At 44.5% G+C, this 143,346-nt stretch overlaps 8 protein-coding genes across 9 annotated transcripts in view; 1 reads left to right on the forward strand and 7 right to left on the reverse strand.

Moving 5' to 3' along the window:
- Positions 1-17,883: 17,883 nt before the first annotated feature.
- Positions 17,884-27,270, reverse strand: LOC126523087 (uncharacterized). The gene is made up of 3 exons (XM_050171947.3): positions 27,075-27,270; positions 24,071-24,268; positions 17,884-18,221 (listed from the first exon to the last, which is right to left on the reverse strand). Exons 1-3 carry the CDS (start codon positions 27,109-27,111, stop codon positions 17,956-17,958), a joined length of 501 nt encoding a protein of 166 aa, XP_050027904.1. The 5' UTR covers positions 27,112-27,270; the 3' UTR covers positions 17,884-17,955.
- A 5,717-nt stretch (positions 27,271-32,987) lies between these two features.
- LOC126523086 (uncharacterized) lies at positions 32,988-46,780 on the reverse strand. Its single transcript, XM_050171946.3, has 5 exons — positions 46,702-46,780; positions 41,869-42,066; positions 37,938-38,295; positions 33,673-33,743; positions 32,988-33,367 (listed from the first exon to the last, which is right to left on the reverse strand). The coding sequence occupies exons 1-4, from the start codon at positions 46,736-46,738 to the stop codon at positions 33,719-33,721; spliced, it is 618 nt and encodes a 205-aa protein (XP_050027903.2). The 5' UTR covers positions 46,739-46,780; the 3' UTR covers positions 32,988-33,367; positions 33,673-33,718.
- Positions 46,781-67,312: 20,532 nt separating this feature from the next.
- LOC126523066 (uncharacterized) lies at positions 67,313-89,639 on the reverse strand. 2 transcript variants are annotated; one of them, XM_055066498.1, is made up of 5 exons: positions 89,386-89,639; positions 74,921-80,515; positions 74,755-74,830; positions 69,069-69,138; positions 67,313-67,573 (listed from the first exon to the last, which is right to left on the reverse strand). In XM_055066498.1, the coding sequence occupies exons 1-4, from the start codon at positions 89,450-89,452 to the stop codon at positions 69,108-69,110; spliced, it is 5,769 nt and encodes a 1,922-aa protein (XP_054922473.1). In that variant the 5' UTR covers positions 89,453-89,639; the 3' UTR covers positions 67,313-67,573; positions 69,069-69,107. The 2 variants fall into 2 exon arrangements, with proteins under 2 accessions (XP_054922473.1, XP_050027851.1); XM_050171894.3 differs by having other exon boundaries at positions 74,755-80,515; positions 89,386-89,638.
- An 8,889-nt stretch (positions 89,640-98,528) lies between these two features.
- LOC126523083 (putative nuclease HARBI1) lies at positions 98,529-100,133 on the forward strand. Its single transcript, XM_050171944.3, has 2 exons — positions 98,529-99,124; positions 99,766-100,133. The coding sequence occupies exons 1-2, from the start codon at positions 98,531-98,533 to the stop codon at positions 99,835-99,837; spliced, it is 666 nt and encodes a 221-aa protein (XP_050027901.2). The 5' UTR covers positions 98,529-98,530; the 3' UTR covers positions 99,838-100,133.
- Positions 100,134-100,289: 156 nt separating this feature from the next.
- On the reverse strand, positions 100,290-103,140 carry LOC126523080 (uncharacterized). Its single transcript, XM_050171938.3, has 3 exons — positions 102,839-103,140; positions 102,597-102,782; positions 100,290-101,523 (listed from the first exon to the last, which is right to left on the reverse strand). Exons 1-3 carry the CDS (start codon positions 103,104-103,106, stop codon positions 101,057-101,059), a joined length of 921 nt encoding a protein of 306 aa, XP_050027895.1. The 5' UTR covers positions 103,107-103,140; the 3' UTR covers positions 100,290-101,056.
- Positions 103,141-115,896: 12,756 nt separating this feature from the next.
- Positions 115,897-121,527, reverse strand: LOC129382479 (uncharacterized). The gene is made up of 4 exons (XM_055066500.2): positions 121,418-121,527; positions 118,054-118,945; positions 116,324-116,388; positions 115,897-116,025 (listed from the first exon to the last, which is right to left on the reverse strand). Exons 1-3 carry the CDS (start codon positions 121,452-121,454, stop codon positions 116,367-116,369), a joined length of 951 nt encoding a protein of 316 aa, XP_054922475.1. The 5' UTR covers positions 121,455-121,527; the 3' UTR covers positions 115,897-116,025; positions 116,324-116,366.
- Positions 121,528-128,007: 6,480 nt separating this feature from the next.
- LOC129382478 (uncharacterized) lies at positions 128,008-134,520 on the reverse strand. Its single transcript, XM_055066499.2, has 4 exons — positions 134,415-134,520; positions 130,137-131,064; positions 128,434-128,498; positions 128,008-128,134 (listed from the first exon to the last, which is right to left on the reverse strand). The coding sequence occupies exons 1-3, from the start codon at positions 134,449-134,451 to the stop codon at positions 128,477-128,479; spliced, it is 987 nt and encodes a 328-aa protein (XP_054922474.1). The 5' UTR covers positions 134,452-134,520; the 3' UTR covers positions 128,008-128,134; positions 128,434-128,476.
- Positions 134,521-141,872: 7,352 nt separating this feature from the next.
- LOC126523082 (uncharacterized) overlaps positions 141,873-143,346 on the reverse strand; it is a 5,519-nt gene continuing 4,045 nt past the window's right edge. Inside the window, exons 3-4 of the mRNA XM_050171941.2 lie at positions 142,300-142,364; positions 141,873-141,999 (exon numbers count right to left, since the gene is read on the reverse strand). Coding sequence (XP_050027898.1) covers positions 142,343-142,364 — 22 coding nt within the window. The 3' untranslated portion in view covers positions 141,873-141,999; positions 142,300-142,342. The remainder of the gene's footprint in view (positions 142,000-142,299; positions 142,365-143,346) is intronic.

Consider the following 143,346-nt stretch of genomic DNA (forward strand, 5'->3'; position numbering starts at 1 on the left):
TTTGCAGATAATTACCTTGTACTTATCTTCTTCAAATTTCTGGGTGTTGTAAAAATTTTTTGTAAGGCCTCTCTGATGTTGTCAGCGAACTAACTGTGGCACTGTGCTCACATTTTGCACGTTTAAGGGCAATGTGTAAGCATAGTTCTAGGTTTGGGGAATGATTACGGGCTTTACAGATAATTACACAACACTCGCTGAATCTCTATTTTCTGGAAGTGTACAAAACGCGCATAAGATTTCCTGTGCGCCCTCTGAAAACGTCAGGTGGCACCTAGCTTATATTTGGTGAACATATTGGTTGTGAGGGATCTGCAGGCCAGGTTCAACACGTGTGGGTTCATAACAGGTCTTGTAGTAATTTTTTTTTGTGCGAGAGTTCCAGAGCATTTGGAATGTACCTTACCAACTGGGGACCTAGTGCTCTGGGTGAACTATAACAGAAACCGAATTCAAATTTGGTGAAAATGTGGAGAACATTATGAAAATAGGGGCATAAGAAGGTCGAAGTGTGTGGGCTTGCTGGTACCCTTGACTGCTGGTATGTCCACTGGATGAAATGTGTTTTTTTTTTCACCGCTTTTGCCTGAACCACTTTTTTCAGCGATGGTTCTATCTGCTGTCTGTTGTCATCGAGCTTTGTGTATTCTGGTTGTATTCGCTATGCGAATTGTGTGTCACTTTTCGGACGACACGCGGGCACTAGTGATTACTCTGGAACCGTTGTCGAGTCATGTATAAAAGCCGACGCGCTTGAGCCGCTGATCAGTTTTTTGACGATTGCCGAATGTGCTCGCCGCTGTCATTGTACTTTGAGTGTAATCTGTTTTCTGGCCACGTGTGCGCCTAATAAGAGTTAATTTCGTGGTTCACAGTTTTTATACTGTTTGTTTTACGGTCACTACAACTTGACAATATCTGGCCAAGTGTCGGTGGCGCTGCTTCTAGAAGAACCAAGGCTACGTATCTACTTAAACACTGGTTTCAAGCCTTGTGAAGTAGAAGTTCATGTTTTCGGGACGAATTGAATTCTGTGGTCTTATGTGCCAAAAACACGATTTGATTATGAGGCGCAGCGTAATAAGGGACTTCCGATTAATTTTGAACACCAGAGTATCTTAACGTGCCCTTTGTGCTCGTGACACGGGCGTTTTTGCATTTCGCTCCCATCGAGATGCTATCGCCTTGGGGGGATTTGATTCCGCAACTTCGTCCTTATCGCCGCAACACCATAGCCGCTAAGCCTTCGCTGCGGGCGATGTTTTCGGGACCGTCAGTGTTTCAAGTGAACTTCAGAAGCCCGGTGTCCTTTGGACGAGGCTTGCACTTCGACTCAGAAGTTTGGACACGGTGGGGGACTCCTCTTGCATGATAAATGAAATGTGGTGTCAGGTAGTCTAACAGGTCCGACCTGTGTTCCTCTACGCCATCCCTCTAACAATACAAGTGTTCCTCAGGTATGAACTGCACACGTGTGCTGATACGACTCCTGAAACCAGCTTGCAGTAGGCCGTTTAGATTATTTTTATCCTGAGCATCCGAATAGAACGCCTCCTCAGCTATAAACAGCCTAATACGGGCGATGCACCAAACTTAAATTTCAGATGTCTGAGTATGGAAAAGCTCAATTAAGCTTCTGATTTCTGCATACACTAAGCTGCCGACGGCTCCCTCTTCGCTATGGCGCAGAAGCCTGAAGCCTTTATCGTCGAGATCTGCGATGTCACTTACATTACCGTCGCCAACAAGCATATGGACTCGTTTTATATTTTCCGAGTACCATGACGCTCCTGAGCTCTAAATCATTAGTGAATATCCTTATGTCTCAGAAAGATTTTTTTTTAAAGTTTGCTTAAGTGGAACTAACCACCTTCTTCACGCGAGGCAATGCCAACGACATTAGCTTTAGAGTCTGAGATCACCAACAGGTGTGGGCAGCGTGGTCTTAATTTCGAATATTGATGTCATTCTCGTCAAATAAGGCTGATGTACGTAGGATATTTATAAATGTTGAGCGGTGTTATCATATACCAATAAATGCTTGCTGTAATGGTCTTCTTTTCAGTTTTATTACAATCTTGACACTTGAATGCTCTTTTAATTCGGTGGTTAATTCTTGGTAACCCTTCTATTTTCGTTAAGATAATATATCTTGTATATAAAATAGCTTCTTAATACCCTGTAGTTGTGATAAAAGATACAAAATTTAATAGACGGAACAATAGGATATCACGTACTGTTACTGCAAACAAATTTAATGATGTTACACTTCACTGACAAAGTTCGTATTTCACATTACGGTATATGAGATTTTTCAGTACTTGCTGAATGCTAAGAGAGAGAGAATAAAGAGAGAGAGAACTTTCAGTGACTATAGCCGGGCCCTGGCCGAGACTTCCGGAAAAAGTAAACATTTCTTACATTCGTTCCGTCCATTTGTGTGCTTTTGAAAGGACTGGATCATTCAGAGAAACTTTCATCCGGTGTGTGTGTGTGTACATATATATATATATATATATATATATATATATATATATATATATATATATATATATATATATATATATATATATATATATATATATATATAGAGAGAGAGAGAGAGAGAGAGAGAGAGAGAGGCAACGTGGAAAGTGGTTTTTGCAGTACGTGCCAACTGGGATTGCTCTGCTGCCCCTACCCTATCGGCACCCTGCTCGCAACCCGCTGCCCCTGTCCCTGACTCATGCTCAGAGCCAGTTCAAGTGGCACGTACTTTAAGCCGCTTCGCTTGCAGTTTACCCGATTGCCATTGGAATAAAAAAGGGCTGAAAATGTGTGAGAGAAAGCTATCCTTGTCGTCGACAGATCTGATTTTCATTCGCACATTATGAACCATTACAGTATATCATGATGCGTAGCTGCTATTCGTGTACTTCTTTTCATGACGGTTGCAGTGACATTGTGTTCAAAATGACCCTAATTATCCATGATAGTTGACTGTCTATTTATTATAAGCGGGCTCCTAATTATACCGAAACAAATATTCCTGCTGAAAATATGCACGTCTTCTGTTGTCTATCTGATATTTAATACTTACCATTCGTGTTCGATTCGTGTTCGAAAAAGTCGATATTCAATCGCCTACCTCTAAATTTTACATAACGGATTATGACAGCTTAAAATTTTCTTTACCGTCGCACTGGAAGGTTACAAATACAGCACTATTCAAAGGAACACAAGCAACGTAGTTTTTATACCATGAAAATGCACTTATTCTACATATCATCTCAAAATTTCTCGCGATTCTCAACGCTCCTGTTAGCAGAACTAGATTCTGTGGAACGCGCTTTGCCTCATGTTGCTTACACGGCGATGCCAATTAGCCGAACTTCGTACAGTTCAAATATCACATTTTCGTCTTTGATCCACCTAAAAGCCACCGCGAAGTGCTGGCTGGTAGAAATGCCCTGACAAACGGAAGCGATTTGTTAAAGGGGCCCTGAACCACATTTGTCGAAGTGAAGAAAGCCATTTGAAGTGAAAATAGCGTATTTTAGAAACACTTTGTTGCAAAAAGTACTCTAATGCCTTCAGCAAAAGCGGAGTTTTTGGCAATCAAACACGGCCTCCGTTGTGATCCCGTTCTTTCTTGAATGCATTGCACTGCGAAGGCTCCGGCGCAGTGGGGCGTGCCCACAACGCTCCGTCTTCTCCGCCGACGTGGTACGCAGTTCAAAATTTCATTTTGGATGTTAACGTAGACGCCACGACTTCCGCCTTTGGTGCCTACGACGGGCTAAACAAAAGCCAAACGCGGTTGTCCTCAGTGACCCACAGGGCGCTTAGCCAGTGCACTTGTGGCGGCACCCCGCGGCAGCTGTGGTATCTACGCCATGTAGCCGACCGCAGCTTGATGTCGGCCATCAGCCAATAGCAGTCGTCTAGGAGAATGACGAAATAGTGCGTCCGATGACGAAATAGTGCGTCTAGAAGAGAGTGAGGACGGGGCATTCTGTTGAGAAGAGAGCGTTTGAGAGAAAGGTGACTTCGCGATCCGCTTAAGAGCTACACGCATCGCGTACGGCAGCAGAACTTGGCTGAGATGTCCGCAGCAGCGTATGCTACCCCTATGTCATATCACCAAGCCCGAGGAGTGATTCATGGCCTCTTTAAGACGCGCGTGAACAAGCTAGCTGTTCCGAGACTTACGCCTTTTTACGCAGTCGATATGTCTTATTCACCTGGTATGTTCTAAATCTGAACACAAAGTTATTCCATTTCGTTTCGCTAAGCTAGCGATCTGGCACGCTTGCGCTCCTCTACCAATCGAATGGATTTAGTGACGCCACCGAAACCGCAGCGTTTAAACGCATTCAAATTGGTTTTGTAAATAATAAAGAAGCTTCAGTTTTGTGAGCACTGTGATGGCTGTGATAACCACTGTGCTGTGCAGCTCAGTGTTCACGGAGACTATACGTCGTACAGCGAGTTTCGGTCACTCACATGTAGCTTTTGAATATTAAACGGCCTTCTAGAAAGGTCATTTCTCAAGCAACCTTTGTAACTTGGAAGTCAATAAAATATCGCCGTTTGTTCATTCAAGTCACTAAAACAAGTCGCTCATTGCTAAATAGAAAAGCTTGCCGTAAACAGAAAAAAAAAATTCACTAACGCTATCCACAATATCACTAAAATCGCAACACTGATTAAATACTGTTAAATTATGAAAAAAAAAGCAAATCTGATTTAGTGTTTTCAAAGATGGTTATGTTAGGCAGCCCCAATAAACACGGGGTGATGCAAGGAATGGTGGATTAAACTTGTTTTTGACTGCCTAGTGACAGGCTTACAAGGCTCGCCCCACAGGCGTCTCACACCGCCAAGTACGGTAACCTTTGACTGTTTATTGCTTACTGCCGAGCGTCATCTCCTACAGCACGTGGCGTTGGCGTCAATCCTAGAAAGATAATCCTAGCTGCCCAAGCAGGGGATGTGTAATAAAGAAATCTTACCTAATAATAAATTAATAAAGAAATCGTACCTATGCGGGCGCAATGTTGAGCAAGAAACTGCCATCAACGAGGGCTGGGCAAATATATTTTGCAATTGTATCATTATACGATACAAGATCATCAGGGAGGAAGTATTTGAGATACAAATAGAAGATATTACCGCAATTATTGTATCCGATACCATACTTTCGATTTGTACCTTAAGATACTTCGATACAATCGCAAATGTCTTATTGTAGATCTATATAATCATATAGCAGATTGGGTGATCTATATAGCAAATTGGGTGAGTGAACAAACGCGAGTAAATGACATCTTAGTTGAAATAAAGATAAAGAAATGGGCATGGGCAGGGCATGTAACGAGGAGGGAAGATAACTGATGGTCATTAAGGGTTACGGACTGGATTCCAAGGGAAGGGAAGCGTAGTAGGGGACGGCAGAAAGTTAGGTGGGCGGATGAGATTAAGAAGTTTGCAGGGACAACATGGCCACAATTAGTACATGGCCGGGGTAGTTGGAGAAGTATGGGAGAGGCCTTTTCCCTGCAGTGGGCGTAACCAGGCTGATGATGATGATGATGATGATGATGATGATGATATAATGTAGCAGCAAACGCGTATGCAAAAAAAGTTTGCGTAGAAATATCGTAACTCCGAGCAACCTTGTTCGGTTTGAATGAAATGACTGTTAGTATTTCCAAATTTTTGTCTTTCTTGCTCATAGTATAATATTTTCATTCCGAAAGAATTGATTGGCGTTGCTTTAGCTGCTTAACATGACAGCTATTTGTACGCTACGCTGTCAGCGATTGTCAGCCGTCGCTTGTATAATTGATGGGAGTCGCTGCTCTGCTTGTCGACCAGCTAGCTGGTCGCCATTCAATTACAAGAGCGTCAATAAGAAACCTCTGAACGATGGCACAAATACCGCTGTAGAGTTTTACTTTGTCCGTAAGCGTGTTACCGTTTACGCAATACTGGATCATCGGACAGGTGGAGCAGCCACAACGATGGTAACAACATTTTTTGTAACGCATCGTGTGCACAGAGAGCACATAAACCTTCAGCGACCTTTCTTATTCTACTAATCTGTTGGCCTATAGCGTTCGTGAGCGACATATTTATTAACGCGCAATCATTGTACGATTTTTCTTCAACGACAAAACTTGTGCAGCCCAAAAACGTTTAATCAAACTTTCCGTTTCACACAATCACAGTGAATACGTAGAAACACGATACGGGCGGCCCCACTAATAGCTATGACATTTAAATAATAAAGGGAAAATCGGACATCCACCCGTTCTAGCAATTGCTACAAAGGAAACCCATACGGGAAAGAAAAGCCTCAAAGTCGAAGAAAAATTCGTCCTGGTCCGGGACTCGAACCCGGGACCACCGCCTTTCCGGGGCAGCCGCTCTACCATCTGAGCTAACCAGGCGGCTAGCAGATAGCAGGGCGAAGTCGAATTTGTCGACAAAATATGAATATGAAATTTAAATATGAAGTATTATCAACTTGCCTGTTAAGGCCAGACAATAGAAAATTCAGTGCCTATGGAAATTCAGGTGGCTTAGTGGCAGCAGCATCAACTTCAGAAGGGGCCTTCAGTTTACGTTTATAGTTTCACGCGGTGATGTTGCGATCGCCAGTATCTTGTATGTTAAGACACAGAATACATTCTTTCATGTATCAAAAATACAAATACGGATGCACGTCTTGCTAGTCGTATCACGACAGAGATGCAAGATACCCAAAGAGAATCTAAGATAGTATCTACGACACATGTATCTTCGATACTGCCCGGCAATGTCATCAGCTGTTGTTTTGTTGGATTTCTCAGTGTGCAGCCAACAGTAGGCGCTTTCGCAAACGTGTGTGCGTGTAGGAAGGTATCCTTCACCCCCCACCCCCACCCGCACCTATGATACACCTATGATACACCTATGATACACCTATGATACACCTATGATACACCTATGATAAACATGGTGTCACGCACGCACAAGGCAAATATAAACGCCTCTCACTCACATGACTACGAGCACTGGCTGCCACACCGCTGGCAGTGAGAAGCGAACTCTTGTAATTCCTCTAGCTTCCCCGCGAGAACAGTTTTCGCGGCCAAATAGATGAAAGTGGTCTCTGATGTACGGGGAACCTCAATTCCACGGTTGAGGTTCCTGGTATGAAATACCAAGTACTTCAAACCAAAGCCTAGATCAAGCCTTAGTTGAAAGGCTAATAAAGACTTGTAGAGGTGGGGAAATTTACAGGCTGAAACCGAGTGGACCCTGGGTGTGTTATACATACCGGAGGCGGCCGCCTTGAAGAATCAATGTTGTTGAGACTCCTAGTGCAGCTGGTGGAGAAGCCGGAACCCCATTATCAGGGCTTCAAGCAGCTTTCTGTAGACTTGAGTGATGTTGGTCGGGACTCCAGGCGCCGGATTCCCAGCTTTCGAAACTAAGGGGGCAAATGGCCTACTTTTGCCCCCTCAGTTCTGAGCGTGGGGGGCAAGTGTCCCCCCTGGTAGATACGCCTATGAGCGAAATGCAGAACTTCCCGTATACCGTGCATTGGGTGGACGTTAAAAATGATCGTCTGGTCAAAATAAATCAGGAGTATCCAATACTGCGTGCATCACAATCAAATCATGGTTGGGCACGTGAAACCACAGAATTTAAGTAGAAAATTCATATTTATTGAAAATCTACACATCATCATTAGCCATCGTTCCTGCCATGTTCGGCCTACTGCAGCCAAACTGCACCTTCTTGCTTGGCAGAGGTGCGTTTTCAGCGGTGACAGATCTTTGACGTTGTCCCGTTCAGGCATCTTCACTCTAATGCATTTACGTTTTTACCTGTCTGATTTTTCCGCACAGCCAGTCATTAGGAATTAGTTCTTACCCACTTTTAACCGGCCTCTGCATTCGGAGAAAAAGCGGCAATAAAAATATCAACTTTGAGATGTCCCACAATGTACGGCCATCATAGATAGGGAACGGGAAACTTAATTTTTTTCAAATGCCCTTGGGGGGCTAAACACATATGCCCTCCATAAAAGTGCTTAATGATACTAAAAGTTCAAAAGGAAAACTCGTTGTTCCGTATCAAGTTCCTATATTTGAACCAATGGACCACAAATTATGGTCGTCTCAAAAAAAAAATCGCTGTTCCCTTTCATATCGATAACGACCGTACTTTCGCAGCCAGGGTGCCACATTCGCGTGTGCCCTGGATTTTATATAGCTGCCCCTTCGCAGCCTAATAACTGTCAACAAATTGCCCACGGTGCCATCCTGTGTAATTTTAAAGGACATTTTTCAAGGAGACTCGACGGCGTGGTGACGTTCAATTTTCATGACGTATACACTGATAAAAAGAAAGACAAATATAAGCATCGCAGGTTTGTGCCGCAGGCCTGCTACAGTGCGAGCCTTTGCTCAACTGTGCACAATCGGTATCGCGATTTCTTTTTTTTTTTGTTTTTTTTTCTGCACAGAACACAGTGGGAGCAGGTTTCTTCGGTGAAAGTAGCGAAAAAAACGCGTTCGTGAATTTCGGAAAAGACATTGTTGCAGCCCCATCTCCTAATACCTACAGTTTGCTTCTAGGCGGCAGTCTGTCGCTAGGTCGGGTTCCTAACAAAATAGAACAGCACCGTTTTTGACATAGATGCATGGCTGTGTTTTGTACCAGTGCTATGCAGTAGGCAAAGGTTGTTAGGGCCATCGAATGAAGGACACAGCGCACACTTTGCTTTCACGTTTGGCGACCGAGCTGAACGGCCAGCTGTGGCCTTGAGACGCTGTTCCCGAGGCAGCTAGAACCGAACAATTGCTCTCACCTGAATTTTGCGGCCGAATATTTTTCACTAATTGGTGCGCCTTTAGATGACCTACACGGGACACAAGGCGTGGAATTACCCTGCTCTGAATTTATCAAATGTTTAAATAAAGCACATGCTGGCGTTCCCGAAATCCTAGCACACATAACATGTCTAGTTTGAATAATAAAGCTGACGAGAAAATCTTTATTTGGGGTGGTTTAGAGTGATTACATTCTTGCCCCTTTTGCGATGATTTTCGCTATATCCAGGCCAACTTTGTCATCCAGAGGTCTTCACAAATATTTCCTTTTACATTGTTCTTCCGTTGACATTGCTTTTCTTGTGCCACTGACTAGAATACCGTGATTTTCATCCAAGATGGAGAGGTTGTGTCTACATTATATGACGAAGACATAGCACGTCGCCTCATGAACTTGGCGAGTGCGAGATGAACAGTACTTTTGACCTATATTATTGCAGGAGTGACTGCTGGATGCTGAATTGAACTACTGGTCAAAAAGTAATGCTGCTTAATTCGTCTTTCTTCTTGCAATGAATGTACAAATTTTGGAACATGAACACTGCCGATGCTTTGGCTTTTGAACCATAGCGAGCAATGATGCGTTAATGCAAAGAAAGGAGACACTAGTATCTCAAGAAAACAGCACCGGCCCACGGCGTACGTCACAAGATGGACCATGGTTGGATTTTTTGTGGTAACAAAAGGATATTACAACCGACATAGGGTGGATGTTGAGTTTTGTATGTAGAAGTTATGAAGTAGATAAGATAATGCTTCTACACTGAGAAGCGATGTGACACTTCGCAATCAATGCTCAGGCAAACATGACAAGCCTCTAATTGGCAGGCACATTTAGTCGCCGCTTCAGCTAGACTGGCGTTTGTCAAGGTGCAACACAAATTGATGTTCATAGCAAAATCGTGAACAACGCTATGGTGCCTGTAGCTATAGTGTCCATGTGGTTGGAGCTCATTAACGGCATGTTGGCTAGCGCCCTGTTGGAGAACCAGATGGGATATGTTTTTCATTGTAACGCTTGCTGAACGTACTAGAGTTTTTCGCCACAAAAACAGAAACCCGTGGAACGTGTAACCAGTAGCATAACCTTTTCAATGCGTAACCATTCTAGGACTACTTCCTTCAGAAATCTGTCCGTCCCTCCATCTGTCTATAACGTGGGACACGATGCGCTCCGTAGGTATACATGGGGTCTTATGGGTGCACATATGAGAATGCCTTCTGATTACGTATGACTTCGCAAATTTATGATTATGACTATATATAGCGAATGCTGAAGAGGTATTAAGAGCAATTGAGGCTAATAAAGGTAGCAAGATTAATTGCGGGTAAATTATTTAAACTGGACTAAGACTCCTTAAGGCTAATTAAGGGTAAGGAAGCCTTGGAGATTAATTACGGTGAACATATTTGAGCGTAATGACAACTAACTGAAAGTAAATTTGGATGGTGTGGCTAATTAACATCACAGGTAATTTAATTAGCCAGGTCAAGATTAGGTGCAGTTGAAATTAATTAGACCCAATTTATACTACGTAACGGTGAAGTAATTAAGACTAGTCAGTATTAATTAAATGTAATTAAGATGACTTATGTCTAGTTAACCTTACTTATGATTACGTTCCAATCAAGGTTAATCAAGGGTATAATGCAGGTCAGTTCATATTATGTTACTTAACCCTAATCCCAATTAATTACGCTTACATTAACTTTTCGAATAAGATTAATTTCCACTATTTAGGTCCACCATGAGATAAATCCAACAGGTCACTGAAATACCTGCAGCATGTTGCGTCATCCTTGACACAGCCGCGGGGTGCGTAACTGGGTCACTCAATATTCTTTGCATGCAATTCGTTGCATGAGTGCACGATAAGCGATTGGAAATAATGTTTACCTTCTATGTGAAAAGTCCCTCTAGGGAGTGTCAGCAGTAATTTCTTTCGTGAAGTCACCTTTTTCCCCTTTTCTCTTTATTGAGACCGGGCTGAAAGGTACCGATTACGTCTTTGGTGTCGTGCGAACATGATTGCATGAATTGTTCTTCAGCAATGGAACAAACGTATGAAAGAGTTTGTAGCGGACTGCGACAAGTTCATATACTACGTCAAGAGTTAAAATATATTACCAGGAAAAAAACTATTATGATGTTGAAAGTCACCACATGCTTTCATATAAATAATTCAGGCAAAAATGGCATGTTAACTTCTCGGAAAATTCTAGCGCTTTCTCGTCGTTGCCACGAGCTCCCTGCTTTGCATACGACAGCGAGCCACAGTGGAAGGACGCCACACAAAGCAAAGGTGAAAGCACGGTGAAAGCAGCCGCTATGCTGTAGGGCAAGCTTTTTCGTGTGGCCGTACCTTCGGCAACATGGTGGATGGCGCTATGCAGCAAGTTGACAGATGGCGCTTGGCATTTTGAATATGTCCTATATATAGACTTTAGCTAGGCACAAGCCTATACATAAAACATCTTCTATAAGGTACGAAAAACTGACACTGCTGCATGCTACTGTGGAGAGGCTGAAGAAGACAATGAGCACGTTATTTTACACTACAAAAGATACATAACTGTTTTAAGGGCTGGTACTAATCGCACTTGAAATTTCTCCTTATTCCTTTTTTTTGGCTCGTCCATTTTCATGCCAGGCGCAATTAGTATCACTCCTTAAGAGGAAGCTTTAGCTCGGGTGCTTTTATCTAAATACATGTAAAAGGAGAATTCGTTTTTCTCGGCAACAAGTGCACCAAATTTGACGGGGTTTGCTGCATTTAAAAGAAAAGCTTAAAATCTAGTGACTGTTGGTCTCGAATTTTCAATTTAGGTCGTCAAATTTTTATAAACATTTGGCGAAAATGGCAAATTTTCAGAAAACGAAACTATCAAGTTTACAACTCCGTAACTAAGCAAGAAAAAATGATATCGCAATTCTGTGAATTGTACCTGATAGCACATCTAAAGCGGACAAACCTGATATGTTACACATGAACCTCAAAAAATGGAGTAATGTGTAATTACAACTTTTGCAGAACCTTCGTAAACAACGTAACAAATTCACGTAAGATGCAAACTGACACATCAAATTTGTCCGCTTTGAATGGTCTAATGGATGCCGTTTACAGAATCGCAATATCTGTTCTTGATGCAGAGCTATTAGCTTGTAAACTTCGTGCTTCTATTTTTTTCAAACGTCTGAATTTTTGAAAATCCTTTTAACAAAATTAAAGCCCTAAATCAAAATTCCGCTTCCAACAGTCACTAGAATTTAACTTTCTCTCTCAAATGCAACAAATTTCATTAAAATCGGTCCAGGGGTTATCTCAGAAAAACGTTTTTGCGTTTTTACATGTATTTGAATAGGCCGCGTCGGAGTTGGGCCCGAGCTAAAGCTTCCTCTTAAGAAAGAACTAACAAGGCCTGCAAGGAGTTCTAGAATGCAACACTCCCCGTGAGAGGCTTTAGAATTGTGGGTCTATGGCCGTTAGAAAATTCCAACACATAGCTGCACACACAATCATACAATTCTGGAACGAGCAGACGTATTGAAAAGTTACTGAATCAAATGACGACTTCGTTCTACTGCTTTTCTTATTTTTGCTGCTCGTGTTGTTGTTTTAAAATTTCAGACATTCTTGTGTATTCATTTCTTTGTGTTTCTGTTTCTCTAGTTTCTGAGTAAGCGAGTGTAATTGGAGTGGGACTCTAAAGTTAGACGTCATTTGCAACTGCCCAAGGTCATCTACATTTTGTAAAGGTTAATGGTGTGTGAATACTTATGTGGTATTAGTATATATTTGTATGAACCCTTACTTTTTCTTGCAGGGGCTTTGTTCATGCTAATGCTCCTTTAATATCTTTTTCCAATTGTTTTTGTTAGGAACACTATGACCACAACTACAATGTGAAAGAATAGTAATAGACGGGGCCAAAAAAGGCGCGAAACTCTTCCTAAATACTCTTAATAAAAGGACATTTATAAATACGACGAAAACAGTGAGAAATGCAGCATCCACTGCAAAGGTCAGTCTTCGTGTTGTAAAAAAAAGTAGAACATTTTATTCAATCATGAATTTTGTTCTAACACACGCCTGCTGACCAATCATCTATTCCCTACCACTCACAATGTTTGAACACATAGGACAAGGTAATGTAAGTTTATATTATACAGACTGAATACCACAGTCAGACATAATACGAACGCACTAGGTTATGGACCCAAAGCACTCCATGGTATAACCTTGTCCCGTACAGGGGAGGACATCCGCCGTTAATGTAAGTTTATTCGGAATGTCGAATGCTGCACAGCTACCTCCTGTTACGTGTCGCTTCTTTTAGTGCACGTTGAAATTTAAAAGAGATGGTGCTCAGGTCAGCGAAACAGTGCACGCATATAGAAACAAACCACCGGCACAGTCGACGAGCGTCTGGAAGACTCTTTGTCTTCGCCGTGTAGTGCTTTTGACCGCAGTACATATTGATAGCGTCGAAAATATGACTTGGAGTAATTGAAAAAGATTGCAAAGCTGCAGGTTGTCCTTTGGGCCTGACAGCTTCTTAGTGGAATTGGAAAAAGTGCAGAGAATGGCCGTTCGCTTCATTTGCAAACGCTACAGAAGGACAGTCAACGTGACAGATATAATTACTCTCCAATCAAGACGCACAGAACACAGGCTTAAGTTCTTATATCTGTTGCAGAATAATAAGACGCAGGTTGGCAAGGCTCGCTGTCTCACCCCTGTATGAACATGTTGAAGGGGCAGCGCAATATGACGAAGACAAGGCAGGAACACACAGGATAGCGCTGAACTCACAACTAACTTTATTCGAAGGCACACAAAAACCTATGTACTACGACCCATAGCCACGTGCAGTCCCATCGATGGCGTCATTATCGGTTGTAGTGCATAGGTTTGTACCAACTCGCTCAAATGTCGATCCATCTACGTCCCTGTATCAGGAGCAAACACTCGCTTTAACCACACATTTTTTACAAGAACACCGATTTTTTACCTATTCATTTAAATATTACTTTTTTCCTAATACTGTTTCCCATTGGAATAGGTTACCACAGAGTGTTGTTGACTCTAAGGACGTAGTGGATTTTATTGGCTGTTTGAAAAGTGTAAATGCATGATTTTTTGCTCTTTACTTTGTTTTTGTACTTTTGTTCTCACTATGTTCCTGTGCCCGCTCCTGCTTGGACTCCAGTAGGAGTCTGCAGTATTGTCAAATAAACAAATGAATGAATGAATAAATAAATAAATAAATAAATAAATAAATAAATAATGAGAATGAAAAACAAAATCGCACTTTCGCCCGAAAGGCGAAGCACTGATTACTATAGTAAATTAATAGATAGCTGTTCGAAGTAAGGACAGTACTTTTATCAGCCGTATAAACTTGTAAACATTAGCTTACTAACTAAATTAACAAGCATGATGTGATGCGCGCACACGTAAAGATGAACACATCTCGCTCGATGACCCCTGAAACTCGTTCAAAACGCTGGAGTGAGAAATCGTGGAAGCAGCAGCGAGCTAATTGACCATCGTGCACATCTCGCTTCACCGCGATCGAAACGTCGAAAGCAAGCGCATACAAAGCTACCGGTACTGCGCGAATTCCGTAAACATCGCACATGCCTCTCAAGACGAGGCCCGCGCGGGTGCGCACTTTGCCCACGCCGAAGATCGCTTTCGCGATACGGCGCCCTCAAGGCCGCGCCGTAAGCCGCAGCCGCCGGAGAAGAACGCCCCCCTTTCTTGTCTCACCCTTGTGCCTCGCGCGCGACAGAAGAGGACGCGTTTCCGTCCCGCCTTCCTCACTCGCGCACGCGAGATTGAGCCGCGTTCGCCGCCTCACACTCGCAAGCTTTCACTCACACATACGGCATACGGAACGCGGCGACGATTTTATCACCCTTGGACTTTATAAGGAACCTCACAGCGACGGAAACGGCAGAAATGCGCCTGGAGTGTCCATATAATTGCTATCGCAATAAAGAAACTCGCAACTTCGCCATAAAGGCGAAGGATCGATTGCGATAGCAAATGAGTACACAGCTATACGAAGTTAAGATAGTAGTTTTATCGGCCGAATGAAGTTGGGAACATTCGCTTAGTAACTGAATTAACAAGCACAGTGTCAGCGCGCACAGGCAGACATTAACACATCACACTTGTTGACCGCGGACACTCGCTGTCAAAACGCTGGCGTGAGCAATCATGGCAGCAGCAGCGAGCGAGGTGACCTTCGAGCTGTCTATCGCTTCAGCGCAAACAGCGCCGAGAACAGAGCAAGCGCAAAAGTACGGGCCGTCTGCTCATCGCTTTCAAGATACGGCACGCGCGACCGCGCACCGCCGCGCAAAGTGCGCAGCTGCTTGCGGAGTAGAGGCCGTTCCCGCCTGCCTCCCACGCTGCCTCCCCACTTTCCTCCGGTTCGCGCGCGAGACTGAGTCGAGATGTTCCCCTTGCTCCCAGTTGCGAAATATGCAGTTGCTGTCGGAGCCCAACGCCACCCCACCCGCCCTCTCATCCTGCTGTGGCCTTTCCCGCAACGTTAGAAGACGCATTTGCTCTCCGCTTTCCTCCCTCGTGTGTGCCAGAGTGAGCCGCGGTCATCGACTCCCATCGCGTGCTTTGACTCGCACACACAGCATACAGCGCGCAGAGACGGTGTTGTCGCCCTTGTATGTTATAGGGCCCGTCACGGCGGTGGCAACGACGACGGCATGAGAGAGAGAGAGAGAGAGAGAGAGAGAGAGAGAGCAAATGATAAATGAAAGATAGGGAGGTTAAAATGCGGCTGGAGTATCCATGTAATTGCTATGGCAATAAAGAAACAGTGAACGCCACCAACGCCCAAAATCGTAGGAGAGTTCCGTCCTTTATATATGCTAGAGATGGCTGCAGGTGCTTTAGTGCAGCGCGTCATCTGTGGTTGCTGCTAGATTGTTTGAACTTGTGAAGCACTCGCTCTTTAACCTTTTTTTTTTTTGTACTGACGGAGATGGGGACTAGTCCATCTTTTACGCCGGGAAAGAGGAATAGCAATCAGGGACTACTTGCCCATCTTACAAATTTGATGCTGTATCAATGGTAATTATTTGTGCTCATTAGATTACCATTAAAAAAATCCCGTATGCACTTTATTTACACCTTCGTCAGACATTTAGGGGGGAATGTAAACGTTCTCATAAATCTAGCACCATATTGTGAATTTTCGCAGGGTTGCATTTGAGTGTCTACAGAAAAGTTTTGTGTTGTGCATCGATTGACCTTTCAATTCCGGAGATGAGTTCATGCAGCTCTGCATGACGTCGGTTAAGGCAGACCTAATGCAGAGTTAACGTTTCCTGGTAGTGATCCAGGTGTCAAAAATTCCAGGTGCACGTAGTTATGCAAGCGTGGATGGAATGCGAAAGCATTGTGACCTCCGGTGGCGCCTCTGGTGGAGTCACATGACTCGTGCGGCCACATCAGCAGAAGCCCACAACACAAGGTTGTGGGTTCGACTCCCAGCAAAGGTAGTGGGTTAGAGTGCCTTAACGGACATCAAAGGTCGTTGGCTCGACTCCCACCAAATGTGGATGGTTCGACTTCCACCAAAAGTGACGGGTTCGAGTGCCTTAATTTACTATATTTTAATTAACTGTGCCTTACTAAACTTCATCTTAACACCGAAGGTCGTGGGTTCGACTCCCACAAGCTGGTCGTGGGTTAGAGTGCAGTAATGAAGTATATCTTAATTTACCGTGTGCCTTGATTCTACCTTAATTAACGGTAAATAATTAAGCGCACCCTAATTACCACGATAAATCGAGCGCTCTACTCCCGGCAAAAGTCGGGCGACGTGGTGCTTTAATTAACTCTGTCCTAATTAGCTCCCTTAATTCACTTTTTGCTAATTACTGCCAAAGGTCATCAGTTCTACTCTCGCCAAAGATTGAGGGTCCGACTCCCACCAATGGTGGTGGGTTCGAGTGCCGTAATGAACTCTATCTTGATTAAACCTGCCTCATTCACCCTAATACACTTGGCATTAATTCACTCTGACTTATCTTTGTCCTAACTAACGCCGTCGACTGTCTCGACTGGCTAGCTTGACTTTCCGGAGCAGCGTTGGTCACGCCGACGCCGACAACGCCGGATGTTCCGTCTTTTGAGCCATATAATGCTTTCGCTTTAACAACTTGCGCAGGTAACGATCTTTCGCAGAATTAAAAACATCTGATTGTATTGCGCTTTTATTGAACAGTATCGGACGAAGCCTGGAATTCGATTTGCCCGATTCATATATCCTGAGGGTATGCTTGTACGAGAGTAAGCATGCGAAAACATGGCGCTCGCTTTCTGCGTTTTAGGATTTATCACGTGTAATTGCTGTTTTCTGGCGTGGGTGACCGATCTTTAAAGGTTAAAATATACGCGGCTCCAAACTTCAGCACCTTCGCATAAATATGCTTGAATAAGTCAGGAAAATACAAATGGATGGATGGATGGATGGATGGATGGATGGAATAACTTTACTGAAAGGTCCTGCGGGCCACGGGGCGCAAGGCCCCATAGAGCGGGCTACTTCCACGTTGGGACCGGTAGTTTTAACTCCCTGGCGGCATCGTGGGCTCGCAGGCCGGCCCAGAGCTGCTCCGCCAGGTCCGTGCTGCGTAATGCTTCTTGTAGCGTGGCGGAGTCTTGATTCTTGTTTGCGTGGATCCGACCACATGGCCAGAGCAAGTGATGTACGTCTAGTGTGCTTAAGGCAATTTTCGCGAGATTATGTTGTCTATATCTCAGGCATGTAGTGATGTAGTCTGTTCTGCGCGTGGTGTACGTGTTGGTTTGAAGCATTCTGAACGTGAGGGCTTGAGGTCTAATGAGCCCATTCTGACTCGCTTTTAGAAGTTAGTGAACTATCACGGGTTCGCTTATCTTATCGCTGAGTGCGACAGTGAAAAAATAGAGAATAAATTTGAGCTTTGCTTTTACGTTTTATTTGTGACCTCACATCACCTTTTAACAGCACGAAGAAAAAGTTGCAACTTCTTCAGAGTGGAGTGAAGTAGGTAACAGGAATAGCACCCTTACGAATGTACGGCACGAGCTGGAGCACGTGCGCGGCCACGGGGGTAGCCACCAGGGTACGCAGGGAAAGGGTAGTAGCCGCCGTGTGAACCGTATCCACTGTAGTAGCCATAGCCCTGTTTGGCGCCATAATATCCGCCGTCATACGGAGAGCCAAAACCTGCGTCGTATCCGCCGTATCCATCGTATGGGCCATATGCGCCGTATCCTCCATTCGGATAACCTCCGAAACCAGGGCCCCACTGAGGGCCCCACTCAGGGCCACCTGCGCCAAGGAAAAAGTGATTACGTGATAAAAATTCGGCTATAAGATACCTCTTACAAGTGCCAGAACAAGCTGTTACGTTTCAGCAGAGCACACATTGGCAACGTCATTAGTGTGTTTAGAATTTACTGTATTAAATATCTTTGACTAGTGACACAGGTTCATTTGTTAAGGGTATCAACAAACACGCACAAACACAAAGCAGTGGCCGCCCTCCATGGCCTCACATTATCATGCGCTACCCATCATAAGTTGACTTCGGTTATGATATCACCATTAGGCGACAGGTGGCAGCATCTGATGCAGCGTGAGCAACGGGACCTCGGGTGTTGGTGCAAATTGATCAAACTTGGAGGGAGTATGTGTACAACAATAACACTTAAAAAATAAAATATCTTGTAGACGTTGCAATCTAGATGCCTTTTTTATAATCTTCTGTGCATCAGAAAAGAAACGTTCACGCAAATTTTGCACAACAAACTACTTTAGGTACTCTCAGGATGTGTAATTTTATTTTACGACGTGAGGCCCACAAACGTGTGAGTAAGCCCTTAGTGAAAGTAGTGACTCCGAACCACAATATGGCTGACTGAGGTATTATGATGAGCACATTAAAAATGCTGTTTACGTGGTTATTGAACCGTCCACCTAAATTTTTTTAAAGTTTTCACCCCCAGAAAGCGGATTCATTAGGTTGGAAGAGAGGAAAGAGGATGTGGCTGGCCCAAAAGTTATCGACCATTTTTGCATCGGGTCGGGATCGGTCTTAAGGTGCCTGAGGCCTCAGAGTAAGAGGGAAGGGTCATTAGAAGTGAATAACAGTTCTCGTACAGTGTGGAAATCGTATCACGTACGTGTTCAGTGGAAATAAAGCCGCCATTTCTTCGTACGATGGAGAGGGAAAGCTGTGCAATATTTCCAAATTTTTTCAACAATACAAAGTTATCCTCATCATCGTGGGCAGTTTGATATAAACGTCAATGGGGTGAAAAGATAGCGGGCAGTTATGGTACCCATGAACCAACGGAAAAAAGTTAACGCTGTGTCAAGGTTTAAGGGTCTCGAGAACAGCCCGATGAAAAAAGGGCCAGCGTACAATTCACGCAATTAACAACTGTTCCAGATAGCCGATGTCGGTTCGGGCTTTATTTTTGTGTACTGTATGGGGAAGTCACAAGGGAGAAAGTCGTACCAAACACAACGCCGCTGCAATTATTCCCTAGAAATGGCTACAACAAACTGGCATTCCACGATATGCTATGTTCTTTGGCAAGGACGTACGTGATAAGCCATAGCATTGGGCTGAAGTTGGCATCACTTGTTGAGATAAGAGGCGAATGGAAGGTGTCCATTTTTGAGCATGTCGGAACCTTTTCGTTCCTTGAGATATTGACATCCTTCGGTCCAATGATTTAAGCTTGCTTGGACCTGTTGGCGATCTTTTTATTACATTAGCCTCTATCAAGTGTTATTAAAGCCGAGTTAGCAGGAACCTTAAGACTTAATGACGAAGTAACACAAAGTAAAACGCGGCATTACCATGAGCTGTACACACTGACAGTCGTTTTAGGCACTTGTTGTTTCAGGTGGGTGACAGAGTGTATTGAGTGGTAAAACCAGTCAATTTTTTTGATGTTTCATGTGGTTTATCTTTTGTTATAACAATTGTTGTGATAGCAAAATAAGCGACTACTATACGGACATTTTTACACTTCAAAGGAAATTGAGATACCTCCTGGTGCCAGCCATGCGATGGAGAAAAGTTCTGGAAAAATTTACATAACGTAAACTCGTATGAAAGTTGGCATATTAGGGCGATTAGGAATAGTTCTTGCGTACAAGTGCTTACATTGATTTATACTTCTCATGATTTACTAACGTTGTCCAGCCGTTATATATATATATATATATATATATATAGGCCTGATAGAAAAAGAAATACCTTGGTGGGTGCCTCATTTCGTACTATCTAATGCGCGGAATTCCTGACCACGAGTTAAAGCATAGCGATAAGTTATGGCAGCATCTCTTTGATAGTCTTTAAATGGTATTTTCTTGTTCTCTCAGAGTAGATAAGTGTGTCCTAATATCTATAAGATTTGTTTCCTTCACTGGAAGTGAAAGCGATCGCTGCCAAATTTTTTTGTATGGGCACATTCACAACCATCGGAGATAGAGATAAAATGACAAAACAAGGTAAACTCCGAAAACAGAACTAGAGACAAGGACAAGCCCCGAGTGCCTGATCTTTATATAGAAAACATATATGCTTTTAATGATAGGTGATGCCGTGTGTCGACGTAAGTACTAAGCGAAGAAATGAAAAAGAAGTAGAGATGACATGGTGGGGCATATTCGAGACTGTCAGAATAGCGTAATTTCATTCTATGCAAGTACTTTGCAGAACCTGACTTGAATACTTTCAATTTAGCATAGAAAACTCAAGCTTAGGGTGCTATAACATAAACGTATACCAAACGTTTCTATTCCAAATATGCAACCAGCCCTCCGCGATCGGTCAAAATCTTTTTTGGAACACCCCCACTCCACCTGTCTGTAAAGCGACGTCACGAAAACCGCGATAGCTCCCGGTCTGATATGACGTGTACACCCTGATTATGCATGATTTGACCGAACGAAAGAAAAATACTTATTTCTGATTCGATCCCTTTTCGCCATTAGCCCTCGACTATTTATCAAAAGTTTTCGGGCAGCACGCACTTCACCTGCCTGTCAGGCGACGTTACAAAACCGCAAAAGCTCACTGCGTCAAAGTGACGTGTGCGCGTTAAAGATACATTAATATGCCGAACAAAACTGAGTTTTCTTCTGCATAGCGGTAGGCTGCCCCGTTCCGAAAGGACTAAAAGATGGCTGCCGCCGATCGCTCATGCACTGGCTACTCGCACCTGCCGGAGAGCATCGGTTTAGTTGCGTATAATAAGACTTTTTGCGTGACCGTGTAACGTTTTCGAGCTCTTTCGGCACGTTTACGACCTCGTTATGCCAACTCTTCTTTGCTGAGGGTCTGTTATAGCGTCAATCTTAAGCTTCCGTTACATGCCACTGCGATTTTCGACCAGCCACCGCAAGCTAAGTAAGGGAAAGCAGACCAATCGCCGACGCCGGCACCACTCTCTCTTCATCGGTTATCAATTTTCAGTGCAGTGGCTCGACCCCATCGAATCCTTCTCCACTTGAGCGTGCACCTTGCCACTTGTCAGCCGATTAGATACGACAAGCCGCTCAGTGTAGGCTATGCTATCCGTTTTTCAAGCAAACAAAAGTGACCTCCTATGAACGAGTAGAGCGTTTGATTGGTCTGTTCAGACAACCATGCGGGTTACCGCCCGATGCTTGCGTCGGCGGTTACGCAAATATGACGTCAGGAGATTGAAATACAAACATATTGGAATAGTTTTACGTTATAGTGCTCTTAGAATTAACAATAATATGTAAGCGGACGATATGTCACCTGTTTAAGATATATAGAGAATAAAAGGAGCATGGGAGTTCGTGGCATTTCTCGTCACTTTGATTTCTTTTTGCTCCCGCAAGGATTAGTTTTCGTGCCATTGCTACTCAGTTTATCGTCGCTACGTACTAGCGAGCCCTTGAATATTTTTTGCTAAACCACGTTCAGCCGGATCGGTGCAGAATAGAGGCCACAAAGGGGCCGCATAGTTCTACATGACTAGTCAAGCATTGCGGGCTTGGCACGATTTATACATAAACTCTGCAAGATTACTTAGGTGAGTTTACGAAGCTTGGGACACTTTGGCAAGACTTTGTTGCGGGTTTCTTTCTCTAAATCACGAGATTGGAGTAAAACAGAGCTACTTATTTGCACATACATGAAACAACAAAACAGAAATAACCTGTATCTTCTCTTGTACTTGTTCCGCTGTCTCGTATTTGCTAAGAAACACGGATATATGTCAAACTAGCTAGCCCAACATGGAAATAGGCCACCGAAGGCGCCGGCTATGTCAATCAACAAGTATTAACTTTAGTAACTAAAAACGCATAGAAAGAAAAAGAAGACGAAAAGCGGCGAAAGGCAAAACAAACAAACACAAACAAACAAACAAACAAACAAACAACCAAACAAACAAACAAACAAATTATAAAGGAAAAATCAGACATCCACCAGCTCGTAGCAATTGCTACAAAGGAAACCCATGCGGGTTTCCCGAAAGAAACGCCTCGCATTTGAAGCAAAATTCGTCCTTGTCCGGGACACTGCTACTGAGTGTGCCGGACCAGGACTTTGCTTTCCAGGAACCCGTATGGGTTTCCTTTGTAGCAATTGCTACGAACTGGTGGTTCTGATTTTCCCTTTATTAATTAATTCTCTCCACCTTGCGGCTTTGCGCAGAACTATTACGTCAAACAAACCAATAGTGGATGACTCAGAAGGGTTTGGGTGCGAGCTAGTTGGTACGGATCATACATATTTAAAACAGCGCCAAAAACACGGGAGGACACAGGACCAGCGCTCGTCCTGTGTCCTCCCTTGTCCGTGTTTTTTGGCGCTGTTTTAAATATGAACAATAGTGGAGGATTAGAGCATGAATCCCGTAACATAAGCCTAGCTTGCATCAAATTTGCGAAGTCAGAACGCACTGTATCGGTCACAAGCGAATGCCCAGTTAAGGCATACGTTACTAGTGGAAACACAACCATGTTCTTTTGCGTACCGCGCCTAACGAGCCCGTCCTTTCCTTCGTGTCGCCACGCGGAATGTAACGAAGAGAAGTCAAGGGTGTCGCGACTTCTGTCGTCAGAGCGGAACGATGGCCACAAAGACCGTGTAACATTTGGCTCTCTCCTTACTGCCGTGGGAGGATACGCCCTGCGTCTAGAACTTATCCGACACGTAGTCGAAATTCTGTTTTGCCGAACGAAGGTTTTGTATACTGCTGTTTTTAACGTTTATGCAGTCGCTACATTAGTTGTGGCACGGTAAACATGCCGCAACTGCATTCACTCGGGAAACAAATAAAAATTAAGCGTTTTGCAGCACACTAAAGGTTGATACTAAGCATATTATTTTTTTACAGCAATTCGTTGATGTACTTCCGTATTATTCAACTAAGCTAAGCGCGTAAACTAAGCGATATTTTATGTCACAAATGATTGCTTTAGTTATTGTTGCGTTTGCTTTTGCTAGTACGTCTTTAAATGCAACGTACTTAGGTGTAGCAGAATTGTTTATCTGCTGGGACGTCTTAACTGCTTGGTAGCCTTTGTGCACTGTCCATCCAGTTTCTTTTTTCTTTCTTTTTAACATACTTATGCATAACAGCTGGCAGTCCGTCCATAGTGTGCCAGTTTGTCTGCACTGAACTGTCTTGAACGATCGTCAAACAGTAATTGTTAGCGTGACTGTTATATTCTCTCGCCAACTTTCCGATGCGAGTCCAGTGCGTTGCTTCTATTCACGCAGAAATAAAATGAAGCCGTATACAAAAATGGGGAATGGCAATAATATGGCACTCAAGTTTCTAAGATGCAGGTAGAATTTTACAATATTATACTTATAAGGCAGTGAGATGGAGGTGGTAAGGTTGAGTAATGTGTAAAAATGTGCTTCTGGATGCCACTGATTGTGGAGTCACCAGCGCGCTGCGAGGCTACTGTGCTGCGATTTGCACTAAGCATTTGTTTTTAGCGGTGCATGTCATTGGCGTAACATATTTAAAAACCGAACATTAGCGATGTGTCAGCAGTGAACGATGATATATGTCGATAAACCTAAGGTGTCAGATTTGTAAGGCTAATGTTTCGCAAATGTTCATTCAAATCGCTCATTCAGATTACGAAATCATATCTAAGACACATCTTACCATAGCCGTAGCTGCTTACTCCCACGCCGGCACGTCCACCGACTGTTGCGCCCAGTTCACCTCCTATGGAGGCGGAAACCCCTGGGTGTCCATTAGGACCGATTCTCTCGATGCCGGAACGCAGATGACCGCGTATACGACCTCTAGTATCGATGTCACTCCCCAAGCGACCAGCTCTTCGCCCGCTCGTCAGGGCGGCTGCAGGGAAGACACATACGTTGAAACTCTGAGGTTACATATCAGGGAAGAGAAAAAAAAAAAAAATAACGCGCCAGACTAAATGGACAGACCACTCAATCAAAAAAAAAAAAAAAAAAAAAAAACATTTTAAAGTGTCACCGTGCAACGAGGCAGAAGAAGGGAATTCCCGTAAAACCCTAAAGAATCACACATAATAGACAAAAAACGCAGGACTTGCGATTTTCTTCACTGTGTATGTGATCGTCAGTGGTTGACAAAATCTGGCACAGTAAGCACCCAACTATATGTTTAGAAAAGAAAGACACCCGCCGCGGTTGCTCAGTGGCTATGGTGTTAGGCTGCTGAGCACAAGGTCGCGGGATCGAATCCCGGCCACGGCGGCCGCATTTCGATGGGGGCAAAATGCGAAAACACCCGTGTACTTACACTTAGGTGCACGTTAAAGAACCCCAGGTGGTCGAAATTTCCGGAGTCCTCCACTACGGCGTGCCTCATAATCAGAAAGTGGTTTTGGCACGTAAAACCCCATAATTTAAATAAGAAAGACAAACACGCGTTGCCGTGTGATAAAAATGTAAATTCACAAAAGCAATAATTTTGACGGTGGCGACGCTAGTGGCGTTTTGGGCAAGATTTTTTTTTTCATATTTTTGCTCATCACCTTGCAGCGTAAACGACAAAGTGGAAAGCTTCAGTGCACACCTAAAGTTATTATGTTGCTTCTTGATTTTCTTTTTTTTGTTTCTTTCTTGTTTGTAGTCCACTTCGGCGACGTTAGTAGACTGCGAAGATGGCCTCACAAAATGTCCTATGTGCTTGTGGCACACTAGTTTTTCACTGCTTGATTCATTAGTGCACATAATTTGGCGTGAACACATATGTATGATATGTGTTTACATTTCTACTAATACTAGAAAAGAAATCATTAAAATCGTGTGAACGTGTTGCACAACAATTGTTCAGTGCAGGCGTCGTGGCTGCAGGATTCCCTGCTTTATGAAGAAATTGCGCGATTTAACGGAAATATAAGCTTTCTGAGAGCGAACCACGTTATTCAGTGAAGGATATACAACATCGATTCACTGCATGGCTTAATAATAGTTGCGTTTAATATGGTTTTCTCTGTAGTGTTTTAGCTGGCGCTGTGGTGAGGACAATCTGAACCAAATAGCCAACGCTTGCCGTGGATCAAAAGTCGCGCACGCAAAATCATGTGCCATATAGAGATGAATGTAACTAGCGGTGAAGACAAAAACTGAATTGAAGGGATTAATACGAAAGCAATGAACAGATACAGCTTACTTCTTGCATAACAAATAAGATATTAAAAACAATAGCTTGGCGTTGGGCTGCTAAGCACGCGGTCGCGGGGTCGTATCCCGGCCACGGCGGCCGCATTTCGTTGGGGCCGAAAGGCGAAAGCACCCGTGTACTTTGATTTAGGTGAACGTAAAGAACCCAAGGTAGTCCAGATTCCCGGAGTCCCCCACTACGGCGTGCCTCATAATCAGATCGCGGCTTTGGCACATAAAACCCCATAACTCAATTTGTTTAAAAACAATAGCTAAAGTACAAGCTAATGCTACGGACACGCTTCCTTACAGAAGAGGGTGAAAGCGAGTAGATTAAGGTTGTTTAGATGCTATGCACGTTAGAGTGGAAGTCATTTGACGTGAAGAAGAGGTGCGGAACTGCGACTGTAAAATAAGCGGCTACCACTCATATGAAGCTTAAAAGAGTATGTTGAGGTGGAGATGCGGAGTTGGAGGTAATGGTACAATTTAGAACTATAGCCAAGGAACAGTCACACTCGTCGGCATTGAAGGTAAGCTTCATACAGGCACAATGATGGAATATGAGATCGCGCTTCGAAACAAGGACGTAAGAAAGAGTGAACGAACACGATCGCTTTAGTGTTTGTTCACTCTGTTTTATGCCCTTGTTTCGAAGTGCGCTGCCATATTTGATCATGATTACGCAACTAGCGGAACAGTATGTCTTAAGCAGGCACAATCAGGTGGTTCCGTGATGCAATGCAAGAGCTGCACGCCGAAAAGGTAATGATGCAATGAATGACGATGTTGTTGGAAAACGAAAAACAGCTCAGTGTGAGAGGAACTGGCAGGGTACGGTCGACAAGATTATCGCCGCCGGAAACGATGAGTAGTTCCACCTAGCGTCCGAAGCAGTGATGGTGACCACTGTCGTCTTGACTCTCATACCATTAACAAAGTACCATTTACAGGATACACGTTTCGCTATGAATGATAAAGACAACGTCGATACTTGCAATTTGTTTCTTTTTTCAATATTCAGCAGCAATGTCATCACTCAAAGCGCTTTAGCACATATAGAAGTAAAATGAGATAGGAGGGCACATGGGGGCTTCCAACCTCTCCACATGATGCTTCTACTTAATCCAATCTAACGTCTCCTCAAGCAACGAACATGTCGCGCTTAACTTGTTGGCTGATACGTGCTCATTCCTTTCATGACGCTTGTGTAACCATCTACATTACAGTCGGCAGATTACACAGGCATTAATGAGCTTAGAAACTTTCATGATGCGGGAGCGTTCACTACACTCTTGACTGCAGCCTGCCTGCCCTCGCTGAGACACACGAAAAACAAACAAAAAAACACACACAAAATTTTGATTATTAGAGACACAGGGACAGGCTAAACGGAAACACAAATGAATAAAAAAGTGCACTGTTTCCAAAGAATGTATTTAAAAGCACGCGTCGTAATAAAAAGAAGCGGAATAACTTGTTGGTGCAGAGACTACGGTTGCTTATCTCACCTGCCGAAAGAAGACAAACGACGATGAACGCTTTCATATTGTGGCTGGATTCGGTACGCTGTCCTCTGGAAGCTGTTCATCCACGGCGACAGGTTATCGCCGCTGGAGGCTCTGCTCGCTTTTATCGCGAAAACGTGACGAAAGCGAACTGTTCTGCCCCATGTCATCGAGTTTTTCCTTCTTTTTCTTGTCAGTGACGGCAGCTGGTTATCGAACAGTTGGAGCCATACCCAACAAGAAACAAGTCAAGCATTATTTTCTTAAGAGTGGCCTGTTATGGTAGTAAGAAAAAGAAAGGCAAGCAAACATTGACCTATGCTCTATTTGTCTTGTCACAGGGAAGCCGAAAAAAAGAAGTACAGAGAATAAACCACACGACTGTTTCTTCTGCGATCGCCTCTGTAAGCTCATGTGAGCGTACGAGGTTAAGTTTATTGGAACTGACCCACAATCTCACAATGCAAACTGGATTCTGTGTTTGCCAGAATCACAAGTTTATTTTTTTATCTCGACCGCGATTAAAGACACACTGCAAATCAATTTCGTTTTTGCTAAATTTGTTATAAACGCGTAGTCGATACCACTAAAACAATCTTGATAAAGCTGCAGGGCTGGTAATGGATAGCTTTCTTTTTTAGCAGCCTTTAAACAGCCTGCACCTGGTGGTAGTTGCTACAACGCAAGTCCGAGTACGCAACCTCAGAGATCTTTCAGCGCAGCGCAGGTAGCCGGGACCACCCACGGGCGTTGCTTTATTTCGAAGGTCGTGCAATAGCCAAGTCCTTCAAGTGATTCACTTTCGGCGAGCGTCGTGGCGGCGTTTCTTTTCATTTTTGCAGTTTCGGTATCAGAAAAGGCTATTCTTGCGAGTTTTTTGTGACACTTGCGCTCGTATTTCAAACGTCATATTTTCCCCGGAGGCTCCTCTATAACTGCAGTATCTTAAATCTGGCTTTTTACGCCATGCTAAGTACCATCGCAGTAGGCTTCTAAAGAGTTGTAAGTATTTCTTAGCTCGCGAAAGCAGTTTGCAGCTTATGTGCGGTTGTTCACTCTGCTTTCCCATCATTCTAATGCGATTAGCTCTTTTTTGGGAGCTTTAGCCACTATGCGGTTTGTCTGTCCGTGTGTAACATCTTTCGCATATCCAGTGACCAAAGTTGTCTACTAGCCTTGAACACCGGATATGTGCTGGCTGCCATTTTGCCAAGCAGACAACATGGGCCCACATAGGTAGGCCCCCTGAACAGACAACGTGCTGCCCGCTGCTGTCTGGCCTACTAGACAACTTGGGTCACTGGGTATGCGCCACTTTCTATATGCCCGAACGGAGGACTTCGGGAGCTCGAAGTGATATAGGTATGTGCCCATTCTTGGCAAATTCTGCAGAATAGATGTTCCAAGGTGACGCAAAGGGCATGTAGCCGTAAATATATCGTCACGATTCACAAGCAGCAGGAACTGATAAAAAAAAGGGTAGGACACTTTAATTGCAGGCCAACTAAAAAACGATCGCGCAGGGACCTCTTCTTCTCTTCCGCAGTGCACAAGATCTTCGTCCTCCTCTACGTGCAGTGTACTAGATGTGGCATTTGCCTCCCTCCAGAGAGAGCATCGTCCAGATGCTCACCTAGCGGCAGGAAGATGTGTCAGACGAGGTGGGGGCACTTCATTCCGAACAATAGGGCTTCATGTGCACAATGTGCACAACGTCTGGTGGGCATTGCCTCGCCCTGGAGGAAGCAGGACTGTCAGGGATGACCTCATAGTTCACGTCGCTGAGGCGCCGTAAAACCTTGTACGGACCAAAGTACTAAGACTAAGGATGAAGCTAAATAGTATTCACTAAATTTCAGTATTCATTAACTGCAGCGTTGTGGCAATATTCAGAAATTTCGTATACGAATCCAATAACACTTGCTATTGAATTCGAGTCTAGAAATCACTATTCGGAGTTGTTAAACATCCCTTTCTTTTGAATATATCTAGTGTTTAATGAAACGACTTCGAAATTGCTTAAATATAGGGAAGACTAGATTGTTTTCGAGTGTTTTACCATAGAGTGACACATTTGAAAATCACTCGATGTAGCAATTAGATAAATAATATGCACATTCGGAAATTTCACTTTTATTAAAATATCCATGCAATTGATCACTAGACTTCGGCACGCCAGCCGATGAGCTTATAACTGTTTAAAATAACACAAATAGTTGACTCATTTTTGCACTGTAACGAATGCCGGCCAGTTTCACGCAGAAAAGCGAAACCAAACAGCCCAAGCGCGCAACTACTATGACGATCTTGCGTGACGTCCGTACTTGCACTTCATCGTCGGGCGAGCATGAAGCGACCGGGATCGCGGTTTGGTAAGGACGCTCGCTTGTTGCTCGTCCGCCTGCGAAGCACAAGCAGTCACGTCACTCATTGGCGTCTACTATGGGCGTGATAGCTGCGCTCTTCAGAGATCGGGAACTTTGCGCCAGATCATGTGAAGCGTTCCAGGTCGAGACGGAAGAGAGCTGGGTCGGAGACCCAGGGAAAGCGGAGAGCCGCCGACCCCGTTAGTGTGCCGCCTGAGCCTTGGTCGCGTGCTTTGAAGAAACCGTAAACACTCGGGAATAATAGGTCTTTTGCCTCGCGGTAGCGTGACAGAGCAGCAACAAAACAGCCCAAGCCCACTAGATTCAAGATCGCGAACATTCAATCAACAGGCAAAGACGCTAACCACTGTACCAAGGGAGAGAGAGAGAGAGAGAGAGAGGGAAGAAGGAAAGGCAGGGAGGTTAACCAGACTGAGTCCAGTTTGCTACCCTACACGTGGGGAGGGGAATGGGGATTGAAAGAGAGAGAGAGAAAACATGAGTCTATACCGCACTTTCACATGCACTAAGTTAGGTGTAGGATGTCTATATTCTGGCACGCAAGTCTGATGCTTTCAGGTAGTGAAAAAGCGCTCGAACTGCTTTCTGGGCTAATGAACTGTGAGGCCAGGCTCCCAAGATATTTGCTTCTGTAAATGGCCTGTCGTCCAGTCTATTCAAGGCACACTGGAGAGTCTTACGTTGGTTATCAAAGCGAGAACCGTGGCAGAGAAGATGGCTGATGGTTTCTTCACACTTGCACTTAGCGCACGTTGGTGAGTCCGCCATTCCAATACGATAGCTGTAGGAGTTGGTGAATGCTACTCCTACCCACAGCCGACACAGCAGTGTTGCATCACGTCGTGGAAGTTTCGCTGGTAATTTAAGTTTCAGTGATGGGTCGAGGCTGTATAAACGACACTTAGAGTTCTGTGGTGTATGCCAGTAACTTAACGTGATGGTACGAGCGAGACTACGAAGCTCTCTTGCAGCGTCGACTCTCGATAAAGGTATAAGAGTGTCGGTGAGCCTGCCTGGGCACGTCGGGCAACGTCATCGGCTAGGTGAGTACCAACGATGCCACAATGTCCAGGCAGCCACTGAAAGATGGTATCATGTCCTCGTTCAGAAGCACAATGGCAAGTTTCGTTGATTTTAGACACCAGCTGTGCATAATTGCCACGTCGTAAACCTCGCAAGCTCTGGAGGGCTGCTTTCGAATCACAAAATATTGCGCATTTATATGGCGGTTCTTTTTCAATGTATTTGACAGCAGCGCGAAGAGCAGCCAGTTCGGAACCTTTAGATGTCGTTACGTGAGAAGTGTTAAACTTGATAACGACCGATTGAGATGGTATTGGGATGGCGCCCGTCAAATTTTCCGAGACGGAACCGTCCGTGTAAACATGGATTCGGTTAGCGTATGAAGAACGCAAAAGTTGCAATGTGATCTGCTTGAGAGCCGCGGTGGTCAGGCTAGCTTTCTTCACTATTCCTGGAACAGCAAGGTACACAGGAGGCTTTTTCAAGCACCACAGAGGGGATGGCGTTCTTGTTGCGGGTGAGTGCCTCAATGACAAAGAGTGCCGGTTAGCCGCAACTGATCTGGAGAACGCTGCCTTGGGTCTTTTCTCGGGCAAGTGAGCGAGATGGTGCTCAAGGACTCTGGATATATGGCGAACATGCGCCCGGAGTGCGTCGATAGCTATATAGACCACCCTATATATATATATGGGGTGGTCTCTTGCGGTGGCAATTGTTGCTACGATTGAAGCACTTCGAGGTAGCACCAGACATATTCGAAGGGCTTGGCCTTGAATGCTCTGTACGACATGGATGTTAGTTTTGTTAGCATTGGACAGCACTTGTGTGCTATATCGCAAGTATCCTAGGAAGAGCGTCCTGCATAGTTCAAGCATAGATGCCACGGATGTGCCTCACGTTTTACCAGCAAGAAACCTTAGTACATGAGTGATAGAAGTAAGCCTCTTCTTCAAGTATGAGATGTAAGGGCTCCATGAAAGGTCTCTGTCGATAATAACGCCTGGAAATCCGTGAGATTTTGCGTATGAAATTGTTTGGTGGTCAATAGAAATGGGATACCAGGTCATGGGCTTGTGGGTAAAAGCGACTGTGGCGCTCTGAGCAGTTACCCTAACATCATTGTACCTGCGTGCACTGTACCAAGCCACACATTTTATTTAGGTCGCGATCTTTGCCTTCGGACGTGGTTGACGTATCTATGATCTGGTTATCTTGTAATCACTTCCAGAAACAAAACGGTGGGATAGCTGACATGTGGATGCCGTAACAAATTGAAACTCGTATCAAGTCGTGCCTGTTCATGCTGAGAACATATAGAAATAGTCAGCAACTAAGGATATTATCAGACGTGGGTATAATTAGCCGTATACACACTGCATGTTAGGTGGAATTTGAGTTGTCTTTGTCGGTGTCGCCCTGAGCCATGCTAACGCCAAGTGCCAAGCATGGCCTCTGAGATCGGGAAGCGCGCGCCATCCTATGTCAAGGGCCGCGTTACATGTAATTTAACTGCCGTGGCCTCCACGAGATGGCGCGAAGTGCCCGAGCTCGGCAGAGTTGCTATAGTTCGGGACAGAGAGAACGGAGAAACGGGAAGAGTGGAGAGTTGCCGGCTGGTGCTAGGGCGTCGCCCGAGCCTTGGGCCTGCCTTTCGAAGAAGCCATACACACTCCCTTCCAATAAGCCCTGCGTGTCGCGGTAGCGTGAAAGAGCGACATGAAAACCGAGGCGAGGGGCACATTTCAGTGTGTCGAACGCTGAAAAAAAGAAACGATTAACGAAGTGACGATGGTGAACAAGACAAGATCGACTAATCAGCGTGAAATATGGTACGAATAAGATACAACAGGCCTGAATAATGAGCGCGAAAATGAGACAGAAAGATACAACAGAGATATAGTGAACAGTTATTAATCGAATTATTTGAACCGCCTTGAACGTCGACTGTGTCATCTTTAGCGTTGCCACTAGGTTAAACCGTGCTTTTTCTGTTCAATAACTTGCCTGTCCAGCAGTAAATATGGCTCGCTTGCAGATATATAGGTATAGATATAAACTAATTTGCCCCAAATTATTATATATTTGGTTAGTTTCAAGCATGCCTACATTTCCCTACTTTCATTACTGTAGTTGCCATGGTGCTCTAGTTATTTGAAAGCAGATGTTTATTATTTACAGGCTTCAAAGTTTTCCTTGCGACTAATTGTGAATATGCATTTGTCAGTGCGTGTAAGCCTGATTTCTTTTCTTACCAAACTGACTACGTGCAAGCTTAATATATCGTGTTCCTAGCCCGGTCTCATACCTTGCTTCCTTTAGAAATTACAAATATTTTCAATATCCCATTCAATATTCATTAGTCGTTTTCATCGTTTATTCGCGCTGTATTCGATTCAGCAATTCCAGTATTCAGACCTCTTTATTTAACCGTGGTCGGACAAGGGATGTCGCGGGGCGAAACTTTTCGACAACGGAATTTGTCTTCGCCAGGGCAACAACTGCACTGTACAGGAACACTCAGTTCACATTGTGTTGTGCACATTGGCTGCAGTGGGTGTGTTTGTGTCTGTGCATGAATTTCCGGAAGAGCGTTTCGTTCTGTAACACATATCTCAATAGATCTTATGCAGGTATTTGCATCCCTCTAAAAGTGTAGGTATACGTTACGCAGGTATCGATATTTCATGCACTTAGTATACAAGAAGGACGTGAGGCTTGTGTTGCGGCTTTATTGAATAGCGAGCAGTTCGACTTGCCCGATAAGTATATTTCGAGGCAAAAATGCGCAAGTAAAACTTGCTTAAGAAAACCCAGGTTAGGAGAACGATTTGTCCGGTTTGTACGCAGCCTTGTGGAGCACAGTTCTTTGGAAATTTGTAGCGTAAACTGAAAAAAGAAAGGAACACAGGCATTAAGTGACGGAAAGTGGCATAATAATCAAGCGGCACGTATTGCGTCAGAAAAGAGGCAGCGACAGGCGGCTTCTCGACTACCCACCAAATAGAGAACACTTCTAAGCGACGCCCTTATGACTAAACAGCAGAAAAGCATGCGTATTCGAACATTTTATCATTCAAACGCATTGTTCTATAGCTGCGTTAGAGTTTGTTTATATATATATATATATTTGCGCTAGCAGTGAACTCAATAAACTAACGTTTAGAATGGTAGACGTGTTTGACATTACTTACATATTTGAGAATCTCTGTAATCCTAGGTGTGTTGGTGTCTGAGGTCTTACGATGAGCTTGAAGTGGTAGCACTGCACAGAAAATAAAAACAAGAGTGGTGATGCAGGCCGCATTTCCAATTATCTTTCGTCTCTTTTAGAGTATGCACAGAAGCACAGTTGGTCATTTTTGCAAGAAATCATTAGGAAAATTTACAACTTCGTGGAGGGTCAACGCGCATACTCAAGTTTGTAGTTCTAACGAACTGCTTTGTTTTATTTTTCTGAAAACCTTCGTCAAGTTTTAACACTTTGCATCAGTTGAATGAAACTCAATTGCAGCGCCAGCTATAATGAATCAGATTATTGCTTTGCTTGCTGCGTTTGTTAAGCTTTCTTATGCTTGTTAATTGGCATCTGCGAAAGTTTCCTCTTATGTCCCTTGCCGACACTGAGACGCTCCTATCTGAATGATAGTCATCAAGCACACATGCCACGCGCGCTTTTTAGCTTTTAAGATTACTTTACTATGGGATACAGAGCTTCATATACGATAATTTGGCTCAAGCAGACTGTCAAAGCAGGCCTGTCCAAAAGTTGACCTCAAAACGAAGTTTTGTAGGCCACCGAAACTGAAACGTTGAGGCACAGGCTTGTTGCGGAGGCTACAGTTTGGCGGAGTGCACACCTCATCGGCATTGAGAAGAGCCCCGATTGCGACTGCTGTCATATACGGCAGACGCTAACCGATATGTTTTACCTCTGCCGGACAAAATGACTGTAGTGGTGGATGTCAATTAATTCTTTGGGAAACATGGATGCCAGTCCATTCCCAGAGAACGTTATTTTGGGTCTTCGACCCTACCAGCGATGTACTACAATAATGGTGAGGGATATGTTACAGTTCTTGTCCACAGCAGAGGATCATACTTCCTGTGGCTTTGGTAATACAGCGGACTGATAAATGCACTAGATCCAAAGCAGTGTTGAAGTGCATACGACTAGAGGCTTGTTTGAGTTAGCGAGGTGCAGTAGTAACCGATGATAGCACAGCCTCGTCATCCGTGACTGTTAGCGGTCAGCGTCACCAGGACGAAGGTGATGTGTCATGCTTGTCGAACGAAGAATGTTATCCAGAGGTGTACGTGCAGAAAACTGTGACACATGTCTAAATACACCTAAGACTTCGTACCCCTTTGTCACAGTGGCAAATTCACTCTTCGAGATTGGCTAAGAACGGGCCTGGTGACCCATACACAGTGACCCAAGGTGTCTACTAGGCCAGGCAGCAGCCAGCACATATCTGTTGAACGATGTTGTCTCTATGACCCTACAAATATTTCTTCTGAGGAAGCTAGGATGAATGCTAAACGCCGGCAGAAAGACTAAAGAACGCCTCGCTTTAAAAATCGATGCTCATCTAGGCGTTCCAGTGCACTTGAGTTGATTGCAAGACGGCACCACGTTCTTGTTTACTGGTTGATCTGTAACAGAGAGTTTCTTCACGACTGACTTTTTATGTTCCGTCACACAATCAAAGTGAAAGTTACCGTTCGTCGCGCAAGGCGCAACTGTCGCGTCAGAAGTATTAGGGATTCTCTAGAAAGCAAGATTAATTTCTACCAACCAATTAGACAAGATTCGTTAATAAATTGGGACTTGCTTTAATGCTGATGGCTACTCGCTATCGTGTGCCTTCGGAAAGACGCTGAGCATCGCTTCATCTTCCAGGCATCGCTTTCAATTTCAGTGGATCCATAGTCTGATTGGTGTAACTGTCAACTTTGGCAGAACACATACTGGTGGCTCATGCATAATACTCCTGTAAAGTTGGGACCTATCTGGTATCCTTCCAAGTTTACGCAAGAATTAGACTGTAGAACACGCCAGAACATACGTGGTTCAATGAAAAAAAACTTCGTTGCTTTACTGAGTAGGACACACTCTACGTTTTTCTTTTTTTTGCAAACATGAAAATTAAGTCACGTTGGATACTATGCTACACTGTTTACGACTAGACGTGGCCTACACGCCTCGCCCACTTTTTGTATCCGGTTACAAATAAGACAAACTCCAAGTTGGAGCAAAGATAAGTCCAAAGAACAAAAATACGGGCCCAGCTGGCAGCGGCATCCAGCGGAGCCCTGGACTAGGGGCAGACGGCCATTGATAAGAAGATGGAAGACACCATCTGACTCCGCGAAATTCATAACATTTTCTAGAGCTCAATAAACGTTTTTCCTCTTCCTCCTCCATGCAGCAAAAAGTACTTGGTCCTTGGTGATGTCGCTAAATAAAAATGTGCGTCAACCGTGCACTAATTTAGGCCGATCAGTACATGCCTGTAAAACCCTGCCATCAGCCCGACCGCCCACATGTGACATATGCCAAGGAAGTTGTCTACAAAATTCATTTGTCATGTGGTCGCCGCTACATAGGCGACATGATATCGGCCGCACACTAATTAATTTTATGTAATTACTTGCCAGAACCCCGATATGATTATGAGGCAAGTCATAGCGGTGTGCTCTGGATTAATATTGACCACCTGGTTTCCTTTAATGTGCACCCAATGCACGGTACACGGGCGTTTTTTTTTTGTTTTTGCATTTCGTCCTTATCGAAATGCGGCCGCCGCGAATCCCGCGCCCTCGTGGTTAGCAGTGCAACATCAAAGTCACTACGACAAAACGGCGTGTATGATTTAATTTGTAGATTGTTATGAATTCCACGTTGGGGAAAGCGCGGCTACAGCTGCTGCTCTTCGAAGACTAAAGACGTTGCCTCCACAGAATGTGGTTCTCCTTACGGATTCAAAGGCCGCGTTGCAACAACTCTACCGTTGTCTGCCGTCCATCAAGTTCCCGCGCAAATCACTAGCCCCCGTGAAAGAGTCGGCTGCGAAAGCTTCACATTAAAGCTTGAGTGGATTCCCTCGCGCATTGGTAATGGTGGCAGTGAAAAAGCTCATTATCTTGCATACGCAGCGCTCCATCATCCTCCCAAATGGATGTCCCAAAGAATAATCAACATACGAAATCTGACATTCGAAATCACTTTGGGTCACATTGGTTTCCACCACATATGCCCTGTGTATAAAATAGATTTCGTTGAGAGGAAGCCTCACTTCCATATCAAATAAGGACAGGATCTGCTAGTACACCAGCATGGTTGTTTAAGACGGGGCATATCAGTTCTCCGAACTGTACGACATGCAACGACACAACAGAAATTGAACACTGTGTGGTCCTGCCCGAAATTACAAAATGAAAGGGATGCTCTTCTGAAAAATCTACGAGAAAATGACTTTCCGCATGCGTGCCTGCAACACCTTATGTTTGTTATAGCTCGCAAAGGAGCTTCACTTCTTCTTATTGCGTTCCTAAGAGAGACTGGTCCACCACCACAATCTAGGTATATTGAGTGCTTGATGCCGAGACACCTTTTAAAATTTACATTCGTGTTTACGCTTACAATGCTGTATTTATTGCGCACTGGACGTGAAATTTTTCTACCTAACGCGAGTCCATAAACGTCGGATGTCCTGTTTCCTCCCTTCTTTTTTCCCCCTTGTTTACAATTGCGGTTGTTTACGGACTTAGTGTCGTTTTGTTCTTATGGTACGTGTGCGTGTATTTGTGGGGAGGTTGTAGATTCAATTTCTTAAAAGTGTCTTGAAATAGCTTGCTCTAATGCCACCTACATGGCCATTTGTAGGCAGTTATCAAATGCGGAAAACAGGACTAGCCTCATGAATTTAAGTATGCTACTGAGCTGACCACTAGCACACTTGCACCAATATTCTTGTCATCGTCACTCTTCATTCCTCCTCGGTCTTCTTTTTGTCTTTCCCAGTTCATATTAGTAGGAAAGAGCCCACAAGCTCAGGACGACCTTTCTGCCTTTCTACAAATAAATTCTAGTACACTAATAATTCACTTTCAAGATTTATCATGAGCAAATGGGTTTTCCTTGCGTAACAATGAATGATTCGACTATGCTTAACATGGTAGGACATACATGGCTCAACACTACTGTGACTCAGCGCGTCGTTTGTTGAGAAAGCAAGACGAACCCGAATAGTGTCAGACTTATGACTCGCTTTTCAAAAGCAATGGACTTTCGCGTACTCGCTCCATTTATCGTCGAGTGCAGCAGTTAAAGTATCACTAATAACTTCGAGTATAATTTTCTGGTTTGTTACCAGCTGTCACTTATGAACAGTGTGAAAAACAGGAGCAACGTCCTCCGAGAAGGCCTGAGTAGCAACAGAAGTAGCACTCTTACGAAGGTGCGGCACTAGCTGAGGCGCTCCCGCTGCCTGAGGATCTAGCTCCTCCTGTTACTGCCGAGCGGGCCGTATTCCAGCCGGAACTGCCAGATGTTGCGGGATAGAAGCCATTGGAGCCACCATTGTAGCTGTAGCCAGGTGCACTATAGTATCCACTCGGATAGCCGTAGCCATAGCCATAGCCATAGCCAGGAGTGGCACCATAATATCCGCCCCCGTATGGAGATCCGTAACCTGTATCGTATCCACCATATCCACCGTATCCACCGTATCCACCGTATCCGCCGTATCCGCCGTATCCGCCATATTCACCGTATGGATAACCGCCGAAACCACCGCCCAATCCAGGGACTCCTGCGAAAAAAAAAAGAAGAAAGACCAAGCAAATAAATGAACCGATTGCATGCACAATTGGGGTCTAACATAGCTCTTGGAAGCGCAAAAAATAAGTGTAATCTTCTGGCTCAAAGTATCTTTTGTGTACTCGAAAACTAACCGTTATGTTGAGCGAGCGAGATTACACACCTTCAATAGGAAATATTTACGTTTAATTTTGTTAGATGTATCAGCGGAAGCAGAAAAAGTTCCGTTCCGCTTCAATACCTCTATGCTACTACATACTACGGCATACTACAGAAGCACTAATTGGTCTTGCCACCATACGTTGGCCTCGGCGATAATGTCGCTATAAAGTGATAATTGACTGGAAGCGACGGTGTACTAAAACGAGACCTAGGGCGTCGGAGAGGAGTGAAGAAGCGTGATATAGCATACAACATACAAAATTTGTTATTACATGTTATTTACGTTACATTCGAAAGGCTTTTTAAACGCCGCCACGCGTCTGGAAAGAAACCTCCTCGGAAAAAGCGCTTTGCAAACTACTAAGGGATTCTTATGGTCTCCCTACTTTGTTTTATTTCAGGGAGATATTAGCCCTAAATGACTCTTCGTGCAAGCACGTGCGAGCAGAAGATCGGTCAGTGCAAATTGTCATTCAAAGTGACGGTAGTGGTGAGTGGGGCAACGCGATGAGCGTATTACAAACCAATAAGCAGTACCAGTTGCCTGCCTATAGGGCGAGTAATGCAACAAATTTTTTTTGCACGATGAAGCGAACAAGTGCCCTTCCACTCTGTGAAGAAGGATGATCAGCGAAGCTGTGTATTTGGGCCTCTTAACTCCTGCTTCCCCTCCGCCGCGTGTCGGCCCGGCATTGCACTATCTTCGGGATCGGTCCACGTATGGAGAGTGCTTAACGCCTGCTTCACGTCTGCCGCGGGTCAACCTGGCATTGCACTATCTTCCGTATCGGCCCACGTATGGAGAGTGCTTAACGCCTGCTTCACGTCCGCCGCGGGTCAACCCGGCATTGCACTATCTTCCGTATCGGCCCACGTATGGGGTGTTTTGTGTCGACACACGGACATTCCCGGGGGAACGAGACCTTAACAGCTTCGCTGTGAAATTGATCACGTCCTTGGGATAATCAATTATTTAATTACCTAGATAATTATTTATTTATTTAATTAATTCACTAATGCCGCCGACGTACGCGGGAGCACTGGCATGAGCTTGGTCGCGCGGTAGCGTCAAGGGGGCGCAAACGAGCCACCTCCGGTAGAACACGACGATGCTGGAGCCAATCCTGATGATGATAGCTTTTTTTGTTAACACACGGACACGATACTAGTGAAAGTAGTCCTTAGCAGCTTCGCTATGAAATTTCAAGTGAAGCCTTCATTGCGTCTTTTTCCTACTTTTCAGGTACTGGCTGCTACTGTCTTGCCAATTATACAACTTCAGCCACTGGTTATTTGTCACTCGGTATACGTCGGGTGCTGGCCGCTGGGTACTATCCTGCGCGATTGCCCTCTCGGGTATTGTGCAGACAAGCATCATATATAGTGCAGTTCGAGGCCGCCGGCGCTTGTAGATATCCAACACACACTGACGGTATCCCAAACACAAACTCAGTTTTGTCGTTACGACATTGCCCTCATTCCTTTGTCGTTCGGATATAGTGCAGTCCAGATACCGGATATAGTCTGTCGTGGTCCCGCGGGCGTTGTAATTTATTCGGGGTCATTTTTTTTTGTCGTCTTCCGTTCCTCACGTGCCACCTTTGGTCATTTTGTCGCAATCACGCCATTATCCTGTTATCTTCACGTCGCCGTGGAGCCGTTATCTCGTCTCAACCGTTGAGTTTTCTGGATGCGACCAATTGCTATAGATTCTCATCAATTACAATTGACACGCACATTATCAAAATGACTAAGTTTATCGGTATCCAAACTTGGGGCGCTGTGGAAACGTGACCCTGTTAATGCACCTACAGCACCATCCGGTAAAAATAGTCTCCTCATGCCCCCATACGTGAGACAACGGAGAAAAGTAAAATGTGACATGGTAAATAGACTCCGATTTCGAGAGAGGGCGCGTGGTTTTGAAGACCCTGTCCGCAGTGCCCTCCCTCCGGCGAGGCAAATCAAATCAAATCAAATCAAATCAAATCAAAGTTTATTTCAAATACATTTTGACAGATCATGTTTGCTGGTCAATCTAAGCACATCGCGGTTGAAGGCCAGTATCGGCGCGCGCTATGGAATTTGCCTGGCAAGCTCTGAACACAGCGCTAAGGCCACTGGAATGGAGATGCTCAGGTGCCTGCGCTGCTAATTCGTTCAGTGGATTTGGTGTGGTCAATTAACCAGTGCAGAAATTGGTTAACGCGGGACACAGGGAAGTTCGGACTGAGTCTTTTCGAACTGAATAATTATTGTGACGGAGCATACTATTGCTGTATGTTTTTAAACTGGAAAACACTAATTTACGTGCACATTTGAATGCCTGTATTACCAAAACACCACCGACCTTAGCTAAAGTGTTAAACTAAAAAATCTAACCTGACGAACTATTGCTTCAAGTACTGGGAGATGTGCAGATTATGCTGTTTTTACGATTGCACGTACCACGCGCAACTTAATATTGGCTACTTTCGTCTGGCCTATTTTGCAGCCTCTTCGGAGGGTCCTCCTAGCTCTCTTTAACTGTCTGTAGCACTCTTTAGCAGGCTTACTGTTAACAGCTGGCTCTTGGTCCGTAGAATGCTGCTGTGATTGTACTGAAGTGGCGTGAGTGATCGTTAAACAGTGCATGCTTACTCGCGTGACTCTCATATAAAGTATTCTCATTATCCTCCTGTGTCCAGTGAAATTTATTGCTTCAGTTCATGCAGGAATAAAATGTGAAAATATTATATGGTACATTGTCAGTGTTACCATATCTTTGTTTTTCACGATGATGCGCAAGCAAAATTTACATGTAACATCTTTTTATTTCAGTATAATATTGCAGTAATTCTCCTCGAATATACGTACTTCACAGGGGTATTTACGACCAGCTTTTTTTTTTGTAATAACTCATGTGCACACTCATTATGTATTGCCAATTTTTTTAGGTTAATAAAGGTATCAAAAATGAAAAGAGACAGGCGCATAGTGGGGCTGAGGGATGCAAGAAAGTGCCATCGTGGCCGTAATCAATCACAGAGAAACCACGGCGCTGCTTAACTGTTGTGCTGCAATTTTCACTTCACGTTTGTTTTAACGGCGTGTAATACAGCCGTAACATATGTTAGAAAGGAACGATGCAAAAGATCTCGCACACAATTTGCGGCAATGTATCTAAAGCTTGAGAGCCTATAGTCACAAGAAAGGTCTTATGCTAACTCCCCCGTATACGTATATTACGGCCAATCATGATGCTGAAAAAGCTAATTGGTGAAGGTGATCGGCCAACGGCATAGATCCCTTAAGATGAAAATGGATTGTGAATTTGGACCTAGATGGCGAATCACTAATGTATCACAAAGGTGCTGCATAATGTTGATTAGCACTGCGAAAACACATCGAAAGCAGGTCTTACCGTAGCCGTAGCTGCTTACTCCCAATCCAGCAGTTCCGCCGACATTTAAGCCTGCGTTTCCTCCAATAGAGACAGTACGCCCTGGGAATCCGTGAGGGCCAATGTAATCGACGCCGGCGCGCAGCTCAGCGTTTGCTCGCCCTCCAAGATTTGCGTCAGCTCCCAGGCGACCTGCCCTTCGCGCATTCGTCAAGGCGGCTGTAGAGAAAACACATATGATGTTGCCATGAGGTTACCTGTCAATGATATTACAAAAAAAAAAAAACCCCACATCCATTCAGCCCTGTAAAAGTGGATGTATAGCGAAGCTGTTGCCGACATTAGACAAACACCGCCACCACAAGCGACGCACGTCACACGCGCGCAGCCGTGAACGGAAGTGCAGCATACATGCTCATTCCTCTAAGCACTCCGCCAAGCAACAGTGCCTTGTTGAACTAATTCAATTTTTCTAAGTAAGTTACGTCATAGAAATCGTAAAGTATGACTTTGGGTTCCAATTAGAATATACGAGAAAACTTATTTCTGTTACGCAGAAAATCAGACAAAGCTATTTGCCACCTGCCATTTGAGGTCTGTCTGAGTGGCCGCTGCCGCTAGGAGGAGGTACGGTTTTTGGTCATTGTTTGTCACAATGTCAATTACGGCCGTAGAACACGCTGGGTGACAGATGCAACGGGCAGAGCGCCCGCGCACCAATGACAGATACAATGTGGGCGCACGTACGTCACGGGCGCACGCAGGCGTACGGAAACGCAACATACATCTTCATTCGCCTAGGGCTCGCCGCCAAGTGCAAGTGCATTATTGGACTAACTCAGTTTCTCAAAGTAAATTGCGTCCGAAAATTCGTTCAGTACGACTTACAAGCTGCAGACTTGATAGCTTCAGGTTGCAATTCGAACGTACAAGAATAAGGGCATCGTCACGTGGCGATATCACCTGATGACGTAATCAGATGACGTCATCTCGTCAAATGGGACGTCACGCGATGACGTCTTTCTTGTGATGACGTCACCTGATGACGTCATGTCATCTTTTGGAGAAGCAGCCCACTGTGCGCTTCCCCCTCCTTTGCTCTGTCTCCGGGATCGGTCCACATTTTCGCGTGAGCATCGCCAGAGTGGACACGGAAAATCTCTACCAACTAGAGGCTAGCAACTTCGCTGTAAGAAATATTTATGTGACAATATATTGAGAGACTGCTCTTATCGAACGGATGATTTGAAAGTTTCAGAGTGCAACAAGGCAGAAGACGCGACATTTTGTAACGCTGACAGTAGAGTCGCATACGCTGGGAAAAACACAGGGCGATTGTCTTTTTTTCGCAGTGCGTGTGATTGTCAGCGGTTCGCGAGCTGCCCGTTTAGTAAGCAGCCAACCATCCAAGAATAGTGCAATAACCAGATACATAACATCGCGGCTATGGTGCTGGGCTGCTAAGCACGAGGTCGCGGGATCGACTCCCGGCCACGACGGCCGCATTTCGGTGGGGGCGAAATGCGAAAACACCGGTGTACTTAGATTTAGGTGTGCCTTAAAGAACCCCAGGTGATCCAAATTTCCGCGGTCTCCCACTACGACGTTCGTCATAAGATCGTGGTTTTGGCACGTAAAACCCTATTATTTATTTTTAATTAGTTACAAATACATAACATCAATTACTTTGACAATAGTGGCGCTAGTGACACTTATTGTCAGTTGTCATTTCTTTCTCGTCTTGTCTTTGGTGGGATTTGGTTGTATAGATTAAGATAATGGTTTTGACCTCTCAGGCGCAAAACATAAATTGCAAAGTTTGATTGCATGCTGACAGCTTCATTAATGCCAGTGGCATTTAGTGATTTAATTTTCCCCTTCCGATTCTCACTTCATTACTTCGCTGCGAATTGCAGATTTTCCGGATGGCGCCACTAGACTTCCACTATGGAAGTGAGCGCACTGTATTTTTTTAGGCGTGGATGGTCGCTCGCAATATTTACGGAATTCAAAACGTATGAAATGCGTTTGAATTTCCGCTAACTTTAGAAAGTGAATAAGTCATGGCCATATGTTACGCTGCATTTGTTCGATGAAGGTACCGGATAAAGGTAAATATGGAGTTCTTGAAAGTAAACATTACTACTCAAAAAAGAATATTTGAAAGAGGGTTGAGCTGGTTTCGTGGTAATATAATTTCATTTATTGTCCCTTGAAGAGTATTAGACAGCGCTTAGCATAGGACAGCTTTCCTGAATTAAATAGCTTGCACCTTTCAAAAAACAAAAACCTTGCTTGCAGTCGGCATTATGACAGCGCTACTCATTGAACATGGGCCATATAGAGCGGTCGACGAAATTGGGAGTAACACAGAAAGCAAAAGGAAGGTTTAGCGTCGCACAAGAGCTCCACGGAGAGAGTTCTCACAATACTCGGAAGTCACATGTTGGCACGATGTAGCACACGTGCAAACTCTAGCTGTAGAGCAGGAAGAGCATCCAGGCAGTTAGCTAACCTGGCGTCTCATAACGTTGACGTGATCAGGAGTAAGTAGGAGCGCTGCCAGTGGTGTTCCAATCATCGCACCTCTATGGTGCAAAACACGAAGTCTATGGAAGAAGCCGGTGTTTAACAGCATCCAAATTAGCTTTGCGTCTACGCAAAGCTAATTATACGCAACGCAGTATGGCTTAAAAGAGTATGATGAGGGGGCACGTGGATTGGGAGGCAAAGGTACAATTTGGAACTTCAGCCTAGAACAAGTCACACACATCGACATCAGAGCTAAGCTTACTAGAGAGAGAGAACGAGAGAGATATACAGATGGGATGGGACAGGCAGGGAGGTTAACCGAATAAGAGTCTGGCTTTGCTATCTTGCACTGGGGAAAGGTTAAGGGGGAACGAAAGACGGAAAGAGCAGCGGAGAAAAAAAGCAAAGAAACGAAAAGAAAGGATTGGGGAGGTCGTGACCGTCCACGAGAACTACAGTTTCTCCAATAAGCCACATGAATGTAAAGATTTCAACAGTGTCTTCACTGTCTTATGATGAGCAAAACGACAAGTTAAAAGCGGGATGACTTATGGACGACGGCTTATGATGTGACGGCTGTATAGGTCGGCCTTCCAAGGGTGCCTGCTCTGAAAACGGCCGGTTGTTGAGACGCGCCTGCCGGTTGCGAGTGATTGCCTGTGTGCGCTGTATCGGCGACAATGACAAAGAACGTGTTCAATAGTTTTCTCGTCGCCGCAGTGGTCACACGCAGCGCTATCCTCCCATCTGATGCGGAAAGCAAACGAAATGACTCCGTTAATGCAACGCCAAGCCACAATCGGCAAAGTACCGTTGTCTCGGATCGGGATAGTCCAAGTGATGGATGAAGTTACAGACAGGGTTCCAGTCGATGTACACGTGTGTGCTGGAAACTGGGTGTGTTCTACAACGATTCTAAGGCACCACATGCAAGCACTGGAAGTTTGGATGCTGCACCCGTTCTTGACAACGGGATTGGTTTCTGCACACTATCTTCTAAAGACTGCCGAAGTATCAAAAACGAATTTACTATCCTGAAAGATATGGTTAGGGACAGCTCTTGTCATAGTGAAGCTTCTGAAAAGATCCGGCGTACATTGCAACGTGCAGTTCATGCACTAGTTCTGTTAACGCGATCACCTTCAAGTACAAGCTGATCCGAGGTCCCAAAGAGACCTCAAACGCAAAAGCCTTCCCTTGTAGGAGACTGGCCGGCGCTCCCGAGCACCCAGCCTTCCAAGGAGCCTATACGCTGGATGCCTCCATCGAATCAAACTTCAGTTGAGGATGTGCCAACAGCAGACCGCTAAATAATTCCGGTGCTTGAGTCTCTAAGCTAAGTTGGTTCAGTAATTTAATAGCATACCTATGTTGTTAAAAAGGGAGAGTACAACCAAAGGTGATCTGATCGGCTAAAAGAAAGTGGCTCAGTCTGGGAGGAGGGAGACTACCACTGACAAATATATCAACACTAAAAGAGATTGGCAGTTTCACCGAGCGCGCGAAACAGGGTCAGCGACTGCTAGCGTCGTGAATATAACTAAAGACTCATACTGTGTCGCACACTATAATTTGCAGGAAAAAATGAGAAAGACAGCCTCGACTTGCTGTTTCTTTTTGGCACATTCATAATCATTGTTTTCCAAGTTATTTTTACTCCTAATAGCACGATAGTACATATCGAATTGAAATGTAGCAGCACGAAGTGAATCCTTCTAACCCCTCCACCTGATACCTCAGCTAAATTTGATTTAACCTAACCCATCATCAAGCGGCAGACATGTTGTGTTTGACTTGCTGGCTATCACGTGCTACCCTTTCTCAGAATGCTTCTCTGCAGGTAAATAAAAGCATAGAAAATTCGATGAGGCGAGAGAAGTTGCTACAGTTCTAACTACAGCTTTCGCTTGTCGTGTCGTAAGCTCAGAACACTTTTTATGACAGGCTAGACAAAAGCATCCGCTAATACGAAACATCTCATTTTTCACTGAACGTTTCTAAAGTGTGTGCACTGAAATTAAAAGGTTAGAAAAAATACATCGCAGTGTATTTGTGAGATAGCTCACCCACCCACCACAGTGGTTTGGCGGTTATGAAGTTGCGCAGCTAAGCACGACGTCGCGGGATGAAATCCCTACCGCGGAGGCCAAAATTTGATGGGGCCTAAATGCAAAAACGCCCGCTTCCCGTGAATTGGGCGCACGTTAAAGATATCCTGGTGGTCAAAATTAATCCGGAGTCTCCCACTACGGCATGCCTGATAATCGAATCGTGGTTTTTGCACGTCAAACCATAGAATTCAATCCTTCATTCAAAACTCACCCGCCGAAAAGAGGCAAACGACGATGAACGCTTTCATTTTGCGGTTGTGTTCGGGAAGCTGTCCTCTGTAAACGGTTGATCTCCGACGGCAGATTATTGCGGTTGGAGGCTCTAGCTCGCTTTTATTGCGATCAAATGTCGAAAGCGAACCATTCTTTCTCGTTTCATTAAGATACTGTTTCTTTTTCTTGTCAACGACGGCAGCAGCTTGATCGAACAGTTCGACCCTTACGCAGTTAGAAACGAGGCAAGTACTATTCTTTTCAGTGTTGCTTGAAAGGCAAGCTAAAAATAAATAAATAAAAAGGCGGGAAGCATTCACAGAAACTCTATTTGTTTAGCCCAGGGAAGGGTATCAGGAGAGAAAAAACGCACGCACAGAGAAAAGGAATGCAACACCGCACTCTTTTCTTTTTCCGATGACCTCGCTAAGCTCCATAGGAGAATACAATATTTAGTTTCATTGGAACTGACACACACTTTCACAATAAAGAATATTTTCAGTTTTTAAGGCCCCAAATGTTTCATTTCTTTTTCTCAGCCAAGGTAAAGGTATCGAGTGTGCTTTTATAACGGGCTAAACCAGTGCAGATCTTAGGCCAGACTGAAATTTAGAGTGGTGGTGTCCGCTCATCCTTGCTATATTTTTTTCCCATGTCATTTTTTGTTGAGGACAATAGTTGCATACGTGCCAGACGCACTTCAGTAATCGAACCCGTGTCACTTTTTTCCGATTGGTGAAATTCAAGTTGAAGCTTGTTGCTTTCTTTTTACAGCGAAGCTCTTTACCTCTAGCATATGCATCCCCCGAATGCGTTCCCAGAGGGGATACCCTGGGCGGCTTGCGTCCTTATCGTAGACAGGACATCGCACGCAGCGGACCATTTGGGAAAGAGGGACAAAGAGTGTGGCGACGGCGCCTGTGCACGTGGCCTGCGCTTCTGCGGTGGGAGATGCCAGCGTTGCTGGAAGGGAGGCGGGTAGTAGGGCAGAGGGGGAATGACTGTGGCGACGGCGCTGCAGCAATAGAAGCGGGTAGGGGAGAGAGAGAAAGAATATGGTGACAGCGTTGCAGCAATGGAGATGGCTAGGGGAGAGGGTGGAAAGAGTGTAGGCGCCAGCGTTGCAGCAATGGAGACGGGTAGGGGAGATAGGAAAGAGTGTGGGGCGACAGCGTTGCAGCAGTGGAGACGGGTAGGGAGGGAGGGGGAAAGAGGGTGGCGACGGCGCCGATGCACGTGGCCTGCACTTCTGTGGTTACAACGTCCCGCGCGTATGAGGTGCCCGTGCGCCTACACCAGCGGTTGCGGCAGATGCATGGGAGGTGCGGTGACCGCGGTGGTGCTTGTGTTGACTTTGTGCATGAAAAAAAAGAAAGATCTGTGATTTTATAATGCACGCAGCCCATGTATGCAGCCTAAACAGATTCGCTGGTAACCGTCCCCATTAGGATGTTGCTGCCCCGTGAATTCTTTTTGTCTTACATTTCTTAAGGTAAGCGATGCTAAGATAAGAAACTAAACCCAAATAACATATTACGTCTGAAAAAAGCATATAAGAGATAATGGAAGCCGTTCCTTCTTACAGACAAAAAGTAATGCTTGAAACTGCCTTGCCAGCATGCGTATTTTAATAAAGGAGCATCGGCTACATTGTGGCGCCACTGTTGCAGTACACTGGTCTGTTTGTAGGGGAGTTAGGCAGTAAGCAGTTTTTAAGATTTAAAGTACGGGCTAAATGTACTTAAATGAGACGCTTGGCCAACGCCTGTTCGATAGCACAAAGCCGGTGCACTTCGATACGTGTCGTTACGCTGCCTTGCCCGACTGCCGTAAAAACTAATGGGGACGCTCCCGAGTAAGCCGCCGTAATTTTGACGTCACCGTTTTCGTCCCGCTGGGATTGGCAATGGAAATTTCCGTCGAAGTAGTGTGATGTCATAAAACAAAGTGCACAAGCCAGCTATCTAGGAGGCGCTGGTGCAGCCTAGTAGGTAAAACACTCGGCTTCTGAGCGTGTGGTCGTAGGGTGGAAACTCACTACCGCCAAAGTTCTTTCTTTCGAATTTCTTCTTCTTTTATGCATTAATTTATTAATAGCGATCACCAGGCAAAATTAGAACGCAGGCGAGGACTTGCGCGGGCAAAGAACGAACGGACAGCACAGGCTTGCGAGAGTGAGGGTGACGTGGCGTCGCGACGATGCCCTATCCCTTCGCGTAGCATCTGGAGTGCCAGCGCGGCTGCAAGTGTTCCCTTTCGACCAATCTGCTCCGCCGAGGCGTACACGTGACGTGGCGTCGCAGCTAACGGGAATTCGGGTGCAGTTTCGCTGCTATAGACGCCGGCTTTTTTCGCTCCATGACCTATTTAATGCTTTCGCCTCAGCAAAATAATTGAGAAAGTTTCGTTAAGATCTGTAGACCTTAGAACATCTTATGTTTATGAGAGACAACATCACGTGATTTTGTGCTTCGAAACATCGAAAACGTCCGCCGTGTGAAGTACAGATAAATGAATGTAGGCAAGTGTTACCAGAAGGGAATGATATATATATATATATATATATATATATATATATATATATATATATATATATATATATATATATATATATATATATATATTGGTAGGCTTTGGTTAATTGCAATCATATAGTTACCAGCGCGGCGAGAACTGCATAATAAAAGAAACAAGAACAGCTATTTTTCTTTTTTCCATCTTTTTCTAACGATCTCTTTCATTTCTTTCCGTATCTTCACTGGCTCAGAAGAAGCCGCAGTACCGTTAGAAACGATCCACCACTCTGCCGGGCGTATGATAAGCTAAGACGAGCGGAAAATGGAATGAACCATTACGAAATACGGCAGTAGGACTGTTGCTCGCGCTGTTACTTGTAATTTTCTCAAATCAAGAATCCAAAATGTGCACGTTGCTGATATAATATCACCTATTTGTGTGATAAAAGTAACCGTGGGCCACCAGAGAATAGTCTTCACGATGATAATTGCAGAAACGATCTCAGAAATTCGTTTTAAACCGGAAGGTGGCTGTGCCGCCACCTTCTGAGGCATAGTTTTGTTCTCGTTCTCTTTTATTTTCTCTTTACTACAGAAAGCGTAATACGATAATCGGAACTATAGCTGCTACCTTTTATTAACCTGGCAGTTAGCGAATTGAAGAGTTTAATATATTTCGCTTTATTTAACTTCACCGCTGTTAGCTTCACATGAATGGTATTTGGTGAAAAATCTAGCTTCCTGATTCACTTCATTCTTCTATGTGACGTTTTCTGTGGAGTGCTGATACACGAAAAGAAATGATACATGTCTTCAAACAGCGGTCCACATTTGGCTTAACTTGCAACAATGAATGCGAAGAACTGCATTATCCTGTGATACTACGAGTATCCATACAACATGCAAAGCACGGAAATCGTGCTTCTGCATAAGCCAGTTCGGTGTGAATAATGCGTACTTGTTCCGATGGCACGGCATACCTTTCCATGCATTATGCGCCTTCTACACTGAAGCGCTCTCAAGTACACACTCACACGTGCGCACTCACACGTGCGCACTCACACTTGTGCACACACGAGCACATACACACACACCTTCGGATTAGCCAGCCAGAATAAACAGTGTTGTTGAGTAACAGCTCTACATAGTCCGCGTTACAAATACTTCGGAACTTAGAAATCGCCCACACAACCACCAAGAATTCTGTCACGGTCATCGAATCATTCGTTTCAGCTGTTACAAAGTACGGCTCGAGTAGCAAATGACTGGCTCGGTTCCCTCTTGCTCCTGAATGAGGATGGCACCGAGGCAAACTATGCTGGCATCCTTGAGAAGCTGATCAATACTTCCTTCGAGAAATTCTCTCGGAACAGGATTCGTTTGCAGACGTTTCTGGAGATCCCAGACGGCATCTTATTGGTACTGCTCATATACAAAGGGGACCTCGTCCTTTGGAAGTCGATAAAGGGATCTGCTGTTTTTGAAAAGTTAGCCACGAAACGTCTGTAATACACGCAAAGACCGAAAATTGGCGGTGGTTGCGTTTTCTTCGCCGGCGTTGGAAAGGTGGCCACAGCCATGGTTTTTTCCTGATCTGGTCGAATGCCATCATATATAGCTTAAGACATGGCCTGATAACTTTAGTTGATCGTATCCAAAATGGCATTTTCAGGTATTAGAGAGTGGTTGGCAATAAGAATGACATAAATGTCGTCTTGTAGGCGCTGTAGGTGCTGCTAAAAGTTGCAGAAAACACCACGATTTTACCTAACCACACGAGACATGGCTGCCATTTCAGACCTGGCAAAACAGTGTCCATCAAACACTGGAATACAGCAGGCGCAGACCATAAGCCTAACGGAGCGACCTTAAATTCGTAGAGTTCATCGGGAGCAATAAAGGCGGATTTCTCGCGATCATGGCGATTAACATCTATATGCCAGTAGTCACTACGTAGATCCATTGAGGAGAAAATTTGGGTGTGTAGACGACAATCGAAGAATAAACGTCCTTTTTTGTAACATACTTCAGCTTATCGTAGTCAACGCAAAAATTTAGGGTACCGTCTTTCGTTTTGCCAGCACAACGAATGGCGCACAGGGTCTCGTTGAAGGCTGAATGATGTCGTTGGCAAGCAAACATTTGTTGGACTTGGTACCGAATGGCGTCTTGCTGTCTGCGAGAAATGCGGGGGCATGGTGATGCAGCGGTCTTTCATCGGGGTCAGTAATACTGTGCTGCGTAATCGCGGTGTGATTGACCTTCGACGTTGAGGCGAAGCTGTCTTGCGCTTTTGTTGTGTAGCCAATAGTTCAGAATTCACATCGATTTACTGGTTGTCGGTAGGTTACCCTGGGAATTTTCAGAGGTCTAACCAACTGCGAAGCATGCAACATAGTCGCTGACTGGCTCCTAATAGGGGATCGCATTACGTTGATCACACTGCTGATATTCGCGGTCAATACTGGTCTCTAAGATCTCCATTGTCAACGATGTCACCTGCACGACACCACAGGCAATGCAAGCCCGCCGACGCAACAGGACCGACAGATTGACTTCAGTGATTCCGACAAGGAGACTGTCGCCGGCGCTTTCCACAGTGACTAACCTAGTTATCCCGAGTATAAACGTAATATATAGTCGTGGTAGATACGTGAATTCATGACCTGTGGGCAGCGGTCATCTCTGTGAGTTACTGGCTTGCCGGAAAATGTCACTAGCCCCTGGCGAAGGTTACTCTCAACGGAAATCCTTGCTAAGAATAAGTTGCCCGGGACACTCAGTCAATAGAGACTTTTAGCGTGTCCGCTATTCCGGCAAACTGGGGCGGTTTGGGCGGATTACCGGATGGTCGGGGGCGTAAACGCGAGCGGCCGGAGCGGTGAAGCCGCCTGGTGGTGTAGAGCTCAACCAGACAAATACAGAGCTAAAATTGCAGTAACCTACGTTATTCTGTTTCGCTGCTGGTGCAAATTTCGGCAGTGGTGTAATTGTGTTCACAATTACGCTAAAAAGAATATAGTAATTGGCTCTGTGTTTAGGTGGTTGAGCTTTGCGCCAGCAGCTGGCGCCACCAACTTGGCCGCTCACGTTTACGCCCCCGCTAAACCGGCTAACCGCCCGCGCTTGCCGGAATACTGGACACGCCAAATGACTCTATTATGGTGGATTAAACGGCGCAGATGGGCAGACTTCAACCTTCAGAGTATGTATACCTATCGGCATCACAATATAACGACCAACTCTACGGATAAGAGGCCCTGGCCAGGGGCTGCCATCGCCTTGCGAAGTGAAAACCCAGTTCCCTGCCCCTAACAAGATCATCAGCGCCAATATCTACAAGAGCGGTGACTGGGTGATTGTCAGCAGAAACAAGTATGCCAACGTAAACACTTTGGTCTTGGCCGCAGGAAGCAAAAACCGTCACTAGTAAACAGTCGTCGTCGTCAAGTTGTAGGAGTGAAATATGTTAAACTGTGATCAAGAGTAGTCCCACTTCCAAAGGTCGCTGTTCTTATTTTCTCCGACTTAGAATTGGGTACCTATGACCAACAAAGACAGAGTAGTGCAGCGGCTAGGTGGCGTCAATCGCCGAGAAATAGCAATCGAGGCTGGTGCCCCTGTGGAAGGGGCGACTGTTCAAACAGCTGGATCTTCGCAAGTGACGGTGAATGTTAATTTGACAGGTATTTCTCGATCTCTCTGGGACGTTTGGCTTCACATATACGATGAACATAAGGGTGAAATCCTCAAAGACCCGCCGTTCGATACGTGCACTCGTCATACAGGTGGTCCGCTCCACCGCAATGGAAGCAAAGCTGCTGATTGTCGGTTGACGCCACACATCTGATTTCCAGTAAAACACGTTGTAAGGCTAGTTGGTGCACAGCCTTGTCCTGTTTTTGTTCCTTCTTAGTGTGCTGTCACTTTTGGCGCTTCATCTTTTAAGATAGGATTTACGCTTACCGGGTCAAGGGCTGTAGTGCTTGTGCGCATGCGCAGCTTGTCCGGAGAATCGGTGCATTGGGGCGCTGCAACGTAAAGCTGTTCAAAACATTTCTATTTCAATTTTGAAATTAGCTATCCACGATTGTTCATAAAATTTTTGGGCCACCCCTACTTCACCTGTCTGTCACGCGACGTCATGAAAGCGTAGAAAACGCCCCATCTGATATGATATGTGCACAATGGTGTATGATTAGACCGAAGGAAACAAAAATACTTACTTCTGATTGGACGCCCTTTTCGCCATTAGTCTTTTGCTGTTGGTGAAACGTTTTCGGGCTGCGCCGCCTTCTCCTGTCTGTGACGCAACTTCATAAAACCGCGAAAACACACCACGTCAAAGTGATGCGAACGCGTTAAAGACGAATTATTATGCCGAACAAACTGATTGTTTTGTTCTGAATAGCCGGTGACTGCCCCGTTACGAAAATAATAGAAGGTTGCTCACCGATCGCTCCGGCACTGACTACTTCGAGCTGCCTGAGTACATGGATTGATTTGCGCAAAATAATTTTTTTCTGCGTGGTAGTCTAACGTTATTGAGCCCTTCCAGCACGTATCGCTCTGCCAACTCTTCTTTGCTGAGAGTCCGTTCTGGCGGCATTTTTAACCTTCCGTTGCGCGCCGCCGCGATTTTCGACCAGCCACCGCAAGCTAAGTAATGGGGAAGTGGACCAATCGCAGACGCCGGCCCCGCCCTTCTCATCCGGTTATCTGCCTTCAATGTGCTAGCTCGGTCCCGTCAAACCGTCTACACTTGAGTCGCCTCTTGTCAGCCAATTAGATAAGAAAAACTGCTCAAAATAGGTAATCATACTCGCTTTGAAAGCAACAAAAGGGACCTCCTATAAAGGATGAGCAAAACGAGAACAAGGTAAAAGGGGAAGCCAACGTTTCCACAAGTGGACTTGTCTTTTTAAGACGACAAGAGACAAGTCCACTTGTCGAAACATTGGCTCCCGCTTTTTGCCTTGTTCTCGTTTTGCTCATCGGCTTCAATTTCCTTCTCGCGCATTCCGCGTGTTTCCCCTGGACTCCTATAAACGAGGAGCGCGTTTGAATGGGCATTTCAAACAACGCTGAAAATTACCGCCCGATGCTTGCTGCGGTGGTTACATAAAATTGACGCCAGCAGATTGGAATGAAAACAGATTGAAATAGTTTCGCGTTACAGGGTCCTTGGTTCTTCAAGAGAAAGAAGGTAACAATAGTGCGTGGCTCATGGACTGTGGAGGAGGCCATGGGGCTTCATCGTAAAACTGCATGGAGGCTTCAGTACCAGTCTGTGTCAAAGAATGTGCCACCTGTTAGACTTTCTCGTGGATAATGTATTTTATTGAAGTCACGGTTAGCTGATGTTGCACCCCTTGAAGCAGACGGAGCTGTTCACGCACAACGTACAAGTTACCGAAATCATTCAGTAACAACGTAAGCGATGATACCGTCCCAGTGATGTGGAGGTATTACAGCAAGAAAAGCCGCTGGTGCACTACTTCCATGGTCTTCGCCTGGCTAACGAGCTCGGCTGCCATAGTCAGCACCCGCTGTGCCAGTCCAGCACACAACTTCTCCTTGACTATCTGCATCAGTAGGTCAACTTTCTTCCCCTCTGTCTTATCGGGTTAAGGAATCTTGTAGTGTCGCTACATTTCTTCAACAAACATGGCGAATTTTTCGTTGGGCTTCTGGACCTGACAATGCAAGGCTTGCTCTGCTCTCTCCTTTCTTTCGGCGCTGCTGTAAGTATCACGCAGCTGCCGCCGCAATTCCTGTCAGGTGATAAGAAATCGCGCATGGCTTTGGAACCATCTTGAGGCCGAGTATTCGAGTGCAACATGCACGTTCCTTAGCTAAATTTCTGTCGTGGTCCCAATGATTGAAAGTGGACACACGATCGAAATCATCCAGCCATTTTCCCCGTCCCTGAAAGGGTCTCCGTGGAAGGACCGCGACATGCGCGTCGTGTAGTGAGCTGACGTGTATGCACGACGAAACGCAAAGTACTTGTGTGATATACGTGAATAAGTGTGGTATAGAAGTTACAAGAAAAGGAATAAGGTGGCTGAGAGAGGCTGGTCAACGTTTCTACAGGCCGACCAATCTTTGCCAAAGGCGGTTTTGTCATCCTCGGTGGGTTAGCTTTAACAGGTTAGTAGTGTGACGTCACATGCTGTCGATGTCAGCGGCGGCTCTATCATCAAAAGCACCATGTCCATGTTTCTTTTGCCAGCACTCACGACCCCAGAAATCAGTCAGGCAAGTCTATAAAAATTTTAAGAAACGCGGAAAAAGAAAAATTGCTTTTTACGGGAAAACAGTGCATGAAAAAGAACGATGCGCGTTATCAGCTGTATAATTAGGCGACAACGAATAACGAAGCTAATAATACTGACTGTTGCGACTATAAACTTAATTGCATTGCCTAAACTCATTTTATCAAATTGTAGCTATGTATTCAATCAAGTGGCTCCGTTGCCATAGGTGTTTTAAATAAATAAGAATTTTTGTAATCCGTGGCCCGACAATTGTGCTCATGTATTCGGCTTTGGTGGTCTATACATGGCCTTGTATAGGGTGTTGAAGTATGTAGTAATCATACTACTTAGCTCACTGCGAATGTTCTGTAGTGTGTAACAGTTTTAAATGAAGACTGTAGTGCGGCGAAGTTCCAGGGGTTCGAAATCTCACATTTTTTCCTGTGTTATCTTGATTTGCCAGAGAGCGTATTATGCGGCCACAAATGGCACCTTTTTCAGTTCACTTTTACCTCTCGCTGTAGAGTGGCACGGTATGTTCCATGCACATCCTGGAACAGACCTATAGCAGGCGACTTCTGAATAAACACCCGAGTATTTTCAGAATAAGATAGGGTATTCCGACGAAGAAATCCCAAGCTCTTACGCGCTTTTGCTACTACGTAGTCAACGTGCCGATGCTAAGAGGGCACATAAAGAACAACTAAACATCTGTACCCTCTAATTATTTGTTGAGTGCATTAATAATCATACGGTCAAAACTTCCCGCAGGTATCCCGTTCGAAAACCTCGTGCAGACAGTCTCTTTCAGCTAAACTTTACTATGTTTTATCATTTTTGCGTATTTGATTAGGTACACGAAATTCGGGCTCGTGTAAAGCTTTTTCTGAACTGCATACGTATAACTGAAATATAATGAAATTGATGATCGGTATAACGACTTGCGTCTTATGCAAGCCAATTTTTATTATTACTTTTTGCGCTCGATCGCGATCAAGAACAACTAGGCTGCAGCAGTCGCCAAATATTCCCTGAATTCACGTTGCGGGACGTTAGGCGTAATTTTACAGTAGCGATTCTAGTCGCCTATGCGGATGTGACACGCCAGCTGTTGCGTACACGTGCGCAGATATCCGCGCACCAATTTTTCCACGCAAGATGCTGTATGCTCATGCGCTGCGCATGTATTCAGTTACGTGCGCGCCAACTCCACACGCAACACTAGAGACGCATGTTCTCTATGGCGTAAACAAAGTCGTGATTGTGGAACAATTTGGTTTTGCATACTCAGGTTCTTCGTCATAACTTCGTTTCTGACGCTTTACTTCAGCCTCCGAGGCCTAGCGCGTTGGAGGCGAGATTCACATTATAGTGGCGAACGTATTATCTTGCGTTTGGGGTCACGTCATAACGCAGAAGCACAAACGCTATTGAACAGACGCGCACCTGCGTATAATGGACCTCTGCGCGGAGTTCAAGAATTCTCGCAACAGGTGCGTCGTGAATGCAAGTGATTGTTCCGACCTAGCAACATGGCTCGGCTAGCGTCACGTGGCTGAACTCGCTTAGCGGGATCAATATTCTCACTATGTTATTGTCGTAAGTCGCGAGCACCTGCTGCTAAACATTAGAAATGTGGAAGCACATGTTTTCTGCACCGCTCTCATCGCAACATCCCTCCCGCCGCAAAAAAAAAGTTAACAAAAGATATAAACTCATTGTGCGGCATTGCAGCGTGCACATTGCCAAGTTCTTGGGAGCCGTAAATTAACTGCTGTTTTTGCTGCACAGTTGAAGCACTGATGTGTACAAAACTTGGAAACTATCAGCCCTTATAGGCCCTACCAAATTCTATAAAAAATCACAGAGCATGTTGTGAACATAAAGCTTGCTAAATTATTTCATGAGGTGCGCAATAATACGCGACACCAGCTTGGTTTACAAACAGAGAAGTTTGCACAGTTGCGCTGGGCTCAGTAAACAAGTTTATTGAAAAGGAAGGAAAAATGGGAAGGGTCGCCCCTAGTCCGGTGCTCCCATAACATATTCGGCGATTGCCTGTAACCGTCGAATCAGCGGCTGGCGGACCTCGGAAGCGCCGTCGCTGAGGATGCATTGCCACTGCTCTGCGGCGCTCGATGCAAAAAGAATACGGGGGAGGGAACGGTATACCACTGGTATCAATACCAAAACATCTGACGTTGGGCCCTACGCCAATCAGAAATATTTTTTTTTTGTGCTTACGGCTAATGCGTGATTGGCGCAACTCTCCCTATCCCACTTTCAGATCACATTGTTAAGTCGTAATGTCAATAAAGCCAAATACATCATACTCATGACTAAAAATAAGCAATTTGACAATGATCTAACATAGACATTTTAAGATGTCTGGGTTGAATGACTGGCCTGTTGCAAGTTTAAATTATTTCAATTTGAATCCCCCAACCCAGTTAAACTGTACGAAGACTTGACCACATTTATCGAGCCTCTGAAGGAAAGGGTTGTTATGCCCGGTTACACATAAATAAACTATGAGGATTCGGAAAAACGCATCCCCCACGTTAGGGCGTGGGGCTTCGGAGCGGGATTTCTCAACTCTCTCGAAAACTCTGCTCTGAGTGAGTCGGGCAAGACAGCAATGTTGGAAAGGTGCCGCAAGTTTATTTCTGCATGCATCGAGAGCGTGATGAAGCTGCTTCCATCAAATCTGAAGCTCCTCACTGACTTGAAACTTATCGAGCCTAATAATATCAAGCAGCATTCTTTTGATTCCTTCTGTCGCTCCTTCTCAGACTTCGTGGAAGACAGCACAGTTTCTTCGCTAGAGTCCGAGTATCGCCTGCTGCAGACGACTATTCACAATATGGCAGAAGGCGTCGAAAGCATCACCAAGTTGTGGGCTAGCATCAAGAATGCTAAAAACAGTGCCGGAAATCCATTCTTTCACCTGCTGTCTCCGCATGCTTTGTCCCTACCTGCGCTGCTTATTTCGAACGCAGACGTCGAACGCGTGTTCAGCCAGATTTCATTGACAAAAAATGATTTGAGAAACCGCATGTCGAATAAGACACTGCAAGCTCTCCATCACGTTAAGTTTCGTCTGGCAGAGAGTGGGGACTGCTGCAAAGATTTTCAGCTAGTTGAACAGTTTCTGTCGCGGTTCCACTCCGCCATTCTATGTGGTCCAAGTGGAAGTGGAAGCTAATTTAAATAGGGCTACGCTGTATATCTAATCCATTGGTGTAGCTCCCAGTGTGAGAAGCATCAACCGGGACTCTACCCAAAGTCTTTTTTTCGTTCTTTGCATGTCTTTGTCAAGCAGTTTCGTATTACGCGAAAGCTGCGATGGTTTCGTGGTATTTCTTGAACGTGGCATATTATTAGAGTGACAAGCTCTGTAAATATATGAAAAAAGATGTTCGTTCGCAGTGAAGATGGCAAGGCTCCCGAAAGGTCGGTGAAGGATCGCCTACCAAAGTCAGGATGATAACTCGTCGATTTTCATACCGTACTCCGACAATTTTTTTCCCTTTAAACGATGTGCGTACGACCAATTGCGATTATGGTTGACTCTTTAGAGGCACCTAGTTTGTGGTCATTGTAATTCCTCTTTGTTCGTCTTACTAGTCATCACAGTGTACTTTGCTCACACGTATTATCCAACTGTGATGAGAAAAAAGAACTGCGTTCGATATACATAATAGCTCCTTGGGGTGCTGTTACGTGCGTACATTTTTATTCTTTGCACGTATCGCAGCGGTGGCTGGGCAAATAGTTCTTGCCAGTTTGTAAGTATATATGTAGTGTTCTACTGACTTCGTATTCTGATGCATAGTGTTTAAACTTGTTGGACAAAGGCGTTTACTTTGTAGTACATGACAGCCGTGCGCGATCAATCAAATTGATTTTGTGTGTTCCCTAGCGTAACTACATTTCTTTATTATTTTTTCAAGTAACACTGAAAGTAACGTACACCCCTCCCTATCGGAAATATGGCAACACGCGCACCCGTGCCGGCATTCATAGAAACTTACGTACACGTTGCCATATTGCACGACTCTTGCAAGCGAATCCCTGTTTAAATATTGCGCAATTCAACTCTTATCCATATTAATACCACCTGGATTATTGCCAACGCTGTTCTCCAGGTAGCAATTGAAACTATAAACTTTAATTCACCTCTTCTCTTCTGTTTTGTTTCTTCCCACACAAAAGCGAATTGCAGTCACAACTGCCGCTTCTGCGCACGAGGAAAATTTGAGAAGGTTTCAAGCTTTCTCCAGAGTCCAATGTGCTTCCAAGCAGCAGCATTTGCTCACTTACCGTCGAGTTGCTTTCCAGTAAAAAATACAAAATTGAGAGAGAAAGAGAGAGAAGGGGATAGAAGTAACATGCTCATTTTGTGAATAAAGCTTAGGAAAGGTATCTCTATTCTAAAATGTTTTGAGCTCGAGCCGCCTCTTGGGTACCCGATCGTGACCAGCTGAAGCTGATGCTCGAGGTTGGAGCTAGCAATATTTTGCCCGAATCTTATAGAAAAATGCCTCGCGTAAAGCGAGGCATGAACTAAAGTTAGCTCAGTACGTGACTCAGTAAATACCGAAAATGTCATGAGTAAATCGGAAAAGAAATCTTTCTGCTCATTGCAACGATAAGTGGTGTCAACATCCACGTCTGAGTGGCAGCTGTCACTAGAATTTTTTACGTTATCTTGAGGCCAGTGTTTTATTTATTTATTTATTTATTTATTTATTTATTTATTTATACATACTGCAGCGCAATTTGCGCTATAGCTGGAGTGGGTTCAGAAAAGGTACAGAAAATGCAATGGAATATACAGCGGTAAGCACAAGTGAACACTTTTACAAAAGAGCACTGATGAAAGGAAATTACACAAATAAACACAAGTGAACACTTTTACAAAAGAGCACTAATGAAAGAAAAATACACAAGAAGTTATACAAATGCTGCCGGTCATGGGTGAGCCCGATTATCATCTAGGATGGCGGTTGCAAAAATTTGGGATGAGCATGAGCGAATGGACCCAGGTAATGAATTCCAGTCTTCGAGTGAGCGGGGAAGAAAGCTGAATTTGAACATGTTAGTACGTGCGTAGTAGGGTATCAAATTTAGGTCATGATGTCTTCTCGTTGATGATCCCGGCTCGAAGTTAATGTAATTATCATTTGAGAGCCTAACCGAAGAATTGACCATGCAATGCAAGAATTTTATTGATTCGACACGGCGACGAGAAGAGAGCGTGTTTAGGTTCAAGGAAGAAAGTGTTGAAGAGGGGCGAAAAGTCGCGATCGTAACGATGACATATAAATCGCACAGCTTTTTTCTGTTTTGTTTTTAGTTTATTAATCTCTAACTGCTTATGCGGGTTCCAAACTACAGATGCATAATCAAGAACAGGGCGGATTAGAGATTTATACATTATGTAACTTTGTGGCTTTAGGAGATCGGGTTAACGTTTGCCTTAAGTAACCTAATTTTTTTAGTGCTTTACTGCATATGTAATCAATGTGTTTGGACCATGACATGTTATGCGTAAAACTGACACCAAGATACTTATACTCAGAAACCTTATCTACAGAATGGCCATTGAACGAGTAACTGAAAAGGGAGGGGGGAGATTTGTCGCAGAAAGACATCAGAGCGGTTTTATTGAAATTAATGTTCATTTGCCAAGTACTACACCAATCGCAAAACCTAGAAAATGACTGTTGAAGGCGATAATGATCATTAGAAGAGTTAATTACTTCATATAGAACGCAGTCACCAGCATAGAGACGGATGTTAGAAGAGCAGTGAAGTGGGAAGTCGTTTATATATAATAAAAAAAGAAGTGGCCCAAGGACGGAGCCTTGGGGTACACCTGATGTCACATCAACAGTAGCGGAGTCAGTCGAATTGTAAGAGACGAACTGGGAGCGAAATGAGAGAAAGCTTAAAATCCAGTTAACTAAATGAGGATTATTCAGTACAGCATTAAGTTTAGCAATAAGTTTAGAATGTAAAACGGTGTCAAATGCCTTCGAGAAACCTATAAAAATGGCATCAACCTGGTTGCCTACATCAAGGTTAAATGAAATGTCATGCGTGAACTCAACGAGCTGCGTTAACGTGCTAAAACCGCGCCTAAACCCATGTTGCATGTTGGACAGTAAGTTATTTGATTCCAGAAAGAGCGTGATGTGCTTATGAATGATGTGTTCCAGCATTTTGCATGACTGTGACGTCAGTTAAATTGGCCTGTAGTTCGACAAACACTGCTTATCTCCAGATTTATAAAGAGGGAGCACTTTGGCTAACTTTCATGAAGAAGGTACAGAGAGGATGATAAGGTCTGCGATGGTTGCACGCGGCGAAAGTAATTTTGGAGTCGGAAATACGCGGTGAGATTTGGATACCACCTACACTATCTATAATACGCCTGCAGAACATCAGCAAACGTTTTGATTATGATTTTGGCTACTTTTCCGTCACGAAAACTTTTGGCTTGGCTATCTTTGGGCTACATTTCGAGGTCATTTGGCTATCTTTTGTGGGGACCATCTGGCAACCCTGACCAGTTCATTAAATTATCTCGAACGTGTGCCTGTTCTACACAGTAGTGCCTAGTACACTAGTACTAATGCTCCTGGAGATATCGGGATTCGCGATGCCAGGGCATTTCGCAGGCAGACAGCACACATCGGCCGTCTGAGCAAGTCTGCTCGCTTGGCTTGCACGTTTGCCCTTCGCAACGACTGCGTCGAGTAAACCAATTGTATTTAATTACGGGCGAACTAAGTGTACACTGTTAATCGTTTTGGCAAAAATTAGTGGTCTTCGACGAGCTCGGGCTGGATCGCCAGCGCCATCGGCCACGGCGTCCACCGAGCTAGGCCTACCGGCGCTATCGCTGGCTTCAGTGGAGCCGCCACTGGACAACGCTCTGCGATGAAGTGTTTTGTCACTGGCACAGGGATAATTTTACTGACAGTGTTCGCGTAAAGCGAAGAAGTGTTTTGCAAAGTTGTTTATATTGTGTTTCTTGACGTGGATATGAAGTCATCCGAGCGTGTACAAGCTGGGGCGCTGGATCTGGGTGGAGCTTACGCGCTGCTCGCTCGTTCGGATGTACGTATGGCACGTACCGTGTGCTCCGAATCGTCGTCTGCCGCATGCTGGAGCATGCAGTGCCGCACGTCTGATCGGAAGCCGAATCGTACCGTGTGTCTCCTGCAGTCCATTGGATTCCGGGTCACAGTGGTATTTGCGGAAGCGATAAAGCCCATGATTCGACGCGAGATCTGGTTTTTAATGGATCCGTTTCACAGGGGCCTCCACCTTCTCAGCCTGATTTTCCCGATCGTGATAAAGTACAGTGCTTCATTAAGGAGCAGCGACAGAAGCACCTGCAAGACGCTGTACCCCCCGGCCACTACCCACTGCCTCCTGGTTTACTTCGCGCTGGGCCAATGCTTCTTTTCGGCTGCAGTCTGGCGTCACCTTCACACAGAACGGGCCAGAAAAGTGGCGAACTTACGCGAGACGTGACCTTGGGGCAGTCGGCAAAATATGCAAGTTGACGGCGACATACATGCCTTCACCAGTTGCGGCTTCACCTCTCCAGACTACGAGCAACCCTGAGGTGGGTCTCTCCGGCCTTGGTGGGTTTGTCCGGATTCGACCAGATGGTGCCCAGATGACTGTCGCGCTGCAGCCCTGGGGTATCTCCTGGACATTTTCGCGGGCTGTCACACTAGTTGGAGACCTTGCTACTCGTTGACAACTTCCCACTCTCTTTCTTGTGCCTCGTAATAGGCCAAAGAACCATGCCATCGAAAATAGAACTTTTATTCAATCGGTAAAAATGAAGAGGAGGGAAGAAACTTTCCAACATAAGAGACTGGCAAATTAGTGTACATCTGAATATTGCACTTCATGATAGCAATTTACTCTGCAAATCTTGTCTTGTGATTTACTGATATCTGCTATACTTTTCCGGGGTGGACGGTCTTCGCCAGAGAAGGTTCGTCCACTTAAAAAAGTAATGAGACATCGTGCATCATTTATGAAGCTTGGCTGTGACACTACTTCTGCAGTAGTTTAGTAATATTTACTCAAAAATAATTTGGTGCAGCAAGAAAGCCTAATACTCCATAGGTGTTATATTGACATTACGCGAAATATTTTCAATTTGTCTAGAGCGTTGTAGCCTTCCAGGTCGCCAGGTAACTTTGTGTAGATTCGCCTTGATGTTAATAACGTTTGTGTTTGCTTACACATCGAACTTTGTGTGATTGCGTATTGTAACACCCCATGAGGTGCTCATTATTGCACGTGCAATTCTACATGTGTGCCTACTGATGAGGCACACATGTACATTGCCCAGTATGAGCTGCGCAACACAGTGTGCATGGTCGAAATGGCTCCAAGTCTATATAGCAGTGCCGATGTGCGAAAAATTGCAATGGTCCACACCGTTAATATTGCTGGTATATTAAAACCAATTTTCAGTATATCGGCAGCGCCATACAGTATTCGTGCTCCTTCAACCACGGGCACCGTGTTGCAGCTCATATTGAACGCTGTTGTATCTTCTTCGTAAGCTTGCTCCTTTTTTACAACATTTCGCTTCTCCAGCAGCACAGTTCAGGAACATGTAGTTACGCAATCTGTGGGACAGACAGCACAAAGAAGGCGATATAGCAATACAAGCGCACGTGTAAACTTTACCTGCGCTTTTCTTTCATTGTTGATGAGTCTAAAGCATATGTTCTGCATAATGAACGTCTAGACCATACGCAGATTCTGTGAGCGCTCGACATAGGCTGTTCTATACAAGTGCGCATTATCGACTGCCACTCGTATAGGCATTAGCTGCTTCAGTTTAAGAAGCAAAAGTGACCGCCACCATGTTCCTTCGTAGAAAGCATCAAAACCGCACAGGATATCTTTCCCGTTTTCGGAATCACGCATTCTACCACAGACGTATCGTCGAGCGTATGTGATTTAGATTCATTGAGGGAAAACCATATCGCTAAACGGACAAGGGGGGTACATCGTTAGGAGCTTGCCATGCTATCACGTCTCGTTTTTCGCAATATTCTTTTTTCTCTCGTGAAACTCTTTCGTATTCTTTTTCGCCCTACAAGCTCAAGTGCGAACCATTCTACAGTCATTGAGATACTGCTTTCTGCTCTTCGCAAGCTGAGTATTTACCATAAACGCTTGAGGATAGCCCGTATATTTTTCGCCTCCGCTTTTATTATTATGATATAGTTATGGGGACTCTCCAGGTGCATTTCTGCTGTCGCCGTCGCCGTGAGGTTCCGTATAAAGTCCATTGGTGAGAAAATCGTCGCCGCACGTTGTGTGCTGTATGTGCAAGGGAAAGCTTGCGAGGGTGAGCCGTCAGTCACCGATCAATCTTGCTTACACCAGGGAGAGAGGCGGGAAGGTAGCTCGCCACTTCCGTCGCGCGCAAGGCTCCGGGGAGAGGGTAGGGAGCGGGGATCACGCTTTACTCCGGGCGGGACTCGCGCGCCTTCCCGGGGCGCCGTATCTTGAAAGCCATCTGTGACGGGGACCGAGTCCACGCGCGCTGTGTTTTCGCGGCTTAGTTCGAGTTGACGCGAGACGCAGCACCATGGTGAATTAGCTCGCTGCTGCTGCCACTCTTCCTTACTCCAACATTTTGACAGCGAGTTTCCGCGGTCATCGAGTGAGGTGTGTTCGTATTTGCTTGTGCGCACGGGACCCCTTGCTTGTTATCTTAGTTAGTATGCCTATGTTTACACTTTTATATGACTGGTAAATCTACTGGGCCCTATAGCGTAAAACTATTCCAACATGTTTTTATTGCAATCTCCTGACGTCGAAGTTGAGTAACCGCCGACGCAAGCATCGGGCGGTCGCCCGCAGGGCTGTCTGAACAGACCAATCAAACCCTTTCCTCGTTCATAGGAGGTCACTTTAGTTTGCTTGAAAAACGAATAACATTGCCTACAGTGACTGCTTGTCTTATCTAATTGGCTGACAAGAGGCGAGGAGCACGCTCAAGTGGAGAGGGATTCGATGGGGCCGAGCCACTGCACTGAAAGTCGATAACCGTATAAAGAGGGTGGTGCTGACGTCTGCGATTGGTACGCTTTCCCGTATTTAGCTTGTGGTGGCCGGTCGAAAATCGCGGCGGCATGCAACGGAAGCTTAAGATTGACGCTAAAACTGACCCTCAGCAAAGAAGAGTTGGCAGGATTAGGTGGTAAACGTGCCGAAAGTGCTCGAAAACGTTACACGGCCACGCAAAAAGTTTTATTATACCAAAATAAACCCAGGCTCTTTCGTAGGTGCGAGTAGCCAGTGCTTGAGCGATCGGCGGCAGCCATCTTCTATTCCTTTCTGAACGGGGCAGCCTGCGACTATTCAGAAGAAAATTTGGTATTGTGCGTCATATTAATGCATGTTTAACGCGTACACGTCACTTTGAAGCGGTGATTCTTTGCGGTTTTATGACGTCGCCTGACAGGGAGGTGAAGTGGCTGCAGCCCGAAAATTTTTGACCAATAGCGGAGGCTTAGTGATAAAAGGCGTCGAATCAGAAATAACTATTTTTCTTTTGCTCTGTCAAATCATGCATAATCAGTGTGTACACGTCATATCAGATGGGGAGCTATCACAGTTTTCGTGACGTCGCGTGACAGAGAGGTGAAGTAGGGGTGGTCCAAAAACGTTTTTGACCAATCGCGGAGGGCTGATTGCAGAATTGGAATAGAAAAGTTTGGAATAGTTTTACGTTATAGCCCCCCTACTATCGTTATTTCGTATAGCTGTCTACTAATTTGTTATCGCAGACGATGATACGCCTTTCAGGTGAAAGTGCGAGTTTGTTATTATTAAGCAGGTTCAGTTCTCGCACGCCACGTGCGGACTTACATAACATCACACATTTCGAGCTTTTCTTCATTGCAGTGGACATTGGACATACGGCCTTCACATATGTCAACGCATTTCATAAATCTGTTCCGCCGAGTGCTTGCGTGAAGCACTGGTAGCCACAAAGATAGAACAATAATCGGCTTGACATGAGGACCAAGAAAGGGTTACACACTTAGACTCGTATGCTCCACACTTTCACCGCACCTGACGAGCACACTGACGAACACCTTCTCGAGCACACCTAGCAGCCGACAAACAGCCACTCATAAACACTCCGTGCTCCCTAGATCCCTAGGTGAGAGAACCGTTCGACCAGTCATCGAAGCCGTGCTGCCTTTGAGTGAAAGGGCTTACACACACACGTACGCGCTGGTTCCCCGGAACCCGATTTGAGCGCGTCCTCGTAGTCAGCTGGTCACGCCTGACCCCAGCCGGCGCCTCTAAATTCTAGAGCTGCCTTTCTCCTGTAGTCGCCACGAGTGTCAGCAGACTGCGACGAATCCTGGGGCCTACGTACCGCAAAGCACCCTTTTGTTAGGGAAGCTCTTCTTGCTGCAGAGAGGCCATGAAGACCCGGCAAATCAACCAACAATACACGGGGCGCCAAACGTGGCCAGCCCTGCTGCCGTCGCCGATTCCCCGAACGAGGAGCATGGTGGATTAAGTCGTAGTCTCCAGTTCTCCGAAAGATGTTCATGGTCGGTTAGCGCTGTCGTGCTCGCTGGTTCTCTGAGGGGCGCCACCACCGCGGATCGATCGAAGCAGCTGCAGCGGGCTGAGATAGTTTTGCAGAGCACTACCCCTGCAGGCCGATCCTAACACCATGTAGGCAGTTTCAAAATCGTGCTGGATCCCTAAAGAAAAAAAGAACGCGACCACGCAGTAGAATATGGTAGCTGTACAATATCTTTTATTTTGCGTCATACACCGCTGGTAAATCGCCGTTTATAAATGGGCAGTAGGTGTAGGGAGGAGGAGGGGGCGTAACATAGACGGTTTTAAACAGGAACCTATTTTTCGGCTTTTAACCAAATGCAATTATATTGTGAGAGTTCAACAGTTGCAAAAGCATGGGAATACGGCCACTCATGTAGTTCACGTAGTTGTTGTTCCTGTTTCCTGAATCCAAAAAAATTGGATGACGTCACCGTGATGCTGGCTTCTGAGTGGTACACATAGAAATAATAAAAAAAAAGAGGGAGTGAGGCTTTGTATTAGTGAAACACTTTAGCAATTTTTAAGAGCAAAACATGCAATAAGTACTTCGGGCTTAAAGGTTGTGAAGCTGCGTGCATTGCAGTACATGGTAATCACGCTTAACAGTGAGTGATACACTTCAGTTGACCATAATGTACCTGAAAGTTTTCGATTGCTCTAACAAAACTGAAGCTGATGCCTTGTCAGTATTGCTAACAGTTTTATGAATAATAACACGGACAGCTTTGAATTACTTACTCTGAACATGCGAAATCGGTTTTCATAGAGAGCGCATAATGAGTGGAAGTCGACAATTAAGCAATTGGCAAAATGACGAAGAAAATGCATTTAATTCTTCATATCCAAATTATTTTAACGCTTAAACAAGAATGCTACGCAAGCTATTTATTATCAACCAGTACGACGTTATCCATATTTAAAGCAGCGAAGCACTCAGTTCGTTGGCAAGATTAGTGTTATTATTAGGAATCACTAGCGCACTTTGTAATGAAAACCTAGTGGAATCATGGTCCGGTAACCATTACTAAAATAATGTCATAAGTCACATTTTGTGTGCAGCTGGAAGAAGGTTTTGTTGGATGAGTTTCCTAACGCAGTAATTACGTAGGATGTAACATCGTACTGTCATTTGCACTGTAAGAATATAACTTGACAATGCAATGTGAGTGCTTCTGCCCAGGTTTTAAAGTAACTGAACCATTACGACGTTTTGTGTACTGCGAAGTACCTGATGTGCGAATGTTTGGCAGCTGTCTAAAACGAGATCAGCATGTTCTGTTCGAAGTAATATTGCATTCTGAGTTCTTGTAATTGATCTTGTTTTCAGAGATTTACGAGAGTGTTATAATAATATTGCTAATCAACTGAAGTTCAAGGAAAAAAGAGCTTGACCCCTATTGCAAAAAATTTTTGCACTCGAATAGTTCTCAAGAAAAAAATTCTAGCCAATGTTAATGCTTGATATATCATTACCGAAGACTGACGACGAGCGGTAATGAGATATAATAATATTATAAGTTTCATGATTGCGCCCTCCTGATTCGCGTGATTTACAGCGTCGAAATCAGGTAAATCGGCGAGAACTCAAAACTAGGAAGTTCGTTTTGATATACAGAAGTATATTTCTGCCTCACCAAAAGTAGCATTTTTCAATTGATCACCAGTATTTTTTTAATATGTAATCGAACGAGAGTTTGGATCCTTTAACGGCGCCGGCCACTCCCCTTCACCCGGAAAAAATAAGGAAACATTGTGTTGGCGCTACGAATTAGTTTATTCATGTATACATGAAATGTAATATAGTAGTGTGAGCTCTTTGAAACATATTCTAAACGTGACCTTTACATTATTCCTTAAGTATCTTCTGTAGCCGAGTAACATCCGAATCTCGATCGTAACATTTTAACGCCAGAAGAGTCTGAGAAGGTGCGGAAACTTACTTTGAGTTGCTTAAGATGTCCAGGTGTGCTTACGCTCAATCACAGATTACTAGTGGAAAGAGCAAATGGTCTAGAAGAAAAAAAGAAACAAAAAGCATGGGAATACAAAAATATAATTAAAGTGAAGGTGCGAACAATACATTTATTAATACGTATTAACTAATTAGGAAATGAAAATGTTGTAATCCACCTGGCCGTAGCACGAAGCTACTAAGGAAACACGGGTTTCTATAAAGAAGGCTTCGCAGGTGAAGAAAAACTCGTTGTCTTCGATAATTTTTCTTGAAGTGCGAAGATTTCCAGTTTCCTCGGTTGCTTGCTGCTACAGTTGGGTGGATGACAATGTACCACTTTCACGAACTTTCCTCCTTATTTGGGGCTTGTCAACCAACCTGTCAGATTAACAACCTTTTTGAAAGTGTAGAAATAGCGCTTAGCGCCTGACGTATACGATAAACGCGAGCACCTTTGCGGGAAGTTATGGTTTGCGCCCCTTCTAGGTTTAGTGTAACGCATGGGAACGCAAACTTAAATACTCTAAAACACAGAGCGGCGTCTGCCGCTTCATGTCAAACATGGCCAAACCAAGACAATTTATTAGCAAGCGTTCTGTTACTTCTGCTCCAGGGCGTCTCGCCAGGACTACGGTCGATCAGAATAGCCGAACGATCTGAGAAATTCGACTCGTTGTGCGCTCATAACTAGACTTGTGAGGTGAATGTAGAGCTTAACAGTTTTAGACATCGGGCAAGTTGGTATTTGATAACACAACTTCTTAGTGTGGAAACAAAAGATGTGAGAGAAGGGAAACGACATACACTAGTTTAGAGGAAGCGAAAGCGCGTTGCAACCATTACTGATTAGCCAACATATCCATTTACGGTACAGGTGTCGGCATGTTTGACAACGCTGTTTCTTAGCGTACGTACTATATGTTGGTTAAGCTTGCCAAATAACGTATGTTAAATAGCGCGTGGTAAATCGCGCGCGTTAACCGTAGAAACCCGATAACGTGCAGTGAAGGAAATGTTACTTCACGATAATAAGGCGTTCCCGTTTCTTTGGAAACTCTTATATAAAACTGGTACTTGTTCTTAAAAGTGGGGACAACAGGGGTAAACAGAAGGTGAAATAAGCATTGACTGTAATCGACAGCACCACTATACTATATAAAATGGCGCATAAAGTGTTTCGAATTTAAGAAGAAACTTTACGTTTTTTACAGCCTAGTCGTGTATGTTATAGCCTGAAATTGCAGGTTCGTATTCATGAACCTAAAGCAGGTCAATTTCTCTTTTTTATAGCAGGGAGAGAAGCAAACTTCGACAGCCGACAATCTTCTATTTCCGTCAGCACACTAATAAACAAATATGTAAGCGCCTAGCCTGAAGCTGAATTGCTTTCATAGTGTTTGAACTGCTCGTGTTTCGGTTTGTTGTTTTAGGGGTACTAGAAAGCACGAGAAAACTAAAAAGCTCTAGAGTTGCTAGAGTTTGTCATGAACAGCTAGATTAACAGAGGAGACCCTACAAGCAGTGCAGATCATGTTTATAAATCAGGATAAATGAACGGATATCAACAGTGCGTTCTTAAGAATCATACAGCTAGCCTAAATAGCACATCTTCCAACCTCATTGAGTCTGACATGAGTGGTTGAGTATCACTGGGTGGAACGTCATGATTCAACAAGCGTTGCCACAAAAAACAAGCAAGATGAAACGTCTAAAAAGGAGATTTGTGACATATATATGTACATATGTGATACCTGTTTGCTTCGCGTCTTTGTCAGAGCCAATCATGCTAAGATGAAACATCTATACTTGGCAAAGGTTGAATGGACAATCGCATTGCATATGGCGGCCAAAATTTTGCGTCTCCGGGGATGTCGTGAGTAGTTGAGCTCCCGGCTCATGTGGCCACGCGTATATATTGACAATTAAGTTATTTGCGCTGCCACACGCTTGTTATTCAATTACAGGTTTTATTTCTATCTCTCTTTTCCCTTCCGTGCGGTGGAAGGCACAAGAATTTCATTCACTGCGACGAGAAACGCTATGAGAAAACAGTCTAAGCGGATAGCTGATTTAAAGCAGCATATTGCCCTGGTCTTTATTCCCTTAGAGTAATAATATTGAATTTGAGCGGAACAGAATGAAAATATCTTTTCTAAGGCACCTAGACTGCGAGGTAGGCATCAATACAAGTATGCAAACATTTTCAGAGCTGACAGTAAGACTTCATCAATGAAGTCCCATGTGGTTCTTTTCACACCGCGGACAAGGCCGGGGTATGGAGAGACAAGCTTAATAAAGTAATAGAAGGATGCATGTATTGTCAGAGCCGCAAGAATTGAAGCAGGCTGGCATCATTCCACCACCAATATCGCCCATTGCTTATTTAATCTAACCACTGCTACTACAGAGGACGGAAGTTGCAGCCATTGCATAGTCATCAAAACAACCTAAAGCATATCCCAGTATCAAAAATTATAACATATGGGCAAACCTGAGCTTGTCAGTGAATTTCGCGAGTGATCTTTTGCAATACCTTTAGCGGAACCCCACATGCTAAGGCTACCAAATAACTACATTTTCACTTTTAGGCTGTTTCAATAGCTTGAACAGAATATGCTGCCTTTCGGCAAAACGAACTCCTTACATTGTGGGGGAAGGCTGGGAGCTATGACCTCAAGCCGTATTAGGGGGAAGTTTTGCCGCGTGCTTTTGTAGCACACCATTTCATTTTCGTAATCAAGGCAGTAACGCCAAATACAACTTTTTCTAGTTTTGCAACCTGCTGCCTTTGCATACTTCAAAGTCAACACTGGAAAAGAGTCATTCAGAGAGAGGGTAGTTTTTCGTGGAAAAGTCTGATTGATTCGCAAAAAGGAGTAAGCAGAAACGAGTGAAGGAATGTTGAAGTAAACTACGCTTGTTATGTAGATGCACTTTGTGCTTCTGTTTACCTACCGTGAAAGTTCTATAAGTTTAAAGATGACTTGGCAATTAGAATTCGGTCTCGCATGTTTTAGGACACACGTGTGTATAATTCTCTCGGTCGGGTGACCTATGCATAACGCACTTACAGTGCGCTCCTTAAGCAAGTACTTTCCTGTTCGATTCGACGCACAGCAGAACCGCCTGCATATTTCATTTTATGAAACGCGTGGTAGGCGTCTATTGTAGTTGTATAGTATGTGCAGGAGAACCATAAATACTGGGACATTGCTGTTGCGTGTTGGGGCCGCCTAAAATAAATTACTCGCCGATGTCCTTGAGTGCATATATTGAAATTAAAATGTGGAAGTTCCACGGCTTGAGTGCCCTACAGTGCTTTGTAGAATGAACATATTAGGTAGAAAGTCCACTCTGTACACAGATATTCCTACCACTGATTAACCGTATGGTAATGGCAAAACCAAGAGGTGACATTGCCACATAAGTAAACTTTTTCCAGCAATTTCTCTGTAACTGTCATCGCACCAGTGTACAAATAACCGATACTGACGAGCTATCCGAAAAGACCACATGTAGCTCATCGGCCATTCCGAAGTTATTAAATTTATTTATTAAAAGTATTGTTCTACTCACAATTTTGAAAAAGATTTCTTGACGCTCAAGGCGTGTGCGGAACGAAAACGACCATTTTATTTGAAGTTACAGCTTTAGAATAATAATAATAATAATAATAATAATAATAATAATAATAATAATAATAATAATAATAATAATAATAATAATAATAATAATAATACTTTATTCCACAAAGTTACAAAGAAAGCAGCGTACATATCAGGCTTGCCAAAGCCACGCAGGGCTTGAGCGGCAGTGCTTTGCAGGCAGCGGAACCAAACAGTTATTCAATTGACATACCTTTCACATTTAAAATATTCTATCAAGGAAAAAATAAAGAAAAAGAAACGTGTACTTCCCTGAGGTGACTAGTTGCCAATTTGCCTGAGTGCCTTTTTTATTTGTATTTGGTTTGAGCGCGCAAGACGGTTTGAGACAATTTGTTAAAATATACAGGAACATAGTAGTCTCTTATTCTCTTGCCATATCTTGTACAACGCCTAGGTACGAGGTAAAGATTCTTAGGCAGCAGACAACGTGAGGGAACGTACTCGACCGTGAAATTACTTTCGCACAAATGCTTTAGCACAACAGTTTCCAGCAGTAGTTGATCAAAGTCCGGCATAAGTATGGTTTTGAAAACGTCACTTTTGTCATTAAGATTTAAATCATAGCTGATGTTCTTTAGAATAGAACGGAGAATAGAGTTAACCCTAGTTTGCCAACGAATTGCACCATGACCATAAACTGTTATGCCGTACCTTAATACACTATAACACAACACATGCCCAATATCTTTTCGAACAGAGAGGGGCATATAATATCTCAAACTGTGTAGCACACACGATACCGCACGAAGTAGTTTGGATACATAATCTAAGTGGCAGCTCCAGGAAAGATCACTGTCGAAGTACAAACCGAGGTATCTTACAGAAGTCACATAATCTAAAGGTTTACACAGACAAGGAGAACACCTTGAATTGTGTAGCAGAAACGGGTGACCGATGTCCAGTTTTGTCAGAGGATTGTGAAAACAAATAAATTTTGTCTTTGACGTAATGATATTGATTAAGTTAGCACAAAACCAGTCCATAGCCTTAGTCGCCAATGCTTGTAAGGAAGTACCATACATAAAGTTTGTAGATTGAGCTCTAATGACAGGGTCATCTGCATACTGATACAGTCCAACAGGTGCCATGTCAGCAAGGTCATTCACATAAATATTATACAACAGTGGACTGAAAACCCGCTTTATTAGTAAATTTTCTTCAGAATACTAAGTTCGCAGATAGGTTAGGAGGCTTGAATTAAAAAAACGTTATCCATGCTCTAGCCGCATAACTGCCACAAATATATGCAAGTGTGGCATAATAGTCTTTTCGTGAACCGTTATGAGCCCGCACGCTGCTGAAGCTTGCCGCCAACTTTTTCATCTATTGAGTTAAACACGTAATACCACTTTGGCCTCACTGAACAACTTATTACTAACGGACTCTCTATATAGAGGAAGTAGTGAATGCCTTGCATAAATGTTAGCTGGCCATATTGATACCGTAGAAGTTTATGCAGTAGTAGCTTACCAGGTCACATAGCTACTGCAGGGCACCGAGCTTGACGTCGGTGCTGTCGAGCAATTGAGGGAAACCTCACGGTGATGCTAATGTACAGAAATGAAATTTTAACCTTCGGTGGCTTATGCGGCGCGTCAAGATTGACTGAACGAGATGCTTAATTTCGTGCTTCAACTAGATCTCTGCCCATATCGGCGGAGATCAGGGAGAAAGACTGCCTGTATCGATGATGTAATTGCCGACATCTGCCTACAAAGGTAAAATGCAGCGCTGTAAATTTCACGCTTTAGTGTGTGGAAGCTAAGCTTAATGCAAGTTATAGTTCTGGTGGAGGTGCCTTGTTTCTTGCCATGGTCAGGGCTAAATTTGTCATTCAATGAACAGTTTTGCTTGTTTAAGGAGGTTTATAGGACTCGCCTATTATTGTAGGAGCATGTAATTATTACGAGAGAGACATGCAAACACGTAAGGCCAGCGGCTGATTTTTCTGTCATTTGTCTGTCAAACAGAAGCAGGTTTTTTACACTTTCTATAAAATCTTACCCATTGCTTTGCAAAGAATTTCTTCTATTCCATGCAGTGGCTTCTTGGCTGGATACGGACGAGTCATGACGCCTAGCTGTGCCAGGTGAGAAAACCGGAATGTAACCTTGTTGGCCGCGGTTAGCATTGTTGCCAAAGTAACCAGCAGTGCTACTACGGCTCGTACCTCCATTGTTGCCAGCGAAGGAGCTGTCGTAATGAGGCAATTCAGCATTGATGGGGTAGCCTGTCTGTCGTCTAGGGCCAAGCTCACTGGAGACAAGGGAACCAGCGTCGTTATTTCTGACAGTGTTGTCACGACCGCCAACGAAACTCTCGACGTTGGCGAAGCGACGAGCTAGATTTTCCCTATGGTAGGAGTGAACCCTGGATCTCTTGGAGAAATCATATGAGCCAGGAAAGCCTGAGCTGAAACCTCTTAAGCGTCCGTTGCGAATAGAATTTCTGGAATCCTCTGAATTGGGCGATTCATTGCTGCCATCAATAAAGGCAATCGGTTCATTTCTAAAAACAGATGAGCTGTACCCGCCGGTACTTCCAAGTTTTCCTCTCGTGCTACGCCCAGTGAAGCCTCCGGCGAATACAGGAGGCTGGTCTAAGCCATATTTCCAGCCGAGTGTGCCTCCAGTTTGAGTTATTCCAGAACCGGTGTTGGCACTTAGTCGATCTGAAGCATCGGGTATTCTGGAGCCCACTTCATTCGACGAACTTGCGGTGCTCACGCTAGTATCATATGGTCTGTCGTGAGGTACGATAGCGTATCCGTTAGTACCTACACGCTGTTCCCTAGATACACCTAGGGATCCTTCTTCGAACTCAGGTTCATTGGCCGATACGGACTGCCGTCTGATATTCCCTCCCACTGTGTTAATTGCAGAGCCGGTGGAATCTCTAAAGTGTCTGGCGACATTCGAAATCCTCGAGCCTGCTTCATTAAGGGATCCTGTAATGCCAGTGGTAAAGGCTGATGGAACCATTTTAGGAAAAAGGAAGCTATCACCACCGGTACTTCCAGAGTTCTCTCTTCCTCCACTGGTAGGCAAATCTCCACCGCGTTTATAGGCCTCTTCAAACCCGGGCTGCTGCCCAATCATACGGTTAGATCCAGTCATTTGAGAACCACTCGTATCACTTAGGCGTATGGCTGGTTTGGAAGTTCTATCACCTCTTTCAATGACGGACCTTGCGTCACCAATGGTATAGTCATTTGTTGAACTTTTGGGAGCGAGAACTTCATGGCCACTGCTTTCTCCTGACAGTTTTTTCCAGGTACCAGCCGTAACACCTTCGAGTTCAGGTACTCCTCCGTGGCCGTTGAACAAACGAAGGTGGTGGCGGCGAAGGTCCGAACTCCTAAATTCTCCTAGGTGTCTTTCAGGTCTGTAGAAGAGGGTGGCTCTTCCACTGGGTAATTCCGGTTTTCCAATCTTAGAACTAGGTGGATAATTTATTGGATAATACTCGTATGCAGCAGTAGGTTCAGTCTGTATTTTCCTACTATCAGCACTAAAACCTCCTTCGGATCTAGTTCTATCGTCAGAATTTGTTGGCCATTCGATGGCGCCTCCAGTTCTTGTGACTGGTGAACCGCCAGAACCGGCTCTACGGTTAGAAAAATCTGAGACTTTGGAGACCGCTATACTAGGTGACATTGGCATTAGGGGGCCAATGCTAATTTCAGAGTTTGGCATTTTGGGATAACGTGAGCCATAATTAGCAATATTTCCAGATAGCACTGGTTGAAGCCGCCTCCTCTCACTAGCAGTAGGGAAGCCTCCTTCATGTCGAGCTGTTCCGGCCAAGGCGGGCTGAAATTTCATGGTGCTTGCGGCTTCGGCGAATCCAGGGCCGGCCAATTCTCCCATGTGTCCTGGAGGATTGAAGATTCTGTTTCGCGCATCACTTGGTGATCCCCTGGTGCCAAGGTTGCCATGTCCTACACTATCAGACAAAAAGTTGTACCCGCCTCTGGTAGCGGAAGGCCTTATCGGCCTCCCAAGGATATTTCTTGTGGATTGAGGTACCTCATGTAAGCTGCCCACCGTCGCAAGCGGGCCTAGAAGGGCAGCGTTTCCTGCGTTATGGGGACCTTCGAAATGTGCAGAAGAATGATATGTCTTTGAGGCAGCAGGTGGTTCTGAGGTGCGAATAGTATAATAATATGGTGGTCTTCCAAGCACCCTAGATCCATACTGGCCAGCACTTCCAAGCTGTCTTCTCACATTACTAGCAGGGAAGCCTCCTGAATGTTCACGTGTCTCACCTGAGCCGAAACGATGCCCAAGACTGCCGCGAGTTTCAGTAATTCCAGATACACCAGAACCTCCTATGCGTTCGGAAGAGTGGAATATATCGGACCCTGCTTTTATAGCTGCTCCTGTGCTGCTAATTGAGAAGTCGGATGGTAGACTTGTAGGCAGGAAGGAGCCGTAAGCTCCGGTCCTTACAGCAGATTGAGGTGGCTTGCTTAAGCTGGGCACCTCAGCCAGCCTGTCTACACCTCCAGCATTTCCGGAACTAGACGTTTCAATGTGTACGAAAGGAAGCGAGGTCTTAAAGTCTGCAGGTGATTCAGAGGTTCCAACGGTAAAATGGAATGGTTGTCTTTCAAGGACGTGAGGTTTATACTGACCGCTATTTCCAACCTGTGTCGTTGTGCTACTAGCAGGGGAACCTCCTACACCTTCACGGGAATCGGATGAGCGCATAGGTAGCCCACGAGTACCGCCAGCTCTAACTATTCGAGATCCGCCAAAACCTCCAAAGCGTTTAGAAGAGTGGAAGACATCTGAACCCGCTCCTATGGGTGCACCTGCATTGCTAATTGAAAAGCCGGACGGTAGACTTGTATCGATGAAGGAGCCGTACGCTCCGTTTCTCGTGGCAGATGGACGTGGCTCGTTTAAGCCGGCAACGTTTGCCAGCGCGCCTACAGCTCGAGCGTTTCTAGAACTAGGGGAAGTTTCAATGTGTGCAGGAGGAAGCGGAGATGCAGGGGAGTTTGAGGTGCCAACGGTAAAATGAGATGGTTTTGTTTCAAGGACTTGAGGTCTATAAAGACCGTTATTTGCAAGCTGTATTCTTCCGCTACTAGCAGGGGAACCACCTGCATTCTCACGTGAATTGCGCGAGTTTAGAGGTTGCGCGAGAGTACCGCCAGCTCCAACAATTCTAGATCTGAGAAAATCTCCTAACTGTTTGGAAGAGTGGACATAGGAACCCGCTCCTACGGGTGTACCTGGGTTGGTAACTGAAAAGCCGGACGGTAGATTTGTATCGATGAAGGAGCCATACGCTGCGGTACGTGGGGTAGATGGAGGTGGCCCGTTTAAGCCGGCAACGTTTGCCAGCGTGCCTACAGCTCGAGTGTTTCCAGAACTAGGAGAAGCTTTAAGGGGTACAGAAGGAAGCGGAGCTACAGGGGAGTTGGAGGTGCCAACGGTAAAACGAGATAGTTTTGTTTCAAGGACTTTAGGTCTATAAAGACCGCTATTTTGCAGCTGTGTTCTTGCGCCACTAGCAGAGGAACCTGCGGCGCGTTCAGGGTAATCGCGTGAGCCTAAAGTTTGCGCAAGAGTACTACCGGATTCAACAATTCGAGATCCGGCAAAACTTCCTAAGCGTTCGGAAGAGCGGAATATATCGGATCCCGCTCCTATAGGAGCTCCTGTGCTGCTAATTGAAAAGCCGGACGGTAAACTCGTATCGATAAAGGAGCCATAAGCGACGTTGTTTCCAAGCTGTCCTCTCGCATTTCCACCAGGCAAGCCTTCGGATTCAGCTGCTACGTTCAAGAGGGGCTGCTTACTAAAGTTTCTTTTAGACCCTGTGAAGTGATGATTACCAGATGCGCCTGATGATGGTCCTGCAGAACCACCTAACGCTGCAGTTTCTGAGACGTGAGCGTTAAAGCCAGAAGGACGATTTTGATAGCTGATGGGGCCATATCTGCCATTAATTTGAAGCGTTCCTCCCGTGCTACTACTAGGAAAACGTCCGGATCCGGGTGCTTCAGCCAAACTTGAATGCTCTCGAAGGGCGCCTCTAGCTATCGTGATTGCGGGAGTGGCTTTGCCACCTAAGTATCCGGAAAGATGGCTGATTTTGAAACCCCCTTCATTTGGTAATATTGTTGGGCTTAGAGTAAAACCAGATGGTTTACTTTCATGGAAGGAGTGGTACTTGCCGGAACGTTCAGGCTGTCTGCTTGCACTACTAACAGGCATGCCTCTTGCTCTTCCATGTTTGGTCTGCAAGTTGGGATGACTTCCTTCAGTGTGTCTAACAGAGTCGACTGAACTAGTGGGACCTCGTCTGCCTGTCAGTGGATTAGAGGTCCTGGAATGTACTACACTAGCTGATTCTGCAGCGCCATCGGCAAAACCGTTTGGTTGCTTTAAAGGAAGAAGGAAGTTAGGCCCACTGTTACTTCCAAAATGCCTTCTCGAGTTACGAGCATGAAGGTCTTTCTCGGATTCAGATGCGTTTCCCAAGATAGGCTGACGTCGGAGCGCGGCACCAGTTTCAGCGACTCCCTTATCAACGATGCCAAGAAAGGGCCGGGAAGAATGGGAGCTTCCGGAACCTCGAGCTGCAGGAGATTCTGATGTTCCAAGTGGGATGCTATTTCGTGTGATTGCGGTGGCGGAGAAGCCGTCGTGACTACCTCTTTGAGGACCTGCTTTCGTCTTGCCAACAAGTAAATTTCCCGCAGATTCAGCTTTGCTCAAGCTAGGCGAATTGCCAGCTGTAGCCGTTCTAATTCCCGTTGTATTTCCTGGTGCTAGAGATGGATAGTGAATTCCAGAGCCCCCTTCACTGGGTGATGTTACAATACCAACGAAAGAGTCAGACCGTTTGTTCTCACGGACAGATGTGTTGTACACACTTGGTGCCTCCGATGCCTTGGTTATTCTACTAGCAGGAATGGTTCCTTCGAAAGCATGTGCTCTCTTCAAGCCAAGATGTCGGCCGAGCGTGCCTACAGTTCCGGGCATGCGTGAACTGGTCGAAGCTTCTAAGTGTCTCGGCGCATGGAACGTCGTAGAGCCTACCGTAGCGGGTGATTGTGCAGTATTAACAGGTGGGATGTGCTGTGATTTGGTATGAGCGGAGGGATGATCTCTCATACTTCCAGATTGTCCGGTCCCGCTTCCCACAGAAAGAACACCTGCGGAGACCGGTGTTTTGCCTGAGGTGGTGTGACTTCTAAGTACATCGATGTTTTGGGAACTGGCACTCCATCCTAAGGGCTTCTCGTGAATAATGTTTCTTGTTCTTGCTACACTGTTGGATTCGGCGACAGCATTAGTAGAGCCGGTTGGTTTGGTACTAGAGGCAGAGGATCCCTTCCCTTCTGTATTCTTGGCCTGTGTGCTTGCGGTACCACCTGGATATACCACCGTAGATCCTGCTGGTGTTTGAAATCGAGACGTCTTTCTAGAGGTGCCATCAGGTACGTTTATTGAAGACACGGAAGCTACAGATGGACCTCTGGCCACACCGAGCTTGCCTGCGCCACTACCTCCAACCAGACCTCCGGTACCTGCTTCAAGTGGAATATTTTGTTGGTCAGTAAGCTTGCTGACGGGTAGGCCTTCAGAGTCGACAGCGTGGGCTGGTGCCAAGGGGGCTTTAACGCTTGGCGGAAGCCACACATTAGCACTTCCACCTCCAAATCCCGTGTCCCCGTACCAGCCGCCAACATAATACAAGATGCCACTGTTGGTTCTTCCGCGGGGTCCAGCATTTGTCAGCGACGCTGAAAATGGGAAAATTTTTCTTATTAAAGTCGGCGTTATGATCAAGGTAAATGTGGCATTCCTTATCACTCTCTAGGTAGTATCATTCGCATAGTAAATTTTTTGCATAGAATATAATCGAAGCTGTTAGACCTCGTTCGCTTACATGTACCATTTCTATTTCCTAACATATTTCGATCATCCACCACGCTGCGTGGCTTAATTACTACGGCGCTCTATTGTTATCTCGCGATGTTGGGTTCAGCTTCGGGTCGTATCGGCCCGTCAATAAAAATTGACCAAAATAAACGCTTGTTCTTTTGATGCACTAGCACACTACGAAAATAAATTTAACATAAAGCGTCTTTTGCGGCGTTCCTCAAAGCGACGATATTGCTTTGAGACTAAGCTCAAGTTTATATTGCTTCACGTGAGAAATTGTCCCCATTGACATATTGATTTTTTTGTGGGAGTTGATGATTAGCAGTCATTCGTGTATTGTAGGCTCACAAAACCTACAATACCTGGTGGTTCTACGAAACCTTGAAGTAATATTTAAAATTTGCCATATTGAAATAAAAGGACAGTTGCGTCCGAGACATGCCGTGACCGGTGGCGACCATGGGGCCATGGCACAGGCACAATAATTTTCCGGGGGAAGTATGCACTTTACCGCGAATGGAGCGAGTGCATGGGTGCAAGGGGATGCTGAACAGGCAGCATACTTACACAGAAATTTCGGGGTGGGGGGAAGAAGGCAAATGCTGGGTGTGCCGCTCCCCACCGTGGCTACGCCACTTCCACGGGGTGACGGATGGTGAAAGGGGCAGTGTGAAAGGTAATTGATTGCTAATTAACAAAAACCAATAATTTGCTTTTAAGCTTTTCATTTTGGCGGCCTCATCGTGATCAGTAAATTGAAGCGAGCTTTCCGTACATGCCATATCAGCTTTTCGAGCAAAAAGAGTGCGATTACCCACGGAACCGCGAAGCAGCGAAATTTGGCTATCAGAGCGCGCGAAACAGAAACTGAAGTTGCAGCGCGTGCGTGGCCACCCCTTCGAGGGGACGTCCTGGTTACGTCACCCTGCGGCGAGCAGCCAGCGCGTTCTCGCTAACCGCTCCGTATAGAATAGATGCCTAGCTTTGTCATGTGTAGAAACATAAGTATTCTATACGTTCATTGTGGCGTACTGCTGTAACGAAACAGTAGATTAGCTTTTCAGCATAACTTATTACTTCAAAGTTGTGCGAAAGAACGTTAATTGAATCAGAAAGGAACTTGTTATTGAAAGTTTATCGAATTTTGTATATTAAAGTGACAGGTGGCTGATCAGCGTATTGCATAAACAAGCGCTTCTGAATGCTTGGAGCTTTCTAGTGCTAGCAATGTTGTTGCATCGCAGCATCTACCAAACTGTCACAGCTGCAAATGTTCAACACTTGACCTTCCGCTAACAGAATGCAAGAATAATTGGAAATACAATTGCCAATAAAATTATTTACCGGTATCTCCTCACAACCCTGATACTGATGCACCTAGGTCATTTAGGGTCAATTAAATATACAGAGCAGTTTAAAAGGATCAGAATGATTATTATCCTTCGAAATAACAGGAGGCGATAAATGCTGTCATAAAGGTTTAGTGCTCTCTTCACACTTGGAAGGGCCTTTGACATTTTCTTATTCGCTTTGCCCCTGAATTAGATTGTTTAGCTTTTATGATAATGTTTAAAAGCTGTAGATTCAGCAATAGAGGCAAATTGAATCACCGGCTTCTAACTCTGCGACTAAATGTACTTGTAATGTAGCGCCTTTACTCTTTCTTGATCCCTCTTTTGCGCTAATCAATGTCTGGTACACTTCAGTACCAGCGTAATTATACTGTGGTGCGCTTTCTGGTCCCCACCTACAGGATCTAGGATGTCGGCCATAGTTTACCGTTTAGCTTAAAATGAGGAAAATTAGTGTCAAAGGCAAGCTAAACAGCTCAAGAACAGAACAGGAATGAGCAGACGACGCACTGTAGCTCAGCAGCACCTCGCTCGTACTGCATTTGCACCCAGTTCGCGTTATCTTGAAGCGTTGGAAACCGCCCAAATGATCACCCTTCTAGAGGGTAAAAGGCTGATTGACTAATGGAGCCGCGCCTCCCGAAATAAGACAACTTTGGGCTCGCGAGGACGTGCCTATATGTATCAGAAGTTTCTCAAATGTTATCGATGACTTTATCCGTTGTCTATTGTCACCGAACCTTGTGCAATCGATTGTATGCGCGGCGCGAATTGTGTAGTGCTTTCTACAAGACACGCGGTTACCACTGATTACGCGGGAGCCTTTAACAAGTCATGTATAAAAGCCGACGCGCTTGAACCACTCATCATATTTCAAGGATCTCCGAATGTGGTCGCAGCTCTCGTTGTACCTTGAGTGTAACCTGTTTTTTATGGGCACAGGCTCGCTCGATAAAGAGTTAGTTTCATGATTCACGGTTCACTACTGTGTTCTTCAGTCAGGGCAACGAGATATTTGGTGAAGGTGATTCGCGTTCATGCACCGGACGCTCCCGCAAAGCCCTGAAGCAAGTCCGATACACGAAGCTAACACGAACGCCGTCCTGGACCATCGAGATAGTCTCAGACTACGAAAACAGCACCCGGAGTATGGACTTCTTCCCTAGAAAAGCAGGAAGTACTAAGTGCTACTCACGACAGCACTAACAATGACAGCCCCAGTGCCACTTACACCGATCGTGTTGCAGCTGTCCAGCGACCCACCGACGTTCCGCAAAACATTTGAGGACCAGCAAAGTTAGCTGGAGACGTATGAAAGGGTCTGTACGTTTAACACCTGGAGCAGCGAGGAGAAGCGCCATGTCATCTTCTCATTGGAAGACGCCACCAGACGCCAAGGTTCGAGAACAGACAAACTTGTTTTTGGGACCTGTTTCGCCGCGGCTGCCTACAGACCGTAACAACCGTCGTGCACACATAGCGAGCCCAAGCTCTGCTTTTGCTCTAAGCAGTCGTGCGCAAATAACTGCAAATAATCTTTTCAGCCTGGCAGCCCCAGGTTTTAGTGGTTGTTGATATTGTCCGGGATGAAATTAACCAGTCGCTTGAAGCCCCAGAGTCACTTGAGCCTCAGCCTGAAGCAATCAGCTACGCAGCCGTCGCTTTCCGTTAGGTCCCTCCTTCGCGCCCCTGCCCAGCAACGCCCCAGTTCCGTCGCCAGTCACCAGCACCACCACCGCCGCTGCCAGCACGGCCACCCGTCGCCCCGCGCAGCGTTGCAAGGAAGGCTGACGTTCGGTGCGCGCCTCAACACCATCCGCTCTGCTGTCGCTGCGGGAAAGCGGGCTGCGTGTACAGCCGATGCTCATACGGAAACTTGGGACTACGAGGGTTTGCCGCGCAGTACCTTGCCGCCACTCAGAAGCCCTAGATGACCATACCTTTCGCTGTCACCAAGCCCCTGTTGCCTGTCGCCGCAATGCCAAGAGTACACTGGCCTATCCCATGGCCGGTGCATTACCCTTACCCGGAAAACTAAAAGCAGCAACCGATGAAAGGGCGGCTGCCATACGACGAAATGCCGAAGACCCTCCGCCGCCAACAGCGATGCTTCAAGATCTATCTCGACGACATAGCAACGACACGTCGCCATGCCGAAGAAGCTTCGGAGCCAAGAATGCAACGACAAAAGAAAAGTTAACGACGGGATGTCCGCAGTAAAACGTGACGCAGCGTGATCCGACGCCAAGACCTAACTGCAACGCAAGGCCAAGAACTACTGACCTTGATGTTCTGATTGATGGGCAAAACGCGAATGCTGTCGTCCACAAGGGATCCGACTATACTGTTCTCAGTGGACACTTGGCCAGCAAATTGAAGGAAGCCAAGACTGTTTGGGAACACCCTCAAATCAGGAAAGCTGGAGGACACCTCAAACCTCCGACCGGAATTCGCATGGCAAAAGCTACAGTTCATGACCGGACTTACCCTGCGAAATTCGTTATCTTGCAACAGTGCTCACAGGACGTTATTCTTGTCATGGACTTCCTGAGTTACTACGGCGCAGTCGCCGACTTGAAATCCAAGTCGGTAACTCTGCCCACAGATAAAGCGATACCGCTGGGGAGGATTGTCAGTCATCGCGCCCTAACTGTACTTAGAGATCAAGTGAGGATCCCACCTCTCGCCAGCATCACGATTTCCGTCAGTGCAGAAGCTGCCGGAGGCATCGAAGCCATCATTGAGAACGACCAAACAGCTGCTGCTCGATCGTGAAATTGGCGTTGCTAGGGGTATCGTCTAGTTACGCCGAGAGAGAGAGATAATGAAGAGGAAAGGCAGGGAGGTTAACCAGATATTAGTCTCCGGTTTGCTACTCTACACTGGGGATGGGGGATAGGGGTTAGAAAGATGACAGAGAGGAAAACGCTAAAAAAAGGGAGAAAAGAACACGCACACATGGAGGCACACACACAAAAGGCGTTCCAGTTAAAGTCGTTCACACAGGCCGGTAGATCGCAAAAAGCACAGTAGCGCTTGCACGGTCTTCGTCTGTGACGGTAGGTCCTTTTGATGTTGTAGAACTCTTTTTTCGGATAGCGGTTGGTCGTCCAGTTGGTCAAGTTCGTGGCGAAGGCATGCCCTCTGTGGACTGTACTGCGGGCAGGCACACAAAATATGGCCAATTGATTCTTCATGGCAGCAGTGGTCACAGGTTGGGCTGTCGGTCATCCCTATGCGGAATGCATACGCATAGTTACGCCGAGAAACTAAAACACAAGTAATGGCGACGAACTGCAGATAATAACATATACAGCTGAACAAGGGCACAAAGATAGAATGCATGTAATACGTTACAGCACTCAGCGATGCACTTGTCCTCTCGGATTCCGCTGAAGCCACAACGACGGTGCGTGCTGTTGAAGCACTTTTCGAAAGTAATCCGCATTTTCCCAGCCATAAGCGAGAAAAGTTCACGTGCTGCCTCCAGCAGTACAAAAACTGTATCTTGTCATCAACTATCCGACAAACACCAGTTGCGAAGCTTCGTATAATAATCGAAGAATGTGCTCGACCAAACCGCTAGAACCCCTACCAAGTTTTCACGCCAGAACATGACGCTTCAAGATGGCAAGTCGACGAAATTCGGCACAACGACATCATCCAGCCGTCGAAAAGCCAGTGGGTGTCTCCTCTAGCCTTGGTGAAGAAAAAGATGGAAAGTCTACGCTTCTGGTTCGATTACCGTCGCCTGAACGAAATTGCGAACAAGGACGCATACTCCCTCCCATAGATAAACGACGCGTTTTACTGGCTCTGCAGCACAAAGTATCTTTTGTCGATGGACCTCCAGACGGGCTACTGGCAAATCGAAGTCGATGAGATGGATAACGAGAAGACCGATTGTATCACGCCAGACGGTTTCTTTGAATTCAAGGTCATGCTATTTGGTCTTTACTGGGCACCTGCAACTTTCACGCGTGTAAATGGATACGATATTGACTGGCTTGAATTGGCAGACCTGTTTGGTCTACCTTGATGACGTCGTCATCTTTGCCTCATACTTCGTCGGTCATCAGTCATCAAGGCCATCAAGTCATCTGGGCTGACCCTGACGCCGAAGAAATGCCGCCTCGCTTACGAAGTACTTCTGTTCCTAGGCCACGTCATCAGCACGTGAGGAGTCTTTTCTGGTCCGCAGAATAGCCGCCATTACGAACTTTCCGCAGCCCCTCGACAAGAAGTCAGCGTGCTGGTTTCTTTGTCTGTGTGTTTATTATAGGCGCTTTGTCAAGACTGATCTCGCGTCATCGCGCCTCTGACTCTTGTTACGAAATCGGACGTCGAGTTTAAGTGGGGAACACCGCATGTCGAGGTATTTGAAGAGATAAAACGACGCCTGCATTTACCACTAGGACTCGCCCACTTCGAAGAAGACGCAAATAGCGATACCAACACCTATGCAAGCAGCGTAGGCCTCAGCCCTTACCTACTCCAGAGGAAACACGGTCTTGAGAGGGTAATATCTCACATTAGGCAGGCGTTGTCGAAAGTCGAAAGAATGCCTTGCCATAATTTGGGCTACGCTTAAATTTTGCCCTTACCTATACACTAGGCCATTCAATATCGTAAGCGTCCATCACTCTCTGTGTTGGCTAGCCAAATTAAAGCACCCTTGAGGACCCCCAGCACGGTGGAGCCTTTGACTGAAAGAATTCAACATTACCGTGATATACAAGTGCGGACAAAAGCAGTCTAATGCCAACTGCCTCTCCCGCGCTCCCATTGATCCGCCACCGCAAGACGAGTTCGCCGATCAGCAGCGAGCTGACCCGGAGCTAAGAAGCCTTGTCGGCGTCTTGGAAGAAAAGACTGACTTTACCCCAAGGATATTAATGCGCTGAGTGTCCTCGTTTTCTTTGGAAAACGGGATCCACGTAACCAAAAACGTCTCGGCAGTCCGCGCCAACTACCTCCTGGTTGTCCCTCCAGTACTGTGGGCAGAGGTCGTACACGCCCTTCATGACGACCCAATGGCAGGGGATCTCCGCTTCTCCCGTACGCTGGCGAAGATTTACAAGTATTACTGGCCATTCCTGAAAGCCGACGTTGTCACCCATTGCGTCAAGACGTGCCGAGAGACACCACCGAGAAATCCAGCGGAATTGCTACAGCCCATCGATCCTCCTTGCAAACCGTTTTAGCAGATCGGTATGGATTTGTTAGGGCCCTTTCCGACGTCAATATGTGGAAACAAGTGGATCTTCATGGCCACCGACTACCTCACCAGCTACGCGGAAACGAAAGCCCTGCCCAAAGGTAGGGCTTTGTAAGTAGCGAAATTCGTCGAGAAGATCTTGGCTACGACATGGTGCGTCAGAAGTCCTCATCACCGACCGAGGAATGGCTTTTACAGCGGAACTTACGCAGGCCATCATGCAGTTTAGAACTCCCCGGAGGACAACTGCGTACAACCCACAGATGAAGGATCTAACGCAATGCTTGAACAATACGATCGTCGACATGTTTGCGATGTACATTGAACGCAGGACGTGGGTTGCCGTCCTTCCGTACGTAATCTTCGCTTACAACACGGCTGCGCAAGAAACAACGCAGATCACGCCGTTCAAGCTGGTTTATGGAAGGAATCCGACGACGACTCTCGGCGCCATGCTGCCGCACGAAGAAAATCTCGATATCGCCGCCTCTCAGCTGAACGCCGAAGAACCACGACTCGCTCGCCTGCGCATCAAGAACCAGCAAAGGATTGACAGCTGACACCATATTCGATGACTCTACATGGAATATCAACCCCGCGACCGCGGTTGGATTTGTACCCTGATACGTCGACGACGACATAGAAACCTTTACTACACTGTTTCGGGGCCTGCAAGACCTTAGGATATATTGGCACAGATGACTGAGTTCGTGCCAGACGGTATTTCGCAATTACAGCGGCGCCGCGCACAACCTGAAATCGCCAACGTAGTGCGCCTGAAGCACTTCTACGCCCGCTGACGAACTTTGGGACTTTGTCTCTTAGTTGCTTTTTTGTTTAGTACGGGTAATTCTGTTTTTCGCTTTTGTTGTGTTGGGCTACTAAGCACGAGGTCACGGCATCGAATCCCACCCACGTCGGCTGCATTTCGATCAGGGCGAAATGCGAAAACACCCGTGTACTTAGATTTAGGTGCACATTAAAAAACCCCAGGCGGCTCAAATTATTCCGGAGACCCTTCTACGGCGTGCCTCATAATCAGATCGTGGTCCTGGCACGTAAAACCGCATAACGTATTTTTCTTTTTGAATTTCGGTATCACCATAGGAACGATGCCTTTTAAGAGGAGGGCACTGACACGAGTGCTTGTTCAACTTTCTCCGGGGACCGCTTTTAACCTGCTCCCAAACCCTGAAGGGTATCACTAGGCGCCGGACACACAGGCATGTATCGGAATTGTCTCGAATGTTATCGATGATTCCATCCCTTTTCTGTTGTCACCAAACCTTGTTTAATCTGACTGTATGCGCGACACGAATTGTGCAGTACTTTCTAGAAAGCACGCGAGCACCACTGATTACGCTGGAACCTTCAACGAATCGTGTAAAAATCTGGCGTCGAGCTTAAGTGGAAAACACCGCAAGTCGGTAACACTAGCTCTTCAAACATTTGTCGCTATATATAATACAAACGCTGTTTCGTTGTTCTAGTTAACCAACCAGCGTTTCTCATTTCTTTTGTTTCTCCTTATTTCTCATTGTGAACATGTCGTGAAGCCATGACAGCGACCAGTAAATGGAGCTTAAGACCTCGTTCTCAGTAGCTGAACGTTATAGCCGCTTCGTGACCACGGCACTTTGCGTGCCACACAATACTAACCTGTTATTGCTCCTGCTTACGTATAACACAGCTGAATACCATTCTATGCCAGGTGTTCTTGAAGTGCAATGCCGAGGAGAAGTTCCACAGGTGGCAGCGACAATAAGTGGCAATAGCAGAAGAAAAGCACTAAATTCAGCGCGGAGGGTACAACTATTGTGTTGCGCACTGAGGTTTCGGTGTCCCGCTGCTAGTTCACTAAGCTTGTTTCAGAGCTTTCAGCGACGCTGAGACTGAACTGAGCAATGGAGTATTGTGTAACAGCGAAGTATAGTTAGCAGCGATCGTAGTTTATTTAAGGTTCTAAAATGTCGGGAGTTTATCATGGATTTAGTTTGATGCACCCGGAAGGAAGAAATGGTGCTTTAAACGCCTCAGTGGCATTTTATTCGGGTGCAGAAGGTGGAAAACCCCATTCTACCACGCGGAAAGTGGCCGAGAATTGCGTTATTCACCAGCGATGAAACTCTGGCATGAGTTCAATATAATGAAATCTCACCTGTGCATAGAAGGACGAGAGAAATGATGGACTTCATAAACTGGCAACGTTGCGCTCGTCGTTTCATCGCAGGCTACTCGCAAAAGTACAAATTTTCACACAGCGGTGGAACTTCGCATTGCCTCTGACGACAGTGTCGTAGGAGGACAATAGGCAAAGAGAACAGTTCGTTCTTATTGCACAGACCAGTTTGCAAAGTATCTTTCCTTTACGTACGGAAGAAAATGAATAATAGAGCATGTATTCTTTGCTCTGCTGTACGCTACCGGTGTTGCGGGTGTCGAAGAGCACGCACTGAAAACGAGGTTCGAGCTCAGTTTAGTGCACAGCTCTTGGCACTACTTGTACGAACGCAACGAAAGAAATGATAAGTCGTCTGAAATGCAGTGCATGTACAGCTACTAATAAAGAAATAGAAAAAAATGAGCTGCCCTCTTAGGCGTGTACTGTAAAGACGTTGAACTTAAGGTGCGCCACTGTCTTTAGCTACCATTAGCTGAACGTTGAACCGAATGGCCGCTATTTTAGATGTGTGCCTCTTGCTTACGTCGCTATTCTTCAGCGCGCGCGGCTAGGTATTGGAGTAACAACATTATTCAGAAACCTGTGCAGTTTGAAACTGTATGCCGGCTGGGCAATTCAGCATATAATATATTTACAGCCGCACTGCGTCTCCAGGTGCTCTGCAGCGTCACTGGTGCTGTCGAACGCGCACTGCGGATGCAAAGGCTTGCAGCTGGACCGCAACTAGAATCTGTAACTCAGTGGTTGCGGCAAGTCAAGAAAATACAAAACTGTTGTGGTGTATGCGCCAGAAAGACAATATGATTAGGAGGCACGCCGTAGTCGAGGACTCGACAATAATTTTGACCACCTGTGGTTCTTTAAACGGCACCCAATGCGTAATAAACGGGTGTTTTTTTCATTTCGCCGCCATCGCGGCCACGATTTGACCCCTTGACCTCAGGCTTAACAGAGCAACGCCAAAGCCACTAAACAACTACGGTGTGTGGCAAGCCGAGAATCGACAGCAATTCTTGGCCTGTGGCAACAAATGCCTTGCGATTGTGTCCGCTGACATATGCTTTTATCACGTTTCCTTCCTGTAGGTCATCGACTTCACACTAGGAACATTTACCAGTACGCTGATAAGGCAACGGGAAGGTGGACAGGGAGAGTAGTGGTCATACGAGCGCTTTCGCTAAATTACGGCTTTTGTTCGTTATTCGCACTTAGAAAATTCGTAAAAAATTACTACCCGCGCCATGAACAAACCCTTTAAGGTATAATTTACAAGTTGTTGACTACTTTTTTCGTCACCAGAATATATTTGCGCTGCTAATTCATCACAGAGGAAGTACTCTCTTGGACACCATTAATAATCTAAACTCAGTCCACTGTCAACAGAGCCAACTTCTGCTGGTAGGTTTTCTAATCTCCTCGTTCGGTATAACTATCTCTTGCCATCGAATGCGTTTTGTTTGAACAAACGAGGTGTAATAGTTCACATGTTATTCATTCATTACACTCCGTCACCTGTCGGATTCTGCATCTTTATGTGATCTGTATAATACCTATTGACGCTTGATATCTGATGTGTACTGGTGTTTCCGATTCTACTTTTTACAGCGCATTTCCTGGGCTTCCTATGCATAGGTCATTGCAAAGTGCGTCGTTTTTTTATGTTGCTTCACGTTTTCCATATCTTTTTTTGATAACCAGGAAGGTATAATGGTCTTCGAAATACCTCGTGATGGCTTCTCTCTTAGGATGGAGGTTTCCCGGGACTGATGGCCTAAGTAGCAGCACCTATTCACTGTACGGACAATCTCGACACCAATCGCCAAGCTTTTGAACATTAGTATTCTCCACATTAAACCTGCACTGTACAACCAGGCTGACGTTTCCGTATCCCTAGGCTGAAGTAGAATTTTGGCGAGTCTGAGCTCGAATGAGCGGCCCTAATCAAAAACTATAATTTATGATCAGTCTGAGGGCGTTCAGATTATTTTGGAGACCTGTGAGTAAGAGTTCTGAGAGGCCTTTTTTCTTGGAGTTAAAATAAGCTCTGAAAATGATTATGGTGATAAAGGTCATGGTGTGCTAGATTGAAATCTGCGCTTGCTGTTAGATAAACATTTGACCACTGCCTCATCGACGGCTCCCACGAAAGTGCTCCGCTTCCAACGGTCAATGCTAGGGGAGATCTTTGCACTTGCACCAGCCATTTGTCGATGAAGCAGCTCTTGTCCGAATTGTTTGCTTCGCGCCACTAGCCGAGCTTTGTTTCTCGAGGCATGCGACGATCACCATTGTCTCACCGTCACCGAGAACAAACGTGGAGGTCGTGCCGCGGTTCGGCGAATTCTAAACGCGATAGACTAGTACCGTGTGCAGCCGATTCGCACGCTTTCTACAAGGAGTGCAAAAATACATTTCAAGAAAAAAATCTCGCAAGGAGATTATTTATTCCACAAGAAAAAATCTCGGTCAGAGACGCTCAGCACACGTGCACGAAACAAGCACTTCTGGGAAGAGCTGATTGCAGTCCATAAATGGTTGCTACAAGAGCAAAGGGTTGCTCTAGCGGTGCACTTGGAAGTAAGCTCTCCTTCGCCTGATGGTGAAAGGCGCATGGCACGGCTAGTCTTGTGACACTGCGTAAGACTAAGAACGCCTTTGCGGGCTGCGTGACAGTGCCCACAGAAATAGTTCGTGTGTACGTGCGTGTGTGTGCTTAGTTTTTTTTCCTTTTTTATCCTTCTTTCTTTCTCAACTATTAAATCCTCTTGGTCCTCCCCCAGTGCATGGTAGCCAACCGGACATAATCTCTGGTTAACCTCCCTGTCTTTCCTTTGCCTTTCTCTCTCTCTACCCCTTATTACTTTTGCGCATGCGTTGTCGTGCTCGCTGTCACCGCTACAACAGCAGTTGAGCCGCCGCTCGCGTGCTCCGTTTACTTTGTTGGGCACCTGCACATGGGCAAGGCGTGGAAGAGACGTGTATGAGTATTGTGCCACAATAACTACCTGGGCCTCGCCACAATGCCCTCTGGAACTCCCTGGGAAGCTGGCACAATGCTCCTTGGACGGCTGGAATGATGCCCGAGCTCTCTCTCTCTCTCTCTCTCTCTCTCTCTCTCTCTCACACACACACACACACACACACACACACACACACACACACACACACACACACACACACACACACACACACACACACACACACACACACACACACACACACACACACACACACACACACACACACACACACACACACACACACACACACACACACACACACACACACACACACACACACACACACACACACACACACACACACACACACACACACACACACACACACACACACACACACACACACACACACACACACACACACACACACACACACACACACACACACACACACACACACACACACACACACACACACACACACACACACACACACACACACACACACACACACACACACACACACACACACACACACACACACACACACACACACACACACACACACACACACACACACACACACACACACACACACACACACACACACACACACACACACACACACACACACACACACACACACACACACACACACACACACACACACACACACACACACACACACACACACACACACACACACACACACACACACACACACACACACACACACACACACACACACACACACACACACACACACACACACACACACACACACACACACACACACACACACACACACACACACACACACACACACACACACACACACACACACACACACACACACACACACACACACACACACACACACACACACACACACACACACACACACACACACACACACACACACACACACACACACACACATATTGAAGTCATATTTATCACAAAGGAAATAATCCGTAGTTGTGAATGAAAAGCGATCTTCCTTATTAACTATAATATCAGGCGTACTTCAGGGCAGCATATCACAGCCACTACTGTTTAATATTTATATGAACAATATAAGCGGAATCAACGACTGTGCGAATTTTATAATTTATGCAGATGCTACTGGCTTACTTTTTTCATGGCATTGATTTAGGCAATCTTATAGATATAGCCACTAATATTGCCATGGTAATTTTATATGGGAAACAGCAAATGCCTTAGTAGACAACTCTACAAAATAGGAAAGCGGTGTTGTTTGCACCTGTACAGAAAGCTGACTCCCGTATAGCTTAAGTAAGTACCTCGGGCCCGAAAAAATTCAGATTGTGAAAGAAATTGCATCGTTAGGAATAATTTCTAATGAAAATCTAAACTGGGACCATTGATGTGCGGCATATTGTCTAAATTTTGATAATTGCCTAAGTTGAAAATCAAGCTTTTGCTTTACAATGAATTATTGTCCTCTCACATCTCAAGATATACATTTCAAGAAAATAGAAACAAGGTATTCTTGTTACAGAATATAGCAATTCGACGCCCATACAAGTGAATTGTTTAAAAAATTTAAGAGTTTACCAAGTCACAAAATACACAGCTTTAACCTCATTGTAACATAGAAGCAAAGCTTGTTATTCAACAATGCTTGCTTTGTTAAATTTCGCAACCTTAGGAAAAATATAGAATTCCGTTTTAATATTAGGCAAGGACCTTCCTTATTTGTGCTTTATTCTAGTATGTGGGTTAAAGAGACGGACGCTAGATTCCTGCTTGCCTAAACTCATTAGAAAATAAAAACTTTACTATATTTAGCATTTCCAAAGAAGAACGGAAGAAGTTTCTAATTAGAAATAGTGGCACGTAGTTCTTTTTGTACGCAATCCGTTACACTACTATATGTTTGACATTTTCGCACAAAACTGACCATGTATTTAACGAACAACCTCATACGTTGTTGCTTGGTTGATTTCTGACACGGGACTTGTAAGCATGTGTAGTATCTCTGCTTGTGCATAGTTCTTGTATCTCTTTCTGGCTTTTGAGTGCGTTTCAGTTATAGTGCAGACGTCTTGGAATTATTTTTTTGTGTTGTATAATTGTTCGCCGTTTAGCAAAGCGTGGCTTTATACATGCTTTTCCCCCCGCAGGGGCGTCTGCGTCAGCAGGCGCTTGGTGCGTTGCGACACCACGTACCCGAGCACACGAGGGTTGGACCCTCCCGCGTGTAGCCGTGTCCGGGGAAAGGGGGTTCCTGGGGATTGAGCCGATGCCGGGTGTTCGGACCTTTAAGGCTCCCCGGTGGAGGCAACACACTTCTTTGGCCTCTGCTTCACGTAGATTTCCCCCCGGACGGACCCACCGGGGGGAAATTGGCAGTCGCCTTTTCCTCTCTCTCTCTCCTGAGATCTTCGTCTTTTTTTCTTACTTTTTGACCTTTCCAGTCTTCTTTTCTCTTGAATTTATTTCCTGTCTCCTTGGCGGTAAGGGTCAACCTGGTGTGGCTATCCTACCTTGTTTACACCATATTTGGTTATAGTGACTGCGTACGGTTGGCGTCGTGCAGGCTTGTACAAAAGCTGTGTGGCGTCCCCTGGTTGGGCTCCGTGGTGGGCGGTCGGCGCTGTTGCCGAACATACGCATTTTCTTATGGCAGCGCAAACCTCTGTCGTCTATGATCATCGTCTGAAAAGATGCCGCACCGAAGTACCATTTCAGTTCTCCTTTGGAAGCAACGCTCCATCTTTCCTCAAATACTATGTAGTCCACAGTGAAAGCAACACGCCTGTTAGAAAGCTCTCTCCATTCCTGGTAGCCAAATGCCTGAAAGATAAAATCGGACCTACATACAAAGCTTCCAAAATGTCTAGCGGGGACCTCCTCCTAGAACTGAATAATAAAGATCAAGCCGAGAAGCTCTCTGAACTTACCAGTATTGGCGACGCAACAGTGACAGTTTCAGCGCACAGAACACTTAATACAAGCAGGGGAGTAATATCTGAAGAAGACTTTATTGGTTTACGCGATGAGGAACTACTGGAAGCTTTCCAAGAACAAAATGTTACTAAAGTACAAAGAATAATAATCCGCAGAAACGACCAAGAAATCCCCACCAAACACGTTATACTCACCTTCGGAACAAGCGTAATGCCTACCTCACTCGATGCAGCTTATGTCAAAGTCACTGTGAGACCATATATCCTGAACCCCTGACGATGTTTCGAATGCTAAAGGTTTGGACATGCTTCACATGCATGTCGAGGAGAAACAGCTTGTGCGAAATGCAGCTCCAACAATCACCAATCTGACAATTGCACCTGTTCCCCACATTGTGTTAACTGCAAAGGAGATCATCCAGCTTACTCGGGCTCTTGCCCTTGCTGGAAAAAAGAAAAATAGGTAATTGCACTGTCAAACAAAAAAGCTCGTTCTTTGAAACAAGAAAGCGATTGTCGTACCTTTCGCGAAGAAGTTATGCCGTTGTGATGCAGGTGGGGGCAGTGTCACAGAGGCCTCAGGTGTCTTCTGAGCCCGCGCATAGTGGTTCCGCAGTGACCCCTCCCGCCCCCGTGGTGGAAGCAGCCGGCGCTGCTCCATCCTCTTCAAAGGCCCTGCAGACACCAGTCCCGCAGGGCCCTAAGATCAACCGAACTCCAAGGTCTGAGACACGTTTCTCGGCGCCCAACTCTCGGTCCTCCAGCGCTTCAGAGAGATCGATAGAGGTCGAACCAGAAACCCCGGTGTCGTCGACACTAAAGGACAAGCGCTCGCTCGAGCGCGGAAAGAGGGACAAAGTTCCAATAACACTGCTAAATAAGAAAGCGATAAACTAAAGGTTATCGCTCCTTTGTATTAGCCTTTTTTTAAATCTATGTCACCTAACATCTTACCTCTTATTCTTTCGTTAGGGCCATTTCTTACGTTTCAATTTCAAGATGGCTTTTATTATCCATTGGAATTGTAGAGGTCTCATACACAATCTAGGTGACATCAATGACATCAACATATTTTCACCAGTTGCAATGTGTCTCCAGGAAACAAGTCTCGGCCCAAAAAATAGTCAAATTTTCAAAATTTTCACCATTGTCCGAAGGGACCGCCAATGTTTCAGCCGTTTGTCAGGTGGAGTGGCTATAGTCGTGCAGGGCGACACTCCTACCCGAAATGTCCTATTGAATACATCTTTAGAGGCCGTAGCTGTCACCATTCTATTTTGCAAAACCATCACCATTTACTCACTGTATATTCTACCCCGCACCCATTTTACTACTAAACAGAAAATTTAACAGATCAATCACCGGAACGATTTGTTTTAGTAGGCGATATTAATGCTCATTGTACTCTTCGGGGCAGTGTCAAAACTGATCAAAGAGGACAGCTGGTTGAAGACTTTGTTCTATCCAATGATATCTGCCTTTTAAATTCAGGTGCCCTGACCTACTTTTTACCAGCTTCCCGCACTTTTAGTTGTTTAGATGTAGCTTATTGCTCGCCATCCCTTTTTAATGATCTTAAATGGCAAGCCCTGAGACATCATATGGTACTGATCACTTACCCACAGTCATTAAACTCTTATCATCACCACCAACCTTAAGCACTAGGCCACGCCGATGGAAATTACAGCTCGCTAATAGGCCGGTTTTCGTGGAGAAGTCGAAATTGGAAGATGTCTTTTCGCCAGACCTAAGTGTTCATGAACTTAACAAAAAAAATTCACTGAGGTCATAATCTCAGCGGCAGAAAAGGCGATACCCCAGTCATCGGGTATTGTGCGCAAAAAGCTAAACCCCTGGTGGACGAAGGAGTGTACCGACGCTAAAAAAGAACAAAATAAGGCCTGGGGAATCCTACGGAGGTACCCCACCTATAGCAAGCTCTTAAACTTCAAACAAGCCAAAGCCAAAGCACGATTTATTCGGAGACAGGCGGAAAAACCATCATGGCAAAAATATATATCTTCAATTATTAGCACGGTTACATCAGAACGAATGTGGGACCAGGTGAGAAAATTTAGAGGAGAGCACTCATCATACACAATATCACTGCTTACATGTCCAGGCACACAAACAACACTACAGGACCAGGTCAACTTATTAGGTGAACACTTTTATATCTTCAGCTGGTACACCGCTGGTACACCTATCTCAAGCATCGGTAGGGACACTTGAATTTTTCAACAAGATAGAGAAGTCTTGGCTAATGCCTACAGATTGGAAAAATGTGGTAGTAGTGCCTTTTATAAAATCTCGTAAACCCTCAACATCCCCGAGCAGCTACAGACCCATTGCATTAACAAGTTGTTAATCACCATGATGTTTTGCTGGTTGTTCGAGCAGATTGTGTCGTTTTGACTGTCTTCTGAGCTAAGTTGCGTTGCTTGAAGAATAGCTGCAGTCACTGTAGGGCTTCAGACCTTGGAAATATTGAGTGCTCCTTTGGGTCTGACGATGATCTGACGACGACGATGACGATGATCCGAACATGCTGCCTGGGTCTACAGCGAGAGCGAGAGTCTTGCGCCGTAGGTTGTTGTTCTTGTGATAATTTTGGGCCACGTTTCTCGTCGGGGCGACGGGCGGTACACCGACGGGAACGGGTGGTACCCCAGCGAATTTCGGCGGTTAACTTTTCTGGGGAAATATCTTTGCCACATACTTCAACTTCCATGCTTCGCGGATTTGGCCAGAGGCTTGTGCGTCGTAGCAGAGCTCGCACGGGCACGCGCGGGAACGCGCCAGGTAGCCTGGTAGGCCAAGCACCTGGGAGCCCGAGCACCTGGCGCACGCGCTTAGTCTTAGCTCGGCGACGGCGTGGTCGTAACACAAAAGTGGTCGCAGTCCCGAAAAAATAAATGTCTCACCTGAAAACTTAGGGCCGTATTCTGAAACGCTCCTTACCTCACTGAGGAAACCTCAACTGCTTGAGGACGCCTTACCACATATTCTGGAACGCTCCTTACTAAGGTGCCCTCACTGAGGCCTCCCTTGGAGCTCCCTCAGGTTAAGGTAGCGCTGGAGCTACCTTCGTGCCGCCTTGCCTCGCTCCTTGCACTAAAAGGGCGCTTCTCTGCAGCACTTTGCAAACTCTCTCATCTGCCAACAGATGGCATGAGAAGCACCGCAGCTATTAGGCGGCTACGGTGCCGCGGCCAGTTGAAAAAAAAAATGGCGGTGTGTGGCTCGTTCATTGACAGCAATGTCGAAAATTTTGTGGAATTCGCGCTACGAGCAACTGACTTCGTGTACGGTGAGGTGTACCGCTATCCGTCACCTTCAGCGAGAAACTTGAGAGATCGGTTGAACCCTCTAGAACTGTACACCGATGAAGAATTTCGGTCGAGATATCGCTTCTCCAAGCAGTCTGTTGTACTGCTACTGAAAGAGCTGCGGCTCAACAGAAATGATGACAAAAGAGGTGAGCCTCTTCCGCCTGTGTTAAAGCTCCTCATCACACTCCGATTCTACGCAACCGGTGCGATGCAGACTGTTGTTGGCGACCTCGTCAACGTATCGCAGCCATCCGTGAGCAGGAGCATCTGGGAGGTGACGCAAGCAATCTGCGTGGGACTGTTCCGCAAGTACGTGCGCCTACCGACAAGTGCAGAAGCGAAGTCCGTCAAGACAAGATTTTATAATATCGCTGGCTTTCCGGGCGTCACTGGCTGCATCGACTGCACGCACGTGCAAATCATCAGTCCCGGAGGAGACAACGCAGAAGTGTACAGGAACCGAAAAGGCGTGTTTTCGATAAATGTGCAGGTAAGTTGTGGGCGTTTTATTTTTTTACTTGTTTTCAAGTAATACCTCGTTGATTGACGCCCGCGAACTTCTGTGCGTTAGTGACATGTCGACGTAGCTAAAACACTATTGCACGATGAGTAGCTGTGCGTACCGTGTATTTCACAAGTTTAATTGAACGATATAATACGTTTTTCTGGGTAAGTTGATCCAGACAACAAGAAACACTGCAGGCGAGTCGTGTCCCGTGTATTCATTTCCTGTCGTGCATTCGTGTCATTTTAACGTGTAAGCTGTTTATAGCTCAAGTAATGCATGTCACTCTGATCATGAGAAGGAAATTTACAGAACAATAAAATTGGGTTGGAGTGCATACGGCAGACACTGACAAATCCTGACTGGGACGGTAGAAAACTAGGTGAGGTGATGAAGTTTGGAAATTTGTAGGCATAACTTGGAGTCAGCTAGCGCACGACAGGGGTAATTGGAAATCGCAGGGAGAGGCGTTCGTCCCGGGGGGGGGGGGGGCAGTGGACATAAACATAGGCTGATGCTGATGAATGTATGTCACTAACGTTTTCTTCATTCTGTGTTGAAGTTTTATTGTGTGCAGAGGCACGCAGTATTTCTAAAATCACATTTTTGTTTGTTTGCTGTTTCAGGCTGTGACAGGACCCGAGCTTCAGTTCTTTGACATTGTTGCAGGTTGGCCTGGTTCTGTTCACGACAGCTGAATTTTTGAAAACAGTCGTGTGATGACATCATACGAGCAAGGAACTGTGTCTGGCATGCTTCTGGGAGACCAGGGATATGCTTGCCTGCCGTACCTCATGCCACCCCTGAAATACCCCCAGACAGCTGCAGAAAAAAGGCAGGATGCATATTTAAATTCATCACCTCTATTGATTCTGTGCGGTTTGGCAGTGTACATGTACCTTATGGTGAGTGCCATAGATAACATGCACCACTTGAATTAAAGGATATAAAGTTAAAGAAAGTGCTTTGTGTACGAAACAGTGCAGCTGGAAATTGTACCTTTTGTTACGTATTGCTGAAGAGCTGCCATGCACTTTATGTAGTGCCATAACGCACTACTTAACATTCAGTTTTGATGGGAATGTGTGTTGGATGTGTGTATATAAAAAATTCAAATAATTAAGCTCATCTGTGGCCTGACAGGCTGACTGATTTGTTTGAACTAATTCTGCTGTAACTTTGTGTACTTTTGTGCAGATACAACAAGAGCCAAATAAAAACAAGGAACTCAGTAGAGAGAGCATTTGGAGTTTGGAAGAGGCGGTTTGGCTGCCTGAAGACAAACCTTCAAACAAAAAAGGAGAGGACATGTGCAATAATAACAGCATGTGCATCACTTCATAATGTGGCGTCTAAATTGGGTGATTTGTGGTTGAATGGAAATGAAGAAGAGGATGCAAGTGAACCAGGGCCTGCACCAGCTGACACTCCTCGTGGCAACCAGCTGCGAAGGCGGCTCATTGAGAGACGCTTTTCGAGCACTGCAGCTCACCAGAACAGGGACTGAGCAAACAACAGACCATTATTACTTCATGGCACCACTGGTGTGTTATTACAGGAGATGTAAAAATACTATCGTCTTATGTAATGTGTATGCCTTGTTTCCTATCTTAAGAAGCCAACAAACACTGACACCAAGGACCACATAGGGGAAATTACTTGTGCTTAATAAATGAAATTTCATTTATTAAGCACAAGTAATTTTCCCTATGTGGTCCTTGGTGTCAAATTTCATTTATTAAGCACAAGTAATTTCCCCTATGTGGTCCTTGGTGTCAGTGTTTGTTGGCTTCTTATGACATGACTAATAAAAATCGGGCTCCTCGGTTAACCCCCTTTCTTTACGTTTGTTTCCTATCTGTAATTGTTGAGCAATGGCTCCAATGGAACATTACGCTAAAAACTGTTACAACTTGTTTATTGAGAGTTACTCTTTGCCTCATCACCAGCCAGTTGCTTGGCAAGAACTTCTGCTCTCATTGAGGAGACCTTCAGTTTAGCCTTCAGAAGACGCAGTTGCATCCTGTGCAAAGAACTTCTTTTCCTCTCCTCGTCAGCATATTGCAGTCTTTTCCATCCATGCTCCTCTTCCATCATTCTCATTCTGGCTTTGTGCTCTGTGGCTCTTTGGCATCTTTCATCCTGCAACGCTTGCAGCCGGGATTCCAGTTCAGTGGATAGCGTCTGCTGCAAAAGTGCACGCCGGCTAACCGCTGTTTCCTGAGATGCTGACTGGGTTGTAGTGCATTGAGTCTGCTGAGAGGCTTGCCGTGTGCACTGCGCAGGCTCAGATGAGGCCTCAATAGGGTCTGCTGGTAACGGGGATGTAGCATTCGCAGAATCCATATACAAATATTCAGTCCTGCTTAGTTCCAGGGTACGATCTGCAAAAATAAAAATGCATTTGTAGAAAACACAAATATAATTATCTAGTCTGCTGCTATGTAGTGTTCTGTCATGCCATAACATAAAAATTGTCTGAATACCAGTGCTCGCTGTTTGTGCTTTATTTGGCCATCTCATGCGCTTACAGTTGAAGATAAATATTGTACTCATAGAAACTAAGCAGTAGGCCACGGAGAATGTGGTAGTGGCTTAATTCATGGTCCTTATACGCAAGAAAATAGCGGACCCTGCGCATTTCCTCTTGCACTTTGGCTCTCATTGTGGTTTCGTATAGTACTCATGCATTCAAGAGCCCAGAAAAACTGACGTGCACAAGGCTACACAATAAGAAAACACAGATATGTATGGGTTAAGAGTACTATTATGGCACTGTGGCTTATTTGTTACATAAAAATTAAATTTTTATACTGCCACATCTATCTACATGTAGATATGGTGCGCAGTGTTTTAGGCAGTGCCTAAGAAAGATGAAATTTCAGTAAGTGTTGAGTGATGTAGCTGTTCGCATGCATAACATTGCTTGGTATTTGTTTCACAGCATAAGAAAACATGCACATACTGGGCAGACAAATAACCAAGGAATAAGAACTTCTGCATATTTATGCGTGTATTCTTATTTTTTGCATTCGGAAGGTGTTGCCAAGATATGGGTTACCAAATATACACATAGCTCAGCTCAGCTTAGCTGGTATGCACAATAATTCTAACATCACAACGAATTAGCAGTGCCATGCAAACAAACATGACACAGTGCATCTCCCCTCGCTCTGCTTACATGATTTTTTTTTATTTACTCCACACCGTGAAGACAACAGATCCCACAAACTGTTGGAATCGGTGAAAGCGAGGCTTTACCGTTTGCGTGAAATAATTGGTTGTTGCATAAGTAGAACAGCACTGAATGCACGCTTCGGCGGCATTTTGTGCAGGTGCGTTGTAGCTGTCTCCACACACCGTATACACCGGTGAGCTGTGCACAACGATTTATAAAACCCAGCAATGTCACAGAAACACACTGTAATAGCGCGTATAGCGACCGGTCGTCACTGACCGTCGTCACTGTCCTCTGCGTTGCTCTGCGTCATTCCGGCGATGATGTCAGCCACGCTATCGGCAGGTTGTGTTGATGGCGGTCGATCGCTATCATATGGATTCTTGACGCGTTCCGAAAGATGCGGAACTGCAGCCTCGATCTGCGATAGCCGCTCGTCTACAGGTTCCGGCGGCGGCCCACCTCCTGCGATAGACACTGGCTCGAACACAAGGGCAAACACTGAAGTAGCACAATCTCACCTGTAGCCATGGCATCCCTTATTTGCTTGGCCTTTTCTTTCTTCCAGCGCTGCTTTAGGTTGTCCCATAGCTTTCTTAGTTGTGAGACAGTGCGCGGCCGCACATTTTCTGCGCTGTTGAATTCGGCAGTCAATGCATCCCACGCTTTCATCTTTCTCGACAGCGACACGGTGTCAGATTTTTTGTTTTCGATCGAGAACTTGTACTTACGCACAAGCTCCGTCACTAGGTCTTTTTCTTCGTCGCTGTAAAACAGCTTCCCGGGCATGTTTTTTACGTACGCGGCTATCACAACCTGTGTAAACAACGAGGCGTTGGTCAGAAGTATTCAGAAGCGTGGTGGCGTAGTCAGAAGCGGTCAGAAGATTGTCGCCAATGTTGCTAGACCAACATTTTTGCCTGCCGAAAAAGCAGAAAGTTAAATAAAACAGAACAAGATGGGCACCTGCCTAGCAAAATAGCAGTGCGCACGTAAACATTTATCGATGCGCATAACAAAATATTACACATATTATTTATTCTGGCTTGAAAGTGAATGTTTATTTAATATTTCACATCTACCCTCGAACCAAGACTCGTGAAATACGCACGTTACCTTACTGAGGAGGCCCTTTCGAAAGGAACGTTGAAGGAAGCTTTTAGAATACGCTGGAGCCCTGAAGGAGCTCCTTGAGGTAAGGAGGCATGAAGGGCTCCTCACGTAAGGTAAGGAAATGGTCTGAGGTGAGGAACGTTTCAGAATACGGGCCTTAGTATCTACAGAGTCCTGGTGGTCTCACGGTTCGAATGGTACAAAATTCGGGCTGGTATTCACAGGAAATCGCAGCGAAAACATTTCAAGAATACAGAGCCGATGTGAGCAGGTCCGCACACCACGGCGATCGCAGCGCCTCCTCGCGGAACCTACATAATTTTTTTTTACTTTTAACATGCATTGACTCCCTTGGTATTGTGAACCAGTTTCAATGCTGAATATAAACATAATATATAACGACGCTGACTTACTGAGCGTTAGCGTTGGATAGTCGGTTAATGGTAATAGAAATGAAACAGCGCTATTTCCGTCCTAAAGCTAGGTGGAAAACAATTGAATATTACGCGGCGTTACGGGCTCCTTTCCTGTTGGCCATATTCAAGCAGTGTAGTAGAGCGGTGAATAATCTTAGAATATAACTATATAATTTCATTGAAATTGTGTATTAGAAGGATTAACCAATATACCAGCAATGAGGAGATATATGCACACAATAAAACGCACTTGCAGTAATTACTATAATACATCAAACTGAATATTTGACAGGCCTTTAAGTCCTTTATTCACGAATGAGAAGTTGGGCATGGGTTGCGGTTGACTCCGTGGATTTTTAGATCTGTCGGGCATGCTCTGCAATGAGCCACTCTCACATGTTTCGGAGAAACCGCTTGTCAGCATGTGATTTACTATAAACCGCTAAACTGTCCATGCATCCATAGCTTACGGTAAGGCAGCCAACTCGGCTTGGACCAACTCACTCAATAGATAAAAAAGAAAGACAAACTCCGTCTGGGAAAGTTCTTCGTGACATTGAGAGGAGGCGCAGCCTGCCTTCTGAATGTCTACTTTAGGTGAAAAAGATATGTGAGCGGTATTCGACTACGTGGTACATTAAGCTTGTCCGTCTGGTTCCACAGTTCTTGTGGAAGAACATTCTCGTGACTGAGTGCATTAACGGGAATTGAAACGTTTAATAATATTTGGGGTTTTACGTGCCAAAACCACTTTCTGATTATGAGGCACGCCGTAGTGGAGGACTCCGGAAATTTTGACCACCTGGGGTTCTTTAACGTGCACCTAAATCTAAGCACACGGGTGTTTTCGCATTTCGCCCCCATCGAAATGCGGCCGCCGTGGCCGGGATTCGATCCCGCGACCTCGTGCTCAGCAGCCCAACACCATAGCCACTGAGCAACCACGGCGGGTATTGAAACGTTTCCTTACACTGCTTGTCCGCGCAAACCAAAAACTGCACTTTAGTAAACGCCCATTAAATCATAAACTCCAGCCGTACATAACGTTATCCAGTGTAGTCAACTGTAAACGCTCAGTATATGACCGCTTGCGAGAAACAATATGTGTATAAGGAGCGAAGTAAAAAACGGGCCAGAGCAGAAAGCAGTGTTCCCTTCCTCCCGTTTCCTTCCTTGTCGGTCACTTTACATTCGCATTGGGCTGGAACGGCCAACGCGTCCAAAATATCAAATGACCAAACGCTTACAAGTTACCACCTTGCGAAGCTCGAGGGGTGTTGGAAAGATCCTATTAATCAGCAGAGAGAACAGTGTGCAATACACATGTCATTTTGGCAGAGTACAGGCGCCACTAATGAGGAACTTGTTACGAAACCGAAAGTCCCAAGTTAAAATGCTGACCGATAATGGGGCCCATTGGCGCAAGCGTTCTTCGTTCTAAATAAACCCGCTATGTGCGGACGTGACCGCGCTGCCGTCGCCATACTTACACAGGCGTGCGCCCCTTAACATGCTGTAGTGTGCTTGCGCCACTTCTCCAGTAGAGTAGTTTCATTTCTACTTCATTTCATTTACCCCACCTTAAGGGCCCAATGATATTACATAAGGTTTCCTGTACATTTGTGGTCGACGTTGCTTAACAGCAACAACAACAGCAAGAAAAGGAAAGCACTCGTGAACAATAGACACTGGGGCTCAAAATGGCATTCAGCAAAAACGAAAAATAAAAGAAGGAGCCCAAGTTGAAAAAGCAAGACCAAGCCGGCAACAAAGATCAGATCACGTTTGATAATCCCCGAACTTGGGCGGGATATGAAGAGGCTAGAGTTAATACGATGCCGTATTGCAAAAAAGTGTTAGCTTTTTGCAGAAAATTAAGCACTTGGTGAATGAAGCTATGCCCATATACTAAGGCGTACTACTGTTTGACTGCATGCGGAACGAGTCCAAAGTTTATAGCTTCAGTGGGGCTGCCTATGCTGGCAGCCTTACGGCTATGATTTAGGCGGGAAGACATCCTCTGAGTAACGCCTGTTAGATATATTTCGAGGTCTGCTTACTCCGATGGTGACGTCACCACCGTCGTCGGACGCTCCTTTCAGCTAGGGATATTCCAGGGTGGCTTTTTTCTTTGAGTCAGTAGAATATATACTATTCTTACGAGCTGTTCCTTTTTTTTTTACATTTCTACGTGTCTATTTAACAATGCCCCCTTCGCGATGAGTGTCGTTTCACTGTATCGACTGACACATTGAACAGAGCTAGCTCTATAGCTAGCTAATCACAGGCAAGGGTGCTTTCGAGAGCAAGTTTAGCACCTAGTGGAAAAATACAAATGCTTCAGTTATCGTCATCGGATGTAGAAATTGAAAGGCAGGCTTTTACAGCGAAGCTGTTAGTCTTTACTTAGTCGGGACTTTTCTTCACGTGCTCATTCAAAAACCGCCAGTTACAGAAGCGGTTTTCCACTTAGTTAGCGCTTAACGTAATTTGGTTTTGTCTGTCATTAAAATTACAATTGCGATGCTATCATGTCTGTAGATTATGCGTAAGGCTTACTTTGTGAATCTTCTGACAGAGCTTATTTTGAGAAATTCAATTAGTTCAACAGCGTATTTGCGTCAGGTTGAGGGCTCAAAAACGGCAACTGGATGGCTTTCCGTTTGAGTTCCCGCATAGCAGAATTATGTTTTCTTGTATATTTGAATTACACTCCGATGGTATCATGTCTGCAGGTTGTGTGTTAGTGGTACATGACTAATTTTCTGAGGCATTTTAATTTGAGAAATTCCATTACTGCAATACCCCATAACTTGAGGCAAAGCATAAAATAGCATGTACACAACAGAAGGGAACGAAGACGCTGCGCTGCTAACAAATGAATTTTTATTGCACAGGGTTGCCCCATATATACCATAGTACAACAAAAACAAAAAAGGCCATTGTCAGAACATGGATTTCTTTTCGGCAAAATCATCAACCATAGGCCGCTAATAAGATTTCTAATAAGATAAATAAATAATAAGATAAAAGGAATAAGATTTCTTTTTTTGGGCAATGAGACAGATGGGTAACTCACAGAGTTATCGTTTCGAATCATTTCAAGCCATAACTCTGTGAGTTGCCCATCTTCTTACTAATTTGCTCTCGCAATTGATGCTTCGCCTTTCGGGCGAAGTTGCGACTTTTTTTATAGATCCGCGTTTATTCGTGTTATAAGTTTATTTATACATTCGTTTTTCTATTTCGCAATATATTGCGGGAAAGAATTTGAGACTAAAATCACCGCACCGACTAGCAGTGGGCTAGTGCTGTCAGTGCCTTCGCAGAGGGAAGGGCAGTATCAGAACGCTGGCATGATGAGCGGCAACGGAGCCAGCTATGGAAGACGATTATGATGAACGCGCGAGCACTGGCACGAGCACGTTCGCACAGTTACGCCGAGGGGCGCCCACGAGCCAGCTGTGGTAGAAGACGACGACGAGCGCTTGAGCAGTTGCAATCCCCCACTGTGGGTATGCGCCATAGCCACTCAGAACAACAACGACGAAGACAACAACAACAACAACGACGACGGCGACGACGACAAGAACACGAGCCATTACTGAAGATAGAGGAGGAAATAATTTTATGGCCAGTCCTGCGAGTTGGTGGGGAGGGCGAAAGGCCCCATCCTAGGTGACGGCCAGGAGTTCGTGGGTCCTGGCGGCATCCTCGGCCCGCTGGACGGCCCATAGTTGATCTTCGAGGGCGGGGTTTCCCAGTGTGGCTTCCCAGAGCGTGCGAAGGCTGTTGCTAGTGGCCGCGTTCTCGTTATTGTTATGTATCCCTCGGCGTTCCCATAATATATGCTCCAGAGTGGCTCTGGATTCACATGTGTTGCTTTTGTCCGTTTGATGTATATATCCGGATATATGATGTGCAAGAGTACAGGATTCGGATACGCCCTAGTTTGTAACTGCTGCCATGCGACAGACTGCTTTTTTGTCTATTTTGAGTGAGGTGCTTGACTAAAGGACACCTGTTGTTTAGTCGAGAAAGTGCACCCATTACTCACTAAAATAATTTCGTAGCAACCAAATGGTGCTCGTTCCTAAAGTTCTTAGCTTTCAACTCCATTCAGCAACCTAGAACTGTCACAGTTTTGTATTAGATTTGCGCATGTGAAGTGGGAAGAATGCAACATTGTCACACTCTGACATTTCCCTAGTTCGTGCTGACAAGTTTCACGCCCCTCTCCCGATCAAGATATCCCCGTGCCTTACGCTATAATGGTTCCAATGGCGTCAGTAATTTTCCCGCTTTGCTGTCGAACCTGGTGAATATGTTGGCATATTGAAGTTTTTCTCTAGAGTTGATTGTTCTCTCGTGACCAGTATGTGCGACGACGACAAAGAAGCCCATCAGTTCAGCGATATATTTCTGAATGCTGCACATGGCTACATTTCCCAGAACCAGTCCAAACGATGTAAATTTTCCTGTTGGTTGTCTATGCAACTTAGAACTGCTCTAAACCATAAAGAGCAGGGCCACTAAAAATCCAAAAGGTCTATAAACTAAGAAATGAATAGGATAATTTCGCTTCTTGCGGCATGAGGGGGATAAGTCTGACATTGAGTCATTGGAGAACAAACCGGCCGGCGGAGCTTTGAAGACACTGCGCCTGCTCGACTCCTGCACGGAGTCGTTTATTTTGCCGTTCATTTTTCCTCTGTATATAAACCGTCCCCTGACAGCACTGTCTACTAGCCACACTCTTCTGCTAAAATGTCCAGCTCAGTACTCCTTGACGTTGGTGTTGGGATGTTATGCACGATGTCGTGGGATCAAATTCTGGCCACGGCGCCCGCATTTCGAAGGAGGTGAAATGCGAAAACGCCTGCTATCTTAGATTTAGGTGCACGTTAAAGAACCTCAGGTGGCCCAAATTTTCGGAGTCCCCCACTAGACGGCAGAATGTGATTTCGGTACGCAAAACCCCATAATTTAATTTCTTGCGTCTTGACGAAAATTTGCTAGGGCATCCTGGCGGCTATTATCACATATTGCGGCAGTATTATTGTACCTGTTCTGTCATCAACCTTTCTTAACTGCCTGAATATTTGTGTGCCTTTTGCGCTTGCATTTATACTGTATTTAAATCTGGAGCCAGAACGGATGTCAGAAACTATTGGCCGATTCCGCTTCTTTCCATCATTTACAAGATTTTCGAGTTATTTATTCAAAGTCTATTGTTGTTCAGTGTAAAAAAGTTCTTGTTCCAAATCAGGCTTCCACGCTCGTCACGCAAAGGGGGCAAGTTAACGTTGCGTACTGCGCCCTCAGCAAGACCTTCCACGAAGTAAATCCTACTCTACTGCCAGAAAAGCTTGTACATAACGTTGATGAAGCTTCGTGGAAGGTCTATCTCTACTACACAGCTACCTCGTCGAAAAGTTCTGCTTCGTGAGCGGCAATGATCAATAAACTTTTTTCTATACGTTGTCTAGTAGTGTGCCACAAGGTTGCCTGTTAGGTCAAGTTCTATTCTTAATTTTCATTAATGACATTTGCTCAGGAATCTAGAAGTCTTCATTTGATCTTTACGCTGACCTCAATATATTTAAAGCGATACAACATACGGAGTTCTGCCGCACTCAGCAGTCCGACCTGTCCTCATTCTCTGAATGGTGCCAGTTAAAGCAGCTGACGCTGAATTCACCTAAAACCATATTTTTTTCAAATTCGCGAGTAACGTTAACATCGCCTTCCGTTGTTCTTTGAATCCTGGAGTATTTACCTGAGTGGTTGAAGAATGCGCTCTCGGTGTATTTTTTGATAGTACATTATGTATCTGCAAACACACGAAGGGGCGTAGAGTTGCATCGCCAAACTTTAAACAAATTTATGTACCCCAATTTCCTTCCTTAAGTATTTCATATCAATATGTATTCCATTATTTTATTATGCCTCAATGGAATGGAACGGCAGAAGCAGTTCGGATACCGCATAATAGAGCGTGCGCAGAAAAAAATCGTTAGTATTTGTACACACCGTTCTCTGATCTCGTGTACATACAACTTTGCATGTTGGAATAATTGTCCTACACTTTCGTCACTTAGCTGCAGACGCGGTCGCACCAACGTCCTTTTTTTATATAAGATCGCTCAAGAAAATAACATGATTTCGGATAGAATAGCTTTTTATTTCACTGTGGTTTCCACAGAAGACTACGAAGAAACATATTCCCATCAGCGTTCCTGCACTCAACTCTCCACGTAATGCAAAGTCTATACAAACGTCATTTTCTGCACGATGATATCTTTCGAAACGTGTTGTCTTCGTTCTGTTCCGAGCTTCGTATTTTCACATGAGGCTTCTTTTTAGCTGCATTGCTATCAGACTTCCTTTTATTTTTTTGGCTCCTTTCATAGAAAAATTATGTGCTCCTGTTAAGCAAGTGTTCTTGCTGTATTGTTACTAATTTTGAAGCTCCTTTTCCGGTTTTTTTTCTTTTCTCAGAGCGAAGCTTTTAGGCGCCCGTCCCTGCGACAAGCGTCGGCGTCGACATAACCGAGCCAACGAGCACATCGAAGTATGAAAGAGTGAACACGGAGCACAGCAGGGGATGAAAGACGCGAGGAGAAATATGATGAAACCGTGAGAAGAAAGTCATAGTGCGGCGATGATGCCTACTAGATGACGCCTCAGTAGCGCGCACCGTCTGGGAGCTCTGTTTGCGGCGGCTGTTGTGAATCGCGCCCACGCGTCGCACCCGCGCGGGCTCTCGCAATCTGCAGATTAGCGATGCAGTCGGCCCACAATTCGCTCCGCTTGCAACGTGCCATACGGGACAGATTGTCCGCGCCAGCCGATATGTCTCGAAATGAAAACACGTATCTAGCTGCGCTTAAACGTCGCATTATAGGAAGTATCGCAATCGTGGCTGATTTTTTTTTCTTCTATTCTTTTTGATCCAGAAGCTTCGGTTGTAGCTGTTTTGCCTTTCTACGTATTGTTTTCTCTGTGGGCAGGCACTCAGGATTTAGTCTTGTTCCTGGGCACATGAAATAAATTATTGATTGAATAATATTGCTGTTTCATATTAATATGTGGTGGCGTACTGATTGCTGTTGACAGTTCACTGAGATTTGACAGGCGCAAGGACAGAGAAAGTGTACAGGAGTTGATTTGGCTTGAAATCAGCCTAGCGCCATGTGAAAACTTTTTAATCGGAAAGTTCTATGTACCTCCGAATATTTCTCCTGTCTTGTGTGATGATGTCGTGCCTTCTACTGAAAGTGCATTATCTTCACACAGCAAGCACAGAGTAATCCTTCTTGGTGATTTTAAGACAACTGGAATTGATTGCAACACGGTTAGGTGTTCACATTAGAGTCACTACACAGTGAACAAATGCCGCCTGTTGCTGGACTTTCTGTCCTTCTGTTCACGTCAGCGATATAATTTGATCACCAATTCCTGTGGCAACGTCTTAGACCTTTGCCTCTAGAATGCTCAAGTCATATATGTCTCTCGATCTGACATTTTCCTTGTGCATCCCTATAAGCTTCAAGCGTGACTAAAGATAACTGCTCTATGTCAGCCCTGAGGCAGAGCTCCTCCAGTGGCATGAAAAATGAATCCTCTTGCTTTGCTATGAAGCATGGTGATTATGTTGGGTTTTATGATTTCTTGTCCGCCACCGACGGGTCACTGGTTACAAACAAAACCAATCTTGATGACCAAGTAGATCCTTTTTCGAACCTTGTTTTGAACACTATGCGAAATAAATACCCTAGTACAGGTCTAAACTCTCTAAATATCCCCACTGGCTCTCATCTGAACTTATACTTGCCCTAAAGTATAACGATAGTGCGCGGTAATTGCAGAAGTCCTGTGTCTAACGAGTGGAGAGAATAATTTCGCTTTTTTCGAACTCTTTTATAAGCGGGATCACGAATAATACATTTCATTCTTAGAAAAGAGCACCTCCGACCGGAAGGCGGAGTCATGAAAGTATATACTCAAGCGCTCGTGTAAACGTGGAGAGTGTTATCACCTGCTTGATTTTAGAGGAGTAGAAGTCTACAGTCGAGGATTGTTTTCCTGCCCATTTCTCATCCTTATACAAAGCTTCAGGTTTCAACGCTGGTGTCAGTCAACAGCGCACGATGGTTCCTACACCTTGTGCTGTGTTGTAGGTGAAGAGGTCTCAGCAAATGACTTAAGCAACTGAAGCCCCTCCACAATTATAAAAGCTTACGGTAGTGTTCCTGGCCCAGTAATGACATCTATATTTAATAACTCCCTGAATACTTCCACCTTCCCTCACATGTGGAAAACTGCTCGTGTTTTTCCTGTATTTAGGATTGGCTGTAAAACTGATGTCTCCAATTATCGCCAGCTTTCTCTGTGCCACGTCTAAGATTTTTGTGACTGCTTTTCGCAAGACATTGCCTTTTACTGTAAAGAAATCATTGATTCCGACTCAGCATGGATTTGTCACCGGCCACTCCACTGTCACAAATTTCCCAAGTTTCATTACACAGATATCCACGCCTCTACTTCAAAGGGGGCAAATTGACATCATTCATTGTGACCTCAGCAAGGCTTCTTATATAGTCAGCCATTCACTGTTTCTGATCAAGCTTATGCACATGGTGTTCACTAGTGAATTGTAAGCCTTTTGTGCAATCATCTTCTTGATAGATCATGTTATGTTAACGTCAATGACCAAACGTTTCCTTTTTACATGGCAACTAGTGGCGTCTCTCATGGATCAGTATTAGGACGACTTCTTAAACATTTTAATAATGATGTTCGTTCCGCTAATCAGAATTATTCATTCCTTCTGTAGGCTGTTAACATCAAGAATTTCAAGGAACCTTATAACATTGGTGACTTTCGCATCTTGGAGTCTGACCTGTTTCTTTTTCCTAAACAATGCAAAGTTAATAAGCTCGCCTTGTATACTGCTAAGACCAAAGTCATAATTTTCACACGCAAAACCGCCAGAATTTCTTTCTCTTTTTGTGTAGACTCTGTACCGTTGTGTAAGGTATGTGAGATCAATTGTATAGGTGCACTTTCTGATACAACCTTACACTTCTCAGCTGACACAAAAAAGTTTCAATGAGGGGTATGGTCTGTTGGCCCGGTTTGAGGACTATAGAGAGAATTTAACTCTCCTACATTTTTCAATAAGTTGTACACAGCAATCTCTCTTCCTCAACGAAAATACGCGTCGGTAGTCTGGAATGGCGGTTCTAGGCCCAACAGCGACATTATAGATCAGGTTCTGGGAAAAAAAAGAAAACTTCCACCCGCCGTGGTTACTCAGTGGCTATGGTGTTGGGCTACGGAGCACGAGGTCGCGGTATCGAATCCCGGCCACGGCGGCCGCATTTCGATGGGGGCGAAATGCGAAAACACCCGTGTACTTAGATTTAGGTGCACGTTAAAGAACTCCAGGTGGTCAAAATTTCCGGAGTCCTTCTCTACGGCGTGCCTCATAATCAGAAAGTGGTTTTGGCACGTAAAACTCCATAATTTAATTAAAAACAGCTTCTAAGCATATATCATCATCGCTTTGCTAACACGGGCACAGGACCTTGTTCTAGAACTGTTGGTTGATAGCATTCCCTTTACTTTGCTGCCGAGGCAATCGCGCTGACCTTCTGTTTCTTCTGAAGCTCCTTCACGGTATCCTAACCTGCGCCGAACTCCTCAGTTTTATGATGTTCCGTATTTCGCGCGAGATCACCAGAGAACACACATCTTTCCGTCTTTCATTCTTGTATCTTTCATCCATCTTTTGTCCTGTCAGCCTGTCATGACCAACACTCAAGCGTCCACAGAATAGAGTCCTGGTAAATTTTTGAATTTTTATTTTTATGATGATATTTTTCATAATTCGCTGTCATTATTGTTTTCCGAGCTTCGTGTTGTGTCTTTCGTTCACATATTCTTCAACTGTCGTTCTCCTGCTTTTTCTTTTGTATTCACCTTGCGCCTTGTTTTATGTACACTGAACTTTTCAAGATTGTTCTTCTTATTCATGATTTTGCTTATTTTCCTGTGCCGTTATTCTTTGTATTTTTTTAATGAATGCGTACGCCAGCACTTAGACCTCATGGTTGTTTCTGAGCAAGATAAATAAATGATTGACTGAGTGATTGATTGAATTATTGCAACGAAATACTTGAAGGATTCGAAATTTCAGATAAGGGACTCTATCGAACTAAGGAAAGTTTTTGAAAAACCTAGTGGTTCCGAAACGAAGTAATAAGTAGATATCAAATGCAGAATTGACAACATGACAAATTTCTTAACTTTAGTATAATTAAGAAAACACTTTATGCAAAAAGCACATTTCTACACATTACACAGAAGTACTAAAGACGTGAACTGGTCACAAACAGTATTTGAACAATATTAAGATTTCGCTTATAATGTTTATAACTCAGTATGTGACTTCATATGGCCTTTTACGAAGTAAACTCCATCCACTTTTGGCGAGATTTGAAGCTAGCCCCATTTTACGGATAAGGCTGTCAAACCTGCGGTAAAAATGCACTGATTTTCCAAGTACTTTTGAATGAAGACGCCCATTTGTACTACGATGTTCGAAAATAACTGTAGTACCATTGTGTTTTGTCACGCATTATGTGCACATAAATGTCTAATATGGTATTATCATCAGTGTCCATTTCAAGTGCACTGCCTTGCGAACTAACTCGTCAGGGTTTGTAAAATGCAACATCTGCCGTGAACAAATTAGTGTAAAAGTTAGTTAGGAAAGGTATCGTAATTTGTCGGTTCGGTATTTATCTTCCTCGTCCAAATGATGTCTACCTCTTAGAGTAGTCCCGCTGAGCGAGTAGTTTTATGCTACATGCCACACGCGTTTCTGAAAAATTTAATTAACAATGACTAAAGCTGTTTATAATGTACCGAAACGAATATTTTTTTCAAAGTTGAACATCTCTAAAGTACACAGAATTCAATTTTTGAAGGACTCTTTGCAAAAACAGGCAGAATAGTATTAGATAATGCCAGTCTACACCAAGTAATCTGTCTATGCGTGGTGACAGAGTGGTTTTGGGCGGTTGAACGAAAGTTCGTGATACTGTCAAAGTGAGCTCACAGGTTCGAAACGAGAACTACCCTTCTTTATTGCTTCTGAGATTTCTTTGAATATTGTTGACGAAGATGTGTTGTTGCACTTATTGCCACTTGTTCAAGAAGCCTAAGGACATTATGCAGCGTTACGAAACAACCCCTGAGAAGGACACATATAAACGCATGTTAGAGGCACTACTAACGACTACTTTATTGCAAATGCTTCATGTTACTCGAGATATAGTTTACCTAATGCAGATATTCCACAAACCTGACAGGCACAGTGCAACAGGTGTTCATCAAAACCAGCAAAATTATTTGAAATATTTCAAGGAATCAAAGTGAAGACAAGCTGTGCTTCGCAACTGGGACTTGCAGTTCGTGTCTTTGGACTCTACATTTTTTTATAGGAAGTTTATGAGCGTAGGGAGCGTGACGTCTTAGCTGAGCACATTCTAGGTGAGGCGGACTTACCTTGTGTCTGATAGCATGCGTTTGTAAAGTCTAATTAAGAAACATTCGCTATCAACTTTCCTATTGGAGCCTTGAGGACAGTTATTTATACAACCACCATCGACTAAGTATGTGAAAGTATAAACATCTCTTCGCACTCTCTTTTCATAGCAGAGAAGAGTCTAGATCAGCTGACAATGGCAGCAAAGTTTGTAAGACGTTTCCGAAGAATTGTAGATCAGGTGCTCGCGCAACCTGAAATTCATTGCCTGTATTGGATTGTATGCCATATGCTTACGTTTTAAATCGAAGCACCGATGCCACGGTTGTAGTGGCATTGGTGCACAGCTGTAGTGTGTTAATGATCTTTGAACTGGTCATTGGGGATGGGGCTAATCACCACAAGTTGTATATATTGCGCGAAAAGTTTGTGTAATGTAGTTATGGCTTTCTATAGCGTGACTAGCAGGAATAGTTAGGAAGACGACACTTCATTTCCGTTGAAAGATTAACTCTTTTATTCATTCGGTAGTAACTGAGATTGTGCTGTTGAATTGCCCATTTTTTTTGGTGTTGGAAAATTTGTTGAATTCATTTATTGTCGAAAAAACTGGAGAAAGTAGCTGGAATCAGAGAGAAAACGCATATGGTTAGAATTCGTACGTATAACTTCGAAAGAGGAAACGAAATGCGATAGATTTGTATAGTAAGAATGCCAACAATAATTACCTGAAATAAAAAAATTGGTTACAGTGTATCGTTAGTTGAACTGAGTATAGCAAATTTTTTAAAATTTCGTAAAGGTTCTATGGCTTAAGATTTCGGAGACTCCTCAAAACCGAGAGAAATCGTTTAATTTTGGCAAGTTAATATTATTAAAAGGAGGCTACGAATGCAGTTGTCTATGAAACACCCACTCACGTTTTGCTTTTGTGGGATGGCCAGGAATGGTCACATTGGTTTGTTATTTCCCTGTGGGTGATTGGCTAGAAAGTAAGCAAAGAAGTAAAAGGCGTTAGTTGGCCCTGGGGAAAATATTGTTGCACATATTTTTTAGGTTAGCGTAAGAACTAGTTATTTTTTATTTCCTCGCAACATGACCAAAAATAAAATGTAAGAAGCATCAAGGAGTGAAGAGAGAAATGCGGATGCGATTATTCGAGAAAAGGTTACTGGCAGCTATGAGAAACCTGAATTCTGCCACAGTCTAGCCATATGAATGGAAATCAAATGTTCTTTTTATTGCGTGGGCAGACAGAGGGCGCATTTAGCCCTTGACTTCCAACTTGTGTGATAACTGCAAAGAAGCTTTATCTCTTTGGTTGTGGTACCGAAGATTGAAAACTCTAATTCCGTTAGTTGATATCGCGAGAATATTTTAGAATCTACAACATAAAAGACAACTGGGGCCTCAAGTAAGCTAGTTTTTTCTGCGCTTTGCTCGTTAGGGCGGAAAAGCAAATGAACACTAATAAAATGTGATGTTAAAATATCTCTAGGTGAAGTTTCTACAAAAATATGTCCCGTATTTTTGCATGACTATGTGTTGCAGTGAAAATAGCACGAAAGACGATTAATATTTATCAGTGATTACACATATAGTAGCAGCAGTATTCGCGACGGCCTTGATCACCCGAGTAGCAAGCAGCCGAACGTCCTCTACCTTTTCTCCACCTGTCGTGCGTACCTCACATCTTGCTGAAGTGTAAGCACAAAATGCACATAAGTGCATTAATTTCGGGGCTGGCTAAGAGCCTAATGTTTAATTATGCTATAGGATTGGGGAAAATGATTCCGAATACATTAACTTGAAAACGTAATTTTCAATCGCGAGTGAATGTCTCGTGCTAAGGGAACCACGGTGCTAATAGGCGGAAGCCTGCAACTGAATAGAAATGGTATGTGCAGAAGCATCATAGTATTACATGCGCGTGCGCGGAACGGAACGGGAGACAGCAGAAGCTATTGTGTCGCTTACAAGCCACCGAATACTTGCAAACTTACACGCATGAATTGAAATTGGCGTTTTGTGAAGTTTGGCTTGAACTCAGGCGAATATACTTGAAATCAAACATGTTGCGAGGCTGTGGGCGCTACATGACACAATATGTCATTCAAATATTTTTTTTGTAAGGCGTTTGTTATACGAATAATTTGATTGCGTAAACTAGTCGAGATGCGTTGCTTCACATTATACATCTAAACGCAGTGTAAGAAATAAGGAATAGTGCTTTATCAACTTTGTAAAATTTGTGCTCAGTATTCTGTGATTGCACCGCGTGATTAAAGAACGGTACGTTTATTTGGCGGAGCGTTAAAAGTTGTGTAGCTGGTGTTTCGGTAAAAGGTAATCTTAGGCAATATTTATGTGACTTTGGTGCGATAATGCTCAGCTTTTACAGGATGCAGCATACTGCAGTACCAATGTATGAGCAACTAAGTAAATAGTGCGAAAAGAGAAATTCGCGGCTCACTCGTTGTCGGTATTGAATGTGTTCCTCACTGTCCCACACCAAAACACACGCCTATTAACGCGTCGGGAGAATGTCGAATCAGGTATTCAATAAAAGAATTCTTCGCATCAGCGTGCTGTTCACCGAAAAACTTGATTGATCAAAAGGGATTTACGACTTTCATCCAAAAATCCTTACCTGGCGCTGCTAACACCGGCAGCTCCAGCAGCTCCTACAGCTGTACGGACACTTCCTGCTGCGCCCTGGCCAGCGGAAGAACCGGCAGAAGACGAAGAGGCTCCAAAGCCTCCAAAACTTTGAGGGCCCCAGGAGAAACCCTGGCCAGGGTAGCCATAACCATAGCCACCGAGGCCGCCCCAGTAGTCGTTATCGCCGTAGTAGTCTCCGGGAGTACCGTAGAAGTATCCGCCGAGAGGAACGCCAGCGAAGCCAAAACCGTAGCCATCACCGAAGCCAAATCCATAGGGACCGTGTGCGTAATATACTGGGCTATAGGCTGGCCATACATTGTAGCTACCAGGGTACCATGCCCCAGGGAAGACTCCACTGGGTAGGAGGCCTCCGGCTGCTGCTCCAGGTCGGCCAACTGAGGGTGCAGCGCTGGGAGCAGCAGATCCGGGACGACCAGCGGGGGAAGCGCCGGCGCCAGCGGGGGATACTCCGCTCGGACCACTAGGGAAACTGCCAGGGAAGGCACCGGGGAAACCACTTGGGAAACCACCGACAACACCAACAGGGAATCCGCTAGCGCCGCTGGGTCCTGCGGCTCCGCTTGGTCCACTGAGAACTGGAAAGCCTGAGCTTAGGCTGCCACCTTGTGTGCCAGCGCCGGCAAATCCAGCAGGTCCAACAGGTCCGGCAGGTCCGCCAAATCCGACAGGTCCGCCAAATCCGACAGGTCCGCCAAATCCGGCAGGTCTGCCAAATCCGCCAGGTGCGGCAGGCCCGCCAAATCCGACAGGTCTGGCAGGTCCGACACTGCCACCGAGATTGCTGGGTCTTGACAGACCGGCGGCACCAGCCAAGTCGGTCTTCGCGGTGGAACGTGGCGCAGCATACGCCAGGGAGGCTGCGATTGAGGTAAAATAGATTTGCAGCGCAATTATGTGGGTTCTCTACATATGTACTGCAGTTATACACGCAAACACCGGCAGCTGATCATAGCAGTCTTGGAAAAAAGAGTGCTCCTAATGGAAACATACAGTCAACATTTAAAAAACCAGCCGCAACAGAAAAGCTTGAGTCTGTCGTTTTTACTGTACTTTATTTCGTTTTTGCTTTTATTACGCGCAACATCATTGTTTAGTATTAGGTATTATTCCTTTTATTCTGTGCAAGGCTTTCTGTCTATTGGATGCTTATTATATGTGCTATTAAAGTGGGCTGACTCCATGCATTGAATATGTTATTTGCTTCTTATATTCCATGAAAAAGCTATATATGTATCTGCTCGCAAGCACGTACAGGACCCGCTTCATGGATGTTTTAGCTCCTTAGTAAATATTTTTGAACAAAGCACCATGCATGGCTACAATGAGAAGCGGTACATTAGCGCAAGCTCTTGGGCCAGTTGCTGCATGATGGTGTTATGTGTGGCAATGTAAATTTCAATAAAGTACAGTTGAAAGTCCAGCGTCCGTCCGTGTCTAACGCCTTTTCCTTGTGTGCGCGTTTTTTGTGTTTCGCTGGTACCCCCTTTTTTTTCAAATTCAATGAGAAGCGGGTTTGACAGATCTAGCTGCTACGGGCAGCTCAATAGAGCCTGATGTAAATGACTAAAACGAATGTACAGTAGGCTTAATTAAAAACTTTACCACTTCACTTGCTATATACAAAAGAAATCTTGCAAGAAGGGCCGAAGAGCTGGATAGCGGAGCCATATCGAAACGATAAACAGCCGCCTGTCGGTAACACCGGCGCTAAAATTATCAATATAAGAAGTGTGACTAGACACTTATTGTGCGCATCTAATTTAGGTAATTGCATTCAACTGCATGGAATGTAGAATCTGAAGCGCTCCTGTAGAAGTGGTAAGCATGCAATTGTGATGGAGAAGAGGAGCCAGCCAGCTGAATCGCCAACGCTACACCAAAGGGACTGACGGCGATGTTAGGAGCCAGCGCGCTGCCCAATGATGCCGCTGTATTACCCGTTTTATTAAATTTCCTAGTGATTGGTGGAGGTATGGGTTAAGTAATTTTGTTACCAGCAGGTGAACAAGATGTAGCGAAAGGAAACAACAGCTAGGGGCACCCGAGGAGCTCGTCAAAGCAGCGCTTTTTGAAGTGACGACACCTTTCGAGAGCGCTCTTTAGGGAACGTTAGAGAATATAGGGAACGTTTGTGAATCACTGATTTTCGTGAAATTCATGGTTTCCGCACTCGGCTATAATATCAGCTGTAATCTTTGAGATCAGAATTTTCTAAATACCAGCTGAAACTTCACTTCAGGCATTTAATACTGAACGTCGCAAAAAGACATAACGAAAGAAGAAGAAATGAAAGCCCGTAGTTTGATGTCCGTTGGAACAATTCGAATTAGGAATATCTTTGCTTATGATTGTTCAAATTAATATGTCTGCGTTTCCTTCCTAACTTATATGACATTACGTAATAGGGCCTACTTGTACCAAACTGTGAATCCATATATAGTAAGAAAAAGTAATATGGCTCTTAGAAGAGTTCTTTCATCTGAAACGGAGTACTGATATTACGAGTTCGATGGTATGTAGAAAGTGTTGCATGAGAGCGCATACGTTGGGCTATGTTGAATGGATACACGTTCCTAGCAAAATGATCTGGTTTGCTTCAGTATTTACAACTTGTGAATCCATTCGGTTCACAGTCCTCTCTTAGGATTTCGAGGAGCCCGATAAAGAGGGACAAAAGTCAGGTGATTGGTTCACTAAATTGGTGTTCTGCACTTAGGTAAGTGCTAACAGCCCATCAGGAATTACCATAGTACACTATGCCTATCTTGCTCCACCTAATATTTCTGTTTATACAACTCTAGTTTAGCCTGCACTAAAGGAGAGACTGTATTAGCCACAGGTAAGCCTTACTTTTAGTGGCTTACTGAACAGAAGTTGTGGAGGTCGGAGCCTAGAATTAATTGAAAACTAAGTACGGGTGGACACGCCACCGTGCACTCCACACACAAGCTTCTGCCCAGGGATGCATATATATATATATATATATATATTATACTGCGTTCGCAGTCAATCACGCAGTCAACCAGACGATATTTTGTTAATTTTCCCTGCACAAAAACAGTTCACATTCTCAACAGTACCATAACATCCTTGACGTCGCCGCGACGTCGTTAGCTTTTCGACTAAAGCAGGATATTCAAAAATTGGAGTTAGGCCTACATCCTATTCGCCAAAATTCATGAAGCCCTTTCCTGAATCAAAAGGGCGTAGGACCTTGAAGAAATTATCGAGGAATATAAACTACAGTTTACATTTTGAAGTCTGTCTTTGAAGCGTTTGTTTCTAAAATGCCGATTTCAAGCAAAGAAGAAGAAATTGCAGCTTCTCACCAGCAGACAAGAGCGCGATGGCAACGAAGGTCTTCATGACGGCTGTTTCCTGCGGTGGCTCTGGTTAGACGACCTGCAGAAGTGCGAATTTTGGACTACAGCGCTGCTTATTATATAGTTATCAGGCAACCATTGGGGCTTGGGAGTACAATGCCTTGCTAAAGGGTAGTTTTATTTTTCTTTATAAAGTTGATCACTGTATTTAAAAAAAATAAACCCCATTTATTTCTCGCTGCATCGTCATGCTGGCTCTCGAGGTGACGTGGAGGACATGCACATGCGGTAGATGTTCGAGCTTCCTGCGTTTCTTTCTCTTCTTTTTCTTCTCTCGTTAGCACGAGCATGGTGAAACCGATGTGTTCTACCGTTAGTAACACAATGTAAAGCGACTAAAGAATACGCCATATTGCTATTGTTAGTCATCGGCGACACAAATGTCAGGTTAAGGCACGTCTCCCAGTGTCACAGCACAATAGTTTCTGCCCGATTCCAGCTTGCTCTGCGCATGATTTGCACAAAAAGAAATGTAATGCGTTCTCTTCGTTCATCTTTGTGTTCTATATCCACTTTGACCTTGCGGCCAACTCAGCTACGATTTCCGCGTCAATTTCTACCTCAGCTGCGGCAACCTCAGCTACCATTTCCGCGTTCAGTTACCTTTCCGTAATTTGCGCAAAGCCTCTAACCAGGTAAAATTACTTGCCTACACATCACTTGTACGACCGAAACTAGAATATGCCTCCGCAGTCTGGAATGCGCATCAAGCATATCTCATCAACGCCCTTGAAGCTGGACAAAACTGCGCCGTCGATTCATCCACTCGTCATACCCGTATGTCATCAGCGTCACGTCACTGAAATACTATCTGGGCTTTCAGTCTTCATCTTAAGTCGGCGCATCGCTTGCCTCTGTCTTTTCCCCAAATTCTTTTACAGTACTAGCCTTCATCAAGCACCCCAAGATGTTATATCACGCCCGCAGCGCATACATCACACCAGACCACCTACTCGCAGCAGGTTTCACGTCCACGTTGACGAACATCAACATTTTTAGCCTCGTCTTTTCTTCGCATGACGGCAGACTGGAACGACCTCCCGCCTGCCATTGTCGACGCAACCTGCCCATCCGTATTTTTACAACACGTCACTGACCACCTCCAACTACGTTGTACTTGATTTTTCATTATATATGTTGTTTGTGTTTATATACGTGTATCTATATGTACATATGTAGGCGTTAATATGTGTGCAGATTGTCACGTGGTAGTGACGTTAAAGAACGCAGTAGAAATACTGTGAAAGACAAAACTAGCTTTTATTGGGCGAACCTGTGCCCACAAAGACAAGATACACTTAAAGCACAACGACAGCGGCGAACACAGTCGGCGATCGTCGAAAATCTGATCAGCGGGTCAAGCGCGTCGGCTTTTATATATCAGTCGTCGAATGTTCCAGAGTAACCGCTGGGACCCGCGTGTCTTCCACAAACTTCTACACAATTCGCGTCGCGCATACATGCAATCAGATTACACAAGTTGCGGGGAAAGACAGCCGATGGAACCATTGATAACATTCCAGAAACTTCTTTTACATGCAGGCGCGTCCTTCGCTGTGCGATAACATTTGTTATGTGGTGAGGAGTGGTCGCCCGATAAAGATAAAGTACACGTGTCAATATGCATGAATATGTATACTATGTGTATATATATGCGTGATTATGTTACATGAAAGAGTGTAAATTCGAATCCCTTACCCAACCCTTAGATAATACCCCTGAAATCTGGGGTCCTTAATGAAAATAAACTGAACTGAACTTAAAATCACTCTAGAAAATGGTACGATTGCGGATAGAATAGCTTTCTATTTCACAGTGGTTTCTATAGAAGACTACGAAGAAACATATTACCATCAGCGTTCCTGCACTCGTCTCTCCACATAATGCAACATCTATACAAACGTCACTTTCTGCATGGTTATATCTTTCAAAACGTGTTGTCTTCCTTCTGTTCAGAGCTTGGCATTTTCTCATGAGATTTCTGTTTAGCTGCACTCATCTCTGATTTTCTTTTATTTTTTGGCTGCTTTCATAGAAAAATTGTGTGCTCTCTGTAAAGCATCTGTTCTTGCTGTATTGTTCTCATTATGAAGCTCTTCTTCCCGTGTTTTTTTTGTTTTTTTAGAGCGAAGGTCTTAGGCGCCCGTTTTTGCGGCAACCGTCAGCGTCGACGTAACCGAGCGAACACGCACATTGAATGATGAAAAAAGCGAACGCGGAGCACAGCGGGGAATGAAAGACGTGAGGGGAAAAGTGGAGCAGGAGGGTATGATGGAAACGTGAGAAGAAAATCGTAGTGCGGCGATGATGCCTACGAGATGGCGCCAGGGTAGCGCGCGTCGTCTGGGAGCTCTGTTTGCGGCGGCTTCTGTGAATGGCGCCCACGCTTCACAGGCGCGCTGACTCTCGGGATCTCCAGTATGAACAGTCCAATCGAACGCTCTCCTCATTTAGATGAGGTCACCTTCGTTTGTTTTCATAGCGAATAGCAGTGCCTGCCTTCGAAGGGTTCTCTTATGTAACTGACTGACAAGAGCCACGGAGGGCGTAGAGCGAGGCATTCGCGCCACAGTTCGCCCCGCTTTCAACGTACCACACGAGACAGATTGGCCGCGCCAGCCAATATATCGCGAAATGAAAGCACCTATCGAGCTGCGCTAAAATGTGGCGTTTCGGAGTATCGTAATCATGGCTGAACGTTTTTCTTCTTTTCTCTTTTTTCCAGATGTTTGGTTGTAGCTGTTTTACATTTCTATTTATTGTTTTCTTTTTGGACGTGCACGCAGCTTTTAGTACTGTTCCTGGGCACAAAAATTATTTATGGATTGAATAATATTACTATTTTATATAATAATATCTAGTGGCGTACTGATTGCTGTTGACAGTTCGCTGAGATGTTATAGGCGCAACGACAGATAAAGGGTACAGGAGTTCATTTGGCTTGAAGGCAGCGTAGCGCACTGTGAAGATTTTTAATCGGAACTTTCCATGTACCACCGAATATTTCTCCTGTCTTGTTTGATGAGGTCATGTCTTCTATTGAAAGTGTCTTCCCATAGCATGCACAGAGTAATCCTACTTGGTGATTTTAGGACACCTGGAATCGATTGGAACACGCTTAGGTATTCACATTAGAGACACTACACACAGAACAAATGCAGCGTGTTGCTAAACTTTCTTTGCTTTTGCTCGCTTCAGCAATATAATTTTATAGCCAATTACTGTGGCAACATCTTATACCTTTGCCTCTCGAATGCTCAAGTTATAGATGTTTCTTGTTCTGACATTTCCCTTGTGCGTCCCTATAAATTTCAAACGTGACTAAAGATAACTGCTCTAAGTCATCCCTAAGGGCGGAGCTCCTCCAGTGTCATTAAATATGAATCATTTTGTTTCGCTCCCAAACATGGTGATTATGTTGGTTTATGTGATTTCTTGTGCGCCACCGATTAGTCCCTGGTTACAGACAAAACCAAAGTTGATGACCAAGTAAATCAATTTGAGAAGCTTGTTTTGAGCACTATGCTCGAAGAAATTCCACAGCACAGTCCTAAACGCTCTAAATATCCCCACTGGCTCCCATCTGAACTTATATGCCCTAAAGTATAAAGTTCGTCCACCCGGTAAATCCAGAAGTCCTGTGCCTAACGATTCAAGAGAGCTATTCCGCTTTTTTTGAACTCTTTGCCAAGGCTTTTATAAACGGGATAACGAATCAGATATTTCATTCTTAGAAACGAACGACTCCGACAGGTCGGCGTAGTTGTGAAAGTATATCTGCAAGTACTCTAGTAAACGTGGAGAGTGTTTTCGCCTGCTTGACTTTAGAGGAGTAGAAGTCCACAGTCTTGCATTCTTTTACTGCCTATTTCTCATCCTTATAGAAAGCTTTAGGTTTCATCGCTGTTGTCAGTCAGCAGCACAAGGCGGTTGCTACATCTAGTGCTGTGGTGTTGGTGAAAAGGTCATCTGTGAATGCCTTAAGTAATTGAAGCCTTATGCGGCCCTGATGGCATCCCCTACGCAATCCTAAAAGCATACGGCTGTAGTTTTGGCCCAGTATGCCAAGGTAATCGCACAGACGTTCTGCTTCTTCTCAAGCTCCTTCACGGTATCCTTAAACTACGCCGAAATCCTCAGTTTCATGATGTTTTGTATTTCGTGCAAGATCACCAGAGAACATATATCTTTCCATGTTCCTGCCTGTCATCACCAACACTCAAGCATCCACAGAATAGAGTCGTCCTGATAATCGTTTATTTTCATGATCTTGATATTTTTCATATTTCGCTGTTATTACTGTATTCCGAGCTTTGTCTTGTGTCTTTGTTTCACATATGGTTTAACTGTAGTTCTCCTGCTTTTTATTTTGCCTTCACCTTGCGCCTTGTTGTATGTACTCTTTTCTTTTCAAGATTGTTCTTCTTATTCATGCTTTTACTTATATCCTTCTGCCGTTATTCTTTCTATCTTTTTAAGAATGCGTACGTCAGCACTTAGACCTTATGGTTGTTTCTGAGCAAGATAAATAAATGATTGATTGATTGATTGATTGATTGATTGATTGATTATTTGAAATACTTGAAGGATGCGAAGTTTCAGATAAGGGATTCTATCGAACTAAGGAAAGTACTTGAAAAGCCTATTGATTCCGAAACGATGTATTAAACAGATATGATATGCAGAAGTGACTACATGACAAATTTCTTAATTTTAGTATAACTAAACAAAGACTTTCTCAAATAGCACGTTTCCACACATTGCACAGAAGTACTTGATGCCGAGAAAATGTCAGAAACAATATTTGGACAGTATTAAAATTTAGCTAATATGATTTTTAACTCAGCATATGACTTCATATGGCCTTTTACGAAGTAAACTACATCCGCATGGAGCGAGTTTTGAAGCTAGCCCCATTTTTCGGATAAGGCTGTCAAACTTGCGATAAAAATGCACTGATTTTCCAAGTGGTTTTGAATTAAAACTGCTTTTTGTACTATGATGCTCGAAAAAAAAAAAAAGCTGCTGTACCATTGTGCTTTGTCACGCATTTTGTGCACATAAATGTGTAATATGGTACTATCATCAGTATGTGTTTTAAGTACATTGCCTTGCGAACTCACCGGTCAGAGTTTCTAAATTGCAACATCTGGCATCAACAAATTAGTTTAAGAGTTAGTTAGCAAAGGTATGATGATTTGTCGATTTTGTATTTATTTTTGTCGTCCAAATAATCTCTACCTCTTAGAGTAGTCCCGCTCAGCAAGTAGATTTTTACTATCTGCCACACACGTTTCTGAAAATTTCGGGGAACACTAACTAAAAGAATTTATAATGTATGGATTAGAATGAATTTTTCGTAGTTGAACGTAGCGTCTCTAAAGCCCCAAAAGTACATTTTAGAAAGGCTCTTTTCAAAAACAGGCAGAATAGTGTCAGACAATGCCAGTCTACACGAAGCAATCTGTGTATGCGTAGTGACAGAGTGGTTTTGCGCTGTTAAATGAAGGTTCGTGATACTGTGAACGTGAGCCCACTGGTTCGAAACGAGAACCAGCTTGTTTTATTGTTTCTGAAGCTTCATTAAATATTGTAGAGAATGATATGTTGTCGGACTTATTGCCACTTGTTCAAGGAGTCTAAGGACACAATGCAGTGTTATGAAACAATCCTTGAGAATGACACATACATACGCATGTCAGAGGCGCTACTAACTACTACTTTATTCGAAATGGCGCAGGTTACTGACAATATAGTTTACCGAATGCGGAGATTCGACAAACCTAACAGGCACAATGCAACAGGTTTTCATCAAAATCAGCAACATTATTTGAAAGATTTCATGGAATCAAAGAAGTTATGCTGTGCTTCGCAATTGGGTCATGCAGGGCGTTTCTTTTTTACTGTAAAATTTTTTTATCGGAAGTTTATGAGCGTAGGGAACGTGACGCCTTAGCTGAGCGCATTATAGGAGAGGTGTATATACTTTGTACATAATAACGTGTTTCAAAAGACCACTTAGGAAATATTCCCTATCAACTTCCCTATTGGAGCCTCGAGGACAGTTTTTATACAAGCACCATTAACTAAGTGCGTGATGGTGTAAATATCTCTTCGCGCTCTGTTTTCATTGCAGAGAAGCGTCTTTATCTGCTGACATCAGCAGCAAAGTTTGCAAGACGTTGCCGAAGAATTGTAGATCAGGTGCTGGCGCAACCTGAAATTAAATGCCTGCATTGGATTGCATCCCATATGCTTACGTTTTGAATCGAAGCACCGTTGCCACGGTCTCAAACTGTGCCATTGGAACCATTTGCTTTTTATTTTCTCTGACTGCATACTTAGGAGTGAACGTTTAGTGCACGATTCTGGGCTACATAAGTAGCTGTAGTGTGTTAATAATCTTTGAACTGATAATTGGGGGCATGGCTCATCATCCAAGCAGTAGATATTGTGCGAAAAGCTTGTGTAACGTATACATAGCTATGGCTTTCTAGAGCATGACTAACAGGAATAATTAGAAAGACGACACTTCATTTCTGTTGAAAGATGGGCTCTTTTATTCAGTCTGCAGTAAATGAGATTATCCTGTTTATTCGCCTATTTTATCGCGTTGCAAAATTTGTTTAAATAATTTATTTTCCAGGAAATCGCAGAAAGTATCTGGAAGCAGAGAGAAAAACGCATGTGGTTAGAACTCGTGCGTACAAATTCGAAAGAGGAAGCGACATGTAATAGATTTTTATCCTAAACATGCCAACAATAATTAGCTGAATTAAAAATATCGGTTACAATGTTTCATTAGCTGAAATGGGTTTCACAATGGTCTTAAAATTTCACAGAAATTCTATGGCTTAAGATTTCGGAGACTCCTCAAAACCGAGTAAAAGAATTTAATTTTGGCAAGGTCATAATATTAAAAGGAGGGTACGAATACGGTTGTGTATGGAACACCCACTCACATTTAGCTTCTATGGGATGGCCAGGAACGGTCCCATTGGTTTGTTATTGCCTTGCGGCTGATTGGCTAGAAAGTAAGGAAAGAAGTCAAAGGCGTTATTTGGCCTTGGGGAAAAATATTGTTGCGCTTGTTTTTTAGGTTAGCGTAAGAACAAGCTTTTTTTTCATTTCATCGCAACATGACCAAAAAGAAAATATAAGAAACATCAAGGATTGAAGAAAAAATGCGGATGCGGTATTCGAGCGAAGGTTACTGGCCTCTATGAGGAACCTGAATTCCGTCACAGCCTAGCTATATGAATGAAAATCAAATGTTCTTTTTATTGCATGGGGCAGACAGAGGCCGCATTTAGCCCTTAAGTTCCGACTTGTGTGATAACTGCAATGCTTTATGTGTCTGTTTATGGTACCAAACATTTAAAAACTCTTATTACTACGATTGATTTCGCCAGGATATTTTTTGAATGTACAACCTAAAACGCAGCTGAGGTCTCAAGTAAGCTACTTCTTGCTGGGCTTTGCTCGTTAGGATACCTCTAGGTGAAGTTTATACAAACAGATGTCCCATATTTTTGCATGAATATATGTTGCAGTGAAAAGAGTAAGCGAGAAGATTTATATTTATAAGCGATAACACATATAGTCGCAGTAGTATTCATGACGGCCTTGATCATCCGAGTAGCAAGCAGCCGAACGTAATCTTCCTCTTCCCCACCTGTACTGCATACCCCACATCTTGCTGAGGTGTAAGCACAAAATGCAAATAAGAGTGTGACAATGTCTTTCGGGACTAGCTAAGAGCCTAATGTTTAACTATGCTATGAGATTGGAGAAAATGATTCCGAATACATGAATTTGAAGATGTAATTTTAAATCGCAAGTGAATGTATATTGGTAAGCTAACCACAATGCTAACAGGCGTAAGCCTGGAACTCAATAGAAATGGCATGTGCAGAAGCATCACAGTATTTCATGCGCGTGTGCGGAAGGAAAGTGGAGACAGGAGAACCTATTGTGTCGCTTACAAGCTATTCAGTACTTGCAAACTCACACGCATGAATTAAAACTGGCGCCTTGTGAAGTTGGGTTTACTATTTGTGTTAGTTGAGGCGAATATGCTCGAACTCAAACATGTTGCGAGGCGACGGGCGCTGCATCGCATAAGATGTCATAAACACATTTTTTTTGTAAGGCTCTCATTATACGGGTAATTTGATTGCGTAAAATAGTATAACTGCATTGATTCACATTATACGCCTGAACGCAGTGCAAAGAATTAGAGATAGGGCTACGTCAGCATTGTAAAATTGGTGCTCAGTATTCTGTCGTGGTCACGTGTGATTGAAGAGCGGTAAGTTTATTTCGACAAGCGTTACAACTTGCGTTGCTGGTGTTTAGGTAAGCGGTAATGTTGAGGAATAGTTATGTTGCTTTGGGGGGGGGGGGTGAAATCATGCTCAGCTTTTACAGGATGCAACATACTGCAGTACCAATGTAAATAGTGCGAAAAGAGAAATTCGCGTCTCACTCGTTGTCGGCATTGAATGTGTTCCTCACTGTCCCACACCAAAACACCCGCCTAATAACGCGTCGGGAGAATGTCAAATGAGGTATTAAATAAAAGAATTCTTCGCATTAGCATGCTGCTCACCGAAGAAACTTGGCTGATTAAAAGGGATTTACGGCTTTCATTAAAAAGTCTTACCTGGCGCTGCTAGCACGGGCAGCTCTAGCAGCTCCTGCAGCTGGACGGCTACTTCTTGCTGCGCCCTGTCCAGCGGAAGAACCGGCAGAAGACGAAGAGGCTCCAAAGCTTCCAAAACTTTGAGGGCCCCAGGAGAAACTCTGGCCAGGGTAGCCATAACCATGGCCACCGAGGCCGCCCCAGTAGCCGTTATCGCCGAAGTAGTCTCCGGGAGTACCGTAGAAGTATCCGCCAAGAGGAACGCCAGCTAAGCCAAAACCGTAGCCATCACCGAAGCCAAAGCCGTAGGGACCGTGTCCGTAATATGCTTGGCCATACGCTGGCCATACATAGTAGCTACCAGGGTACCATGCCCCAGCGACGACACCGCTGGGTAGGAGGCCTCCCGCTGCTGCTCCAGGCCGGCCAACTGAGGTTGCAGCGCTAGGACCAGCAGATCCGGGGCGGCCAGCGGGGGAAGCACCGGAAACAGTGGGGGATACTCCGCTAGGGCCACTAGGGAGACTGCCAGCGAAGGCACCGGGGAAACCGCTGGGGAAACTACCGCCAAGACCAACAGGGAATCCGCCAGCGCCGCTGGGTCCGGAGGGTCCACCGAAAACGTGAAAGCTTGAGCTTGGGCTGCCACCTTGTGGGCCGGCGCCGGCAGATCCAACAGGTCCTACAGGTCCGCCAAATCCGCCAAGTCCGACCGGTCCGCCAGCTCCAACAGGCCCGCCAAATCCGGCAGATCCGCCAAATCCGACAGGTCCGCCAAATGCGAAAGGTCCGCCAGCTCCGCCAGCGCCACCAGGCGCGCCAAATCCAGCAGGTGCGGCAGGTCCAGCAGGTCCGACGCTGCCACTAAGTCCGCTGGGTCTTGACGAACCGGTTGCGCCAGGCAAGTCGGTCTTCACGGCGGAACGTGGCCCAGCATACGCCAGGGAGGCTGCGATTCAGGTAAAATAGATTTGCAGCCCAATTATGGTGATTCTCCTCATATGTACTGCAGTTACACACACAGACACCGGCAGCTGATCATAGCAATATTGGAAGAAAGATTGCTCCCTAGGGAAACATACAGCCAACATTTAAAAAGCAGCCGCAAACGAAAAGCTTGAGCCTATCGTTTTTACTGTACTTTATTTCTTTTTTGCTTTTATTACGCGCAAAATCATTGTTCAGTATTAGGTATTAATTTTTTTTATTGTGTGCAAAGCTTTCTGGCATTATATGTGCTTTTAAAGTGCCAACTCCATGCAATGACTCTGTTATTTCCTCCCTGTATAACATGAGAAAGCTATAGATCTATCTGCTCGCGTGCACGTACTGGACTCGTTTCATGGGCGCTTTAGCTCCTTAGCGAATATTTTTTTAAACAATGCACCATGGCTACAATGAAAAGCGGGCTTGACAGATCTAATTGCTACGGGCAGCTCAGTAGAGCCTGATGTAAATTACTTAAACGAATCTACAGTAGGCCTAATTAAGAACCGGAGCAGAGCCGAAGACTTCAGATAGCGGAGCCATACCAAAGCGATAAACTGCCGCCTATCAGTAACACCACCCCTAAAATTATCAATATAATATGTGTGACTAGACACTCATTTTGGGCATCTACTTAAGGTAATTGCATTGAACTGCTCACAATGTAGCATCTGAAGTGGCCCTGTAGAAGTTGTAAGTCTGGAATTGTGATGGAGAAGAGGAGTCGGCCAGCTGAATCGCGAACGCTACACCAAAGGGACTGACGGCGATGTTAGGAGAAAGCGTGCATGCTCGAAGATGCTGCTCTATTATCCGTTTTTACAAATCTCCTAGTGATTGGTGGATGTTTCTGGGCAAGTAAGTTGGCTGCCAGCAGGTGAACAGGATGGAGCGGAGGAAAATAATAGCTAGGGGCACCCGAGGAGCTCCTTGAAGCAGCGTCTTTTGAAGCGACAGCACCTTTCGAGAGCGGTTTTTGTGCAACATTAGAGAATTTCGAAAGCGTTTCTGGATCGGAGATTTCTGTTTCGGGGATGCTCTCACTACTTGCCATCATAGCTGCATAAGCCGCAATCTGCGACAATAGCAGCCCTAATCTTTAATATCTGAATATTCTAAATAACAGCAGAAATATTCCAGAAACTACAGTTCAGGCATTTAATGCAGAACGTAGCAAAAATAATTAAAGGAAGAAGAAGAAATGAAAGCCTATTGTTTGGTGTATCTGGGAATAATTCACATTAGGAATGCATTTGTTTATGATTGTTCATATTAATATGTCTGCATTTGCTTCCTAACTTATATGGCGTCATATAATACTACCTACCTGTAACAACGCATCCATCGATATATAGTAAAAAACAACAATATTGCTTTTAGCAGAGTTTTTTCTTCTGAACTGAGCGCTGATATGACGGGTTCGCTGGTGTGTAGAAAGCGTTGCATGAGATAGTGCATACTTTGGGCTATGGTTGAATGGGTACACGTTCCTAGCAAAATGATCTGGTTTGCTTCAGTATTCACAGCTTGTGAATCCATTCTGTTCCCAGTACTCTTTTAGGATTTCGAGCAGCCCAAAAAGAGGGACTAAAGTCAAAAGACAGGTTCACCAAATTTGTGTTCTGCGCTTTGGTAAATGCTAACAGCCTTTAACAAATTACCAAAATGCAATATGCCAATCTTGCTCCACCTAATATTTCTGTTTATACAACTCTAGTTTAACCTGCTCTAAAGGAGAGATTGCACTGGCCACACGGAAGCCTTACTTTGAGCTGTGTACTTAACAAAAGTCCTGAAGGTCAGAGTCCGGAATTAATTGAAAACGAAGTACTGGTGGGGACGCCACCGTGCTCTTCACACACTAGCTCTGATTACACTGATGGCTCTAAAACAAAAGATCACGTGGGTGTGGGGGCCGTTACGGAAAATTGGGAAACAAGTATTCGATTACCACAACAAGCCTCTGTCTACACAGCCGAAGTATACGCCATATGGACTGTAGGTAAAGAGAGCATAGCTGACAAACACGAAAACACAGTAATATACACTGATTCATCAAGCACACTGAAGGCTCTACACGCGAAATCCGAATGTGAACCCCTGATAGCCGATATTTTAAACATGGTAACATTAAACAAATACGGCCGGTCAATTAGGTTTTGCTGGGTACCAAGCCATGTCGGTATACCGTGAAATGAAGCAGCGGATAGGTGTACATCAATGGCAGCGCGCAAATACGTAACAAACACGGCGCATCCATATCGGGATAGTATCACGGCGATTAGGAAGGCCTTGACGGCCAAATGGCAACAGGCATGGGACCATTGCTTAAGCAACAAGCTACATCTTACTAAACCCGTAATTGGTGAGTGGAAGTCGTGCACTCACCAGCAACGGTTCTATGAGGTGATCCTGTGCCGACTTCGGATTGAACACACAAATTTAACACACAACTTTCTTCTCCGAAAAGAAAACCCGCCGACTTGCGAAAAATGCAATCAACCCCTTACAGTAATACATATCCTTATAACATGTCCACAGTTTGAAACCCAGCGGCGGAAGCTTTTATACAACCTGTATAATTTAAACACACCTTTACACCCTGCCCCATTACTGGTAGATGACCCGCTAGTGCCATTTACTAACCTGTTCCACTTTTTAGAGACAACTGGTTATTTACACGAACTATAATGCAATGCAGGTTTGCCTGCTCTAACCTTGCGTTTCCTTTTGTCTTGTGACTGGCGCAGCATGGCCTTAGTTGCCTTTGTGCCATTAATCCCCAACTAACTAACTAACTAACTAGCTTCTGCTGATATATCTATCTATCTATCTATCTATATATATATATATATATATATATATATATATATATATATATATATATATATATATATATATATATTCAGAATCCATATATATATCCATATATATGGATTCTGATTCTGAAGTGGATTCTATATATATATATATATACAATGCATTCACAGTCTATCACGGAGTCAACCTGGCGATGTTTTGTTAGCTTTCCCTGCACAAAAACGGTTCAAATTCTCGACAGTACCATCGAATTCTTGACATCGCCGTGACGTCGTTAGCCTTGCGACTAATCCGGGATATTCAATAATTGGAGGTGAGCCTGCATTTTACTGGGCGAAAATTCACCAATGCTTTCCTGAAGGAAAAGGACGTAGGGCATTTAAGAAATTATCCACTAATGTAAACGGCAGCTTGCATATTGATCTGTGTCGTTGATGCTTTAGTTTCTAAAATGCAATTTCAAACAAAGAAACAAAAATTGCAGTTTCTCACCAGCAGACAAGAGCGCGATGGCAACGAAGGTCTTCATGACGGCTGTTTCCTGCGGTGGCTCTGGTTAGACGACCTGCAGAAGTGCGAATTTCGGACTACAGCACTGCTTATTATATAGCTATCAGCCAACAATGGGGGCTTGGGAGTACGATGTCTTGCTAAGGCATATTTTTATTTTTATTAATAGACTTGATCACTGTGTTAAAAAAAAATAAACCCCATTTATTTTTCGCGCTGCAGAATCATGCTGGCTCTCTTGGTGACGTAGAGGACACGCACATGCGGTAGATGTTCCAGTTTCCTGCGTTTCCCTCTTTTCTTTTTCTTCTCTCGCTAGCACGAGCATGGTGAAACCGATGTGCTCTACTGTTAGGAACACAATGTAAAGCGACTACAGAATACGCCATATTGCTATTGTTAGTCATCGGTGACGCAAAAGTCAGGTTGAGGCACGTCTCCCAGTGTCACGGCACAATAGTTTCTGCCAGATTCCTGCTTGCACTGCGCATAAATTGCAGTAAAAGAAGTAAAAGGCATCCTCCTTATTCATCTTAAGTGTTCTATAGCCAGTTTGACCTTGCGGCCGTCTCTGCTACAATTTCCGCGTTAATTGCGAATTGAAATATATGTTAATCTGTGGTCCTACCCTAAAAACAAGTTTTTTCGGCAAGCTTACAGGCCCGATCCACATGCGCAGCTATTGATCTTTCTTCCCAGGCCACGTCAGCAACGTTCACGAGGACTGTAATATGGGGCAAAACAGTAAGAGCCACCGCGATAGGTTAGTTTACGCTTTTTTGTTTTAGGTGCACGTTAAAGACCCTCAGGTGGTCGAAATTTCCGGAGTCCCTCACTACTGCGTGCCTCACAATCAGAATGTAGTTAAGGTACGTAAAACCCCATAATTTTATTTCTTAATCCTTGACGAGTATCTGATAATGGCATCCCGGCTGCCATTATACAATATTAAGGCAGTATTATTGTACCTGTCTGTCTACAATCTTGCTTAACTGCCTGAGTAATTGCACTTTTTAGTGTGCCAGGAAGCCCGCAAGCTGGAGCCGAAACGGATGTCAGAAACTATTGGCCGATTCCTCTTCTCGTTGCCATTTATAAGATTTTCGAATTATTTATTCAAACTGTATTGTTCGTTGTAAAAATGTTCTTGTTCCAAGTCAGCATGGGTTTTTTCCTTGCCGCTCAATGACCGCCAACCTTGTCAGCTTTATAATGCAGATTTCCAAGCTCGTCACGCAAAGGGGGCAAGTTGATGTTGCGTACTGCACCCTCAGCAAGACCTTCGACGAAGTAAATCATACTCTACTGCCCGAGAAGCTTGTACATTACGTTGACGAAGCTATTCTGTCTACTACTCAGCTACCTTGTTGAAAAGTTCTGCTTCGTGAGCGGCAATGATCAATAAACTTTTTTCTATACGTTGTCTGGTAGTGTGCCACATGGTTGCCTGTTAGATCTAGTTCTACTTTGAATTTTCATTAATGACATTGGTTCAGGAATCTAGAAGTCTTCATTTTTTCTTGATGCTGACATTAAAATGTTTAAAACGACACAAGGTATGGAGTTCTGCCGCGATCAGCAGTCCAACCTGTCCTTCTTCTCTGAATCGTGCCAATTCAACCAACTGACGCTAAATTCACCTAAAACGACATTTTCTTCCGAATGCGCGAGCAACTTTAACATCATCTTCCGTTATTCTGTGTATCCTGGAGTATTTACCTGAATGGTTGAAAAATGCGTTCTCGGTGTATTTTTTTATAGTACCTTGTGCATAAGCAGCGACACGTAAACGCGTAGTACCACGACGCCTGCGCACTGTGGGTTCCTTCGGCAAACTCTAAATAAATTTCTGTGCCCCTCTTTTGCTGCTCAAATATTTCATATGTATATGTCTTCCAATAATTTAATATGCCTCAATGGTGTGGAAATCCAGGAAAAACTCGGGGAAGGCGGGAGATGAAAATTAAAGACGATGAACGCGACCTATGTATACTGGGGCGATGACAGCATATGTCGCCTTGAAGAAGACAAGTCCACTTGTCGAAACGTTGGCTCCTGCTTTCACCTTGTTCTCGTTTTGCTCATCTTCAATGGTGTGGAATGGCATAAGCAGTTCAGGTACCACATAATAGCTCTTAGGCGCCCGTTCTTGCGGGAAGCGTCGGAGTCGACGTAACCCAGTGAACTAGTACATCGACAGATGGAAGAGCGAACGCGGAGCACAGCGGAGGATGGAAGACGCGAGGAGGAAAGTGGAGGAGGAGGGTATCATGAAAGCGTGAGAAGAAAATCGTAGTGCCGCGATGATGCCGACGAGATAGCGCCAGAATAGCGCCCGTCGTCTGGAAGGTCTGTCGGCGGCGGCTGCTGTGAATCGCGCCCATGCGTGACACGCGCGCTGCCTCTCGGGATCTCCAGATTAGCGAGGCATTCGCGCCACAGTTCGCTCCGCTTGCAACGTGCCACATGAGACAGAATGGCCGCGCCAGCCAATATATCGCGAAATGAAAGCACATATCGAGCTGCGCTCAAATGTCGCATTACGGAGTATCGTAATCGTTGCTCAACATTTTTCTTCTATTCTTTTTGTTCCAGAACTTTTGGTTGTAGCTGCTTTACATTTCTACTTATTCTTTTTTTTGTGTGCATGTACTTAGGTTTTATTATTGTTCCTGGGCACAAAATTAAGTTATGGATTGATTGATATTACTATTTTATATTATTATGTAGTGGCGTACTGATTGCTGTTGACAGTTCGCTGAGATGTGATAGGCGCAAGGACACGTAAAGTGTACCGGAGTTGATTTCGCTTGAAGGCAGTGTAGCGCACTGTGAAAACACTTTAATCAGAACTTTCTTTGTACCGCCGAATATTTCTCCTGTCTTGTTTGATGATGTCATGCCTTCTATTGAAAGTGTCTCCCATAGCAAGCACAGAGTAATCCTTCTTGGTGATTTTAGGATACCTGGAATTGATTGGAACACGCTTAGGTATTCACATTAGAGTCACTACATAGAGAACAAATGCAGCCTGTCGCTAGACTTTCTGTCCTGCTGTTCGCTTCTGCAACCTAATTTTATCGCCAATTCCTGTGGCAACATCTTAGACCTTTGCCTCTCGAATGCTCAAGTTACAGATGCGCCTTGTTTTGACATTTCCCTTGTGCGTTCCTATAAGTTTCAAAGGTGACTAAAGATAAATGCTCTATGTCATCCCTGAGGTAGAGCTCCTCCAGCGGCATTAAAAATGAATCCTCTTGTTTTGCTGCCAAGCTTGGTGATTATGTTGGTTTATATGATTTCTTGTCCGCCCCCGATTAGTACCTGGTTACAGACAAAACCAACGTTGATGACCAAGTAGATCAATTTGTGAACCTTGTTTTGAGTACTATGCGCAAAGGAATTCCCCAGTACAGTCCTAAACTGTCTAAACATCGCCACTCGCTCTGAACTGAACTTATATGCCCTAAAGTATAAATATCGTGTGCCCGGTAAATCCAGAAGTCCTGTGCCTAACGATTGGAGAGAGTAATTCCGCTTTTTTCGAAGTCTTGGTCAATGCGGGGAATACGCGGGATAACGATTTAGACATTTCATTCTTAGAAAAGAACGACACCGAGTGGCCGGCGTAGTTGTGAAAGTATATCCATAAGTGCTCTAGTAAACGCGGAGAGCGTTTTCGCATGCTTGACTTTACATGAGTGAAATGTCCACAGTCTTGTATTGTTTTACTGCCCATTTCTCATCCTTAAACAAAGCTTTAGGTTTGATCGCTGGTGTCAGTCAGCAGAACACGATGGTTGCTACATCTAGTGCTGTGTTGTTGGTGAATAGGCCATCTGCGAATGCCTTAAGTAATTGAAGCCTTATGCGGCCCTGATGTCATCTTCTCCGCAATTGTAAATGCTTACGGCTGTACTTTTGGCCCAGTATTGACACCTATATTTGATAACTCCCTGAATACTTCCACTTTCCCTCACATGTGAAAAACTGCTCGTCTTCCTTCTGTATTTAAGACTAGATGTAAAACCGATGTCTCAAATTATCGTCAGATTTCTCTGTGCCACGTCTAAGATTTTTGAGATTGCTCGTCGTAAGGTATTGCCTTTTACTGTACAGAACTCATTGATTCTGAATCAGCATGGATTTCTTACCGGCGGTTCCACCGTCACGAACTTCACGAGTTTCATGACACAGATCTCCGCGCCTGTAATTCAAAGGGGGCCGGTTGACATCATTCATTGAAACCTCAGAAAGGCTTCTGGCGTAGTCAGCCATTCACTGTGTCTGCTCAAGCTTACGCACTTGGTGTTCACTCGTTGATTTTAAATCTCTTGCGTAGTCATCTCGATAGATTATGTTATGTTAACGTCAATAACCAAACGTTCTCTTTTTACTTCGCAACTAGCGATGTCTGTCAAGGATCAGTATTAGGATGACTTCTTTTTAAACATTTTAATATTGATCTTTCTGCTATTCAGAATTCTTTATTCCTTCTGTATGCTGTTAACATCAAGATTTTTGAGGAACTTCATAATGCTTGTGTCTTTCGCAACCTGTTTCTTTCTCCTAAATGATGCAAATTTAAAAAGCTCACCTTGTATACAGCTAAGACGAAAGTCATGACTTTCACACGCGAAACCGCAAGCATTTCTGCATGATCAGGTGTACTTTTTGATATGACCTTATACTTTTCAGCTCTCACTAAAAACGTTGAAATGCGGGGTATGCGGTCTCTTGGCTCTGTTTGAGGACTATCGAGAGAATTCAGCTCTCATACACCTTTCCCTAAATTGTACACAAGAATCGGCCTTCCTCAATTCGAATACGTGTCGATCGTTTGGAATGGCGTTTCTAGATCGAACAGTGTGATTCAAGATTGTGTCCAGAAAAAAATTCTAAGCATATATCGTCACCGCTTTCCTAACAAGTACGCAGGACCCAGTTCTAGCACTGTTGAATTATTGCATTGCCTTTACTTTGCGGCCGAGGCAATCGCGCAGACCTTCAGCTTTTAGCCAAGCTTCTTCACGGTAACCTTAACCTGCGCCGAAATCCTCAGTTTCATGATGTTCCGTATTTCGGGCAAGATAACCAGGGAACATATATCTTTCCGTGTTCGTGCCCGTAATCACGAACACTCAAGCATCCACTGAATAGAGACATTTCCGGAATAGAGACACAGAATAGAGACAATAGTGTCCTGATAATCGTTTATTTTTATGATCTTGATATTTTTCAAATTCGCTGTCATTATTGTTTTCCGAGCTTTATGTTGTGTCCTTGCTTCGCATATTATTCAACTGTCGTTCTGCTTTTTGTTTTGCATTCACCTTGCGCCTTGTTGTATGTACTCTCTTCTTTTCAAGATTGTTCTTATTGATGTTTTTACTTAAATTCCTCTGCCTTTACTCTTTCTAATTTTTTAATGAATGTGTACGTCAGCACTTAGACCGCATGGTTGTTTCTGAGTAAGATAGATAATTGATTGATTGATGGAGTATTACGAAACACTTGAAGGATGTGAAGTTTCTGATAAGGTGTCTATCGAACTAAGGAAAGTTTTTGAAAAGCCTAGTTATTCGGCAACGAAGTCTTAAACAGATATGTATGCAAAAGTGACTGCATGACAAATTTCTTAACTTTACTATAATTAAAAAAACACTTTCTGCAAATAGTACATCTCTACACATTGCACAGAAGTACTAGAAGACGTGAAAAAGTCAGAAACAATATTTGACTAATACAAAATTTCGCTGATAATGTTTATAACACAATATATGACTGCATATTGCTTTTTACGAAGTAAACTACATCCACTTGCAGCGAGCTTTGAAGCTAGCCCCATCTTTGGGATAAGGCTGTCAAACTTGCGGTAAAAATGCGCTGATTTTCCTAGTGTTTTTGAATGAAAACTGTTTTTTGTACAAAGATGCTAGAAAATAACTTCTCTACCATTGTCTTTTTAATTTAATTTACCATTGTCACATAATTGTCTAATATGGTACTATCATCATTATGTGTTTCAAGTGCATTGCCTTGCGAGCTCACTGGTCAGAGTTTCTAAATTGCAACATCTGGCATCAACAAATTAGTTTAAGGGTTAGTTAGCAAAGGTATGATAATTTGTCAATATTGTATTTATCTTTCTCGTCCAAATAATCTCTACCTGTTAGAGTAGTCCCGATCAGCGAGTAGTTTTATACTACATGACACACGTTTCTGAAGAACTCAGTTAACACAAACTAAACCATTTAAATGTATGGAATGGAATGATTTTTTTATAGTTGAACGTCGCTAAAGCCCAAAAAATTCCAATTTAGGAAGGCACTTTATAAAATCAGGCAGCAGGGTATTGGACAATGCCAGTCTACACCAAGCAATCTGTGTATGCGTGTTGACAGAGTGGTTTTGCGATGTCAAATGAAGGTTCGTGATACTGTGAACGTGAACTCACTTGTTCCAAACGAGAACTAGCCTGCTTTATTGTTTCTGAGACTTCTTTCTATGTTGTAGACAATAATATGTTGTTGGACCTATTGCCACTTGCTCAAGGAGTCTAAGGACACAATGCCGCGTTGCGAAACAATCCCTGAGAAGGACACATATATACGCGTGACAGAGGCGGTACTAACGACTACTTTATTCGAAATGCCACATGTTACTGGAAATATAGTTTACCGAATTCAGAGATTCGACAAAACTAACAGGCACAATGCAACAGGTGTTCATCAAAACCAGCAAAACTATTTGAAAGCTTTCAAGGAATCAAAATAAGGACAAGCTATATGCAGGGTGTGTCTTTAGACCGTACATTTTTTATAGGAAGCTTATCAGCATAGTGAAGGTGACGTCTTAGCTGAGGACATTCGAGGTGAGACGGACATCGTTTGTGTCTAATAACATGTGTTTCAAAAGTCTTATTAAGAAACATTCGCTATCAACTTTCCTATCGGAGCCTTGAGGGCTGTTATTTATACAACCACCATCTACTAAGTACGTGATTGTTTAAACATATCTTCACGCTCTGGTTTGATAGCAGAGAAGCGTCTTCATCTGCTGACATCAGCAGCAAAATATGCAAGACATTTGCGAAGAATTGTAGATCAGGTGCTCGCGCAACCTGAAATTAAATACCTGCATTGGATTTCATGCCATATGCTTACGTTTTGAATATAAACACCGATTCCACGGTCTCAAACTACTACTGGAACAACTTTCTTTATTTCTTCTCACCGCATACTGGGGAGTGGTAGTTTATTGTACAATTATGGGCTACATTAAGTAGCTGTAGTGTGTTAATGATCTTTGAACTGATCATTGGGGGCATGGCTCATCATCCCAAGTAGTAAATGTTGCGCGAAAAGTTTGTGTAACATGTACATTGTTATGGCTTGCTACAGCGTGACTGATAGGAATAATTAGGAAGACGACACTTCATTTCTGTTGAAAGATTGTCTCTTTTATTCACTCTGTAGTGAATGAAGTTATCTTGTTTATTTGCCTATTTTTTCGCATTGGAAAATTTGTTGAATTAATTTATTGTCCAGGAAACCGCAGAAAGTATCTGGAAGCAGAGAGAAAAACCCATGTGGTTAGAACTCGTCCGTATAACTTCGAAAAAGGAAGCGAAATGTAATATACATTATCGTAAGCATGTCGACAATAATTACCTGAATTAAAAAAAAAACGGCTACAATGTTTCGTTAGCTGAACTGGGTTTTACAAAGTTCTTAAAATTTCACAGAGATTCTATGGCTTAAGATTTCGGAGACTCCTCAAAACGGAGTGAAAGCATTTAATTTTGGCAAGGTCATAATATTAAAAGGAGGTTACGAATACAGTTGTGTATGAAACACCCACTCACATTTAGCTTTTGTGGAATGGCCAGGAACGGTCCCATTGGTTTTTTATTGCCTTGCGGGTGATTGGCTAGAAAGTAAGCATAGATGTCAAAAGCGTTAGTTGGCCTTCGGGAAAAATATTGTTTCGCATATTTTTTAGGTTAGCGTAAGAACGAGCTATTTTTTCATTTCCTCGCAACATGACCAAAAAGAAAATGTAAGAAACATCAAGGAGTGAAGAAAAAAATGCGGATGCGGTATTCAAGAGATGGTTACCGGCCGCTATGAGGTACCTGAATTTCGTTCCAGCCTGGCTATATGAATGGAAATCAGATGTTCTTTTTATTTCGCAGGTAGACAGAGGTCGCATTTAGCCCTTGGGTTACAACTTGTGTGATTATTGCAAAGAAGCTTTACGACTTTGGTTATGGTACCAAAGATTGAAAAACACTTATTCTTTCAAATAATTTGCCGGAATATTTCAGAGTCTACAAGGCGAAACACAACTGGGGCCTGAAGTAAGCTAGTTTTTGCTGCGCTTTGATCGTTAAGGCGGAAAGCAAATAAATAATTAAATGCAACGTCAAAATACCTCTAGGTGAAATTTCTACAAAAATATGTCCCATATTTTTGCATGAATATATGTTACAGTGAAAATAGTAAGAAAGACGATTAATATTTATCAGCGATAACACATATAGTAGCCGCAGTATTCGCGACGGTCGTGATCATCCGAGCAGCAAGCAGCTGAACGTAATCTTCCTCTTCTCCACCTGTCCTGCATACCTCACATCTTGCTGAGGTGTAAGCACAAAATGCAGATAAGAGTGTCACAATTCCTTTCGGGACTAGCTAAGAGCCTAATGTTTAATTATGCCATGAAATTGGGGAAAATGATTCAGAATACATTAACTTGAAAACGTAATTTTAAATCGCGAGTGAATGTCTCGTGGTAAGGGAACCACAGTGCTAATAGGTGGAAGCCTGCAACTCAATAGAGATGGCATGTGCAGAAGCTTTATAGTATAACATGCATGGGCGCGGAAGGAAAGTGGAGACAGGTGAAGCTA

The sequence above is a fragment of the Dermacentor andersoni genome, chromosome 6, assembly GCF_023375885.2.
Source record: "Dermacentor andersoni chromosome 6, qqDerAnde1_hic_scaffold, whole genome shotgun sequence".
Lineage (NCBI taxonomy): Eukaryota > Metazoa > Arthropoda > Arachnida > Ixodida > Ixodidae > Dermacentor > Dermacentor andersoni.

Excerpts from the sequence above, each read along its gene's own strand:
- LOC126523087 (XM_050171947.3), bottom strand. The coding sequence starts at position 27,111 with ATGAAAGCGTTCATCGTCGTTTGTCTTCTTTCGGCAG. Across the intron at positions 24,269-27,074 it reads CGTTTGTCTTCTTTCGGCAG|CCGCCCTGACGAGCGGGCGA; the intron begins GTGAGATAAGCA and ends TCTTCCCTGCAG. Across the intron at positions 18,222-24,070 it reads AGTAAGCAGCTACGGCTATG|GTGGCCCTGAGTGGGGCCCT; the intron begins GTAAGATGTGTC and ends TCCTTGGCGCAG.
- LOC126523086 (XM_050171946.3), bottom strand. The coding sequence starts at position 46,738 with ATGAAAGCGTTCATCGTCGTTTGCCTCTTTTCGGCGG. Across the intron at positions 42,067-46,701 it reads CGTTTGCCTCTTTTCGGCGG|CCGCCTTGACGAATGCGCGA; the intron begins GTGAGTTTTGAA and ends TTTTCTCTACAG. Across the intron at positions 38,296-41,868 it reads AGTAAGCAGCTACGGCTACG|GAGTCCCTGGATTGGGCGGT; the intron begins GTAAGACCTGCT and ends TTTTTTTCGCAG.
- LOC126523066 (XM_050171894.3), bottom strand. The coding sequence starts at position 89,452 with ATGAAACGACGAGCGCAACGTTGCCAGTTTATGAAGTCCATCATTTCT. Across the intron at positions 80,516-89,385 it reads TCTCGTCCTTCTATGCACAG|CGTCGCTGACAAATGCTGGA; the intron begins GTGAGATTTCAT and ends TCCCATTTTCAG. Across the intron at positions 69,139-74,754 it reads AATTCTTTGCAAAGCAATGG|ACCATTTGCTCTTTCCACTA; the intron begins GTAAGATTTTAT and ends TTTTTCTTCTAG.
- LOC126523083 (XM_050171944.3), top strand. The coding sequence starts at position 98,531 with ATGGCGGTGTGTGGCTCGTTCATTGACAGCAATGTCGAAAATTTTGTG. Across the intron at positions 99,125-99,765 it reads TGTTTTCGATAAATGTGCAG|GCTGTGACAGGACCCGAGCT; the intron begins GTAAGTTGTGGG and ends TTGCTGTTTCAG.
- LOC126523080 (XM_050171938.3), bottom strand. The coding sequence starts at position 103,106 with ATGCCCGGGAAGCTGTTTTACAGCGACGAAGAAAAAGACCTAGTGACG. Across the intron at positions 102,783-102,838 it reads AAGGGATGCCATGGCTACAG|GAGGTGGGCCGCCGCCGGAA; the intron begins GTGAGATTGTGC and ends TGTCTATCGCAG. Across the intron at positions 101,524-102,596 it reads CGCAGAGGACAGTGACGACG|ATCGTACCCTGGAACTAAGC; the intron begins GTCAGTGACGAC and ends TTATTTTTGCAG.
- LOC129382479 (XM_055066500.2), bottom strand. The coding sequence starts at position 121,454 with ATGAAGACCTTCGTTGCCATCGCGCTCTTGTCTGCTG. Across the intron at positions 118,946-121,417 it reads CATCGCGCTCTTGTCTGCTG|CCTCCCTGGCGTATGCTGCG; the intron begins GTGAGAAGCTGC and ends CCTCAATCGCAG. Across the intron at positions 116,389-118,053 it reads GCCGGTGTTAGCAGCGCCAG|CCAATCACCCACAGGGAAAT; the intron begins GTAAGGATTTTT and ends CTTACTTTCTAG.
- LOC129382478 (XM_055066499.2), bottom strand. The coding sequence starts at position 134,451 with ATGAAGACCTTCGTTGCCATCGCGCTCTTGTCTGCTG. Across the intron at positions 131,065-134,414 it reads CATCGCGCTCTTGTCTGCTG|CCTCCCTGGCGTATGCTGGG; the intron begins GTGAGAAACTGC and ends CCTGAATCGCAG. Across the intron at positions 128,499-130,136 it reads GCCCGTGCTAGCAGCGCCAG|CCAATCAGCCGCAAGGCAAT; the intron begins GTAAGACTTTTT and ends CTTACTTTCTAG.